The sequence below is a fragment of the Phyllostomus discolor genome, chromosome 3 (assembly GCF_004126475.2).
Source record: "Phyllostomus discolor isolate MPI-MPIP mPhyDis1 chromosome 3, mPhyDis1.pri.v3, whole genome shotgun sequence".
NCBI lineage: Eukaryota > Metazoa > Chordata > Mammalia > Chiroptera > Phyllostomidae > Phyllostomus > Phyllostomus discolor.
In genome coordinates, this window is record NC_040905.2 from 93,462,468 (window position 1) to 93,584,363 (window position 121,896).

General features: G+C 56.0%; 1 protein-coding gene across 1 annotated transcript; it reads left to right on the plus strand.

Annotated features, from left to right (window-relative positions):
- Positions 1 to 20,522: 20,522 nt before the first annotated feature.
- On the plus strand, positions 20,523 to 121,644 carry GTF2IRD1 (GTF2I repeat domain containing 1). Its single transcript, XM_036020081.1, is given in 29 exon segments — positions 20,523 to 20,718; positions 51,075 to 51,203; positions 53,714 to 53,855; positions 56,282 to 56,437; positions 58,254 to 58,437; positions 59,161 to 59,471; positions 60,499 to 60,589; positions 60,992 to 61,032; positions 62,176 to 62,259; positions 65,318 to 65,501; positions 70,241 to 70,266; positions 71,386 to 71,494; positions 72,197 to 72,216; positions 72,219 to 72,233; positions 72,731 to 72,811; positions 73,436 to 73,525; positions 79,896 to 79,943; positions 80,870 to 80,935; positions 81,999 to 82,182; positions 84,551 to 84,600; positions 84,804 to 84,860; positions 86,258 to 86,341; positions 90,372 to 90,555; positions 91,101 to 91,129; positions 113,805 to 113,882; positions 115,524 to 115,716; positions 117,706 to 117,743; positions 120,008 to 120,144; positions 121,396 to 121,644. Coding segments are annotated over 28 exon segments (2,874 nt in total). The 5' UTR covers positions 20,523 to 20,718; positions 51,075 to 51,080; the 3' UTR covers positions 121,465 to 121,644.
- Positions 121,645 to 121,896: the final 252 nt, after the last annotated feature.

The following is a 121,896-nucleotide window of genomic DNA, read 5'->3' on the forward strand; positions in this document are numbered from 1 at the left end:
TTCTTGTTTAGAAGATAAATATAGCTCTCTTCTTTCTTAATGTCAGCTTTGCATGCACGGTGCTGTCCTCTAGAACTCTCTTCATCTCCTGGGTGGTCGTCTGCATCTTCTTAAACTCGTACATCTTTAACTTTCATATGTTTAATCTTTTAGTCTCAGACGGTAGGCTTTGATCTTCTAACTTAAATTACATTCATTTTGTCACTTTATTTTATCAATGTTTTTTAAGCCTCTTAACTTTTATCTCTTGTCAAAGGTAACTTTTAAGCCTGACTTCCTGGCTTTTCATTTTATTTTTGTATTTGCTAATTTTAACTTTGCACTATATTTTAGTTCTCCTTATATCTATGTTTTAAAGTTGCCATGTCATTGGGCCTAGTCTTTTATTTCTTTCATGTTAACATGTTTTCATTATTTAAAAAGAAAATTCTTGATTTTTAGTCTTTGCTGGCTTTGGATTTTCTCAGTTTCAAATCCTTATTTTTCTCAGGCATTACTTCTTCTTAATCTTCCAAGCATTCAATCCTCACACGTGCAGCTGGCATTCGATGATCACCACCAGCCCTGTTTCCAGAGGAGCAAATGAGACCCAAGGAGGGTGAGCACCTTCGATTCACTGAAGCGCGTGACTGCCTGGAATCACACGTCACCCCGACCTTCTGCGTGGACCCCAAGCACCTGCGTGTTTTAGAACCTGTGGTCTCTGACACCCATGGCCACTGGAGTCAGGGCAGGCTATGCCAGGAACCTAGAGGGGACACTGGGCATGAGGTCGAACCCATATCCCCGCCCTCTGGAGGGACCCTGGTCTGACCTGATGCTGGAGTCCTGCAAGCTGGCGTGAGGGAGGACAGGAGTGTCCACACCAGCCACCGGCCCACCTTTTCTCTGGGCTGCCCCGACACACTGACTTTCTGGAGGGCCCAGGCCTTTTCTCCGGAAAGCTTTGTGACAACTGCGCCATCATATGACACAACTCCAGGGGTGCCATTCACGTAGCGCCATGCTGTGACACTGTGCAAGGATCCTCCTAATGAGCTTAGGGTCAAGGAGTGGTTGGCTCTTGCAAGTTCATCCTAAATAGGGATCATCTTTGGGGTTGCATATGATTGGTTCATACGTGGGCTCGTGACCCAGGGCAGCCTGTTAGATAGCCTGTCCCAGCATTTGCCTGCCAGGACCCACACCGGTCACCAGCATCCCCTAGAATGTTCACCTGTCATGCTTGCTCAGCTCTCCCCCCACCCCCAGCTCCAGAGAACAGAAAACTAGCAGGCAGTGGAAAAAACAGTGCATGCTGTAGGGTCTGTGACTCTGGGGAACAGAACAGGCGATGGGAACCTACGCTGTTGGAAGTGAGGCACTTTTCCTCCAGGGTGGTGACTAGCAGGGGCTGTGAGGGGACTTCTGGGACCTGGCGCCTTCTGTTTCCTGGCCTAGGTGCCGGTCACGTGGAACTATTCAACTGACCAAATTCAGCCTGCTGCACATGTATGATTTGTGTACCTTTCTGTGTGGAATACCTCAACAACAGTTCTTAAAAAAAAAAAAAAAAGGAAGCACTCTCCTGCAGGCAGAGGTATGGCCTTCCCAAGGCCTGGGCCAGGTCTGGCCTGCCTGCCAATTTTTGCCACCAGAGAGCTCAGACCCGGCATCCCACGTCGCCACTGGGAAACACGCAGATTTTAAGGGCTTTTAGGTAACGGCCCCCTGAATTCCCCCGGCTTGGCTTGCAGCCAGTTTATCACACAGGGCTTGCCGGGAAGCCGTCCACTCACGCCCACACACCTCTGATGCCTTCCTGTGTGTTCTTCTTTGTTCCCCTTTTATTTTTAAACAGCTTTCTTGAAATAAAATTCACATGCCATATAATTCAAAGGTTTTTCATAGCGCAACAGGGTTGTGCAAAACATCACAGTCAGTTTCAGGGCATTTCCATCACCGCCGCCGAAAGAAACCCGTGCCCTTAGCTGTCGCGCCCCCCCCACCCCTCCCGGCCCAGTCCTCCCACACGTCCTGGGAACGGCTCCGTTTACCTGGTCCTGATGTGCTCTTATCTGTTAGATGGAGACTCCTCGTGTTCCCCTCTGTGTGTCAGTCGCCAGAAGTTTAAATGGAAAATGTGTGGCTCACCTCTGACTATTACAACTGCTCTCACCTCTGGCTTCACCTGATTTTCTGACCTTATTCTTCCTAATTTCTTAACTTGTTTTTTGTTACTGTTGTTGTTTTATTTTATCTTTGCATATATAACTTGAAAAACCCACAGCAGGATTTGATTTATAGATTGATTCAGGGGACAATTATCTTCCCACCCTTGAGCATGGTGTGCCTTTTAATTTATTTAAGCATTTAAAAACTTGCATTGTGGAGTTGATTTTACAATGTTAGCTATAAAGGTTTTGAGCAAGTTTTACTAAATTTATTCCAAAATACCTTCTATTTTGTTTTGGACTAATCAGTAAATGATGCTAGGATTCGTTGTCTAATACATATGGAAAAAGAATAAAATTAGATTCCCACCTCCCACATAAGCAAAAGTCAATTCCAGATGAATTAAAGAACTATGTGTGATAAGTGAAGCTGTGAAGGTTTTAAAAGAAAATGGAAAATAGGAAAGTGTTTAGATAGGAAAACCCAAAGCAACAGAGGCTTAAGTAAGTTGTCTCTCATTTATGATCAGAGCTATCTCAGGTATGACGTTTCTGCAGGCAGACGACGACAACAACAACGACACAGAAAACCTGTCATGACTGATTTACAATGACATCAAGAAATAGGCTTCTAACTTTCTGCCCTGCCGTTGCTCAGCATGCTGCTTCCTCACTAAAGTTGCCTCAAAGTCCGAGATGACTGCTGGAGTTCCAGCCATCACATTTACCTTTTAGATGACAGAACAAAGAAGGTGAGGGAGGGAAATGTTCCAGAAGTCCCACAAAACACTTTTATTTACATTTAATTGGTCAGAGGTCTGTCTGATGACCACACCCAGCTGGAAAGGAAACGTATTCTTATAGCCGGCTGGCAATATGCCCAGCTAACACCCGGGATTTTTTTACTAAGGAAGATGAGTAGAATAGATATTGGATATCACCAATAGAGTTTGCCATAGAAAGATTTTCTGAAAAAAAAAAAATACAAAAAGCACAAATCTTGAAGGAAAATATTAATAAATGCGACTAAAAATCTAAAACTTATCATAAATAAGCTATTTGAATTCTCTTAATAAATACATAATGAAAATAAAATGAAAAGTAAGTCCGAGTTTGGGAAAAGATTTGCAGCACATATTACTAACAAAGAATTGGGATTTGGCAAATACAAAGAATTCCTACAAATCAATAAGAAAAGATAAAAAGCACGTGAAACTTACTCCCATGCACCCGACAGAGACCAGAGAGGATGGCCGTGCCCTGCCCGGGCAGGGGCGCCAGACACGCCAGCAGGGTCAGCGCTGAGCCACACTGTGCACAGCGTGAGGCTGCAGTGGCGACCGGAAGGACCAAGCCCCTGCAATGAGCCAATGTCGCTTCATAAGGCACAGGATGATCCCAAATAACAGGAGTGTTGAAAGTGACCTTAGCCCTCACCAATGTGGCTCAGTGAGTTGGGTGTCCCACAAAGCCAAAGGTTGCCGGTTCGATTCCCGGTCAGGGAAGATGTCTGGGTCGTGGGTTTGGTTTCCAGATGAGGTGTGTACAAGAGGCAACCAAGAGGTGTTTTTCTCCTTCTCTCTAAAAATAAATTTTAAAAAGTCTTTTTAAAAAATGTTTTTAAGTGGCTTTAAATCCTGTCTGCAATAAGGTGCAGCCCAGACCCCTGAATAAACGGAAGGGCGAAGACACCCTGTTTCCCACAGACCCTGACACGGGGTGTCTCAACCTTCAGGGGGACAGACGCCCCTTCCCGGGGCCCCCACAGCTCTGCCCTCTCCACTGCTTCTCCCACCTTGCCTGCAGTGCCTCTTCCCCTTCCTGACCCAGTCAACCCTGGAGAAGCGGGAAATCCTGGCTGTCTTCGCTTGGACTCCCCAAGGATCTGGTTGGGAGTGGTTGGGAGGTGCCGCTAGGATGCTTGTGAGGGGCGGGACAGGGAGGAAAGTCAGTGAAGAATGCATCCGAGAGCAGGGGGCCTCTGGAGCTGAGGCCAGCATTCTCCAGGACTGTCCGCCTCACCGGGGACAGCCGGTGGGTTAGGTCACTGGCTCCTGCCCCTCCACACTGAAGGTCCCCCAGGGCATGCAGGCCCTTGCCTGGGGCCAGACACCACCCTCAGGCAGAGTCGCAGGAAGCTGTTGGCAGGTGACTTCAGGTTGTCCACAGGCACATGGGAAGGACACCAACAGTCTCAGCCACATGGGTGAAAGTGCCACAAACCGTGCTGTGTCCCCTCCCACATTACAGCTGAGCCCCTGCCCCACTTCAGGACGCTTCCCTTCCCTGCCGTTTCTCCCATGCCTGGATCAAGCTGGATGGCTCACTGCTCTATCTCCTGGGTTGTGCTCAGGCCTTCCCCTCCTCCCGTCCGGCCTCATCCTCCTCCCACCTCTCACATCACGTGCAGGCACTGGTGCCCCTCCCAACCCCCCTCTCAGAGCCCCATGGCCTCGATTCGCCTGCCTCAGATCCTCAATCTAATTACCTGGTGCTTTCCCAGATGTGTCGGCCTCCCGCCTACACTTAGGTTCCAAGAGGACAGGGATGGTCGGTTCTGCTTCCCCTGTGGGTCCCAGGGTCTACCACTGCGCCATGCACATGGCAGACGCCCTGTAAACCACTTGTGAATTCTCATTTTCCAGATGAGGAGACCTGGGCCTGAGAGGCAAAGTGACCGAAGTCCCCAGATGCTCTACCGAGAACCAACAATAAACTCAGCCCGGTGGGGGTGGGACTTGGGGGCCAAAGGGAGACAACACAGACCCTGCCCTCGGGCGCATCCGGTCTGGCCGAGGAAAGGGCAACCTGTGTCCACGCCCGTGACCAGGCACCATTCACCTGTCTGCACACGTGGAGTGTCCTGCCATCCGTGGGAAATGCAGGCCCGTGGGGGTGGCCAGCCCTGTTTGCTAAGCCACACTTGGGACTAGAAGGCAGGAAGGCCAGGAGCAAAGAAGGTTCCACCCCTGCCCTTGGCGAAGCCTCAGTCCTGGGAGAAGAGGACTGCCCGAGGGGATCAGGTAACGGTGGGCGACAGGCACAGCGAGGAACAAAGCAGCTGAAGGAATGCAGAGACCTGGGAAGACTTCTCGGTGCTGAGACCCGGGAAACAAAAAGGAAGGCTTTCTGGCCATCCCAGCTCTTGGGGGCTGCGGCCCTGGCTTGCCTCACTTTTCCTTTCATCATTTTCCCAGGGGCATCTGGTCTCCCCAAATAACCTGGAAGCCCATAGAGCTCAGGATGCCCTACTGGATGAGATGGTAGGACTGGGCCTAATTCTGCCACCAAGGCCCCGAGTGCTCTGGGTCTGTTTTCTCGTCTGTTAAGTGGGTTCATCATCTCCACACGATTACCGGGAGGAAAGCAGACTGTGTGGTTTCTGAGCCTGGAGTGAGCAGAGCTCCTTAGAGGTCATGCAGCCAGCCCCCTCATTTCAAAAATGGGGACACTGAGGCCCTGAGAGGCCAAGGGCCCACCTAAGAGCATTCAGTCAAGCTCAACAAGTCCCTGTCCGGGTGGGACCCAGCGTTCAGGATGCTGGGAGTGTGAGCCTCTCCTGAGAAGTCTGGTCCCTCCAGAGTGAGGGGACCCAGTTGCGGGCAGGGTGTGGGGGGTGCTGCCCTCTTTGGCATCGGGAAATGTTAATTGAGGGAAATTATGCAAAGGAGCCCAGATTGGAGATGCTCATTTGAATCTGAACAAGGTACTACATTAAAAATAGCAGGAGGAAGGAGGTAGCTTTGGGAGTGGAGGGAGGCTGTCAGGCCCTTTGCCCCAAGAAGGTCCAGGCTCCTGAGGCCTGGGACCAGGCCTCAGAGCTGGATGGGCCCCACTCCCAACAGCCGGGGACCCCTGCTGCCGTCCTGCTCCCACTAGTCCCTTTCATACACTGGACACCCAGGCAGTGACTCTAAAAATCAGATCTGACCACATTGCTCCTCTGTATATAACCTGTGAGGCTGCCTGTTGCCCTCAGGAGGAAGCTCTAAGCACTTGACAGGAAGATCCTGCCAGGTCTCCTCCTCTCCCAGCACGTCCTGCGAGCTCCCGTTGCTCTGGCTAAGGGAATACCCGTTCTGATCAGCCGGGCCTCGCCCGACTCTGAGCCTTCACATAGGCCATTCCTGCTGCCTGGATCAGCAGTGTCTCCCGTTTCCAGCAGGACAGCTACAGTGGCCCTTCAAGCAGCAGCTCAGAGGCACCTCCCCGGCGCCTCTAGGCTGAGCTGGTTGTCTCTGGCTCTGCTCTTCCGGAGACTTCTCCGGTAGCGCCTGCTCCTGGTATCAGTGTATCTGTGGGTCTGGGCTTCTTGCTCCTGAGTCTGGGGCCCTGTCTGGACATTCCCTGGTCCTGGCCTCACCCAGAGCTGGTTCTTCTGATCTGCAGAGGGAAGGGCTGGGGTTCATGTGGAGGAATGACCAAGGGCCACCTCCCTATGCCCTGCCAGGCACCCCTCCCTCTAGACATAGTTGGATAGGCCTGGGCAACTCTGTCCTCAAGGACATCAGGGGGAGGGGAGGGGAGTGAGGATGGAGACTGGTTGTTAATTAAAAAGCAAGTCATGTGCAGGTCCTGCCTCATTCCAATAAAAACCATCAAGGGTATTAATTACCAGATCTGGAGATAGACGCAGGTAGGTTTACTCAGGCTTGGTACAGAGCCTGGCGGTCAGAATGTCAACGAGGACCCCACGTCTACGGCTCGGTCAGGGCTGAGGGGGGACGGCAGATGAGGGGCGCCTGCGTGGGTGACCAGCAGTAAATACAGCATCACTACCACAAGTTACCTCTCGCAGAGCAGTTCCCGAGTCGCCAGGTGGGGGCCATGTGACCGCTTTCACGTGCCTTCTGTCATCTCCCAGTCGTCTCCTGAGAGTGGTACTATTCTTACCCCCGTTTTGCAGTTGGGGACATCTGGGCACAGAGAGGTCTTGTAACTCGACAGAGTCACACAACTAGCAAGTGGCAGCACTAGGACACCAGCCTGTGCTCTTAATCATAAGGACACAAGGACCTGGACATGCTGGCTAGCATCGTCAAAGCTGTCCTTCGTGACACAGGTGAGGAAACTGAGGCAGGAGATGGCATCACCTGCCAAAAATCATACTGCATGCTGGTAGAACATGAACCATGCCCCCTCCTCTCCAGAGAAGTGTGTGTCAGGGGTCTTTTCAGATGGGCCAGAGTTTGGGGTCTGAAGCCACCTACCCCTTCCTACCTCTCTCTCTCCCCCCTCTGCCATTTCCTCACACTCTCCACAGCTCAGCTGAGTTGAGCCAACCCAGTACTTCTGTGTCAGCCCCGGAAGGCCACCTCAGCCCAGCAGCAGCCCAGCAGCAGCCCAGGAGCAGCCCAGCAGAATTAAAATAGGCCTGACCTAGCCCTGACTGGTATGGCTCAGTGGGCTGGGCATCGTCCCACAAAATGGAAGGTTCCCCATTGAATTCCTGGTTAGGGCACATGCCTGGGTTGTCGGCCAGGTCCCGTTTTGGGTGCATGTGAGAGGCATGATCGAAGTTTCTCTTGCACATGGATGTTTCTTTCCCTCTCTTTCCTTCTCCCTCCTTTCCCCTCTCTCTAAAAATAAATAAATAACATCTTTATAAAAAAAAACAGGCCTGACCTAAATACAAACACAGTGCCAGTGCTGAAAATGCAGCTGTGCCAGTGGAAACTCCAACTGGGAAGGGAACCAAAGCACTGTGGGATAAACATCCCTGGCTGCCCCCAGACTGGGAGGGGACCAGGCTGCCCCAGTCCCGGAGACGGTGAAATGTATGTGACCGTGAGCACTGACATTTCCCTGCACTGTCCCCAAGTACAGCAGAGAGGTGGGTGAGAGAGACCGACAGCGGCTCCTGTGCCTGGCTGGTGACAAGCTCACAGTGGGAGTCAGGGAGCCAGCAGCATCGCCGAGTCTCAGAGGGGGGAGGCACCCACCCAAGGTCGCACAGACGGTAGGAGCAGCAGGGGTAGAGAGGCGGGTTTCTGGGCGGGAGGGAGGAGGTCTGGGCACAGGGGAAAGCAAATGGGCTCTGGAAGCTGAAGCTTGGGCCCATGCATGGGGGAGACCATAATGGGGACAGTGGCTTTGACCGGCCTTGGGTGGGGGCCCCAGGCAGGCCTGGGCTGGGCCCCTAGCGTTCTGGCAGGAAAATGTAGTCCTGTGGGTGCATGTGCAAACAGGCGGATGAGCAAATTGTGCTCCCCTCGGCAGGGCTGGCTCCCTGGTCCATGCTTGGTTAAATGCTCACCTGCTGCTGCTATCTTGGAAAGTCTCAGCAATCTCAGCTCTGACTGTGTGCTCTCTAAGTGAAGACCAGCAGGACGATGAGGAGGAATGTAAACAGAGGGGGCACCCAGAACATGCGTGTCCCTGTTCCACATCACCACAGCAACATACAGCGCTGGAGATGCCCCCCGGCATGGAGTCCCGGGGACCCAGGACAGGCAGGAGTGGGCGAGACCAAGCAAGTCCAAGGTAAGCGCGTCCTATCAGGGAGCCCCAGAGAGGCTTCAGAGGCGCTGCTTTCTTTCAAAGCTGACCCTGCGCCAAACGCAGAAAGGCAACGGCTTTCCGGGAAACACAAAGGACCAGGGAGCCCTGCCACATCCTTACTAGCTCGTTACTCACTGATGTCAGCCGAAAGGGTGACACGGAAGGAAAAGGAAAGATAGGGCAACTCGTACTCACTTTTCCTTTCAGTCCTTCCCCGTCGTTGGCCACAGGTAGCGGGCGCTGGGTAAAAACAGCCACGTCGGTTTTGTGTGGCGTCTCCACGGCTGGGGTGGGACTGAAACGCACACACACATACAAGCTGAAGTATGAACTGTACAAACTGGATGATTCCACATGTGAGTTACATGCTCTCACAGTGGCGTTCCAGCCCGGCATTGAACAATACAAAGATAAGTGGTACAGGATGAGATGTCAAGATGTGAATAATTAAAATTTTTCACTTTTCTTTACTTAGCATGACATCAAATAGCAAATCAAAACAAACAAACAAAAAAGAAACCACCATGAGAAGTCAAGAGAGACGCCCCGGGGGGAAGGAAACCGTTTTGTGCATTAGAACATCAAGGACACACTTTCCCAGCTCGCTGACCATGTGCTGCACATTCTGGTTCTGCAGGCACACAGTAGGGCCAGACTGGGTAGGGACCACCCAGTGGCCCGGCAGGAAGAGAGGCGTGTCTTGTGTGGTATTCTCTTCCTTCTCTATCCAGTTCTCTGCAGAGCAGGTTGAGGAGGGGCAGAGTGCTTGGGGGCCTGTGGGGCCCAGACAGGCAGCTGACCAGCCTGAGGTTGGAGATGCCTTCCTGGGGGCAGTGACAGGAGAGCTGTGTCTGGAGAGGTGAACAGAATGTTGGCAGGCAGACAAGGGGCTTTTGAGGACACCCAGGAGGGGTCATCCACCCAGGAGCCTCGGGGCTGAGTGTCTGGCTGGCCCTGGCACGTGTCCACCTGAGCAGCAGCTCCAGGAAGCCTCAGCCCCAGCCCCAGGGGCCCCATCGCAAGGCAAGCATGGAAGACCACACCTCAGAGATGGGCAGCCCTAGGGCTCTAGGTCCAGCCCCTAGATAGGCCTGCCCACCCCCCATTCAATGAGCACACATCTACTGAACTTCTTCAGGTGTCTGGGTGCAGGGCATGGAGCAGAGAACCAGACCAGAGTCTGGGCTCTGTGGGGACAGCTTTCTGGAAAAGACCAGGAGTCTGGGGACAGTCCCGGCTGTCAACAGTGACAGGAAGCCCCAGGTCCAGCAGGGCTTCAGGTGGTGTGGGCCTGGACACACTGCTCCTCAGAGCTGGGTGTCGCGCACAAGGAGCTCAGGCAGGAGACCCAGATGTGCAGGAAGGTGGAGGCGCACCTCTAAGGAGGGCCCAGGAGGCAGGGGCTTGGTGGCCTAGAGGTGGTAAGCTCTGAAAACAAGCAGAAAGCAGCTCTGCTCTAGGCAGATGCCGAGCTGCGGTGCTGAGCGTGACAGGCTGACTGTGGTGGCAGCCTGGCGTCACTGAGGCCTAGCACAGCAGGTCTAGACGGTCAGTGTGTCTGTCCTCTCTGGTGTCTGCCCTGCATCCCCACTAGGGTCCCTCAGGCTGCAGGGGGCTGGGGCTGAGGCTGAGGCTGGGGAGTGGGGCCCTCGCAGCTATGCCCCGGAGCCTTCTATGCACCAGACTGCACCCAGGAACTCACTTAGCTCCTGTGGCACCTCCTCAGGTGGGCAACCTCCTTGTCCCCATCTGATGAGTGAAGTCACTGATGCACAGAGAGGTGAGGTTACTCGTCCAAAGACACACAGCTAACAAGGGGCAGAGCTGGGATTTGCACTCTTAACCACTAGGCCAATGCGTTCTTTCTCTTAATCTCTGGGTTCCCTTTGGTTCTGTTAGATGGCCCCTTTTAGACCATTTAGAAGGAAGCCATGAGAGATTCAGTAGAATGCTAGATAACTCTTCTCACTTTACAAATGAAGGAACCTAGGCTCAGAGAGGGGAAGAGACTCACCTACAGTTGCACAGCCAACTCCTGCTTCCCCGCTCTGGGGCGGAGTGAATAGTCCCGGTCACCTGAAGGACACTTCCACTCTGAGATCTCAAAGGGTCCTGGCCCTCAGCCTTGGGGAACCTGGAAGGTGGGGCCGTGGTGAGTGGGTGGTTTGTGCCTAGGGGCAGATGGGGGCTCAAATCCAGCCACACTCAGCTCACTGGTGCAGGGTAGAACCTGTGGTTACAAGGATTCAGGGAGGAGGTTCAGCAGGTGAGTCTGTGTCTGCATACTGCTCCCCTCATCACCTGGGGAACAGGGACACAAGCTCTGCCGGCTCCTACAGGGCTGGAACGGACGAGTTAGCTGAACGTCTTCTTCCACACTTTCTACCTTCCCGTCTCCTCTCGTATCCGAGCAGCCCAGCCCTGAAGGTGCAGCTCCCACCCAGCCCAGCCCTGACCAACCCACACCGCCTCTAGAACTTCAGACAGGCAGTTCCCTTGCTGTTGCAACCAAGGCAATTTTCTGTGACCTTGGTCCAGAGCACTGGCTTCCTTTCAAAAATCAGTGTTGATGTGGAAGAGGGCCCCTGCATGGTGAGCCTCTCTGGGGTGGGGATGGTGGAGAAGTGCAGAGGCAGCTCGGGGAGACGGGAGGCTCTGGGGCATCCTCCACATGATGGAAACAGCAGCATGGTGCCTCTTCTCTTCATTTTGTAGGCCATAAAAGCACCAGTTAAGTGTGTATCTGCCTCATTCTGGCCAGGAGCCAAGGCCTTCTCTGGGCCTGACCTGCTCCCTAGTTCCTGGAGGATCCCCAGGTTGTGCCGACTGCCCAGGAACCAACAGGTCCCAAGAGTCACAGTGACCAAGGATGTGGGGGGCAGGGCTGCCCCCAGGCCGGGACAGGAAAAGTGGGCAAAGAGGGGCATCTGGCTTCAGAGCCTGCTCTAGGCTTGGCCCTGCTGGCCAACTCATGGGTCTCAGCCCCGCCACTCAGGGGCCCCAGGTGAAGGGACAGAAATAGGCCATCTGTGAGCGTTCCCAGGGCTCGGAGGAGTCTGGGCCCGCCACCTCAATGTGTGCCGGCATTCTCTGCTCATTTATTTTCAGAGCAGGCAAGTGGATTTGAAACGCTCCTTCTGAATGTTTACCCCGGGGGGAATGTGGGGCTTATGAATAATGCAGCACACCAGGGGCTGGGGCCGTGCTGGCTGGCTCATCCTGCTGGGAGGCTCCAAGTCACCTCTAGCAAGCACTGGGCAAACCCCGCCCCGTCACTTGCTGCCCCCTGCAATGGGGCAAGTCTCTCTGCGCCTTAGAGGCCGCAGATTAATGAGGGGCACTGAGCCTCCCCTTACCACCCACAGGGCGGCCATGGACAGCGGTCCCGTCCTGAGTGCCACCTTGGTGTCCTTGCTCATGGCCTCACAGACTCAGTCCCCCAGCCTTTCCTAAGCATGGACTTCATAGCAGCAGAGACTGACGGTGATCCCAGGCTGTTGGCGGGCACAGGCAGGGGGAGGGCCCAGTCCCACTGACATTCAGGGGGCTCAGTTCGTGGGGGAGCAGCGGGCATATCTCACTCTCTTCTTGGGTTTTCTGGGTGAGCTCTCTAAAAGGGGCTATTTGTATGTTTAAGGCAGGTTGCAATCTTTGCTGCTACCCTGGGCCTCCAGCCTCACTTCTCCTAGGCAGAAGGGGGTCTTGGGTGCCAGAAATGTCCCCCATCTCTCAGGACCTGTGCCTAGGGTTGTGGCACTATCCTGTTCCTTAGCCCTCTGCCAAGACCCCTCTGAGCTCCTGTGGGGCCGAGTCGCCAGTCAAACCTAACCCAGGTGTGGAAGGACCATCCTCTCTGAGCCACCTCACTTTCCGGGTGGAAGTCACACCACAGGTCTGGAGTGCCCTCTGTTGGTGGGGCGGCAGATGACATACCTCCACACCTAACAGCCGTCTGAAGGCTACTGCTGAGCCTAAGCAGGAATGATTTGAGTAAGACACGGGGAGGATTGCTGGTTGTTAAAATGGATGAGGAAGTGAGGGAGCGGTGAACTCTCCGAGGAGGGCTGGGTGGGCCTGGCTGGGAGCAAGGGCGGGAGCCTGTGACCGGTGCAGCACTCCCATCCCCCACACCATCGCTCAAGCTCTGGGAGGCAGTGACCTCATGCTACTCTCTATCATAATATTTACCAACAGCGCTGCAATTGAACCAGGCAGCTCAGCAATTATAATCATGTTATCATTATTCCTGATAATTCTGATCATAAGCATAAATTATAAACAGGAGCGGGGCACAGCGGGTAGGAGCAGAGAGGCAGGAATACCTCGGGGAGGGTGTAGGGGGCTGAGACTGGCCTCCCTTCCCACTCACCCGCTCCCACCCTCCTCCTGTTTCTGGCCAAGGCCAAGTGTCCTCTCCGCAGCCTGCCCAGGGATACTGGGGGCCCTAGGTGGCCTTTTCATGCCAGGGTCCCAGGGCGGTCCTGGCCACCTCACACAGAGCCCCACTCTGCCTCACAGAAACTATTAAGGCACAATTATTACAGAGACAGTCATTCCAAATTGATCTTTCAGTTACTCCACAGCTGCAACCATGGAGACGGCCCCAGCTCAATTACATGCCTCTTGCTGTTCTTGAAAGATTCCGGCAGACAGAACCGGAGGAGGAGGCAGAGAGCAGCAGCAACAGAGACAGAGGTCGAGGAGAGAGAGACAGAGAGCAATGGACATGGAGACCGCCAGCAAAAGAGACAGAGCCCTAGAGACAGAGAGAAATGACAAACCCGAGAGAGCTGGGGGCTGAAGGCACAGAGGGAGCGAGGACAGCAAGGGTCCCAGGAAAGATGGAGCTGATTTACACGGAGAGATGAAGACAGAGATAACCGAGGGAGACAGCGAGGATCAAATACGGAAAGAAAACGGAGGAGGGACAGAGGCCAAGGCAGCAAACAGGACATGGAATCACACTCACACACATGTTTTGTTGGAGAGAGCTTCCCAAAAAAACAGCAACAAACAGATGGGAGAGAAGTAGAGAGAAAATAAAGTCCAACAAGTCACCTGAGGGCAGACAGATGAATCCTATTTTCTTTTCTTAAGATTTTACTTTATTTATTTTTAGAAAAATGGGAAGGGAGGGAGAGAGAGGGAGAGAAACACTAATGTGTGGTTGCCTCTCACATGCTCCCTACTAGGGACCTGGCCAGCAACCCAGACATGTGCCCTGACTGGGAATCGAACCGGTGACCTTTTGGTTCACAAACCAGTGTTCAATCCACTTAGTCACACCAGCCAGGGCCCTATTTTCTTTCATTCATTCATTCATAAAATGTTTATAAAGCCCTACTGTGCACCAGGCTGGGTGCTGGGGACACCAAAATGCACAAGAACCATGGCCAACCACCTCTACCCTCACATGAGCTTACAGTTTAGTGGTGAGTAAGAAAAGAATCAAATAATTGCTCACCGAATGTGAAGTTTCAACAAGGCCATGTGCTCAGAGCTCCTCAGGGTCTCTGTGGGGTGGGTGCAGGCTGGAAGGTTGAGATCCGGAGGACGAGGGGAATGAGGGGCTGAGCGGAGAGGACAGGCAGGGCCCTGGGTCCACAAGGACTGCGCATGCAGACGCTGTGCAAAGGCCCACTTTCATTTACTGATGCAAAACCGAGAACTTGGGCTGAGGCCTGGGCCAGACCGCCCCTTAGACAGCGGTGGCTGAGGAAGGCTTGTGGGGGAGAAAGGGAGACTAGTGTGATACGCCTTCTCTGGGGATGAGGAGGGTGCCGCAGGGGACCCTCCCAGAAAATCCTGGGGTGGAAGAGAACTATTTTAGCATGTGCTGGGGCCTTGAACTCATGGGTCTGTGGCATGGAGGCCGGAGTCCAGTTGGTTCACCATTCCCCGTGGGGCCTCAGAAACCCTCATCGCTCCTCAGGCTGAACTGGGTGCCTCCGCTGGCTGCAGTGCCAAGGGCCCCTTCTGCTGGTCCAGAGCTCCCAGGTCCAGGGATGGGTGTACGTGGCGCAGGGTGCAGAGGGTGTGCTTGGTGTGGAATCCGGGCCCTACCATCTCAGGGCCAGTCTGGCAGCCAGTGATGGAGGAGCCAGCACCGAGTGCCCCATGGCACAAGGGATGTGGCTGAGGGCCGGTACTGTGTGGCTGTGTGGTTGGACCACACGTGCCAGAGCATGAACAGCTCCCTGAGACATGGAGGCCAACTCCCCAAACTTGCACATGTATCAGAAAGAGCTGGGGACTCTGTTCTAAAATGCAAAGCCCCAGGCCTCTCCCCTACCCCTCATGTCTGAACCAACACATCTGCTGGAAGGGTCTAGGCCTGTGCTCTTTTTTTTTTTAACTTAAAAAAGTTGATTTTAGAAAGAAGAAGGGAGAGAAAGAAACATTGATTTGTTGTTCCACTTATTCACACATTCATCCGTTCATTCTCGTATGTGCCTCAATTGGGCTTCGAACCCACAATGTTGGTGTTTTGGGGCAATGCTTTAACCAACTGAGCTACCTGGCCAGGACTGAACATGTGCTCTTACTAGCACACAAAGCGAGAAAATTGAGGCCCAGGTCCCCCACAGTCAGTACCTGAGCTGAGATGGAAGATGCTCCCTCATGACCCCCAGCTCAGGCTGGTCCATTTGCTACATCGGGTCCCCTGTCTACGCTGCCCCAGACTTCTCACCAGGGCTGGGGCTGAGTTTGCTGTAGGCCTTAGGCTGTGATAGAAATCCCCTCTGCAGATGAGAAAACTGAGGCTCAGAGAAGAAACCACCCCCAAAAGATGCTGCTAAGTTCCAGTCACTAGCAGAGAGAAGATGCCTGGCTGCTTCGTGGCTCCTCTCTCCCCCGCTTCCCTGCCGCACACACTGCAGGGGAGTCCCCCAGCGCTTCCCCACAAACCTTGGTTTTTGCCAACAGTGTCTGGGGGAGTTTCTTTGAAGTGCTTTTCCCTTGTTTTTCCTTTTCCGGCCCCGAAGTTGTTGCAAATATTCACTAATTTATAACTATTACTAAATACACTTAGTAGAGTAGCTGCCTGGTCCTTGCTGGAAAACCAAGCCTGCTGGTTCCCGCCAGGGTTGAGAGGCTGATGGTGCTGGGGCTGGGGACGCAGGGGCCCCTCATGGGGGGTGATGAAAAAAGGCAGTAACTTCGTTCCCCACTTGTCTCAGCTCCTCCCACCTGGGCAGCACGCCAGCCCCACGGGGCGGACAGCACACCAGGCGCACAGGCAGCCTCAGTGAGTCCCACTGCCCTCGGGATGTGGGGCACGGGAAGCCAACTATCTAACCTGAGGCACCAACCCGAGCTTATTTCTCCCTTAGAATGAGCATGATGCGAGAGGTTTAGCACCACGCCTGGCTTAGAGTAAGCATTCAGTAAATGCTAGTTATATTATCACTAGTATTTCCAGCGTCTGCTCTGAGGGGCAGTTCTCGCCTATGGACTAGCTTTCTATGTGAAGAGTCTATTGGAAAAAGTCTCTGCAGCATAAAAGGGGTTGGAAAAGTATCCCCCGGACCTGCATTGTCCAACCCGTAGCCGCTGGTCACGTAGTGAGGTCTGTCTCTTCCAAACTGAGATGTGTTGTGAGTGTAAAACAGACACTGAATTGCAAAGGCTTAGGACAAGGGGAAAAATATAAAATACTTCCATTTTTAAAAATGCTACATGTTGAAATGAGCACACTTTACATGTATCAGGTAAAATAAAATATATTACTAAAATTAACTTCACCTGTTTCTTTTTACTTTTTTAACATGGCTACTGGGAGATTTAAAATTTCCTCTGACGTGTGCGTTTGTGGCTCTCACATCCTAGTGCTTTCAACCAGCACTGCCCCACACTGCCCACAGGGCCGACCCTAGGGCCTGCGGGGCTGCAGCTCCATCTGGATCCTAAAGGAAAACCTTTCCGCGTCCAAGTTGTCCCCGCCCCAGCTTGTCAGGCTGCCTGAAGTCTCAACACTGGGGCTTTATTTTTCGGATTCCAGACGGCTTGGAGGACTCTGAGAGGTTACTGTGCTTATCAGGTACTCCAGTGAGGGGAATGATTTCTGCCCTTAGCAGCCTGGAGAAGCCACAGAGACAAAGCTCCAGGAAAATGAAGCCCAGGCAGGGAATGAAAGGTGATGCCAGGAGGCCTGAGGGATGGCCCTTCACTGGGGGAGGGGGTTGGAGATTTGGGTCAGAGACTGAGGAGGGGGGGCCCAAACCAAGCCCATCACCTACCCTCTGCTCCTCTGCAGCCTTCACAACACTTGAGCGCCCGGGCTCAGGACATGCAACACCCAGGTGACCGAGTCTACGGCCCCCTGGTCTGCCCTTCTTTCATGGACCCTGCATGCTGCCTTGAAATCCTATTTCCAAACATTGAATTTTATGTTTCCTTGGGCTTCCATGATGGAATAGGAGATATGCTGCTCTGAAAATAGCTGTTGATTCCAGAAGCCATTTGTCTCATTTTTAAAGGATAAATAGCAATTACCAGATAAAACCATATTCCCAAAAACACAAGAAAAGGCACAGAGATGGTGCAAAGGAATGGCAGGTGGGGATGGGCAGTCCTGGGGTCCACCCTGCCACTCACACCCCTGGGCAGCTGTGATCAGTCCTGCACCTCCCGGGATTGCAGTCTGCTTACCCAGAAGCTGAGGGTTTGGGGTTCTGTCCTTACCTTTGGTTCCTTGTGGTCACACCCAGGGCAACACAGCCCAGGTACCCTCTGGGCTTGCCATAATGTTCAGAGAAGGGTAACCTTGTTGGGGATGGCTGGGCTGTCCCTCTACCTGCCCTCTCCCCTATGGAGTCTTACCTCCAAAGAACAAGGAGCCAGAATTGGCCCAGAATTGTAGGGAAGTATTCATGAAGGAGGTTGGGGTCTCAGGGTCTGTACAAAGCCCCAGGGGAGCAGGGGCTGAGTCCATACGGGCCCCTGGTAGCCAGGCTTCTGGTCAGAGAACCTGGAATGTGCACACCAGCCCAGGAGGGAGAGACCAGCTTCTGCCTTGGGCATCCTGGGCTGGTGGGGTAACAGGACACCCACATACACACTCATGTACTTCTGCTAATGACCCGGTGACCTATATCCCCATCTGTGAAATGGGGACTGCAAGGCCCACCTGGTTAAGTGAACAAGGGCATGGAAAGGGTTCTGCCATGGGAGAAGTCCTGTAGCTTCAAGGCTATTCAGAGGAACTTGGCCAGAGGAGCCCGTTTCCACCCCTGCATGGGAGGGGGGCCCGGCCAGGCCTGGGGGAGCATGTGGTCGGGCCAGGGCAAAGGTGATTCACAGGCCTGGCAGGAGAAGTTCCTGAGAGTGGGGAGTAGCTGAACTCTCCTTGCAGCTGAGGGAGCCACTGCTGCCTTTTTCAAGAGAAGGAACAGAGCTGAACGAAAGTGTGTAAGTCCATGACCTTGTCCTTAGCATTTCTACCTCCCCAGGAAGAGCAGTTCAAGCAAAGACTTTGAGTTTGACTTCGTCCCTAGGTGAAGCCAACAAATTAAAACCACTGAGAATGACCCTTTATTGAGCACCCACTGTGTAGCAGGCATTATACAAAACATTTTTCCTGATTTATACATCATTTGATTCTCACAGCAATCTTCTGAAGGACTATTTTAGCTCCATTTTACGGATGAGGGAGCTGAGGCCCAGAGAGGCCTAGGACACACAGCCAGTGAACCAGGAGCCAGTCATTGTCATGCCCCAGTCACATGCAGCTGAGTGGGGCCTAGCCATGCCAGGCCAGAACTTGCTGCTGTACCACACTGCTTCCAGTCTCTGCTTGGACAAGGTGAGGGTCAGGCTGTCTGTTCCCACGGGGAAAAGAGGCTAGAGCAGAAGGGTGGCATCCACCCCGCACAGTTCACTCGTATTACTGCTGCTCTGGATTCTGCCTGCAGAGGGCAGTACTGAGCCTATACCAGTCCTCACCTCCTCTAGACCCTTGGCTTCAGAGGTTTTTGGCGCTCTGCCTCAGGAGCTGGGGTCCGGGAAGCACTTTGCCCAAAAACCAACAGCATAGCCAGCCAGCCCTTCCTGAGATCAACTTTCCCCAGCCAGGCTCACAGAGGCTGGCCTTACTCCCAGTGCCTCCTGGGTAGGTGTGGATATGAAGGAGGGACCACCCGTCAAAGGCGAAAGACGCGTGATGCGGAACCAGTTGCAGCAGTGACACCTACAGGCTGTATGTTCCTAAGCAAGTCACTTCACCTCACTGTAAAAGGAGGCCAATAATAGGACACCCCTTGCAGGCTTAGCGCAAGGAATAGATCTTATATGCAATATACCCAGCAGCTGACAGACGCTTAACAAATGTGGCCATCATCACTTTTATCCAACCTGCAGCCACACTAAGGTTGACTGAGAGGCTTCAGGAAGGGATATGGAGACTCAGAGAGGTGAAGTGACTTGCTCAAGGTCACAGTGGTGAGAGGAAGGGCCAGGATTTGAATCTGAACAGTCAGGCTCCTGACCATGGCTCTTCCCGTCAGCCAGGTTGCCATGCCAGGGATTGTACAGGGCAGGTAGGGATATTGATCTGAGAGGGACCACACGACAGAATACCTCTAAGTATCCCCAGGCCTCTTGGTGATGAGGGAGATGAGGAGGTACCCCAAGAGGGCAAAGGGCAGCAGGAATGGAGAGGGTGTCTGTGACTCATTCCTAATCCCCACTTCTCTGGCCAACACCCTCTTGTGGGCAAGACATCCAATGGGCACAGGAGCCCCTCTGGGTTCTGCCTTGGCCTGGGCATTGCCAACATGGTCTTCTTGGGAGGAGCTCTCAGGCTAACAGGTTTGTGGGCTTGCCAGGGGAGCCCTGCCCAGTCAAGGTTAGCCTTTACCAAGTGCCCACTGTATATCCAACAGGGTCCAAAGGGCTACGGGTAGACCCCTGTGGGTTTTGCCAGGACCTAGTCGATTCTGAATGTACATGTGGCTCTCTCCATCTAGGCCAGGGGCTCCCCGGGGGTGGGGCCTGCCTGGTTTGTGACCCTCCCGGCAGTGTCCTGCATAGCTAGGGCTCCGGGTGCTCCTTGTGCTGAGTTAACATGTATGGTCTTGGAGAGGATGGGACCTGTGCTCCCTGATTCGGTAGGACATCTGTTATGGAAAAGCGGTGACAAAAACCTGAGTCAGGGGATCAGGAGGAGGGCTGTCCAGACAAGATGAGACGTGGTATGTCCAATTGGATCTGCTGAGACCTTGGACCTGTCACCACTTTCCTTCACATCCCAGGGGTACAAAGACTGAAAGAGGTACCTGGGCCAAGCCACCGGAAGATAACCTGGGCAAGGCTGGAGTGACCAGTTGCGCTGACTTCAGTATCCCCAGACGACGCGCCGGGCCTATGGTCGCTCCAGGCCCTGGACTCTCCTCCTAGGATCCTCCCTGTGCCCGCTGAATGACCTTGACCCTGAGGCCAGGTCCCTGCGCCCCAGCTTCCTAATCCGCCCTGGCCAGCGCTGCGGCGATGAAGGGGCCTCGCTGGGCAGCCAGGGGGCGCTGAGGCCGCGGACGCCCCTCCCGCAGGCCCCCCTGGCGGCGGGCGCTGGGGCGGCGCGCGCCAGGGCGGCGCGCGCGTGGGGAGTGGAGATCCGGGCGGGGGAGCAGCGCTCCCCCCGCGGTGCCCAGGCCTGGGCGCGGGGCGGGCCGGGCGGGCTAATCCCGTATGTAAATGACAGCCAATGGAGGGTGGTGTTGCGCGGGGCTGGGATTAGGGCCGGGGCGAATGACTGGCAATCTTACTGGGATTACAGAACAAAGAGCCTCCCCGCGCTCCCGCTCTCGGCTCCGCTCCCCGCGCCGCGCCCCGCCCTCCGCCGCAGCCCGCGCCGGGGGTGGGGGCCGCCGAGCGCCAGCCCCCCGGCCGGCCGAGAGCCCCCGCCGCGGCCCCCTCCCCGGCCCGCGTCCCGCGCCCGCCCGCCCCCGCCGTGCGCGCCGTCCCCCATTCTCCCGGATTAATTAAGGAGGCAGCGGCAGGAGGCTGTGTCCTGGCCACGGGCCGGGGCCGGGGCGCCGCTGGCAGGAGCGCTTGGGGATCCTCCAAGGTAGGAGAAACTTTTGAGGGGGGCGGGCGCCCAGGCCCTACTCCCCTCTCCTCCCACCCCAGTGGCCCCCGCCCCTCCCCCTCAAGGTGTTACAGAATCTGGGTCCGGCTTTTGGGTGCATTGAGAGGCACGTGACTGGGATTATAATTTGGGCCGGGGGAGAGGAGGGGAGGGATGGCCTCCCCCACCTGCCGGGAGGGGGTGCGAGCCAGGAGCTGTCACCCCTGGCCCTTCCGGAGGTGGGGGTTCCTCGGGCGGGCAGCGGGCGGCCGCAGGCTGCTGCAGTTGGCGAATGAGGTCAGTTGTGCTGCTCAAGGCGGCAGGCGCCAGTGTGGGAGCAGAGGGGGCTGGGAAGGCTGCGGCCCCGGCTCCCCCCACCTCTGCCTTCCTCGGGCTGGGCCGACTCCTGGCCCCTGCCCCACACTTGCAGACTGAGTCCCACACAGCGAGTACTGCCCCAGCACGGTGGTTCCTGTTGGAGTCTCCCAGGAGGGGGCTGGTCAGACAGTGGCAGCTGAATTCCTGGGAAGGGAGACACAGCATGGCAGAGGGAGGGGGGACACAAAGGGTTCAGATGAGCAAGTTGGGTTGCCCTTTATAGGGGCAGTCTCTGAGTTCCTGCAGATGGGCTGGGAAGCTGGGCTGGAGTGCCCACAGGGTGCTTGATGCCCACCCCCAGTCCTGAGTCCCTGGGAATGATAGACTTGGTACCTCTCCTGGGCTCTTCAGCCTCTTCTGGGGCCAGGGAAAGGGACAATGCCCTGGTCTGGGCCCAGGGAAGAGGAGTACCACACAGCTGAGAGTTCTGCCCTCCTGGTAGATGCTGGACTGGGCTCAAGATCTGGACCCCTGGCCCTGTGACCCAGATTCCCAGGACCAGACATGGGGTGGGAGGCTCCTGTGTCCCCATCACAGCTGGAATCAGGGAGCATACCTTGTAGGGGGTCTCCCTGCCTGACCTGTGGGGGAAACACAGGCCTTGGATGGAGTGTGGTACCTACTGATGATGTGGGGTTTGGGGCTGCCCTCGGGTTGCCTGGGCCTGGCAGCAGGGTGAGGTGCGGGTCCAGACAGCTTCTAGAGGAGTGGGCATTTGCTGGGGCTTCTCTTACTGCTCACTGCAGAAGGCAGGGGTGGTCAGAAGCTGCTCTCACTGCTCTGGTCAGCATCTTCCTCCGTGTATTTGGTGACCCTGTGGCTAGGACTGCTTACTCCTTGGCATTGGCCTTGGGAGGTGTCTCAGAGCAGCCCGATTGTTTCAGCAGCGTCATTCCCAGAGGGAAAGGGCACCGGTATTGATTATCTTTAATACCGGAGCAGGAGGCAGTGGCTGGGAGGCTGCTGGCTGCTGACCGGGAAGGGCTGGGCACAGGGCAGCAAGGATGGAGTCAGTCAGGTGGTCATCCTGAGCCACCCAGTGCAGGCTTCAGGAGGGTGCGAGGTAGACTTCTGACCTCAAGAGGGACCAGGGGTCAAGGAACAGACCCTGGGATGTCAGAACCCCCAGCCTGCTTTTGGGATGTGAGAGGCGTAAGACCACACCCCACCTTGGAGCCTGCCCTGCGGGTGACCTAGAAAGTCTCAGCTCTGACTCAGAGGGTCCTAGAGGGCCTCGCCGGAGGATATAAGGAAGAGTTTGGAATTCTGTGGTCACTCATCCAAAATGTGGGTGATTTGGAGCCGAAGGTTGCAAAACTGGGGCTTGAAGACAGCGTTGTAGAGGTGCCCTTAACCTACTTAAGAGGACTGTTCTTTAGATGCTGGAGGAAGGGACATTTATTGCACTGTGCTAATCATAGATACTTTTTATGTGTTCATTTCAGGCAGTCTCCCAGAGCCGAGCTAGCCCCCGACACAGTGGCAGGTAGTGCTTGGTGCTTGGAAATAGTTGGGAAGGCAGACGTGAACATAGGGGCTCAGAGCCAGCTGTTCTTACAGCTCTCCTGTCTCTGGCATCCAGGGTGGCCACAGTTTGGTAGAGGGCCAGTCGTCAGAGACCCCAGGTGAGGACCTCAGGGTGACGAGGTGGGTGACGGTTTGGGGTGTTCATGTCCTAAGTGTGTCCTTGGAACCGCAGACCACGTATCCTGTTCCATCCTCACTCTCAGTTCTGGTTCATCTCCTCTGTCCACCCGCGGCGTCCTTTGCCCACTCACCGAATTCTGCAGTTTTCTTGAATGTTCTTTGCACATACCATTCTCTTACCCAGAAGGTTCTTCCTAAGCTTCCCTTAAGGGAGATAAGGGCTTCTTCAGTGACCTTGCCTAGCTAGGGGTTGAGGGAGGGGAGGGGTCGTAAAAATTAGTCTTCTTCCTAGCTGTCATGTCCCCAGGGCTAGCCAAAGTGCTACTGCCTCTCTGTCCTGTCTCTGTCCCAACATTGGTCTCAAAAGTTACACAGTTGTGTCTCCTCAGTTGCCTTAGGGGCAGAGCAGGGACAGAGGCATGCTTTTGGTTCCTTGGTGCTGCAAGACTGGTACCATACTTGTTGAATGGCTGCTCGAGGGCATGGGTGAGGGGAGTCCCGCTCCCGAGCCTTGGCCCACGTTGCTAAGCAGCCTCTCTTCTGCTGTTCCCAAATTCCTGTTTCTGGGACAGGTCCCCCACAGTGGTAGGGATCGCAGGTTCTTTTCCTGAGCTTCCCACCCCCACCCTACCAGGGGCCCCCTCTTTCCCCTTTGCCGCAGTTTGTGTCATCCCCCGAACCTGAGCCTGTGGCTTTGTTCCCAAGTGCCATCCGTCTGCTTCTCTTGGTCCTCTGACTCTCGGCCATTCCTGGGCACCTCTCTCTGCTACTCGGCAGCCAGGGACAAGTTCTTTAGAACAAGCCAGCAACCTGTGCTGAGCACCATGGAGCCTGCAGAGCCTCAGGGGGTTGGCCTCGGGGTAGCGGGAACAAGACCTGCAGATGCCAGAGATTGGAGCAGGGCCTGGTGCTAAGGGCTCAGGACCTCTCTGGAGGATGTGAGGCCCAGGAGCCATGGCCCTTGAGACCGGAAGGGAATTCCCAGCAGGAATTCATCAGCAGGGGTGGAGTGGTGGGCAGGGCTGGTCTGCGTGGGAGAAGGAGGAGGTGAACCTGGTCTTAAGACAGGGACGTGTCACCCCCTTGGTGGTGTGGAGGTGTCGGGGGCTTCAGGTGTGTCTCAGGGAGCCAGCCCTTCGCTGGGCACACAGTTTCCTTACTTGTAGGGATGTCTGGCTGGCACTGCCTATGATCCTAATGCTCGTGGGGTCGGTACTTTGTCACATCAGACTTGGTGCTGTGGGTGCCAGTAGTGACAGCGAAGGGGCTCAGGGCCTGTGGGGGCAGGTGGTGCCAGGGGCTGAGCCCTTGTTCTCTGAGTTAGATTTCCTGAAGGAGCTGGTGAGGCTGTACTTGTCCATTCCCGGCTTGGGGTGACCGGTGGGGATGTTTCAGGCAAAGAGCAGAATTCCCCTTCCAAACACCCTTCCTCTTGGGCTGGAGCTCCGCCTGGCTGACCCGGAGCTATTTGTGTGCCCACCTGTCTCCCTCCTTCAGGACCACCTGCTTCGGGGTGCCAGATTTAGCCAATAAAAATAGGGATGCCCAGTTAAATTTGGATTTCAGATAAGTAATGGATAACATGGTATTGGGGACTTAATTTACACTAAAAACTTACTCATTGTTTATCCAAAGTTCAGACTGAACCAGGGTCCTGTGTTAATTTGGCCACTCTATAGCTTTGGCCTCAGGGCAGTGAGACTGTGAGGGTGGGGGAAGGCACTGAGTGTGGCTGGGACGGGCAGCTGGGGGTCAAGGCTTTGGGGACAGTCTAGAGTGAGTTTGAATCCAGCAGCTTTGACTCTGATTTCCTCGGCCAGACATTCCGTAGTCTGTGGCCCAAGGTCCAGATCTCCTGTAAGGCTCGGAGGGGTGGGGGCTCGGGGTCCCCAGTCTGGGCGGCCCTAGTTTGTCCTCTGTGCTGCGTGGTCCATACACTCCACTAAGAGATGTTGGGAGGAGGGAAGTTGCCGGGAACACTGTCGGAAACCTAACCAGGATCTGCAGACAAGTTCTGTAGAGCCTGAGCACTGGGAGGGTGTTTTTCTGATGCCCGCCTTTAGGGTTTGGAGATTCTGCCTCTGGACCTCTGGAGCCCCTGGTCACGGAGGGTTTGAGGGGTTGTCCCTTTTGGTGGAGGCCAGGTGAGTACAGCCTTGTGGATGCTGGAATTACCACTCTCCACCTGCCCCGCCCCTGCCGCCATGCTGCCATTGAGGCAGGACCCCTGGCCCGCCCCCCCCCCCCCCCCCACACACGCCTGTGCTACACTGAGGCCTCTAGGATGTGGGGGGAGCTCAGCCAGGAAGTGAGGCAGGGCGGGGTCCCATGGCCCACATCCCCTCCTCCCCATTCCAGGCGTGTGCTCATATGAAACATGGAGATAATACCACCCCCTCCAACCCCTTCCTGCTGGAGCCCCAAGGTGGTACTGTGGTTTGGGGGGCTCAGAGTTGCATGGTGGGGATTGCACAGCTGCTAGTGTGTACGTGGGCCACCCCTGGGCAGGTCTGGAGTGGAGACAGGCTGGGGAGCCAGAGGTGAGGGATCCGGGTTGGGGTCCGGGGCCTCTCTCAGGCTCTTGACCAGGCTGTGGTTGGGCGGGGTGGGGAGCTGTGAGCTGGAGATGCTAGGCTCCTGTCCTTCCTGGGCCCGTGGCTGGAGGAGACCCTTCAGGCTGCTTCCCTCCTGGAGGCTGCAGTGGGGCCAGGCCTGTTCATTGGCTGGGGTCTAGTGGTGGCTCAAGGTACATTTTCTGGCTACTGATAGAACCACCATAAAAGGGGGTGGTCTTTGTCCATCTGTCCATCTGCCTATCAGTCTACCAGCCAGGGAGGAACTTGCACAGGTGCCAGATGTTTGGGGTCTCAGGTCCTGGTGTCCAGCCTCAAGCCAGAAGGTAGGAGGGGCTCACCCAGCTATTACATATGTTGAGGAGGGACAATGGACAGCCAGGGATGTGCCCACATCTGCAGTGCGGCGTCCCAGGAGCCCACCCGTGCGCACGCTCACACGGCCCAGCCCCGCCAGGGCACAGAGCATTCTGTCTCCCCAAGATTCCCTCCAGCCCATTTCCAGCCAGCCCCTTTCGATCCTCCCAGCCCCTGGCAACCACTGGTCTGTTTTCTGTCTCTATAGCATTTTCCAGAATGTCACATAAATGCAGCCACACAGTCTGCAGCCCGTCTGGCCCTGTTCACTGGCTTAATGCGTCTCTCCCCTTGTATCAGGAGCCTTTTGGTTGCTGAGTAGTATTCCATTGTATGGATCCACCACACAGCTCCACCTGCTCTCAGGGGGCGGAGATGCAGCTCCCCTGGCCTGCCAAGCCCTGCTGGGGCTCAGGACCACCCAGAGGAGGGGGTGCCTTTTTCTTGTTTTCACAAAGGCACCGCCTGCACCCCATCCCCACCCCCACGGAGGGCTGACCTGAGCCGGGAGAGCTGCATGCCTCTGTCCCCAGAGCTGGAATTTCATCCTCCAGTTCTGGTGACTCACGGAGACAGCAGGCCCCAGATGAAATTACACCTGCCTGCGGCTGCCCTCGGGGCTGGGTCCTCGGCCATGCAGGTGGGCTCCTGCAACAATGGCTGCTCTGGGGCCAGGACAGCTTGGGGGCCAGGGAGCAGTGGGGAGGGAGGGAAGGGAGCTGTGTGTGCCCTGGGGCGCCTTGCCAGTCTCTGTGCCCCACTTCCTTGGGAGGCTGGGGGTCCCTAGCTATGTGTCTGGTCTCCACTCCTGTGGCTTATTAGCTTGGAGTAGAAGATCTGTGTTTTCCTGAAACAAGGATAGGGCTTCTGGGCATAGGGAAGGAGAACAGTCCTGAGTACGTGAGCATGTTAGGGTCAAACAAAAGGGCTGTGTGACCTCAGGTGAGTAACTTCCTGTCTCTGTGCTTCTGTTTGGTCAACTATAAGCGGGAGAACAAGAATATGTGGGTGCAGGGCCAGAGCAAGACTCAGCTGGGGTGACACAAGCTGGTGGCGTTGCTCAGAGCCCTGGGGGCTTGCAGGTCTCCAGCGTCCTGTGTCCCTCTTTGAGCCAGCGAAGGGCCACTTTTATCCAAGCTCTGTTAGGGCGCTACATAAAAGGTCACCTGATAAAAACACTTGGCCTGCCCTGTGTGAGCAGTGGCCTTTCTCCTAAACGTCTGAGCAGCTCTGGGATCTCGGTTGGTCTCAGAAGCTTCTAGTCAGACCGATTCCAGCTCTGCTGCCTGCCCGTTGCGTGTGACTTGGACGGCTGCCCGATCAGCAGAGCCTCAGTTTGACCATCTAGAAAATGGAGGCCACACGCCCTGTGGGGTTCCCGGGTGGGTGTCGTGAGCGGCGGTGCCTGAGGGGAGAAGGGCCCAAGAAAAGATGGTCAGTCTCCCAGGGCTTGAGGCTTCCCAAGCAAAGGGAGCTCCCTGGGTGACAACCTCACCTGCCTGGGTACCTTAAGAGATTTGAGGGTTCTTAACTGTTTTTTGTGTGGAAGTCTTTGACTTTTCCTGAAGCTGGGCAGCCCCCAGTACCCCCCATCCCCACCCTGCACACCACCATTCCCTTCCCGCCCCACCCTGCCATGTCCTCAAAGGCTGGACTCCTCAGCCCAATCCATGGGCTGGACTCAGTGGGAGCCTAGAAGGACCCAGGCAGGTTAGCCCCATGCCGAAGGGTCCTTGGGTGCTCCTGGGTGGTGCTCTGAGCAGGCGGGACCCCTGCCCACACACCCACCCAGCTCCAGGGTGGTCCTGGCGGGCTCCAAGGGGGTCTTGTGACTGGGCCAGACTGGTGTCTCTCTCCTGTTTATCCAGGAGCTGGTTTTTCAGGTGTGGCGGCTTTCAGCAGAGAGGCCCAGGTTGGGTGAGATAGGGCATTTGGGAAGGAGGAGGGTGCCCCCATTCTTTCTGTGGGCCCTGACTCAGGGCAGGTGGGCTAACCACATCCTCCCTCTGATCCTGGGCCATCCCCGCCCAGGGCCAGCTGCTCCTTGAGACACTGTTCTCAACGCTTTGTAGGTAGAGAGATGCTCTCAGTAGGAGGCCAGTGCCTCTCCTTGGGGGGTCCTCCGGCTGCCTCAGGGCCTCCCCACTGTGAAGCAGGGTGCCATGGAAACACCAGGACCTTTGAAGCCAGACAGATGGGTTCAAGTCTTAGTTCTACCCCTGACCTGCTGTGTGGCCTCAGGCAAGTGACTTCACCTTTCTGAGCTTCATTTGAACAAATGAGGATGGTTCTCCCAGCACTGCAGTGTTCTTGGGAGGATCCTCGCGTCCAGTCGGGGAGGAGCTGGTTGACATTTCAGTTAAGAGTATGTAGATATAAGGAACTGCCAAACCTGCAAGGAACTTTTTTAATCCTCACCGAAGACATGCTTATTGATTTTAGAGGGGCAGGAGGGAGGGAGAGAGACAGCCGTGTGAGAGAAACATGCACCCAGAACAGCACCGAACCTTCCGCCTGTAAATCTACAGGACGATGCTCCAACCTACCGGGCCGCACTGGCCAGGATGAGATTTTTTTTTTTTTAAGATTTTATTTATTTGCTTTTAGAGAGATGGGGAGGGAGGGAGGGAGAAAGAGAGAAGAAAACATCAATGTGTGAGAAATACATCAGTCGGTTGCCTTGCCCCCAACTGGGGACCCGGGTCACAGCACAGGCACATGCCCTGACCAGGAACCGAACCGGCGACTTCTCTGTTCACGGGCCAGTGCTCAGCCCACTAACACGAGCCAGGGCAAGAATTTTTTTTAATTGAATATTTTATTCGTTGATTTCTAGAGAGAAAGAAGAAGGAAGAGAGAAAGAGAGACATCCCCTCGTCCACTCATTCATGCATTCGTTGGCTGACTCCTGTGTGTTCCCCAACTGGGGGATCACACCTGCAACGCTTGTGCGTTGGGACGATGCTCCAGCCAACCGAGCCACTTGGCCAGGGCTGTGAAGAATTCTTATGAGTTTTATTTGAGCCAAACTGATGACAGTTGCTGGGGAGCAGAATCTCAAATGCTCCAGAGAATAACAGTGCACAGTTTCGTGTATGCGTTTGATGTTAAGGAGGGAACATAGGAAGATTGCGTGGAGGTGGGAGAAAGCGAGACAAGGCTCGGATTACGGACAGGTAATGAGACTCCGTGTTTGCTTGAGGGTGGTCCCTGTGAGGCGCAGGGCCCCGAAAGGGGGTATTTCACAGGCGCATTGATCTAGATGCACAGAAACAAAGGACAGGGCTGGCCTTGAGCAGAGATGAGCCTTGTACTACGGAAGTTACGTGTCTGCAGCGTGAACCCACCACAGCCTGCCCAGTTAGGAGTTTATGATCAGACCACCCTGGGAGGTCACTTTCCATAGACCCCTTTTTTGTCCACAAGCGGTTTCCTCAGCTTGTCGCATGTCTCCAGAGGGGAACTGGTGCCATCACGCCTCCCTCCACTTTTAGATCTGCCCCACGGAGCACAGGGTATGCAGTGCCTCAGTTTCTACTTCCACAAGCTGGGAGAGCCGGTTGGCGCCCTTGGCCTGCCCCTTACCCCCCCACCCCAGCCCCTCAGAGTGTGGGCTCAGGCACCATCATGAGATGGCTGGGCTACCCAGAGGATGGACCTGCACCGGGTCTTTGGAGAGCCTGCCCCTCCATGTGGGCGGGACGAGCCCATTCTCAGGACAGCCTGCGGAGGTGACTTCGCTGGGCCCTGGAAGGAGGGTGGGATTTGGGCCCAGGAGTAGGCAGGGTGGGCATGCTGGGGGACTGGGGTGGGGGGCAACAGTGCAGGTGTAGCCAAGTGAGCATTTCTCTGCAGCTTAATACTGTACTAGGTCCAGGTGAGGCCTTCACCTGGCCGCTTCACCCCCAGGCTGGGCGTGACCGTGCCCTGCCTGTTTTTGTGCCAGCCTTGCTGAGCTTCCTTTAGTTTCTGGAACATACTGTGCTTCCCAGTGCACTGTTGATTCTCCCTAAAAGACATATTAGTGCTCCTTCTCTAGTGGACTACTCCTCACTCGCAAGTCTCATCTCGGATGTTGCGTCTTCCCAGAAGCCTTCCCTGGTGCCCCTTCTAATTCTGTGTGTGGGCCTTCTCCTGTGCCCCTACAGCCCCCAGCGTAGCCCTCATCACTCACTGTGTTCCACCCGTTCTTGGACTTACCTGTCACCTTGCAGTGGGTCAGGGCCATGCTGCCTGTCCCTCTGCATTCCCAGCCCCCAGCACCCAGCCTGTCACAAACAGGACATCTAAAAACTCGTGATGTGAATTAGAAGTGAGCTAGGTGTTGGGGCATTTGGGGTGGAGCCTCCGAGGGTTGGGGGGCTGTCTCTGCCCTTCTGTACCAACTCCTGCTGACACACCTCTATGGCCCCCAGGGGCTGCCTCTGCTGGTGGGGCCGTGGCTCTCAGGCATCCAGAGATGGGGGGCTGAGGGGGGGGAGGAGGCATGTCGTGTCTACTGGGCCGGGTGCAGCCCAGTTTTGGGGGTTTCTCCTCTGTGAAGGGCAGCTGGTGTGCATAAAGAACACAAGTGTGGGGGCCTCAGAATAGTTAATCCCTGGGCCATTGGGACACACTCTTGTGTGCATGCATGTGTGTGCACACATGTGTGTGCACGTATGTGTGTGGGTGTGCATGCTCGTATGCCACGGCTGTGCCAGTTAACTTGACGTTTAGCTGACTCCCAACCATCGGCCTGGGCGAGTACTGCCGGGTGTGCCGAGAGCCCCTGCCATTTCCGTGGGCTAACGAAATGGGGCGAGTCTGCCGGTCAGGAGTGCGTTTGGCTCCAGGTGATGGGGAACCTGACCAGAGAGGCTTAAACAGAGGGGCTGTTGTATTCCTTAAAAAAAAAAGCTCCTGGGTAGGTGGTTGGAGGCTGGGACGGGGGCGTGGTGATGCCTTTAGGAGTTCTTTTCCTCCCTAGCATGTTGGTGGGGTTTTTTGTTTTTGATTAAAATTATTTTCAATGTGTTTTCTTTATATTCACAAAGTTGTGCAGTAGTCACCACTGTATAATATCAGGACATGTTCATCACCTCAGGAGTAAATCCAGACCCACCGGGTCACCCCGTCCCCTCCCCTCCCCTCCAGCCACCACTGACCCACTGTCTGTCCCTGCAGGCTGGCCTATGCCGGACGTTCCATGACCTTGTGTCCGGCTTCTTCCACGTCCTGTTTTCGAGGTCCATCCACGCTGTAGCACGTGTCAGAGTTTCACTCCTTTTAGTGGCAGAGTGGTATTAGACTTTGTGGGTAGATCATGTTCCATTACTCCATTTCTCAGTTGGTGAACATTAAGGTTGTTGCTGCCTTTCGGTTGTTGTGACTCGTGCTGCTGTGAACACTTGTGTACAATGAGCTTTTGGGTGAACTATGCTGTCAGTTCTCTTGGCTAAATACCTAGGAGTAAAATTGATGGGTCGTGATGGCCATTCTGTGTCTGACATTTTGAGCAAATGCTAGGCTGCTTTCCAAAGTGGCTGCACTGTTATCATTCCCACCAGTAGTGTCACGAGGATTCCGATTTCTCAACATCTTTGCCAACACTTGGTATTACCCATCTTTTTTATCATAGCCATCCTAGTAGGTATGATGTACTATCTCCTGTGGTTTTGATTTAGCATTTTGCATTTTGTCTTCATGCTTGTGCCTCGTGGTCACAAAATGGCTACATTACCTCTAGCCCTCACACCCATAGTTCAGATGGAGAGGAGGAGTTAGGGCAGAATCCTTCTCCTCTCAAACTTTTGCCTTTATGCACGCCCTTCTCGGACTTCTCCAGTATTGCACAGGTTCGACCCAGCTTCCTTAACTGCAAGGGAGCTAGAAAGACATGGAGACATCAGTTTCCTGGCCTGCTGGGAGAGGAACAGGGTTAGGACTAGGCTAGTGGGTGGGCAGATCCCTTCTCTTTGCCCTTTGTGGACCAGACCAGCGAGAATGCCTTCATTTCTCTAGGAGCAAGAAGAGGGATATGGAGCCCCTCCCCCAAAGGATAGGGCGGGACCTTACTTACATCATGGGTGCCTGGCTCTGCTGCAGCTCAGAGTCACCTCTGCCCAGCAGATGCCCCCTGCCCAAGAGTCCCGGGGACCTCACCTTGTGGAGGGTAATGTCAGCCATCTCCCAAGCCACCCTAAGTTCCCTCCCCACTCAGAGACCTTTCTTCTCAGCCCAGGAAGCCTGCAGCCAGGACTGTGGCAGACTGCCTCAGGGCCTTTGCTCCTGCGTGCTTCCCAGCCGTGGGACAGCCATGGGACGGCCAGAGTTCCCGTGTACTGCTGCTGGGCATGTGAAATCGTGTGGCCGTTTTGGAAGAGTTTGGTCATTATTTGTTTATTATTACTTTCTAATCATCAATCACACCATAACATTCACCATTTTAAGGTATTCAGTGGTCTTTGGACCTTCACAAGGTAGTACAATAATCACCACTGTCCAATTCCATAAAGTTTTTATCACCCCAGGAGAAACCCCATACCCATCGACTGGCATCCCCCTTGCTCTCCCGACCCCTAGTCCCTGGCGGCCACTAGTGGTGCCTCTGCGTCATGGCACCGTTTTATACAGCGAAACGCACACTTACCATCTGACCCAGCAATTCCATTCCTAGATATGTATTTACCCAAGAGAAGTGGAAACGTAGGTTCACCTCAAATCTCAAGAGAAATACCTGTAGTGGATTCATTTACAATTTCCCAAACGGGAAACAATGTAAGTATTCCACGGGTGCGTGGACAAACCAGCCCTGGCGCATCCACCCCGGGGAATGCGGGTCTGCAGGGGCGATGAGGGCTGTTGGTGCCGATGGCAGTGAGTGACAGAAGCACTGAACCGAAAGGCATAGACCCAGATGGCCCGTCCGCACGGTCACGCTCACGTGACATTTTGGAAAGTGTGAAACTGCAGGGACAGAGCAGATCGGGGTGGCCTGGGGTAGGGGTGTGTCGGTGACTCGGGTCACAGCGGGGTGTGGGGTGTGGACGGGACTGTTCTGTGTCTGGATTGCGGTGGCAGTGACACGACTCTGCCTTTGTGAGAACAGACAGAACTGTGCACCGACAAGTGGATTTAGTGTGTGAGTGTCACACCCGGGCGTGGACCCAGCCTTCCCGGATGAACCGCAGGTAGGGAAACCCTTCCATTTGTTCTGGTTGGTGCAACCTTCCTTTTTACAGGCACTGATAAAGTCTGAGCCAGTCTTTTGGGATGGCCAGCGTGCCCTGTGCCCTGGGCTGGGGCCAAGGGTCACTATGGGGCTCCTGCCACCTTCCTCAGACACACCACTCCTTCCCCTGCCCTGGGCCTCCTAGGTGGGATGGGCCTTGTGCTTTTGGGCCGTGAACCCTAAAAGCTGGAAGGGACCTCAGAATAGGCTGACCTCTTCCTTTTCAGGTGAGGAAACTGAGGCCCAGGGCTGGAAAAACACTTCACTAAGGTCCCTGAGTTATAAGAAGCAAGATCCAAAAGCCACATCTTGTGACTCTTGGTCCAAGTCTCCTTGCCCTCCCACAGCTGCCACCAAGCCCCCCTTGCCTGGTTCAGGGGGCTGGGTGGGAGCACCATGGCCAAATAGCTGGGTTGGGAACACTCCATGGTGGGCAAGGAAAGTGGGAAGTGAGAGTGGTCAGGGCCTCCGAAAGCCCCCAAATGAGGCGAGAGTCCACAGTGGGACAGGGTGTCTCAGATTCTGCCTGGAGGCAGGAGGGGACAAGTGCTGACTGCAGTGGAGTCTGGGAGTGGCCGATGCCCCCAGGGACAGGCAGGAGAGAGGGGCACTGATTTCTGCCCCACCTCATTACTGTCCAGCTAAATCCTAGCAGGTGTGGCCTCAGGATCTACCAAGTGGGGCTGGGGACCTCACTGTAGGAAGTACCTCCTAAAGGGGACACCCCAGGAGACTTGGTGGGGCAGGCAGGTATCTGGGGGCACCACCTGGGACAGGTGGACTCAGTCTCAGTGATGCAGGCCCCAGCTTTGTCTTGCTGTTGGTGTTGAGTCACTGCCTGTGTAGGCCGTGGCTGCCCTCATGCTGCTGCTGAGCGGCTCTCGAGACTTCAGGGAAGACGGGGGCAGGGCGTGCACGGTGCTGGATGGAGTTGGCTCACATCCAGGTGCCCGCTGCCCACCCTTATTCTGGGGAGCCGGTTTGGAGCTATGGCAGCTCTGTGAGGAGGCTCCTCACGCTGTGAGCTGGATCTTCAGAGCCCATGGGTGGGGCATGAGGGTGCCTGGGCTCTCTCCCCACTGACCTGCACTTCTGCAGGGATAGAATGGGAAGAGCAGTGACTTTCTCTCCCCAGGTTTCAGATGGGGTTTCTTTTTGGGCATGAAACTTGTTCCCTTTTCCTTGGCTTGATGTCCAGGGCTGCAGATGAGGAGGACAGGCTGGGCAAGCCAGAGTCGGGTCTGTTCGGCAGGCTGGCAGCCCCTGGAATTCCCCTCTGCCGTCTCCATGTTCCACCCCAATATCCCAGAGGTCTTGGCAGCATGGCCCCATTTTTGGCTCAGGAAATGACATCCTTATACCTTTAGGGCCTCTCTGGTTGTCAGGGCACATGGTGTCTCCAGGAAGCCCACCTCCAGCCTCACTGTGACCCCAGAGAGGAGGCCGGGCTCCTGTCTAAAGCCCCTTCCGCTCTTTCAGGAGGACCACCCTCACAGAACTTGTAGCCCAAGTTCCAATTTACAGAGGGGCAAGCAGGCCTAGGGAGGGGCAGCACCCAGGCTCCCTTTTGGAGTGGCATACAGACTTAGAAGCCAGGTCTCCTGACCCCCTAGCCCGCAGCAGGGCTTAGTCATCCCTGGGACCCTCACCTTCTACCCCCAGCAGCCCAGAGGTGGGCACTGGGTTGAGTAGAAGCCCGCAGGAGGAGAGAGGGAGCAGCCCAGCTCAGAAGTGTGGGGCCGGGTTACCAGGATTAGATCACCCACGAGGGATGAACTCTGTTCTGCCCAGCCTCTTCCCGACAAGAGAGAGCCTGGTGCTGCCTCGTCTCCATTGCTCATCATTCTGAGGCCTGTTTCTGTCTGGCAGGGGGGCCTCCGGGGACGTGATCACCCTGGGGGCTGGCACCACCGCAGTACCAGCGTCTTCCCGTCGTCCACTGACACCCAGCCCCCAAGCACTGCACATGCTGAAGAACCAGTACATGTTTACACACTGTGCTGATGAGCTGCTGAACATCAGCCAGAACTCGGGGGGAGGGGGTGCATTTCCCACCCGTGTCCCCCGCACGTAGGGGAACAGAAATGTTGCTGTGCTGCCAGCCGGACTCAGTGAGCTCCTCACCTCACTGGGGAGGACAGAAGCTCAGCAGGCGCTGTCCGTGCCCAGCAGTCGTTGCTGCCTTCCTTTAAAGAGCGCCCCTGATCTCCGGGCCCCATGCCAGACCCTGTTCACGCATTAGCGCCAGCGGCCTTCATGGCGCTGAGAGCAGCAGAGTTGGTGGCACCGTTTGGCTCGTGAGGAAACTGAGGCATGGAGAGTTCAGGTGCCTCGGTGGAAGCCACCAGCTGGTGATAGCCAGGGGACCCACCCCATCCAGCTTCGCCTGACCCCAACGCCTGGGCATTTCCACCTTCTCAGGCTGACCAGCTGTGGGTGTGGTGGGGTTGGAGGTGCCAGGGGAGGGCCTCGGATGCCAAGTATGCCACGTTGGGCAGAGCTTCGTTTTGCTCCTCCCCCACTCCCAGACCTCTACTTCATTTGAGCTATTTGCTCACCCTCGCAGCCAGCACGTTAGGAGTACCTGACCTGGCTCTAGGTGCACCGTGCAAATCCCTGTCCCCGGGGGCGTACCCAGGTTGTGCAGGCTGGTGAGACTGCAGCCTCTCCCCACCTGCCCATGGTGGCCCTCGGTACCTGACTCTGCCATCCTGCACACACTGTCTCACCAGTGGAGGGAACCAGCCACAGGATGGGCACTGTCCTTGTCCTGGGTTGGCAGGGGCCTGAGCACAGGGGCTCTCGGCTCCGTGTTCAGCCCATGTCCTGAGTTCAGAGGCCTCGGGAGCTGAGGCCTCCAGCCGACAGGCTGTGTGTCTCCACCCGCCCCATTGGTTTGGGTTTTCTCATCATGAGTGAAGCCCCTTTGAGCCCTCAGCACCCCTCTTCTTTCTCTCCTTCGTTTCTCCCCCAACCCCACAGCCCCCTGCCCACCCTGCTTGCCTCCCCGGCCTTGTGTTCCTCTAGGCTCCTCAACCAGCCTCCTGGCCTCTGACCTCTGACCTCCTATATCTGGGGCCCAGCCCTTCTCCCCTCTGCTGACTCTCCATCTGTCCCTTGTCCTCGGTTTCCCTCTGATTCTCCCACTACGTTCTCCCCAGGCACTCACCCCTTTGAGTGCTCACACACACACACACCTGTATCTCAGATCTTGTCCCTTCAGCCCAGAGTCCCCTGCGTACTCCCAGCCCCTGACACCACAGGTTACAGGTGGCCCTAGGGATCTGACTCAGCCCCCTCCCTTCTGTGCTCTGCTGTTCTGCATTCTGCAGCCACCATCTGCCTCAGACATGGCCGACTCCGACCCAGACTATTGCAGAAGCTTGATAACCACCAGTTCCTTGGCTCCAGCCCTGCCCCCTGTAGTTCACCGGCCATATCCTACCAGAACCCCTTAAAATGACCCTGTCTTGCCCTTGCTGCAAACCTTTTGGTGGTCCCATCCCCTAAACGATGGTCTTCCACAGTGCCTGACCTGGCCCTCGTGGCTGAGTACGTCTTGCTGCCCACCACCTCCTGCCCTGCCCTGAACGTGTGAGCCATGGAGAGCCAAACCCAGTACCACCCCCACCACCACCCTGCCTGGGCCCTGTTGCGGCACGTGGGCGGCCCAGGCTGCTGGTTGGGTTTCCTGGGCAGCCAGCAATTTGGCATGCCTTCAAGCGCATTTGCTCAGCATTTACTTCTGGGGAGGTGGGCCCTGTGGGGGGCAGTGCTGCCATCCCCCTTGTAGAGAAGCAATGTTTGGGCACAACTCCCTGGCCCTGCTCCCCCCCTGCAAATGTCTCCGTTGTGGAATCATATTCCACTTGACTTCAGTGTCACCTCCTCCAAGGAGCCTCCCCTGACTTCCCCACCTGCCATCCAGTGCTTGTATGTCACTTATTCTTATTTTTATTTTTAATGGAAGTATAATTTCCTCACAGTAAAATGTGTACATCTGAAGTGCCCAGCACAGTGACTTTTTAACCTGTGTGTACACCCACATAAGCACCACTCAAATCGAGATGTGTCATGCTGTGCTTTAATCTTTTTATTTTTTCCTCATAGCCCATTTTATTGTAATTGTCCCCTCTGCTCCCAGCCTGGGACTCCGTCAAGGACAGGAGCACCTGCTCTCTGTCCCAGTGCTGTGAAGGATGAAGTGTGATGGTGTTGCTGTGTGTGTGTGTGTGTGTGTGTGGCCATGTCCCCACAATGTGTGACCACGAGTTGCTGGCAGGGGGCACAGTGGCAGGGGCTGTGGGAACTGGTGTGTTTCGAGTCTAGCCAGGGGCCCCACTGCAAGGTCAGATGCCCCCTCTTCAGAGGGCAGAGGGGCTGGTCCCAGTCCTCAGCCACATCTCAGCTGGGAGCACCGCCCTGCCTGGAGAGGCCCCTGCTGGCTGGCAGCCCAGAGATTAGTCTCCAAGGCCACGCCGCCAGTTGCCATAGGCACGCAGGCCCAGTCAGGATTGCGATTTCTCATCCTGGTCACGCAGGCGGCGGCTGCCCCTGCCTGTCCTCCAGGAGCTGGACCAGGGCTTTAAATAAAGGGGTGGAAATCTGACCCCAGCGAGCCTCTGCCCACTGGAGCCAGGGCACCCCGTGCTGCCACAGCACCCCACCCGCCTGCTTTGGGACAGCAGAGAAAAAACCTGACTTTGAGGGTGCCCTTCCTTGTCTTAGCATCCAGAGTGCAGGCGTGGCCCTGGCCTGGTCCTGGGGGGCCCGCTCTGAGAGGAGACAGCCCCCCTTCATGAGCCCCTTCTCCACCCGAGAGGGATAAAGCCTTCAGGAGTCCCGACCTGGGGAAAAGGAGCTGGCTCTGCCCCCCGCCAGGCCTCAGCCCTGCCGGCCCGGGAAGCAGCACCAGGCCTGTTCTGCCCTTCACCTGCCTGGGGCCGATTTCCTGCCCTGGGCTTGGGGCAGCTGTGTGGGCTAGTTGGTTACTTTTAATTTTTTTGCTAAGAGTGAGGTCTCTGTTATTTCTTTCCAAATGGCAAGAGTGATACCTCCTTCTCAGATAACTTCCAGAAGCTGGACAGGTAAAGGAAAGAGAAGCCCCTCACGGCCCAGCGCACTGAGGGGCTGTCGGGAGTCTGCGTCCCAGGCGCCTCCACGAGCCTGAGGTCAGCCGCGGGTGCAGTGGCGGTTTCGGCCCCGGGGTGCTCGGAGTGCCCACAGTCTCCTCTCTGTGTGCACCGTTCACTCGTGTGCGGCCTGTGTGGGTGCGCCGCCTGGCGAGCTCATCCCCGTGTTTCGGACGATTCTCTCAGGGGGCACCAATCATGGCAGTGCTGGGTCGAAGGGCAGGAGCTTGGGTAAGCCTGTCGAGACCTGTCGAGGCGACTCTCCCGTTGGTGCCTGACTGGGGAATCCTGGCCCCTGATGGCGCTTTAAACTTTGTCGAGGAGAAAATGTTATTTATTATAAGTCAACAGCCAATACATTTTAGAAGCCAAATAACCCAGGTAACCAGCACTCAGATCAAGAAACGAACGTTCCTGGCCCCTCAGAGCCCCTTTCCTGCCCCCCCAACACCACCGCCACCCTGACTTCGGACCCGCCCGTGTTTGAACTGTGCACAGACAGAACCCGGCAGCGTGGCCCTCTGCACCTGGGTCCTCTCATCATATTCGAGAGACGCCATGGGGGTGCACATAGGTGTGGGGTGTTTATGTGTCTGGTGTCCTTTTCAACAGATCAGGCACCAGGGAGAACACAGTAGAAGCAGATTCGTGGGCACTGCACTGAAAGCAGAATGCCGTCTGAGTTACTGCCCATTTTCAAAGAAATTAAAGTTTGTTCCCTTCGAGGACCTGCTCTGGTGAATAGGAAGGAACCTATAACGGGCACAGCCGTTGTGAGCCTGCGCTGGGCGTGCCCATCTGGGCTGCAGTCCTCCCCGCTGGGCCTCGCCTCCGTGTTCCCAGGTGCACATGGAGGTGGCCCGACGAGGGGTCAGTCCATGCGGCTCTGAGTGCCACGATGCTAAATGTATCCTTAGAAGCACTAAGAGTTTATTTTCTGCAGTGGTGCAAGATTGCCCTTGGAATCCTGTTTATCATCTTGCCTCACTTTCTGCATTAAGCGAACTACACTGTCCTTGACCTCTGCCACCTTACCCCCAGGCCATGTGATTGGTGGAAGGACTCTTGCAGGTAGTCCAGTCTCCTTTAGAAGGGAGTGCAGACCCTCCTTAAAAGGTCTTAACACTTGGGTGATTGCCACTTTGAAAATCCCCAGGGATGGGGGACCAATGACCTGTGAGGCAGCCTGTTCTTTCATTTGGGGACAGCCGCCCCTGGGAAGCGTCTCCTGGGGTTGAGCCAAAGCCTGTGTCCCTGAAGCTCCTACCAGCACAGTGTAAACGGACCCAGACTTAGTGTGGACTTCACTAAGTAAACGGACTTCAGGGGCCGGTCCTGGGGTCTGGGATGGGGAGGTGACATGCATCACCAGGCCTGGCGTGGCAGGTGCCACTCGAAAGCACTCGGGAAAAGGTAGCAGCTACTGTTACTGTTATTTTTAAATTGTGGTAAAATACCCATCCCATAAAATTGACCATCTTCATCACCGTTAAGTGCACAGTTCAGAAGTGTTGGGTTCATTCATCTCGTTGTGTGATCCATCCCCAGAGCTGTTTCCATCTTCCCAAGCTGCGACTGTACAAACTGAACACTGTCTCCCTCTTTCCCCTTTGCCACCCCTGGCAGCTTCTGTTCTACTTTCCGTCTCTGCATTTGAGCATTCTAGGTACCTCATACAAGGGAATCATAAGCATCTGTCCTTTGTCACTGGCTCATTTCACGTAGCATAATCTTGTCAAGGTTCGTTCATGTTGCAGGTTTTTCCTTCTTTTGAAAGCTGACTAATACTCCATCGTGTGTGTGTGCCACATTCTCCGATCCATGCATCTGTGGATGGACACTTGAGTTGCTCCCGCCATTTGGTTATTGCAAATAATGCTGGTATGAACTTGGGTGTACAATATCTTTTGGGGACTTACTACTTTATTATCAACATTGCTTTAACATAAGACCTCAAACCTGGAGTGGAACTGAGAAGTCACCTCTTTCAACCCGTTCCCCAGTGCTCGAGTCTACCCATCCGCGTCCTGCTGAGACGTCTCTGGCCTTGGGTGCATGTGAGGGGCGCAGTGGGGGCCCTCCTGCCTCCTAACGCCTCTGACCGTCCGAGGGCTGGGAGCTGGGGTGGCTGAGGGTGGAGGATCATGGCAGAGGGAAGCATACCCGGGCACCCTCTGTGGCTCCAGATGCACCACTAGGAGGAAGCAGATGAGGGTTGTGGCAGAAGAAACACAGATCTGATGCTGGGACAAACTTTCCTCCATGGCAGGAATTGAGGGACAGTGATGTTTACCAGGGAAGTCTTGGAGACTGAGGTCTTTAAGAACAGATTCCACTGCAGCTAACATTTAACCGCCCCGTGCAGTGAGGTGGGTCTGGTCAGCCCCATTTGACACGTGAGGAAAGCAGAGTTGGGGGAGATTAAATAACGCTCATTAAACCGGTTCTCAGGAAGGCAGGACTTTTGTCTCCTTGAATGGTGCCCAGCACCAGGGCTCTTGAAAGGCTAGTGGATCGATTTGTTCTTATTTATTTATATCCCACCTTATCTCAGAAGGAATTTGACAGACCAATGAACTACGGTAAAGTGAATCTGAATTTGAAAATGCCTGCTGCGGAATCTGTCGCCGTTAGGGATGTGTTCAGCTGTAAGTGACCCGACAAGCAGAGCCTGGAGCAGCGAGGGTTAGTGTTCTCCTGTGAAGGGAAGTCGGGAGGTGGGCAGTCCAGCCCTGGGCTGGCTGCTCAGGGACATCACCAGGGCCGGCACCTCTGTTCCCTGGCTCTTCCGCCCTCGGCAGTGGCTTTGGTCATTGTGGCCTAAAGGGGCAGCCAGTGCCTGCCCTGTGGGCAGGGGAGCAGGGCCGAATGGGGGTTGAACCAGCGACGGCGTCTGCTGCTGAATGCTAGATTCTCGCTGTGGGCAGGTTGGCAAGTGGAGTGTACCGGGATGTGCACTCTGCAGCCACCAACTGGAAAGGGGGTTTTGGTCCGTTACAGAGTAGACCGGGAGACAAGAACGGATGGGTGACTTTATAGCCGGTGAAGTCTGACTTAACTAGGATGCTTTGAAAAAGAAATCTTTTAAAAAGTGTGATGTTCAGCATGCTGAATTGTTACCTGTATATACAGCTGCAAGGAAAAGGAACTTCCACTAAAAGTAGCCTAAGCAGGATGGACTTTTGTTATCCAGCCCGAAGCCCAGAGGCGGCGGAGCCGGGTCCGCGATGGGCCGCCTTCTCCCACACGTCCGCGCTGCTGTCCCTGCACGTGCTGGCCGCCCTTCCTGGGCTGGCCCCTCCTGTCCTCAGGTGCAGTCGTGGTTGGGGGTGTCACATCAGGGGAAGGGGGACATCCATGGTTTGAGTCCCTAAGAGCCAGAGAAACTCCTGGAAGGCCCTTGGGTCTCCGTGGCCGGAACTGGGCTACCTGCTTCTCCTTACACCAGCCCCAGGTGAGGGGATGATGGGCTTGCCTTGAGCTAAGCCTTGGAGGGTCACCAGGATTTGCGGCAGCCCGTAGATGAGTACACAAGGGGGACTCTGTCAGCAGGGACCGGGGAAAGCACTTAGAGTCAGAGCGGGGTTTGGACTCATTGTGTTGTTGACCACAAGTCTGGGTTGCCATCCGTTGCACTGTGGCTTGTTTCAGAGCCCCTTGAGCTGCCCTGCGGTCTGCTTCGTTCTCTGCCAGCTGCAGCGATGGGTGGACAGTGGGGAGGGGGCAGGAATTAGGGCCCAGGCTATTCCATCCCCACGGAGGGGTCCTGAGACAGGAGATGGTGTGTCCAGTGGGGGTGGGGCTTCTGGAGAGGAGGGATGCCCCTGCCCCGCCCCCAGGAGGGGAAATTTCTTTTTGTTTGTTCTCTCAAGCTCCTTTTTCAAGAAACACAAGCATATGGCAGCGGCTGGTGCGGGGGCCGTGTTTGGGTGGTGTGTGTGCTTGCCTTTTGCATGGTTGAGTGTATTTTTTCACCAGCCCCAGCACCCAGCTGGTACACAGGGGAGGGAGATTGAGTCAGAGGTGCTCCCCTGGCATCCGGAAAATTCCAGCTCTTTCCAGAGGTGGTTCTGGGGTTCCCAATGGGGAAAGGATTAGAGAACATTTTGGCAAACCCAGGCCTGAGCTTCGTGGGGGTCTGAGCTGAGGCCTGTGCATCCAGATGATGAGGATGTGGACCAGGATTTGTGAGTGGGGTGCAGGGAGTGGAGGGCTCCTGGGCTCATTTCCTGAGGCTGCTGTGACAAATTACCGCAAACTTTGTACCTTAAAACACCCAAAACTTACTCTCACAATTCTGGAGGCCAGAACAAAATCTGTGCTGCTCAGTCGATTCAAGGCATCAGCAGGGCCGTGGTCCAGCCAGGGGTTCCTGGGAGAACCTGACCCTTGCCCCTTTCAGTGTCAGGTGGCCACCAGCATCCTTTGGCTCGTGGCTGCATTGCTCCGGTTTTCACAGCTGGCCTCTCCAGGTCCCTCTCTGCCCCGTCTTCAGCTGGCCTCCTCTCCTGCGTGTGTCAGATCCCCCTCAGCCTCCTGGAAAGGAGACGTGTGATGGCACTTGAGTCCCACCTGAGTATGTAGGATCATCTTCTGGTCCCGTGGCCGTAATGTTATCACATCTGCAAAAGTGACTTTTCCATAAAGGTGACATTTCAGGCTCCAGGGGATTAGGGTGTGAATGTCTTTTGGGGTCTACTTTTGGGCCTGTCAGAAGTCCCTAAAGGCAAATTTGAGCAGCCATTCTTGTAGATGGGCTCTCCTATAGTATATGCTGGTGAGGAAGAGGAGGGTGAATGGGGATTCCCAGCTGGCCTATCTCAGCTCTCCCCCACTCTGTGTGCATACCTTTGGACACCCCAAACGTAGCTCCAGGCTCCATCCTCCCTTCTAAACAGCTGCCCCTTGGGGGCACACCACATCCACATGGCCTGTCCTCAGGGTGTATCAGTTATCTATCACTGTGTAACAAGTAGCCCCAAATTTAGCAACGTCAAACAACTGTCATTTCTCATGTTAATCTCTCACAGTTGGAACTTGACTGGGCTCAGCTGGGTGGTTCTTTCTCAAGGTCTGCCCTACAGTTGCAGTCGAAAGACAGTTGGAGCCCTGGCTGGTGTAGCTCGGTGGATTGAGCCCTGGCCTGCAAATAGAAAGGTCGCCGGGTCAGTTCCCGGTCAGGGCACATGCCTGGGTTGTGTGGGTCAGGTCCCCAGTTGGGGGTATGTGAGAGGCAATTGATCGATGTTTCTCTTGCACATTGATGTTTCTCTCCCTTTTGTCCCCTCTCTCTAAAAATAAATAAGTAAAATCTTAAAAAAGGATGGCTGGGGCTGGGGTCATCTCAAAGACTTTCTTGCTGGCCAGATAGCCGGTCTGGGGAAGAGCCAGGCACGTGGAGATCCACTTGGCCTCTGCAGCACAGCGTCGTCACGATGGTCAGGCTTCTCGCTCATTGGCTCACCGCTCCAGTGGTGTGCGCACAGGGAGAAGCTCGGAGAAGCCTAGTGCCTTTTGGGACCTGGCCCTGGAGGTCATGTGGCAGCACTTCTGAGCACTCTGTGGGTGAGAAGCAAGGTGTTAGGGCCCATATTCAAGAGGAGGGGGATGGCACGTCACCACTTGATGGGACAGGTATCAGAGTTTGCGTCATATTTAAAGCCACTGTGGGAGGACACACCAGAGAAGAGGCCCCAGGGACCCAGAATGGGGATTTGTTTGCCCAGAGGTTTCTGGGGGCCTGAGTACCCAGTGATGGCCTGGCACAGGTGTGGGCCCCAGTGGGGCGAGTCTTCCTGGGCCTGAGGCTGCCTGCCCCTTGGAGGAGGGCTGGAGCGGGGCCTCTGAGGTGCAGGCCCAGCCTGGGGGCCATGGTGCCGGGTGTTTCCTGCTGGACAGTCCCAGGGTCTGCCCACGGTTTGTGTCCAAAGCTTTCCAGGGGTCTGTGCCAGCTCCCCTCTAGCCTCGGTGAGGAACCCACACCACATCATGCCTGCTCATGCCTCAGTCTGTGCTTCCCCCGCTGTCCATGGTGCCCCCTCCTCACCCGCCCACCTTCTTCACATCTCCTGATTCTTTCAAACCTGCCCCTCCCCTCAGACGCCCCTCCAGGCCCAGTTCTGTATACCAGCCTGGTACCAGGCAGACCCAGGAAGCACAGAGGACCTGGTGGTCTCGTGGGGGCCCAGGTACCACTGCCTCTTGGCAGAGGAAGAGTGGCAAGGGTGGAGGGAAGGAGGAGTCGTGGGAGCCCAGCTGGGGGCGGCAGACCCCTGGAGGGTCAGGACAGGAGGCACCTTCATGCCTGCAGAAGCTAAGAGTGAGCCAGGCAAGGAGAGGAGTGTCTCTTACAAAGGCCATGAAGGTGCTAAGACCCAGGAGCCAGAAGACAGTCATGTTCAGGGGCCTGGAGACTCAAGGGGCAGGGTCTGGGTTCCCATTTGGGCCACTGGCTAGGGAAGGCATCTTCCAGAGGCATATCTTTGGGCTCGGAGTACAAGCCCTTTGCCCTCAGGCCCAGGGAGGAGAAGGACCCTTCTGGGGGTCTCCTCACTGCTCCGGCCCTGGGGCCCCACGGGCAGGGAAGCAGAGTGCTAGCTGAGGTCCCCTCTCACTCCAGCCGGCTGAGCCCACTGATAGGTGGCTGCTCCAGAGGGCAGAGGCTGAAGGCTTTGTCATGGGGTAGAAGGAGCATGGGTTCAGTTGGCAAGATCTGGGTTCATCTCCTGGCTTTGCCACATCCTGGCTCTGGGGCCTTTGGGCAGGGGCACGAGCCTTCGAGTCCTCTGGAACGTGAGGTTGGTTGTGAGAATTACCTGTATACCGGGGGCTCGGCCGGTCCTGGATGCCCAGGAAACAGCCTGGGCGCCCCTTCCCTCCCTCCCTCCATCTGTGGAGCCCCCGCAGAGGGAATGGTGGCCAAGCCCACCCTTGGCGCTTGCTCTTGGGCCCTTTTTTGTGCATCTGTGAGTGCGTCTCTGAGCCCCTGCGCTCGTGGTGTGAAGGGGTGGCCCCGGGCCCCCACCATCACATGCGCAGACCCTGCCTCGGGTCCCCTCTGCCTCCAGCCAGGAACACGGCCAGCCCCACGGGTCTCGTCAGCTGCCCAGCTGGCCTGTCCACTGCACCTGGGGTTCCACGATTAGCCCCTGAATTAGGAGTGAGTCATAGAGTCCAAATCTCATGCTGGTTTTGTCACATAGTTTGCTTTAGAATGTCCTGCCTCTGGGTCTTGGTATCTTTACCCTTAAAATGGGTGCGGTCCCCTCCACCCTTCCATGCTCCCCGGATGGAGGTCATGGGTGTCACAATGCTTGGAAACAGGGTGGTTGCCTCCGAGGGGAGGTCGAGGCCCCATGCAGGGGCGCCTGGCAGGCAGCCGTGGTTGGCTGGCGTGAGGGTGGCCGTCCAGCCTGGGAAAGGAGGAAGGAGCTGGCAGTGGAAGCAGGACAAGGAGGGAAGGGGGTGAGGGTGTCGAACCCCTGGATGAAGGCAGCCTCTGGGATGGTGGGTGGGCAAAAGGGAGTTTTTTAATGGGCCAAGCTGGGAGGTTCCTCTGTAGCCCTAATTTTTGGCATGTACCCCCTTCCCACCTCTGACCCCATCAGCCCCATTCACTTCTGTGGGGTCACATGTCACTGGGGGGTGGTCGGGTACTCACCAGAGCAAGCACCTGTCCCCCCAGGCATCCAGGCCATGGGCAGCGGAAAGGACAGGCTGAAGGACACCTCCCCTCAGCCTCTCAGCTGGCCCGGAGCACCCAGTGCAGGGTGTTTGGGATCAGAAGCCTGGCTGAAATGATGTCCCCTTGCCCTGGCCCCAGGGCCGCCTGGAGTGAGCTTTCTGGGCCCGGCCTCTGTGGGTGCCTCCCACCTGCAGGCAGGCCTGCCTTGGGTGGTGGCAGCAGTGACTCAGGCACAGACACAAGCTCTTGGCTAGTCTTTTGCCCAGGGACCGGGCTGGCCTCCAGCTCTCAGTCCCAGCAAAGCTGCCACTGTCTAGAGAAGGAATCCTGACAAGGGAGGGAGGAGGCAGGCGGGCAGAGCTGAGGGAACTGGAGTCAGGGTGTTGCAGCTGGAAACGTCCTCAGGGAGCAGGCTGTACCTGGCTACATGTCAGGACCCCCTGGGAACTCAAAAATACATTTGTTCTGGGCCCCACTGTGGACCTGTTGCCTCAGGGCTCCTGGGGCCCAGGAGCCTGGGGATTGGACTGGCAGGTGTTGGCAGCACCTGTGCTACCTGCTTGCCTCCCCCGCAGATGGGCAAGCAAGACTAGGAAGCTGAGTGGTGGGGACAGTTTCACATAGCAGTGCTCCCGCAGGCCAGGAACCTGGGATCTTCTCTCCGCGTGATGCAGCTCTGCATTCGGGGGCTCTGTCCTCTCTGGCCCACGCTGGACCTTCAGACTCATCAAGGGAGTAGCTGCCTCCCGTGACCTCCCTGGATCAAGTGGTCCTTCCCCCTGCTTTGGGAGGCCCCCTCTCTTTGTCCCCTTCCTCGAGGAGCCCTCCCAGCCCCATCTCTCACCTTACTAAGTGAAATTGACTATTTCGGACCTGAAGGCAGGACCGAATGTCTGTCACTTTGTCTTCCCTTTTGGTGTCAGCCCTTGTTCTCAGAGGCTGAGAGGGCGTTTGGGCTCCTGGCCCTGCTGGTCCCTGTGTTGTGGGCTGACCGACCCCGTCCTGCTTTGCCCGGGGCTAGGGCGTTTCTGGGCTAACCCCCGGAAAGTTCCGGGTGAACCAGGGCGAGTCAGTCAGCCTGGCTGAGTGTGACAGAAGGCAGCTCACACAGTGATGCTTCACCCCAGACATTCTGCCAGGTGTCTAGGTGTTGCTAGTGCTGTGGGTCCTGGGACCGTACTTGGGAGAGCACCTGTTGGGGACACCTGTCTGGCCCAGAAGCCTCCCTCCCTTTCAGTTCCAGGACTGCCCCTCCGTGACCTAACTCCACCCAGAGCTGCGGCCTCCCGCAGTGCCTCGTGTGTTTGGAGAGCCAGGCAAGCTGGAAGTTGTCACACACTCTGCTTATAGCTTGCAGACATCCTGGCTCCCACCTGAAGGGGCTGACTGTCACACTCGCTAGTTCCTGAATGCTTGTTGAGCGCCTGGGAAAACCCAAGTAGAGTTTGAGACAGTGGGGACACGGGTTACCCGAGAGGCACGGTCCCCGGCCTCCCAGAGCTCACGTTCTAGTTGGGGGAAGCCAGGCAGGAAGCCCACGGACAGGCGACTTCAGATCCACGGAGAAGATAAAAGAAGACACGGGGAGTGAGTGTATGGGGTGGGGACTGCCCGTGTGGCCCCATGGTCAAGGAAGGCTCCAAGGAGCTGGTGATCGGCCGAGGCATGGGGGAGCAAAGGAGGCAGTGAGCGGGAGGAGGTGGAAACCTGGAACAGCCTTCCCCCAGGGAGGAACCTCGTGTCAGAGGCCCTGGGTGGCCCAGGTCACCGGGGACCTGTAGCCGAGGGAGTGTTGCTTTCCATTCTGCCTACACTGGGGAGACCACCAGAAGCTTCTGAGCAGGAGAGCAACATGGGATTTATGCGGCTGCTGTTTGCATGAAGGATCGGGTGGGGGCACACAGAGAGGCAGGGAATCGGGTGAGGAATCGCTGCCCGGTGTGGGCAAGCGAGGATGGCGCCCTGGGTGGGCAGGTGACGAGGCGTGGACAGATGTAAGTGTGCTCTGGAGGCTGCTTTATAAATGACAGAGAAGGGACTCTGGGATGAGGCCTCAGTGTCAGCCTGGGCACCCTGAGTACCCTGAGCGGGCGGCCGGAGAGAAACAGATCTGAGCGAGAAACACGGGACTGTGTCCCCTTCGAGCTGCTGGTTCAACGTGGAAGAATAATGCAGGAGGCAGGCGGGAGGTGGCGTCTCAGCAGAGGAGGGGAGAGAGCAATTGAGAGTCACCAGCACGTAGGTGTTATTTAAAGCCAACCAACTGCCTAGCAGTGAGGCAGGGTGTTGGGCAGGGAGGGGAGAGGGCCCAGGACCCAGGAGTGTTTGCCAGTCATGCCAGGAGGTGGGAGGAAAACCAGGTATGTGGCACCGTGGCAGCTTCTGGAGGTGTTTGAGGACAGAGAGGGTGCTCCTGGTCTCCCTGCCTGCCTCTTGGCCCTTGTAGACCTTGCCTACCCAGGAGCCCAAGGGTGGCTGGAAGTCCCTGGTCTCTGAGGGCTTCCTGGCCACTTTGCCCCAGGGCAGGAGCCAGCTGCCCATCACCCATGGAGTCACTTCTGATGTTCTCTCCCGGGTCTCTCCCAGGTTCCACAGAGCAGTACTTAGCCGTCTCCAGCCTCACCCCTCACTTAGCCCCCGTCCTCCGTCCCCCCGTTTCCCGGTGCGTGATGGCTCAGGCTCTGGCCTCAGTTCTCACTTTCCCCTTCTCCAGGGACTTTCTTCTGTTTATGCTTGGGCACTTGCCTCCTGGTGAGCTGCGTGTTGTACTTTGTGTTCTCTGTGCCTTACAGTCTTTTGGTTTTATTGGGTGGTTTTTTTCCCCTCCCTCATTTTCAGTTTAGAACCAGCCCATCTAAGTGGTTGATCCTACGTGGTCCCAGCGGACCTGGTCTGGGTCTCCTGTGTGCAGGGGTCATGGCTCATGGCTCCCAGCCCCCCGCTGTTGCCCTCCTCCCTGGCCACTGCAGCCACAGCCACAGGGACCCGACCCCTCTCTTAGAGGCTGGGCATTTGCAGGAGGAGCTCCCTCCTTCGTCCCCGAACACACGCACCTGCCCAGGGCTGGGCCTCCTTGGGTTCTGGCACAGGACAGAGAGCCCTGGAAGCCCAGATGGCCAAGACCAGGAGTCAGGGGATGGCCCACAGCCCAGCGTCCTTGCACTTGCTCCGTCAGCCCTCCCTTTCTGACTCCCTGGGTCCTTCCTAAACGGATTAGGAGTCCTCCGCAGCTGACGGGCACAGTCTGGAGGCCAGGGCTGGAATGCCGTCTGGTGCCTCCCGCTTCACCTTGATTTGATTTGGACGCTCGCAGCTGGGAGGCTGGTAGCCAGAGGCCTCTCTGGGAATGGTTCAAGGGACGGGTGAGCAGGGGTGGCTGAGAGGAGGGAGCGACTCTCAAGTGCACAGGCAGGCAACCCTCGCGTCTGGTCGGGCCCCAGAAGGCCCCTGCCGTGGCGCCTGGCTGCCTCTCGGGCCGTTAGCACGTCTTCCTTGTGGTCTGTCAAGCCCTCGGCATCCTGAGTACTGTGGGTTTTGAACTTTTATAATACTGCAGCCTTGGGGAGGCTGATAAACATTTAGAAGTGAGCTCAGTCTGCATTTCGGCCAGCTGCTGACTGGCCTGTTGCTGAGACCAGTCTTTACCCACAGCCCAGCGGCAGGCTGGGGCTGGGATGGGACCGGAGCTGAGCTCTGACGCGCAACCAGCTCCTTTGAGTGTGTGTGTGACCGGCGTTGGACGCCTCTCGCCTCGTTGTGTGTGACGCGCTTGGACATTGGCTTTTCTGTGTCACTGATTTCATGACCCACTTAAAGGCCCCAGATCTTGGTTTGGACCACAGTGCCTTGGTCCATCCTGTATGTCGGGCCCTGAGCAGTGCCCTGGGGGTGCTGCAGTGACAAGCAGACTGACCCTTCCCTTCTCAGACCTTAAGGTCCAGGGGCAGCTACAGTGACGGAAGACACTCTGGGCTTGGCATCTTTCCTGGTGCCAGGCCCAGCTGTTACCCGCCCAGTGCTGTCCCCTAACCCCCACATCCCTGGTCACGTGTGCAGACTCCTCACCCTGACCAACTGGAAGTAAAGAGGCCGGATTCACAGGCTCCCTCTGGCCCTGGTCGCTGCTCACTCCCCTGAACTGGTGCCTGAGTCCCGTGCACAGGGCACTAGATGGGGCTGAGCCCAGAGAGGGACACCGACCATCCTCTGCCCTCTCCTTTGCTTGGACTGGTGAGGGGGCAGCTGCCTCAAAGGAGGGCACTGGCTCTGGGGAGGCCTGGAGGGGCTCCCCGGACCTGGTCCTGGGGTGCGGCCAGGGAGGGGCAGGGTGGAGCAGGAACTGAGGGAGGCCGACCTTTCTATCTGGTGGATGCCCGGGCCAGGCTGGGGGGACGGTGGCAGCAGGCCCATTTCCTGCCTGGGGGATTCCTGAGAGGGGGCCCTGGCCCGAGGGGGCCTCAGCAAGGGGGAGGATGCAGCTCTGTTCCCCAGGGGCCTTGTGACAAGGGGGACAGAGTCCGGTGTGAAGGGAACCCTGGTCTGGGACAAGCAACCTCTGGACCTCTGAGGCTGAATTCCGACACCCGGGGGGTAGACTGGCCCAGAGGCCTCGGGGTAGTGGCCTTGCCCAGGGGAGCATGTGGCTTGATGCAGAGCTGTGAGGGAGGAGCTCCAGACCAGGTGGGAGGCCAGCCAGAGCACCTGACCCAACCAGGCAGGAGGTGGGGGAGCCTTCCCGACAGAGGCCGCAGTGGAAAGCGGAGTGGGCAGTCAGTGGGTGACGCAGGAGCCAGGAAAGGCACTCGGGGCAGGGAGAGTGGAGCCCTTGACAGCTGGGGAGCCACAAGAATGTTGGTACGTTTGGGGGCTGGTGACACTTAGAATACCCGGAACACGGGGGTCTAGACCGGGAACCTTGAGTACCAAGCTGAGTCAAGAACTAGTGGGGGTAGGAGAGAGCCACAGTGGATGTGTGAGCAAGAAAGAGCTGTGGGTAGAGTGGCATGCGTGGAAGAGGTGATGGGTGGGGTTCCAGACACACTGGTCACAGTTCTGGGCTCAGCTCTGGGGCTGCAGGCGTTGGGGGGGTGTGCTGTGGGGCACCCCACCCCCCCCAGTCATCCTGCCATCTGGGCCCACATCCGTAAAGGCTACCTGGGATCCGCTGCGTGTGCAGGCCCGCCGAGGCCCTAGCTCCATCGTGCATGTGAGACCTCAGGAGAAGAGAAGGCCAGGCCTTGATCAGCCCCACCTGGGAAGCAGAGACAGCTCTGGGGTCCGGGGCCAGGCCAGGTGGGGTGGGGTGGGCACCCAGCACGTGGGCCACGCCTGGTGGCACATGCCCACCTCTGTCTACTTCCTCTCTTTCTCTCCAGGTGACCATGGCCTTACTGGGGAAGCGCTGCGACGTCCCCACCAATGGCTGCGGGCCTGACCGCTGGAGCTCCGCCTTCGCCCGCAAAGACGAGATCATCACCAGCCTTGTGTCTGCCTTAGATTCCATGGTGAGTGCCCCTGCCCGCCCCAGAGGAGAGGGACACCAGCTTCATCACCGGGCATTGGCGCTTGAGTCCCTCCTCTGGCTCTGAGAGCAGCCTCCATGCGCCCGAGCCTCAGAGCCCCCACTGCGTCAGCGGCCTGGGCCGGTGTCCGGGGTGGGGGCTGGAGTGAGACTGAGGCTGTAAACACCCCGGCTGGGGAACAAGCCTGGCTCCCGCCCTCATCCCCTCGTCCTCGTCTCACGATCTCCTGCCTTTCAAGGCCCATTGTGGCCGCGCTCACAGGTCTTCCCCACAGCACCTGGAGGCCAGGTGTGGGCGGTGATGCGTTAGAAAGCTGTAAACTCCACCGTTCAGCCAGAGCTGCGGCTGCGGCTGCGTCCTGGGGCTGAGGCGGGAAACGGGGCTCCATGCAGCACTCCTCAGGCACCTCGGCCTACGCACCTAGGCTTGTAGCAGTTCACCCCCCCACCCCCCCCCCCCGTGAGGAAATAATAATGTCGTTTTCCTTTAGTCTTTTCCTGGGGGAAAGTTCTGTGATGGAGGGTAGGCAGGTGTTTTTTGAAAATCTGCATTTTTAGGATGGTGAAGTTGAAGTTCAGAGTGGGGAGTACCTTGCCTGAAATCACAGTGCGGCCAGTTTCTAAAGTGGACTTGGGTGCAAAGTCTTCAGTTCCCCTGGGACAGAGGACCTCCTTCCAGACGGTTCCTGCTGTGGGTGCTTTGAGGGCAGCTCAGGTGGTATTTGGGCCAGAGACAGGAGGTGCCCCTGGGAAAGCCAGCTGGGTGCGCCCCTCCCCCGGGCAGGAGCCCAGCCCTCTGTCCTACAGAGTGCGGTTTTGGTGGTGGTGGAAGTCTAGCTGACCCGGGCAGTGACAACCCCCATAAAATACAGCAAATAACTCAGTTGCTCAGTTGCACTAGTCTCATTTCAAGTGCTAGTGGCCACAGTATTGGACAGTGGAGAAAGAGAACTTTTCCATCACGCCAGAAAGTTCTTTGGACGGCACTGGTCCAGAGGGGTTTTCAGAGGTTCCTTGCAGCTTGGAGGAGCCAATGACTTTGTCACTGCCAGCCTGGTGACATGAATAAGACAGGCTATCCCAGCTCTGGGGCCCTTAATGGGTTTCCTGAGGGACCTTCATGGGTGGCATGGAGCTTGCTTGGAGGTGACTGAACTCTGGCATCCTCCAGGGCTCAGGGCCAGGCTCCTCAGAGGGTCTGCAGGGCTGTGAAGCCCAAGTGTTCTCTGTTCACTCCCACCCCCCTACCCCACCCCTCATCTCAGACCCTCCCCCCACCCCTGGCATTTCCTCACAGCTCCCATTCTTGGTGCCTGGGGGTGAATGGGGCCTCAGCTCCTTCAGCTAAGAAGTGACCCCACAACAAGGCCCTCCTCCAGCTCTGACAGCCACTCCTTTGTTGGGAACAATCAGATCTATGCATCCCATTTGTTAATGTTCTGCCGCGTGTTGCAGAGGGGGAAGGGAGTGGCAGATTTTTGTTTTATCTTGGTGAACAGGAAACGAAACCCCCTTCAATAGGGGGTCCATGGAGACAGGCCTGCTGGCCCTGCAGTGTCCCAACTTCCTCTCCAGAGCGACTCCGGGATGGAGCTGGCACAGGAGGTGTGGTTATGACCCAGAGAGGGCGTGTCTAGATCCCTGCAGAGCTGTGATTAGAAGCCAGGCTTCCTGACTGGCAGCAAAGCATTACCTAACTCATATAAAAAACAGCATTTATTGGGCACTGACTGCATGCCACACGTTTTACAGGCAGGGTTTTCCTGGTGAGGTCGGTCAGAGGCCTGAGGTGGTGATGGTCTTGGTTAAGGCCCCCTATGTTAGGGCTTCCCATGCAGTAGGCCTGCCGGCCTCCACTCCAGGGATACAAATACACCTCTGCCTGGACACCTGCATGGGATGCCCCAGCTCTAAATTCTTTTCCGCCAGCCAGTCCCCCTGGAATTGCCATAGTCAAGCCCATTGAAACCGTTCGAGCTGGGCTGCTTGTCTCCATTGTACAGATTTGGAAACTAGGGACCAGTGAGGGGCATGGCTGCTCCAGTCTTTCAGGAAATGGCTGAGCTGGGATCGAAGCCTGGATCCGTCTGAGCCTTTGTTTTCCTGGGGCCCATCCCACCTCCTCCTCACCTGGGACTTGGAGAGCCCAGAACAGGATTGGCCCTGAGGCTGGGTCCAGGCCTAACATGGGAAGCCCACCCCAGAGCAAGGAGGACCTGGGAGGAGAAAGGGGCAGAGGCCTCGTGTCTTTGTCCTCCTCCAGCCTCCATAAACTTATCTTCTCCCCCTGACCTTGGCCCAGCTCCAGGGGGAAGGGGGTCATTCATGGACCCGCATTGCAGAATCTAAGACGAGTGTTGGAGGGACGGCCCCTCCCTGCAGCTGCTGGCAGGAAATCACCCCCCACCCCCAGAGCTGGCACGGAACTGTGCTGGGGTGGCGGACCTTCCCCCAGTTCACGTCCCCTGCTCCGCCCCCTCTCCGGCCCCATAGTGCTCAGCGCTCTCCAAGCTGAACGCAGAAGTGGCCTGTGTCGCAGTGCATGACGAGAGCGCCTTCGTGGTGGGCACTGAGAAGGGGAGACTGTTCCTGAACGCGCGGAAGGAGCTGCAGTCAGACTTCCTCAGGTTCTGCCGTGAGTACCCCGGGGCTCCGGAGGGCCAGGGGACGGTGTCCCCAGAGCAGCGTCGGGATGACTCTGTGTTGGGGGACGCCCAGGATTGGCGTTGTTGCCAGGGGCGGCCCCGGTTTTAGCTGGACTTGTGCAGCAGCCCCTCGGTGGACGGCGCCTGGCTGACTGCACCTGGGGCCCGCCAGACCCAGCCCGCCCCATCTGCTCGTTGACAGGAGACACAGGCCCAGTGTGGCCGCCCAGTTCCTGTGCGTCTCTGACACAGGGGCCGAGCCCATTGGTTCAGCTAACACTTGTTGAGTGCCTTCTGCGTGCAACACCCTTCACATTTGTCCTGGCGTCAACCTTATGAGGTAGGCACTGTCGTCATCGTAGCAACATAATCTCAGAGCCACCCGGTGGTTCGTGGGGATGCAGTGACTGAGGACACACCCAGCTGCTCGCAGGAAGTGCTCAGTAAATGCCAGCCGATCAATCGTGCTGCTGGCCAGGCCTTGCGCTGGTGCTCTGTTTACTTTTCCCAGCAGGCATAAGGCACAGTTACCGCTGGTTCACAGATGAGAAGCTGAGGCTCGGTGAGCATAAGCCACTTCCCCAAGGACGTAGCTGACGAGTGAGTGAGGCGGGGTGCCAGGCCAGGCCTCTGGTCCTGAAGCCCATGCCCTCTCTGCTCCACCCCTTCAAAGTCGGGGAGGTGCAGTGTGGGCACTCCCAGGCGCCCTGCCAGAGGGTCCTGGTCACTCTTGGCAGAGACCCAAGTTCAGGGCTTTGAGCCAGAAGCCCCGAGGCAGAGGGGTCACCCTGAAGCCCCCAACTCTTTAGCGCTACCCGAGCGTTCAGGGCCCCTTCCACCCCAGGCCCTGCCTCTGCGTCTGTACTCCCTGCGTTCCTCGTAGTCACGCCGGCTGTGTGGTGCTGCACTGCTAGCTCGCCAGCCTGGTCTGTCCCTTTTCCCCTTGCCTTTTGCTGTCCCCCGGCCCCCACACCGAAGGTTCTTATTCTCTTTTCTGTCTGTCAGATACCTCCCCAGCGCCCCCCAGGCCCCATTGCCCCCTGACCCCCTTGAACCTGTGCTGTGGATGCTCCCACACCACACCAGCCTAAATTTCCTGTGCCCTGAATTTCCCTCTGTGCCTGGTGCTCCAGCTTGGCAGTACCCGGGGGGAGGCCGCCCTCACCTTTCTGGTGGATTAGGTCCTACACGGGTAGGGCCGGGCCCCAGCGCCCAAGGCTAGCACTCAATCAGCATTCAGTCCCATGATTTGGGACTCAGAGCTCTTGGGTTGAGAGCAGCCCCTGGAGTCAGATACCTGGGGGTGCATCCTGACCCTGCCACCTGCCACCTGCCGGACCTCAGCCTCCCCCTCTGTAAAAGGGGAGAGCAGTTCTGCCCCCCTCACAGGTCGATCTGAGGAGTAAACGAATTAATACCTGGCAGTAGAACAGTGCCCGGTGCCTACTTCACACTTAGTGAACGCCAGCTCTTGTCTTACCGGTATTAGTGTTTTCATCACACCCCAGGCCTGGACCCTAGGATCAGCCATTTTAGGGAAAACTGTCCCCTAGCATTGGACATACCATTAGTGGGGACCAGCCGCTCCCCCAGCCAGTCTCCGCATCCCACTCAGCCCTCAGAGCCTGCCCCCTCGGCTGGGGGGCTGGGCCTGGGGAGCGTGGATGGTGGCAGGGTCTGTGGCCTCTCGGTGGCCAGGCTGGGAGTCAGACTGGGGCCCAAGGAAGGTGCACCTGGCTCCCTGGAGCCAGGCAGAGCCACTGTTTATAGCGCTGGGCGCTCAGCTGGGCTATTTCAAGCTTCACAGATCCCCGGAGGCGATCAGGCTCCAAGCTGAGAGGGGGCCTCTGGGCCCTCCTCTCATCACCTTTCCTCCAGTGTTTCTAGCACCTTCCCTGCCCAAGGATGCATTGACACTCAGCCTCCACCCTAGCCCAGCCTAGCAGGAACCTGTCTCTTTGCAGCCTCTCAGCCTCCTGGTGGGGTCCTTGTCATCCCCTTAGCAGAGTGGAAACTAGGGCCTTGGTTGTTTAACACAGAGCATTAGTGTCAGAGCACAGAAAGGGGCGGGTAGAACAGACATTCGGTGAGCCCTGGTTCCGAGGCAGGCCAGCTGATCGCCCGTGACAGCTCACAGACTGAGGCCCAGAGAGGAAGGAGACTTGCCTAAGGTCACACAGCAAGTTAGAGGCGACCAAGGATGAGACCCAGGCCCCATGACCAGCCCTGGTCCTAGGCAGGGTTTGCTCACTCATTAATTCTTCATTCATTTGTTTGTTCATTCGTTCATTCATTTGCATTTTGTGTTGGTTGCTCCGTCACTGGGCTCAGCACAGGGCAGGGACGCTGTAGCTCCCTGGGCAGGTGGTGAGGTGGGTGCTCACCACTGCCCTGCCGTGTGCTCTGTGTCCCACAGGAGGACCCCCGTGGAAGGAGCCGGAGGCGGAGCACCACAAGAAGGTGCCTCGGGGTGAGGTGGGCGGCCGGAACATCCCACGGTCTACCCTGGAACATGGCTCAGATGTGTACCTTCTGCGGAAGATGGTAGAGGAGGTGTTTGATGTTCTTTATAGTAAGATCCTTCCTCATTCCATTTGGGGCCCCCAGGTGGGTGGAGCCCTAGTCCCTGCCTAGGGACTAGAGGGGGACGAGGAGGTCTCCCTCTGTCCCACCACAGACCATGGGCAACACTTCACAGCAGGGAGTGTTGCCGCCAGCTCTCCCTTATCCTGCACCCCTAGGTGCGGATCTTTCACCCAGCCCCGTTTCCTGAACCACCATCCCCTCTGCCCCTGCTCTGGTCGCTGCCACCCCTCACCTGGAAATGGCCCCAGGCCTCCTCACCTCCCTGCTGCCCTCACCCACCTGTGACCAAGGGCATCTTCCCAAAGCATATATCTGACCCTGCTCTTCCCCCCACTGCCCTTGGGGACACTCCATCGCCCTCAGTGTGGTGTAAGCACACACTGCAGCCCCTCCCTGCCCACCTCCCCAGCTGTAGCTGTGCTGACCCACCTCATAGAACCACTTCCTGTTTCCCAGCACCTGTGGCTTCATTTCACGCCTCTTCGCCTTTGTGCCACTGTGCCTTTTGAGACTGCCTTTTCCTTTGTGTGGTGGACACCATGTTACTCTCTAAGGCTCAGCTCCAGGAAGCGCCCCCCACCACTCATCAGGGCCCCGTCTGGGGACCCACTGCACCTTGTCCCCTCCCTAGCCCAGTTGCTTTCAGCCTGCAGGTCAGGCCCTAGCAGCAGTGGGAGTTCAGAGGGCATTTGTTGAATGACCGAGTGAAGGCTAACTGGTCAGCCAAGTCCTTCTTGTGGGGAGGGACAGGCCTGGCCATTCTTGGGGAGTGTCAGGCTGCAGAGTCCCAGGGCCCAGTCGTAGCCTTCACGCTCCCTGGATGCCGCTGGGCAGGTCCCAAAGGGCCCCACCTCATTTATCTCCGACTTGCTTTATTCCTTTCTCTATTCAGTCTTTGGTTCTATGGAGCAAAGGTCTGTGAGGAAACGCTTGGTGTTGTGTAGATGTCAGGAGAAGGAGGCTGAGGGGTCAGGGGACCCAGAGGTCCTGGGTGGGTACACTGGCCACCCTGGGGCAAAGACTTGTCACTCGTGGTTGGCTGTGTCTCCGCACTCACTTTTGCCAGCTGCAGGGCTCGTGCCCAGAGCCCCGTGCACCCCTGCCCACTTGCCCTGGCCCCTTTCCCACCTTGGGCAGAGTCAGGGGCCGGTGAGGTGAGTGGCCTCATTCTGGCTCTGGGTGGGGGCTGTAGCCTGGCAGCAACAGCGGATGTTCCTGAGCCCAGGCCCCTGGGCCCTCCCACGCCCTCCCACCCCCTCGGTCCCCAGCCAGGCTCCCTCTACTCACCCTTCCCTTGTCCCTGCCGTCTCCTCATGTCTCTCCACTCTCTTTCTGAATCCCCTCTGCTTCCTCCTGACTTCTGACTCCCTTATCCTCTCTCCCTCTCTCATTCTCCTCGCCCACCCTCCCTCCCTGTAGCTTTTTGCTTCTAGTCTCTCTCCTGCCCTCTTGTCTTTCTCTTATCTCTCTCACCTCCTGCCCACGGCCCCAGGCCTGCTTTCCCTTCCACTCAGACGCCAGGAGTGGAGAAGAGAAAGGCAAAGGAAGCAGGGACGCCCTTGAGGGGAAGCCCTTGATGGGAAGCCCTGGTCCTCAGACAATGGCCTAATCCACAGCCCCCATCCACCAGCCTGTGGGGGTTATTCTGTGTGAAGTGTGCATTTAAGGAGCTGATGGGGTTCTGTATCCTGGGAGCCCAGCACCAAGGGGAGTCACTCACATGACCCCAGCTCTGGGCTATGCCCACCTCATCCTAGCTGCCTTCTCATACGAGGCCGTCTCTTCGACCCCTTCCCCCACAGGTGAGGCGCTGGGAAGGGCCAGCGTGGTGCCGCTGCCCTATGAGAGGCTACTCAGGGAGCCAGGGCTGCTTGCTGTGCAGGGGCTGCCCGAGGGCCTGGCCTTCCGGAGGCCAGCTGAGTATGACCCCAAGGCCCTCATGGCCATCCTGGAGCACAGCCACCGCATCCGCTTCAAGCTCAAGAGGTGAGTGAGGCAGCCTCTTGAGCCTGGGCATGGGCCAGGGTCAGGTGCCTGAACCAAAGGGCTGGGCCAGGAGGGTGATTTGTTTCTATTCTGCTCAGCCACTGGCGGTCACTTACCCAACCGGAGGGGAGGGGGTCTTCAGATCCCCATGGGGACCCCTGGTTGTGAAAGCTCCCAGCCCGATGGTGGAGGTGGGGCGAGAGCCCTGTCATGGAGTGTGATCTGAGCCAGGCACTCAGCCCCGGAAGCCCTCCCAGGGGACCTCTGTGTGGCAGCGAGGCTGCAAGAGACTTGGTTGGGGGAAAATAGCACCAGTAGTACCACAGGTATCAGGAACCACCTGTGCATGTGTGGCGGCGGGAAGCCAGCCTTAGGGCCATCGGAGCTTGGGCCCCACCGTCAGCACGCACGCTGGGAAGAAGAGAAACACGATGGGAAATGGCAGGCAATTAACTGCAGCTGAAACGACACGGCTGGAGGACTGAGGCACAGAGGCCGAGGGCAGGGCGCGGGTCCTCCGGTGGCCCAGCCATGTGGCCCTGGCCACAGCACACCCCACCGCAGGCCTGCGCCCCCACCTGTGAAATGGGGAATGGCCCCTGTCCTGCGCACCTCACAGGCTGTCTTATCCTGTGGACGGAGGGCTGAGGGGCTGCGGAGGGAGAGGTGCAGCCAGTGGGACAGGCGTACGGAGCTGTTGTGTGTCCTTCTCTCCTTACCCAGGCCACTCGAGGATGGCGGGCGGGATTCAAAGGCTCTGGTGGAGCTGAACGGTGTCTCCCTGATAGCCAAGGGGTCTCGGGACTGTGGCCTACACGGCCAGGTCTCCAAGGGGCCTCCCCAGGACCTGCCCCCCACTGCCACCTCTTCCTCCATGGCCAGCTTCCTGTACAGCACCGCACTCCCCAACCACACCATGAGAGAGCTCAAGCAGGAGGCGCCTGCCTGCCCACTTGCCCCCAGCGACCTGGGCCTCGGCCGGCCCGGGCCTGAGTCCAAGACTCCCGCTGCTCAAGACTTCCCCGACTGCTGTGGTAAGCTGCTGCCGGGACCCCCAAGTGTGGGGGCGGGACAGAGGTCACTCACACGAGGCCAGTCAGGATGCCCAGGCCCTCCTAAACCAAAGGTGAAGTGTCGGGGCAAGGGGCTGGGCAGGACAAATGGGGTTCCAGCTTAGACCTAACCAGATTCCAGGCCCTCACTCAGCTACCTGTGAGCAGTGTCCTTGACCTGAAACCAAGAGACTCCCAAGAGGACTAGCAGAGGAGTCTGTGGAAAGCATGCTAACCAGTCGCATGCATTTAATAATCACCTACTGTAAGCACCAGTGGCTTAGGGGCACTGGCAGCATCAGAGAATGCACAGCTGGGTACAAGAAAGACCCGTGTTCATCTCCTGGCTTCTCTTCTCAGTGGCTAAGTGTCCTGAGGCAAATCTCTATCTCTGTGAGCCTCAGTTTCCTCATCTATGAAATGAGGATGCCAGAAGTACCTACCTCATGGCGCTGTCATGATTAAACAACACAGCGTGTTAGAAATGCACATGATCAGGCACCACCGAAGTCCAGCTGCACCTGGAGAGTTGCGGGCGGGGCCAGCTATCTGTGCATTGGGAGGTCCACCAAGGGCTCAGGTGAGAGGACTGCTGCATTGAAACACACCCAAAGCTTGGCACACAGCATGTTCTTCTAAGTTACATTTACTGCCATTATTATGAGTAGGAGAAAAAGGATGCGCCTCCCCCCCCCCCACCCCGCACACAACTGTGTGGGCTGAGCAGGGGATGGGACTCACTTGCCTGAAACAAGTGTCCCCCCCTGTAAAGGGCAACCTCAGACATCCTGCCCTCCCTGACCTGTCGTTTGAGTAGCAGACTGTTAAGGAATGGCACAGGCCTCTGATGAGGGAACTTGCCAGAATTCACGCTCACAGGACTCAGTTCCGGGGCATTTGTTTTGGGTGAGACGGTTATGCTGGAGCCAGTGTCTGTGCACTGAGGCTGGGTCTGGGGATCCCTCCTGGGGTCCACCTTGAACCTGTACCTTTCCTCTTCCTTGTCCAGGACAGAAGCCCACCGGGCCTGGTGGGCCTCTCATTCAGAACGTCCATGCGTCTAAGCGTATTCTGTTCTCCATTGTCCATGGACAAGTCAGGTAGGACAGTGCCCGGACCAGAGTGGGGGTCCAGGGCTGGGGGCGGTGCTCGATGAAATGGAAACGTATCTGTCGGCTCTTTGTGGGAGAAAAGAGGAACAGCTCTGCACCAGGGACTTGTGAGGAAAGCCAGAGTGTACCAGTTACATATTGCTGTGTAACAAGTTGCCTCCAAACTCAGCTTGAACCAACAAGCATTTATATCTTACACATTCTGTAGGATAGGAATCGGGAGCAGCTCAGCTGGGTGGTTCTGGCTCAGGATCTGTCATGAGGTTGTCATCAAGGTGTCGGCTGTGGCCATGACCATCTGGAGGCTTTACAGGGCTGGAGGACCTGCTTCCAAGCCCAGCGGTGTAGCTGTTGGCAGGAGGCCCGTTCTCGCTCCGCGGGCCTCTGCAGGGCTGCCCGAGTCCTCACGGTGCGGCAGCTGGCCTCCTGGGGCCAGTGGTCCCAGAGGGAGTAAGAGGGAAGCCACATGTCTTTTATGACCTGGCCTCAGAAATCATTGTCACTTCTGCCACATTCTACCCATTAGAAGCCAGAAGCTTGATCCAATCCAACTCAGAGGAAGAGAGAGGAATTAAACTCCACCTCTTGACACAAGGAGTTATCAAAAAAAAAAAAAATGTGAACAGATTTGAAAGTACCTCACAGAGAACTGAGAACAGGACGGTTTGGGATTCATTTATACCCAAAAGGGATGAAGGAAGACTTTCTCTAACACTTTTGCCTTGTGGAGGTCTCAGCCTCAGTGTCAATGAGAGGCTTTTTTTAAGGAAACCTAGCCCCTGGGATGAGAATGAAGGCCCCACTGCGGCAATCAGGGGCCACCCTGGCAGGGAGGAGACGTGGGTATCCTGATGGAACAGCATCGTGGGAGGCCATGGTGGACGAGAGTACAGGCTGGGATAGAATCTTACTGGCCAGGCACTAGCTGGGTGTTCTCAGGCAAGATACTGAGTCTCTCTGAGCCTCAGTTTTCCCATCTGAAAAATAGAAATAGTATCTACCTTTAGAGGTTGTCATGAGGCATTACATAGGATATTATATAGATATAAAATACTTGGATGTCACTCTATAGTTATAGTGACATATGATCACTCCTGTTACTGAGTGAATGGAAGCAGAAGCTTTGGTTTTGGATAAGGGGCCTGGCCGAGGCTGGGCGAGACCCCAGATGTATGAGGCATGAGGGGTTGGTTAGGTCTTCGAGGTCAGGACTCAGCCTCTGCTTACCTGGAGGGAGTGTTCTCCCAGCCATCTGCCACACGAGGGGCCCGGGATGGGCAGGCTGAGCCTGAACAGTGTCCACTGCCCATGGGGGCGGACAGAGGCAAGAGGAGGGAGCAGGTGGGGAGATTGTCAGAGCACCCTGGATGTGTGTGGGGCTGCTTCCGGAGGAGGCTGGGGTTGTGTCCGAGGTGGGAATGGGTGGAGGAGCTGAGGCTGGTCGCTGGGGCCCTGGAGGGAGGGTGGCTGTCTCCAGGGCGCAGCCCCAGCCAGGAACAGGGGGCTAACCGCGGGGGAGTCAGGCCGTGGGGTTGCGTCTTTGGCTCTCACTGGTACCTCCTGTGTTTTGATAGAGAAGTGGGACGCCTTCATAAAGGACACCGAGGACATCAACACACTCCGGGAGTGTGTGCAGATCCTGTTTAACAGCAGATATGGTGAGTGGGCGGCGCGGCCCACGGTGTGGCCCCAGCAGCGCGTGCTGAGCATCTCATTATGTGGCAGTCACTGGTGTTCCCTAACATGACAGCGGGAGCCATATGCTGGCACCCGCGTGCCATCAGTGCTGGTGTCATCTCCTGTCTGGGTAGGGGGTGGCTGTGTCAATATTTCCCTTCCGGATTCTCCAGGAGGTGGGGCTGATGGCAGAGCCCCAGGCCTTGACTCACCTGTGGGAGGCAGGCCGTGAGATGAGAGATGGCGGCCATCCTCACGCGCTGGCAGGCTCCCCGCAGCACCGCGCCAGGTGCCTTTGCCTGTGCTGTGCCCTCTGCCTGTGCCCTCTGCCTGGCGCATGCCCTTTGCTCGGGAAACTCCCACTTGTTCTTCGAGAGTTAGCCTGGGCTGGCTGGGCCCCCAAAGCCCTGCCAGGTATGCTTGAAAGGGGCTTATTAGGAATAACAGGAGATGCCCTTCTCACCTCCATCGCCCAGGAAGTTACACGGGTCTTAGGAGCCCTGGGCCAGGAACCAGAGTTGAGACCACGTGTATACTCACTATATCACATAAGAGTCTTATGCTCCTCTCTTCTTTTTTCTTCACACACATTTACTGATTCGCTCACCTACCGATCATGCATTCTGAGCTCCCACCTGTGGCAGGTACCCAGACCAACTCTGGGTCTCCAGGCGCTCCAGCAGCTGCCTGAAGGTGTGTCTTCAGGAGGAGAGAGTGGGGTACAGTCACGCTGTCTAGTGTGTGGCAGCACACAGGGACGGGGGCCCTCAGAAAGAGAGGACAGCTCGAAGGAAGGGGAGTCCTCACTAGGCTCAGGAGTCCTCCCTGGCTTCATGGAGGAGGTGCCCTTTGATCCAGGTTGGGGCTGAGGTGGCCTGGGCACTGGGCTTGGCAGTTCCAGGTTGGGGTGGGGTTCAGCAAGGCCCTGGGCCTGAGTGAGGAGTCTGGCATAGCTTGGGCGCCTTTGGTGTGGCCACCCTGGCCCACCCACTCAACCTCTCTGCCCAGTGCTGCTGTGCTGGGGGGCCGTGTGCACCTGGGTCCTCCGGGCTGCGGACAGGTGCGAGCTGGACGGGAGACAGGGGAGGGAGCTGGAGAGGGCTCTGCCCCAGTCCAGCTGGCACCCAGCCAGCAGTCTACTGGCCTGTTGTGGGCTCTGGATATTTCCAGAATATGGAATCTTTTCTAGACATTGGCACCTGGGCCCCACCATGGTCAAACCCAAGAAGTCTTGGGCTTAGCATGGTCCAGGTCTTGGCCCTTCTCAGCTTTCCCTTTAGCTGCCCTGGGGAAAAGGAGGTTCCCTGGCAGTCCTGGGGAATCCCATGGGTGAGGATATTCGGCAGCTTGAGGTATCCTGCAGACTCAGGATGAACAGATTCTGCTCCTGGTTCTGGCCTTTCAGCCACCAGCTCTGGGTGAGCTTTTGGGGCTGGGGGTGCAGAGGGAAACAGGAAAGAGAGAAAGAGTAGGGGGCAGCCTTCAGGAAGCCTCTCAAGGACATCGTCACCTGGAAAGAGGTTGAGACTGGATGAAGGAGGTACAGGATTGGGCATGGTGGTCTGGTCCTGCCCAGCCCTGCCGCAGCTGGAGGCTGGGCCAGGATGTGCCTCTGTTTCCTGGATCTCATTCTGCTGAAAAGACAGGCCCAGCACGTCCGGTAAACCCAAGTGGCAAGGAATTCACATAGACTCAGGGAACCCATTGCTCAAGTGCTGGGGCTGGGGTGTGGTTGGTGAGGTTGGGGGTGGGGGTGGAGGGAAGAGATGGTTTGACAGCTGTTGAGATTTTGACGGTTTAATTTGACTGTGAGTTAAGTGTGACTTCACAGTGGGAGCTGGCTGCCAAAGCCGCCAACGCAGACCTGGGCTGCATCAACAGAAAAAAAAAATGTCGACAGCATCCCAGGGAGGTCCAGCTCGGGGCTGGTACTTGTCAGGACACAGACAAGGCCAGGATGGGGAGGGGCCTGAGGAGATGTGGGACCTTTGGGAGAGATCAGAGAGACAAGGCAAGAGTGGATACCCCACCCAGCTCATCTCCCGAGACCCCCAGGCCTTGGGGAGAACAGGGACGCGTGAAGTGCCATCAGACACGGGTGGGTGCGCAGACAGTGTGCGGTGAGGGAGCGACGTGAACACGTGGAGCCGGGGGGGTTTGTCAGAGAATGACTGAAACGCAGGAGGGCCCAACCTAACAGTCTGGAAGGAAAGAACGAGGAACCACTCATGAGCCCAGATTCTGCCTACGCTGCCATCGGCAACGCTGTCGGCGTCCAGTCTGCACCTCATTTCTCTCACTGCAGGGGGAGAGCGGTGCTGGACCCCTCCCTGGCGGGGAAGGCACACCTGCGTGGCCGCGGCATCCTGCCTGAGCCACCTGGAGCCTGGGAGCTCCCCGTGGCCCTTCATTCACTCGCTGAATGTGCAGGCAGCTGCTGCTGTGAGCAGCCCTACCTGGATCCCAGACATGGAGCATTAAGTGAACCCCCTGCCCCCTCCCCCCCCCGGAGCTTAGGTTCCAGGCAGTAAACCAGTGCATAGACGAGCGTGTTTGTAATGTCAGGTCACGAAGAACTTGGGATGAAAAACAAAGTAGGGTGGGCTAGAGAGGAGTCTGGGGCGGGGGTTCCGTTTAGGCTGCTGAGGTGACTTTGGGAGAGAAGGAGAAAGGGAAGCTTATGGTTGTCTGAGAGAAGAGTATGTGGGTAGATGAAAGAGCGAGAGCAACGGCCTTGAGGTGGGCGTGTGCCTGGCTCGTTAGGGAAGCAGCAGTGGGGCCAGAGAGACCGGGGTGAGCCAGCAGAGGCGATGGAGTCTCAGTCACATCCAGCCTTATAGACCCAGCTAGGACTTTGCCCATCGCTGAGTGAGATGGGGGCCTGTGGGAGCTTTTGAGAGAAATGCCATGCTTCAACATTTTAGCATGGCCACTGGGGGCCAGAGACGCCCGGGAGGTGGCAGGGGAGATAGCCACGCCCTGGGGCCCAGCTGTCCTGCAGCCTCCGTCTTGCACTCAGCCTTGCCATTGCCCCCCCAGCGGAAGCCCTGGGCCTGGACCACATGGTCCCCGTCCCCTACAGAAAGATCGCCTGCGACCCGGAGGCTGTGGAGATCGTGGGCATCCCGGACAAGATCCCCTTTAAGCGTCCCTGCACCTATGGGGTCCCCAAGTTGAAGCGGATCCTGGAGGAGCGGCACAGCATCCACTTCATCATTAAGAGGTACCGGATGGGTTGCAGGGGCCTTGGCCTTTGCTCTAGGCTGGCCCTGGGTTCGGGGTGCTACAGTGTGAGGGCTGGGCAGGGGCAGCAGCAGGCATGAGGCTGGACCCTGGGGATGCAATGATGGGGCAGAGGTGGAATGAAGGGGTTCTCTGACTTAACAGAGAATCAGGCAGACCTGGGACAGTGTTCAGACCCCTTAACCTAAGACCTGTGCAGCCTCCTTCTCCCTGGGGAGTTCGTTGGCCCTCACAGCTGGCAGGGGAGTTCCCTCACAGCGACCTGTGTGCACTGCCAAGCCCGCACCTGCATTTGCAGGCCATGCCGGACTGCACAGGTGCTCCCTCCTAAGTGGCTAGAGATGGAGGGGTAGCCATAGGCCGTGCCAGTGAGCCTTTGTCCCCAGGAAGCACTGCACTGGTCCCTTCCCAGGCGTCTGTTCCCGAATGTGCCTGCTCTGAGGGCACGACCCCAGTGCGTTCGTGTACTCACGGGTCCTGCTCACTTTTTTTGTTGCCACCAGACTCTAAAGTAAGCAGGGGCTCCAGGCAGGGCTCTGCTTGGCTCATTGCAGGGCCTCCATGACTGCAGCTGTCCCTGGTGTGTAGTAGATGCCTAACCCGAATCTGTGGGAGGGAGGGAGGGAGGAAAGGGAAGGGAAAGGAAAAGGAAAAGGATAGGAAAGGAATGCAGGCTTGTCTAAATTAGGCCTCAAACTTCTGACTTCTTAGAGCTTAGGAAGTAAGCAGTAATGGGAGAAAGAGAGATGGGCAAGGAGGGGCTTATTTAGGGTAGTCAGGGAGCTTCTGAGATAACAGCCCATTTGTTAAGCCAGAGCTGGAAGTTTGAGAAGTGGGCAGGGCCCGCATGGAGTTGGACAGTGTTCGGGCGGAGGGGGGGTGGCCTCAGTGGGTGGGCTTACAGTGCCCAGAGGCACGAGGAGGCTGAGGCGTGAGCAGAGGTTGGAGAATGGCTCTGAAGCGACGAGTAGGACCTCTGCAGGGTTGCTGAAGGCCAGGGTCGGGGTCTGCAGGCCCTCTGGCTGCTGGGGGGAGAGCAGACTTGGGGAGACCTGAGCAGAGGTGGGGAGACTGGAAAGGAGGCTGTGGCAGTAGACCAGGCCAGGGTGGTGGGTGGAGGACCAGAGGTGCCTGGACTGGGGACAGATGCTCAGCTGTGCTGGGGTTTGCCGGTGGCTGAGATGTGGGAGCAGGGAGGGGAGTGGGGAGGCGAGGATCACCCCCATGTTTCTGAGTGGGTTCATTTTGGATATGGTAACTCAGGGAAGCTCAGGAGATAGAATACTCAGAGGCCAAGCTGAGACATCAGAAGCTCTGGAGGGGCCTGGGTTAGAGATTAAACACCTGCACAGTGTCAGCATGGCCCTGGACAGGATCACAGGAAGGAGAGAGGAGAGAGGCAAGAGGAGAAGAGGGCCCAGGTGGACCCTGGGGTCCCGTGTTAGAGGCTGGGGTGAGGACGAGAGGCTGAGACAAGTGGCCAGGCAGTGGGTGCCTCCTGGGAGATGATCCTAGAAGTCAGGTCTGACAGGTGGGTCTTCTGGCTCAGACCCCTTCCCCCACCTCTGGCCCTCACAGTACAGGGCACGCTCTCCAGCCTGTGCAGCCACCAAGCCAGCCTGTTCGCTGCTCTGCCTTCCCAACACCCAGGAGCTCCTGCGGCCTCAACCTGCCTCTGGGTCTTACTGAAGTCCTTCCTGCCCCCTAGGACAGCTTCCCACTTGTCTGTCTTTCAAGGCTTGCTTTTGCCTTTCTCTGAGTCTGAGAGGCCGCCCCCTCCCCCCACCTTATTTGGAAAGAAGTTCACCCTCTGGTGGTAGCAAGTGGTTTTTTTCCCCTGTCCACTAGCACACGCCCTCCTCACCTTGCTAGTACCTGCAGCCAAGCCCTCTCCTGTGCTTTTACAACTCCTGGGATGGGGCCCCACCTGATAAATGATTTCTGGAGGGTGAATTGTAATCAGTCATCAGGCAGTGCCTACTGTTGTCTAGCTTAAATTCTTTTTGCTGCTGCCCAAGTTCTTTCCCTTCAGTTGACTGTTTGGTAGGGGGGTAGGGAGAAGAAAGCAACAGGGACTCCCCAATGTCCCCTTACATCTCCCTTGATCCAAACTGGAGCTCATTTAATTCTTCACGAGGGTGTGCCAAGCACCCCCTGCAGGCTCAGCCCTTCACTGGGCTCCCCAAGGACTTTGTGAAACAGCAAGCACAGTCCCCACCTGCCCCCTAAAGGCCACGGCCCATCATGGTGGGGATGGTCTCAGCTGCGATGGGTCCAGGGTACTTCAAAACATGTTCCCAGAGGTAGAATCAATGGCATTGGAGCAGCAAACCTGTGGGGCTTCCTGGACGAGGAGGCTTTGGCATCAGCTGACTGGACTTGAAGTACCTTAATAACTTTGAATGGAGCTTCTCTTCTAAGCCTGAGTTTCCTCATCTATAAAAATAGGGACAGTGATGCCCCTCTCTCAGGTTTTGTCAACATAAACTGAAGATGTGGATGTAACACACCTGACACATAGTAGATGCTTAATAAACGTGAATCCTTTTTCTTGACCTCACCTCAGCACTGACAGCCTGGGTTGCCCTACCACTTCCCCGCTGTGTGCCCTTGGGCAAGTTACTTGACTGCTCTGTGCCTCACTTTCCTCATCTGTAAAATGGTGTCCCACGTCACCTCTGCAGACTGTCCATGCCACATAGTGCTGATCGGAGGCTAAATGACTCGATATGAGGAAAGTGCTCAGGACAGTGGCTGCTCTGCTCTGAGCCCTCTGTGCATCTCCCACTATCACACATCCCAGCCTCCTCCACGGGGCATCTGAGGTTGTTGCTGCAGACGTGGGTCAGGAGAAAAGGAGATTCGGAAGCAGCCAGAAGGTGGAGTCTCTGCCTCTGCCCAGGTGTCTGCAGGTGTGGGAAGGTCAAGGTGCTCTCCTATCCAAGGGAGAGGCCCCTCGACGAGGCCTGTGGGTCTTGGTGGTGGTGGTAGGGGGCTTTCTGGCCCCCAGGCCCACACTTGTGCTGAGCTCCTGACTGCAAATCCCTTGTCCCTCCAGGACATGAGCCCCTAGTGAGGGCCTCTGAGTTCACACCTGTGGGGCTGACGCATCAGTCCTACCCAGGGCAGAACTTCAGAGGGGAAGAGTCTGGAGGGCCTAGGACTCGGGTGTGCCGTGGAAGAGTGGCAGCGTTCCTCGGGCAGCGCCCATCATACGGGCCTGCAGGCTGCACAGCCCACAAGAAAGTCTGTCACAGCCTTGGCGCCACCGTTAGACCTCTCCCTGCCATCTGCCTCCCAACACCATCAGGGAGCAGTGTGGGCCCCATCCCCATGCTCCCTGACACATAACTAAGACCATAAAGAATCAAACCCGAGTCGGCACTGGCAGCCTCCATCCTGGGGAGAGGCCGAGAGAGCTGGGCTGGGAAAGTAAGCCACTTTTCTCCAGAAGCCCTCCCCGGCTGCTCCTCAGCCTCCAGGACCCAGATGGGTGTGGGCCTCCGGGCGCAGCAGGGGCACCGGGGGCCTCTTGGAATCAGAATGGAAAGTCACATTTGAGGTCAAGTTGTGCTGGTGGACTCACCGCCCTGGTGACCCAGGCCTCGCTTCCTGTCACTGACTTTTTGCCTCTGTTTGAATTTTCTGCTGGGCCAGCCTTAGGCATTGCCCACTTGTATTCAGAATCAGATACCCCTTCGTTTGTCCCATGTCACCTCTGCAGCCTGGATTCAATCCCCTTGTCCAGCCATTCCCTAGCACACAAGCTTCACTGCAGACCCCCAGACCAGCTGCCCAGGCTGGCCACCCACCAGGTGCCACCCTGGTTGGGGCTGGGGGCAGACCAGAGAACACCAGGGCTGCAGGCAAGCGGGCAGGTAAATCCAGCCCCTTGCTCACCTTTCCTCTGTCCTTGCTTTCCTGGCCAAGCCTCCAGGCACCTCACCAGCATGACTCAGAGGGCTCTGAATGGCCCCTGGGCTCCCAGCCATTCCCTCTCCAGTCCATCCTCTGTCCGATGGTGACCCGATGATGCCCTGCGCTCGGGGGTTCCCCATTGCTCACAGGGTGGACACCAACTGCCTCAGCACAGCCAGCCAGGCGGGGCCCCTGCTCTCCCCTGTGCCCTTCCTGGAGAACCTGGCAGCCACCCCTCCTGAGCTCGCTGTCCCCTCTCCTTGACGTCTTTCCCACTGGAGCTCCCTTGGCTCCTGAGACACATGTGAGGGGTCCCACGTGTCATCTTGCATGTCTGTGATCTGGTGACAGATCTAGCATGTAAAGTGACAGAAAGCGTCTTGGGAGGGGGTTCGCTCCCCACGACTGTCCCTCAGACACAGGCAGGGTTGGGTAAAAGCCCTCAGGGCCCTGGTGGGAGACGGGTGTGCATCACCCACCAGCCATGCTCAGGGCTGAGGAGGCCCTGGGGCATCTCGATGAGCAGGCTGGGCCCTCCAGAAACCACCCAGGGGCTTGCCCATGTCTTCTCTGGCTGAGGAGAAATGTTTTGGGATATCAGGCTATTTGGGGGTACCCAGTGGTTTGGGACCATGCCCTCTCCTGTCCACACGCAGCCAGCCTGGGGCCCAGGCCTGCAGCTGTAGCTGAGCATGTGGGACTCGAGTAGCCGTCCCTGAGGGGACCCAGAGCCCCGGCTCCCTGAGCCTGGGGAGCCCTGGGCCTGTGCTGCCCTCACACCCGTCTCTCCTCTCTCTCCAGGATGTTTGATGAGCGAATTTTCACAGGTATGTGTGGGTACCGTCTTATCTTTCTGAAGCACCAAGCTGATGCCCCCATGAGTGCTTGAGCTGCCATTACACTGGATCCTGGCACAGAGGAGGATCCCGGATGCAGCTTCTGCACCCTGGGGCAGACACAGGCCCGAGCTCCCAGGAGCAGACAGTCCCTTGAGACCTGATGCCCTGAACCAGGGAATAATAAAGCTAATGTTTGCTAAATACAGCATGTGGCAGGTACTCTTCTAAGACGTTAGAATACATATTTTTTAAAAGCTTTTATTTATTTATCTATAGGGAGGGGAACAGAGGGAGAGAAACATCAATGCGTGGTTGCGTCTCACATGCCTCCAATTGGGGGCCTCGCCCACAACCCAGGCATGTGCCCTGACTAGGAATCGAACCAACAACCTTTCAGTTCATAGGTTGCCACTCAGTCCACTGAGCCACACCAGCAAGGGCTGGAATACATAGTTTCAATTTAGTCTCCAACAGTCCTATCAAGTGTTTTGTTTTGTTTTTCCTAAAGCCTGGCTAGTGAGTGGTGGGTGCCAGGCTACGCACCCAGGCATGTAGCCCCAGAGCCCAGGCCATAACCTGTAGGCAGCGTGCCTCTGAGGAGGAGGCCAGCGCTGCCTGGTTCAACAAGCGAACACGAATCTTGTTGTGCAATGTACCCAGTTCCAGCCCTGCTTCACATTAGCTTTGTATGACTGTGGGCAGCTACTGCGTTTTATAGACCTCAGTTTCCCCATCTGTGAAGTGATGAGAGTGCCTTCCTCTGGGTTTCTGGGGCAACCAAATGAGAGAAGGGTCCCACAGGATGGCCTCAAGGGAGACTGAGCCCCTTTCCTAAGGGCTCCCTCACCCAAGCAGTGTATATAAGGTCAGGGCCATCATTTCTGGTAGCCTCTTCTGCCTTCTCAGTCCTCGCAGACCCCTGGCCCGTGGCCGTTTCTTCTCCCAGGGATGGCATCTTTCCCCGGGACCCGCCCTGCCCTGCTGGACATAGAGCCCACAAGAAGGAGGGGCTGAGGCCAGACCTCACCCAGGGGTGCTCCCAAGGCAGGGGGAGGCTGGAGAGCCTTCACCCTAATCTGCCCTGCCCCTCCCCGACTCTCCACCCAGGGAATAAATTTACCAAAGACCCCACAAAACTGGAGCCTGCCAGCCCGCCAGATGACACCTCTACGGAAGTCTCCCGGGCCTCCATTCTTGATCTGGCTGGGACTGCTCGGTAAGGCCCACCCCAGCCCCTGGCCCATGGGCACCCCAACCCTGGACTGAGGGGGTGTCACCTGTGGGGAGGAGCGAGGCCGAAGGCTGGCCCAGGATGCTGTGCACAGCGTCTCCCATCCCCCTGGACCCTCCACAGGCACAGGGCCGTGCCACACACAGACCCCCTGACACACTCTGTGGGTCCCGCCCCATACCCCCATGAGGCAGGGAGAGTAAAGAGACAGAGAAGGAAGGCAGAGACCACCGATTTTCCTCCCACTGGAGAACTCTCGTCCCCCCACTTTGGGGACTGGCTGTGTGTCACCTGGTCTCAGAAACCTTCCTTAGCCCCCAGGCGTCTGCCCTGTGCGTCCACAAGGCCCTGCACTCAGTTCATGGCTTGCTCACCATCCACCAGTGCTCCCCACCCGTGCTCTGGGCCTCTGGGGTCCAGGGATGAGCCATTTATCCCAAACCCCCAAATCTAGCCCGGGCCTCGCCAAAGGCTCTGTGAATTAACTGAATCGTCCATGCCAGCCATCCTGCCCAGCTTTGCTTCCCATCCTCCTCCTCAGACTCTTGGCCAGTGTGCTGGGGACCTTGCTGTGGAGAGGCCCTTCTATGGGGGCAGGAGGGGGCGTGGTCAGGGAGCCTTCTGAACTGGCAGTCTGGAGGGGAAGCCAGGCTGGTACCGTGTCATTTCTTATCTCCCTTCCCACAGGACAGACAAGAGCGGGACCTCTGAGACTGTGGGCCAGGTACGGAGGACCAGGACCCTGCAGCGTCCACCAGCTGCACCCAGCAGCTCAGGCCATGAGCCTGGAGGACTAGTGAATAGCCTCTGTCCACCCCTGTCCCCTTACCACCCCCAGGCCTCAGAGCATTCTGGGAGTTGCAGAGCATGCTGGGAGCTTACAGGTGGTGGGTTGCAGGGAGTGGCCAATGGGATTTGGGCAGCACTGGGAGGGAGTCGGCAAACCTGGATTCTGGCATCACCACTGACTGCCTCCTGGTATGTCTGTGGCGAAGGCTCCCTACCACGCCGTGGGCCTCAATTGCCAGGTCCATACATTGGAGACACCAGGACTGACATTCTGCCATACCCTCCATCCTGGTCTGGGCAGGAGCATGGGGGCCAGTGTGACTTTTCCTGGGATCTGTTAACAAGCCAGTGACATGAGGATTTGGAAGGGCTCACCTTGCCCAGCCAAGCTCATGTCCACGTATGACTGGGTCCCCTGTTTCCTGCTCGCAGGAACCTCCGGGGAGCTGGGTGGGCTGCGGCCCATCAAAATTGAGCCGGAGGATCTGGATATCATTCAGGTCACCATCCCAGGTAAGGGACAACATCTGAAGGGCTCCCCCTGCCGCCCCCACCCTGAACCTGCAGGAACCGCTGTGCTTCCTCCCAACCACGTTGGGGCTGCCCCCTCCGTCTCTCAAGGGCCTGCCCCCTCCGTCTCTCAAGGGCCTGCCTGGCTGCGGTTTCTCTAGTGTGGGCCTGAGGATAATGGGTCTCACATATGCCCTCCACAGCCATACCTGCCCCGTGTACCGGGAGTCACACCTCAGCCCCTCCTCCCTTAAGGGCCCAGCTTCACCTCTCTGGCCTGGCTTCCCTGGGGTTTGGGAGGCAGGAGGAAGGAGAAGAAAAGTCACTGGAGTAAGAGGATCTGACCTGGACTCCAGACTTGGAATCTCTAAGCTCAGTTTCCACATCTGTGAGGAGGAGGGTATACTTGCCTCTGGAGGTTCAGTGTGGGAGCTCCCAATGGTCCAGGCCCCCGGGCCCAGGCCTGGCCTCTGGTCATTAAGGCCTCCCCCCACCCCCTGCCCTAGTCCAGGGAACGGCTTCCTCAAGGCTCCTGCTCTGTGGGCGTGCTGGACGAGGGTCCCTGAGGGACCGTGACGGGGTGGGACAGGCAGAAGATTCTCTTGTCACTTGGAGTTTTATCTCCAGACCCTTCACCAACCTCTGAGGAAATGGCAGACTCGATGCCCGGGCATCTGCCCTCGGAAGATTCTGGCTATGGGATGGAGATGCTGACTGGTAAGAAGTGGGCTGGGGGCTCACCTCCTTGGGGTGTGACGGGGAGGGGTTCAGGAAGTCCGCAGGCTCTTCTTGGTACTGACTGATCTTCTTAGAGGAAACCCAGAGTGTGCCGGATTCCCTCGCCCAGCCTCGGTTCCTTTCTGAAAACTTGAAGCTGGCCTTGATTTATATTAAGTCTGGTTGCTAGTCTTTCCCCAAAGCCCTCATTTGGATTAACTAGGTCATTTATTCAGCAACTATTTATTGAGCACCTGCTATGTGTCAGATCCTGTCCGAGGTTCGGGGGACAGAACAGTGAACCAAATAGGCCGAAGTCCCTGCCCCCATGGGGCTGACACTCCAGGGCAGGGAGACAGATGAAGGGAAATCTGAAAGTCCAATAGAAGGTCAGGCGGTGTCAGTGCAGGTGGTGCACCGGCAGGAGCTGGAGGAGAAGTACTGGGGGCAGGAGAGGACGGTAACCACAGGACTCAGGGGTCAGAGTGGACTTCACTGAGAAAGTGCCATTGGAGCAAAGACCTGAAGGAGGGGCAGGTGAGAGCCATGTGGATACCAGGAAGGAGCTTGCCTCTCACACGCCTGCAGGGTGGGACCTGACCGGGAACCACACAGCAACCCTTTGGTTCAAAACCACACCAGCCATGGCTGTGTGTTTTGTTTTCTTAACTTGATTTTAGAAGAAAACTGAAATGAATACTTCAGTGTATCTCACGTGCCTAACTCAGCTCCAACCATTATCCACAGATGTTAATAGAGGGAATAAAAATAAGAATTAAAATTTTTCAAATGTGAATCATTATAAAGCTAAACAGTATGTAAACTTTGGTACAGAAGGTTTGTTCATATGGCAGAAAATGGTGTGGGGACTCAGGTGGCTGCAGTTTGAAAGACTCTATAATAGGGATGCAGGGCCAGGCCAGGGGCCTTTAAGAAGAGGGACGGCATTTGTTGCCCTCCCTCCCTGTGTGGGCTTGATCAGGGAAGGGGCGGGGGGCAGGGATTGCTCAAGGATGTCATGCCAAAGCACAGTAGGCAGCACTTAAATGAACAATGCAAAGAGAACTCACAACTGGAATGTTCCATGTGAAAAGCACGTACAGACGCATATGGACAATATAGCATTTATCTAAATCTGAAAACAAAAAAATGGCAGCATTCTTTTAAAAAAGATTTATTTATTTATTTTTGCAAAGAGGGGGAGGGAGGGAGAAAGAGGGGGAGGGAAACATCAATGTGCAAGAGAAACATACATTGGTTGCCTCTCGCACACCCTCAACCAGGGACCTGGCCCCCCAACCAGGCATGTGCTCTGACTGGGCATTGAACCAGCGACCTTTGGGTCTCAGGCCAGGACTCAGTCCACTGAGCCACACCAGCCAGGGGTAAAAATGGTAGTATTTTAACCTTTTATTTAAAAAGCAGGTGTGACTATGACCAAATGCTAACATGTATTGTGGGTACATGTCTGTGATAATATTCTGTATGCTTTCTCTATGTTTTCATTTTTCTCTACCCAAAATAAACAAATGACTGGAAAAATAAGTAAGGATTCCTGCAGGCCCCCGGTGGGTGATGCAGTGGGGATTGGTGACACAATAAAGGCAGAACATCGCTGCCCCTCATTTGCTTCCATCTCTGTCAGGGAGAATGGTCTGGAAATGGGAGAGAGTGAGGAGGACCTGGGAGTCCTGTTCATTAAGGAGATACAAGGGTTTGCAGAGCTGCTGTGGGCGAGCGTAGATTTCCAGCTTCTGCTGAGTTGAGTTCCAGGCAGCTAATACCTAAGAGCCACCATCCATAGCATTTGAGAGGTCATGGTGGATGGAAGCTGAGCTGACAAAAAAAAACAAAACAAAACAAAAAAAAAACAGGCTTCAAGATGAGGGTCTGGCCCTGGCTGGTGTGGCTCAGGTGGTTGGAGCATCATCCCTTAGACAGGAGTCACGGGTTCAGTTCCCAGCCGGGGTGCATGCAGCATGCAGCCAATCAGTTTTTCTCTCTCCCTCCCCTCCCCTTGCTCTAGAATCAGTGGGCGTGTCCTCTGGTGAGAATTAGTGCTGGGGGAGGCAGGAAGATGAGGGTTTGCCCAAATTGCAGATGGGTGGACTGGGCATCAGTCCCAGGCAGGCACAGTTCTGGAAAAAATTTCTACAGAAACGACAGTGAGTCATCAGAAGGGATCCAATGTGGGTCACGCGTGGGGACTGAGTTGGCCCTGGGCCAGCTGGGGAAGCAGGGCTGCGTGGTGCCCCAGCCTCCACCTGGGAGAGGGTCCCAGTGCTGCCCCAAAGGGCTCGGACATTCCAGAAATACTCATCAGTCAGTTGGACAAAGGGACCTCAGGCAGCAGAATCCTGTGATCTGCTGATGCCTTGGGAGGGAATGGGCAGTCCACCCAAGACTGATGCTCCTTGCGACTCTGACAGACCAGAACGCTGGGCGAGATGCACGAGAATTCAGAGCCCAAGGACGTGCCATGAGTTGTATTCCTTGGGGAACAGACTCTGAGATGGAGTTTAACATGCAGGGTGTTTACTGGGGGCTGCCCTTGGGATCAACACCTGTGTAAAGGAGGGGGTGGAAGCCCAGGGGGGCAGAGGTTGAGCCGTGATGCAGCCCCAGTAATAGTCTCCACCAACCCCACAGGGAGCTCTGGAACCCCTAGAGTTGTTCTGAGTGAACCGGGATGTCCTGGCCTTTATACGCCCTCCTTCATGAGATACGGGGTGTGGGCCGGCCCAGAAGGGCAGTCCCTGAAGGAGCAGCTGACCTGGCTGCCAGCTAACCACAGTCTCTACCTCTGGAGCAACAAGCTGGGGGTCTTGGTGGTACATCCGTGTCCACCACAACATGGATGGACAATCGCACCACACAGAGACAGCCAGGGAAACAAGCACAGCGAGGTAAACAGGCACGAAGAGAGGAGGGCTCGCACGGGGGCGGCTCTTGTGCACCTGCTAATGGGGCAGAACTTGCGTTGCGCACGTTGCGAAATGGTGCTGCTTGGTGCAAAGACAAACGTGCTCACTGCTTCTTAAAGAAATCTGTCGGCTTGAAGAGCCCTGACCGTGAGCTCCCTGGTCCATTCCCAGGAATCCATTCCTAGGAAAATATCTGAAACAGGGACAGCGTTTTCCACACAGAGGTGTTCATGACAGCGTTACCCATGACGATGAAAAACTGGAAAGCGTCCTGGCTGGGTGGCTCAGTAGTTGGAGCGCCGTCCCATAGACCAAAAGGCTGAGGGCCCCATCCCCTGTTGGGGTGCGAGAGGCAGCCGATCAGTGTTTCTCTTTCTCCATTGCTCTCTCTCTAAAATTAATAAACATATCCTTGGGTGAGGATTTTTTTTTAATCGGAAAGAATCGGTCCAACTACCCGGGCACGTTAATGGTACCCTGACACAGCCACTAAAAACAGGCAACAAGGGAGAAGGCAAAAGACACAAAAATGAGTGTTGACAACCGTGTTGAAAACATAATTACTGGTTTAAAACAAGAAAGGAAATATCAAAATAGTGGCTATGTTAGGTTAAGTGCGTTATCTTTCTTGTGTCCTAAATCAGTTGTGATGTGCTTTCAATCCCTCGGTAGTGAAGAAAGAATATTATTTGTCAGGCACGGGCTCGGGATGACCAGATTGGCAGCAGTGTGTGCAGACCGTGGGGAGTCTGGCTGGCCAGGGGCTCTGGATGAGCTGCCCGTGTGGCCTGGTTGCTGAGAGGCCCCCGGCGCCCGGCTGCACTCACAGCAGCAGAGGAAACCACAGGGGTCCCCTTCGGAAACCTGGAGGCTGTGGACCAGCATGGTGCCATTCCTGTTGGAAAGGTTTCTCCCTCCTGGTTCGACGGCAGGAAACAGGCCTGGTGGCACCAGTCCACCTCCCCAAAGGCACCCAGCCCTGGGCTGGAACCCAGGTTTGCCAGCTTTCCGTCCGGGGCTCCTTGCAAGGCACCTCATTCAGAATTCCAAAGATCCCGAGGTTCTCGGGACCCCGTGGGCTAGAGGAGGAGCATGTGTGCTGTGCTTTTTTCTGTGTGCACGTGCACGGTGTGAGACACACGATGCAGACTTCTGTAACAGGTAAAGGAAAGGCTCTCCTGCCCCCCACCCCAGCCAGGCACCCTTGAGTTAGGTGTTCATCCTCCGTGTTTCTCTGCACACGTGCTAATGCACGTGGCCACCACTTTGTACACTTTGCTCCCGGTGTCCTCACTGTGGCCGTCTCTGCAGCAGCACGGTACCCACTGCGTTGGCAGGTCCTTGGTTGTTCACTGAGGTTGTTTCCAGTCTCTTGGTGTTGAAATGGGGGCCGTCAGCTTGAGGACAAGTGTGTTCAGAGTAAATAGCCCAGTGGAGCATCAGGCAGGTTCTCCTCACTTAGAACTTGGGCCCCCAGAGCACCCAGGTTGTCTCCCACTAGAGGACCTAGCCCTGTTTGGGGACCCAACAAGGCTGGCAGAAGCCCCCACCACCCCAGCTTGGGCCCCGGTGAGGGGCTAGGTCAGGTCCTCCCCTGCCTGGTGCCCTGGAACATTGCCTGGGGGTGGCACTGCACATGGACAGCTCACGGAAGCGACGGTCTCGGGCCAGGTCTGCCCTCTCCTGTCCCTCTCAGGCCCCCTGGTGGACTGTATAGATGCTCCAGGTGTGGCATGTGGCAGCTCCCCCCAGGATAGATGCTGCACCTGAATCCTGGTCACGGGCACCTGCCCAGGAAAGCCCTCCCTGGTGGCCCTGCTTGTCCCTCTGTCCCCACCAGACTCACCTCTTCGTATCTACTCGTGCTCCAGCGTGTTAGTGGGGTCCCCCAGAAGCTGACCCGAGAAAAGTGTGTTCGTTCACTTGGGAGGAGACCTGGGACCACCAGTACAAGGTGGGAAGTGGGACTGAGTTAGTGCAGGCGTGTCATCAGGCCTGTGACCACTGCAGGCAGCTGAGCTGAGGGCCCACGAGAGCCCACTAATCACCACGAGCCTGAGTTTATGCAGGTGGATGGAGAGGGAGCTGGGTTAGTGATCTGTCAAGTCGCCCCCCATTATTGGCTGAGAGCTCTTTGTAGGGAAGGTGTTAACCACAGGCTCACAGTTTGCTGGTTCTTCTCCCACAGCCGGATCTTCAGGTAGAAGTTGGGGACACCCAGCATGTACTGCCCATAATGAGTCCAATTCCCTGAGGAAAGTTTAGGCCTAAGCCTCAGGGCTGGCCCCCCACCTTTTCAACTGGGCAGCTAAGCATAGATGAAACTTTCCAGAATCTTCCAGCTCCTTCTAGGCCGAACCCCAAGGCTCAAGCTTGTCTGGTGATCCCAGATGTGCTGGTTCCTCTGCTGCCGGTTGGCGAGCAGGCCATGACCACGGATGGCTCTCCCAGGATTCGCCTGTTGCTTCCGCTAAGCATCGCATCTGGGACCGAGGACAGTGCCCTGCACCCTAGACACCCAGTGCTCTGTTGAACTGGGGGAGCAGGCCTGGGGTCCCCCTGCTTCACCATTCCCCAGCTCAGCAGCATGTTGTGGGCTGAAATGAGCTGTTTAAGGGCTGGTACCTTCTGTGAAGGCACCAGTGAGCTTCCTCAGTCTCAGCTCCCATCTGGCTGTCACAAATGTCAAAAATCCCTCGCTGCCTCCTGAGCCCTGGCAATACAGGCCTCTGCTGAGGGCCTATCCCAGTCACCCCACTCCCAGTGTCCACATGTGCATGTCATCCTCCAGCCCAAACCCATCACCTCAGTCTGACCCCATCCCTGCCCGGGTCCCTCCCATCCCACTGCTTTTCCGGGACACTGGGATCCAGCCCAGGCACTCCCCTCCTGCAGGAATCCTCCCCTGTGCACTGTCCTGCTTCCTTGCCACCTGCGGGCAAGCACCTGGAAACAAGGTTGAATCCATTCCTGCCAGCCACCTCCTCAGTCCAACCCCTGTTCGCCTGGCCCAGGATGGCTCTGTGCATCCCCACCTGTCCCTCCCTCTGTCGCCTCGTGTGAATCTGTTTCTCTTACTGGCATCACCACCATCTGGCATTGTGTTGTGTCTGCAGCACACCAGGAGGGCAGGGCTTTGTCTTGTTCCTGAGCATCCTTAGTGCCTGGAACAGAACACAGTGCATTGTAGGAAGGAGTGGCCGCCAGGCGGTGCTTACCAAATGTGGTAGGCTGCCTGGCCTCTGCACCCGCCCTCCTCACATGGAGACAAGGGTGGGGTGCCTGTACTAAATGGAGGTCCCTGATCCCTTCTGGGGGTCACTATGCCATGCTGCAGTGTCAGAGCCTGCCAGCCTGCCATTCCCCACCTGTGTGGCCTGACTTTGGCAACACAGGGTGCAGGGGATGATGAGCGTGGCTTCCCAGCATCCTGTGTTCTCTTTCAGACAAAGGCCCCGGCGAGGACCTGCGGCCCGAGGAGAGACCTGCGGAGGGTGAGGCGCTGTCCATCTCCCGCGTTTCACCCCACCACCCCATCTCTGCTGCCCTCCCTTGCCCCTCGTCTCTCCTTTGTCTCCAGTACCCCGTTGCGGGGTGGGAGTCCTGTGGGCTACCTGAGGTGGGAGGTTTGCAGACCTGTTTTCTAGAATGAGGAGGTACCTGGTCAGAGGTACAGGAGCTCATTCTGGTAAGGGAAATTGCAAGACTGTCTTTTTTTGTTTGTATACACACTGTGTTTCTTTCCACAAAGATCTTAAGGGTGAGGACTGGGCCTGGTCTATCTGAGCAAGTAGAATTGAGGCTTGAAAGCACAAAATTGGCTTCGTGTCCATCAGACATGCTCATTCTCAGAAACACAGCTCATTCCCTTCCCGCTGAGAATGAGAGTAGGCCAGAAGGGACATTGAGGTGAAGACAGACTTGTTTCATCTCAGGAGTCTCTGCCCCTGAAATGGAGTGAGTCGGTGTCAGAGGGGAGATGTGTCACTCCCCCAAACCCAGCCTGGCAGGGGAACCACGAAGTTTAACAAAAGCCCACTGCCACCTGGTGGCGGCATACTCAATTTGCAGGCTTAGCGTTTCCTCACTAGTTAGGTGACTTGCTGAGCTGATCTGGAGTGCCACTTAACCTAGAAAGACCATGATCTTTCTTGGGCCACAAAACCTTTCAGATCTCCACTCAGGCCTGGCGATGCCCTAGACTGGGTTTCACAAGCAAGTATTTGAGCCCAGGAATCTCTGGCCTGTCTGGGGGGTGCCATTTGTGAGGGAAGAGGTTACCTGCCACCACCATCCCGGCCTTCCCCATTCCAAGGTCCCTCCAAGGGTCATTTTGGTGCCAGCAGAGCTGGCTCATGAGCTGAGGAGCACGGAGCTGCTGCCACTGGGGAGGCTCAACAGGCTGCTTCTTGACTTTCAGACAGCCATGGCGATGTGATCCGGCCCCTGCGGAAGCAGGTGGAGCTGCTCTTCAACACAAGATACGGTGAGCAGGGGCCGGACAGGGTCAGGGCGTCCCGGCCCACCCTTCAGCTGGCCTGTGTTCAGAGGGACATCATGCCCAGCTCCCATCCCAGCTGTTCCCTGCAAAGGAACAAGGAGGGGGAGGGGAGGGAGGGACTGGGACCCACTGAGAGAGGGCAGGGGCCCCCAGGGAGACTGTGGCACTGCAGAGAACCCCACCCTCTGAAACACTACACCCAGCCTCCTCGGTCAGCACGCTCACGCTCTCTCACATCTGCCTCCGCCTCGGGCTGGAGAGGTCATTCACTCCACTGCATGAACTGCCCACTGTCCTCAGGGGCACCCCCATCCCGGGTTCTCAGAGGACTCATACATAGCAGAAACTTTCCTACCAGGAGGACCAGGAGAGAGGGTGCGGAAGCAGGGAGGAAGCTATTCTTTACCAAGTGCCTGTGGTTTGCCAGGCCCTGGCTAGGTGCTTCACACAGTTCTCTCATCCCATCCCTCCGAATCCCTGTACCCTAATACTCATTTACACAGGAGGGGAGTGAGACCTGGTGCGGGGACATGGCTTCCCTGAGGCCCCACAGCTAATGCGTGGCAGTGCCTAAGCTGGACCTCAGATCTGTCCTCTTCCCAAAGTGCGCCACACAGACTTTTGAGGTTCTTCACTTCTTTATGGTGGCAGGGGACCTCTGGAGGGCCTTTCTGGAAACTCAGGGTTGGACACCTGGTCCTGGGTGGAGCCAGCAATAGGTCTCACCAGCTGTCGGCGGTTTCTCCTGCGCTGCCAGGCTGTGAGGGCATGGAGTGAGCATGAGTCTGGGATTCACGGACCTTGGCTCTGGGGCCCTGTGACCTGAAATGAGTCCCATCCCCTCTGAGCTCCAGGTCTCTTCACTGAGCCTGGGTAGTGGTACTCACATCTCCAGAAGGTGGAGAAGGCTCAACTAAGTGCAGACTCTGAAAGGGCTCTGGCACCTGTGGCTGCTGCTCCCCCCTTCCCTCTGCAGACGTGGGAGGTGGGAGCTGAGACTGGTGGCCCCACAGCTCTGGGTGGCCCTATAGCAGCGGTGTCTTCGCAGCCAAGGCCATCGGCATCTCGGAGCCCGTCAAGGTGCCCTACTCCAAGTTCCTGATGTACCCAGAGGAGCTGTTTGTGGTGGGGCTGCCTGAAGGCATCTCCCTCCGCAGGCCCAACTGCTTCGGGATTGCCAAGCTCCGGAAGATCCTGGAGGCCAGCAACAGCATCCAGTTTGTCATTAAGAGGTAAGGCCGGGGGCCACACCAAAATCCCATCTGCCTCGGCCGGTTAGGGTGGGCTTTTCCTTGTTTTGTTTTTAAAGAGTGCGGTGTTAGTCAGGGTTCAGGCACAGCCGAGCAGGCACCAGGCCATCCAGGTCTGCCAGACCCAGGGCAGCCAGGTCAAAAAACATTAACCCAGATTCTTGAACTTATATGCAGAATTTTTGTATTCTTTTGTGCCTTTTTCTGGAGAGGAGGTTCCTTGCTTTCATCAGATTCTCTAAAGTTAAAAAACGCTTAGGAAATTTAAAACCACAGGTGGATTCTGACAGGTGGGAGACTGATGCCCAGGGAAGTAGTTGTGGAAGGTTCTGTCTGCTTCAAGTGCTGCGGTACAGTGGTGGCACTGAGCACCCGGAGGGAGCAGACCCCACAGGTTCAGGGCACAGACCCAGCAAGAACGTCCCCACTGCCTGTAACGGATGCAAATCGGGACCAGCCAGTTGGAGAGACACAAAGGCTGAGGTCTGGGAGGGCACTGGACACAGCTTCCACGCCCTGTCCCGTGAACGCAGGGCACACGTCACTCCCAGCACACCGATTGGTTCACCTTGGGCATCCCCACCGAGCTTCCGTGTCCACGGTGCCCATCGGGAAGCATCAGCCGACTTGGTTGGGTCATTGGGCATGTGATTGAATCCGTTCTCCAGCCTCTCCTCTCCCTAGAAGCCGGGAGGTTGCTCTGATGTCAGCTGTCCCAAAGCCCCGTCCTCCAATCACACGGCTGCTCTTCCTGCATCCTGAACCAACCCAGTACAAACATAAGTGTGATCCAGGAGGCTCACCATGAGTGACAGAGACACTCCTGTCATTGGGGAAATGTGGAAGATTTATAGCTTCTCTCCCAGGAACCGGGGACAAAGACCAGACAGGCTCTGGCACAGCACTGACCCCAAATGCCCCATTTTCAGTGGAACCTTGTTCAGCTAAAGTGGGGCTGTCTGGGTAGGCCGGGCGTCTGGGGCCCGTGGCAGCCTGAGGGCACAGGGGAGGCCGGCTGGCCAGAGGAGGGCATGGTGGAGTGGGACAGGTAACAGAACTGCTCCTTCAGACCTCCCGAAGGGAAAGGTGCTGGACCAGGGTCTCCTGTGAGGACGTGTTTGTGCTGAGGCTGCCCACAAAGGGGACGAGCTCTCCGCCACAGAGATGGCCAGGCAGCGACACAGAGACCCTGCCTGGGAGCGAGGAGAAAGGCCAGACTCGGGGCATTCTGCCCCCCAGTCAGGCTGCCAGAGGGTGAGGACTGGACGCCTGTCCTGGCAGCGGGATCTGGGCATAAGCTCGTTGCCCGACATGGGGCTGGGTGTCCAGGGCCGCAGAGGGAGCAGGCACAGCCCTGCCTTGGCGCATAGTCTGAGGAGCTGCAAAAGGCCTCAGGCTGCATTCAGAGCCCCCCCACACATACCACCACTCCCTCTTCCCCCTTCTCCTGGGGCAACTGAGGCTCGGGCAGTGCAATGATGGCCCCACAGTCCTCTAGGAGTGGCAGGAGCTGAGCAGGACTCCTGGCTCCCAGGCCAAAGTACCTTCTGCAGCCCTGCGTCCTCTCCTCAAACTTGGATTTGAAGACCTGCACTTCTCTCTTTGAGTCAGGACAGAAAACAGTGGTCTGGCGCGGGGGAGGGTGCCCCTCAGCAGGAGAGGCTGCGGGTGAGGACTAGAGGGGCCCAATTTGAACTCTGCCCTGTGAGCTACATGGTCTTAGGCATGTCCCTCACCTCACCCATGCCTGAGTTTCCCCATCCTGAGAATGGGAAGATGGAGACAGTACCTACCTCAAGGACGTTGGCGGGTACCTCATGTCTGGGAAAGACCTTGCGACATCTGTGTCCATACAGACTTTAGGAGAGGGCTGGGCTGGTCCCCGAGCCCCCAACCCCAAAGTGCAGTGGCAGCTCTCGTGTGTGAGCCAGAAACCTTGGGCCGTCCTCATGCGTCCAAGACTGTGGTGCCACTCAGTCAGCCCCGAAGGCTTCCACACTTAAAACCAGCTCCGTGGGGAGCCCCCCAGACCACAGGCTCTGACGGTGGACAGCAGCAGTCACACCGTGTCCTGGAACTGAGAGTTAGGGTGTCGGCCCCACCAGGCCAGGACCAGGCTGGTCTCACTCCCAGCTGAATCTTCAGAGTCTAGCACAGCCCCCCAACCCCCTGATCTCACATGTGGGTCAGCAGGGCAGCTGTGGGGGTGGGGCGAGGACCCCAGACTTGGACTGTCCAGAGAACAGAGGACCCGTTGCACAGATGCATAGACTGAGGCCCCGGGGGGAGGGCTGTGCAGTGTGAGGAGATTTGGAGGGACCCTGGTGATAGCCTCACTTGTATTTTCCAGGCCTGAGCTGCTCACCGAAGGAGTCAAAGAGCCCATCACGGACAGCCAAGGTACCCTGCACAGGGTCATGGGCTAAGGTGCGGGCTGGGTGTGGGAGGGGTCTCAGGCCTCTGCCACCTCCCCTCCTTCTGCTTCCTCGGCCCTCCCCTGGCATTCCCCCACTGCCCTCTGCATCCGGTTTGCCCCTGCCTTTGTCCCTGGGTCTCAGGAGCTAGCCGCCTGCTCACCCTGGCTTCTCTCCCCCCGCCCCCAGAGAGGGATTCCGGGGACCCTTTTGTGGACGAGAGCCTGAAGAGACAGGGCTTTCAAGGTAAGGTTGCAGCTCAGGATGGGGTGGACAGTCCCAGCGCCACAACCGTAACCTGGCCAGGCTGGGTGGGGCTGCCCACAACCCCAGGGCCTGGGGGACTGGGTGAGGTCGGTTAGCAGCGGGGACAGGGCTGTAGCCTGCCAGCTCCAAGAGGCTCCACAGGGGCTGTGGGGGCTGGGGTTGGGGTGCGGGTTCCACAGAGTACAGGAGCCGGCCACTGTCCATGTGGGGAGTCAGCTGACCTCCCTGCCCACTGACCCTAGGCAGTCAGCCTCACTCTTGCTGCTGTCAAAGCAGAGGCATGCACAGAGGCAAGCAGGGCTCTAGAGGAAGGGAACTGCAGCGGGGTGAGATGGGATTGGAGGAAGTGAGTGTGCAGGGAGAGAAGGGGGAGAGCTTGAGTGAAGGCACGGAGCGTGGGCCATCACTGAGAAACAGAAGCAGGCCAGGGCAGGCTTTGAGGGGGTGCCCCCCCCCCCATCGGTGCAGGTGTGGTGTTGCTTCTCAGCTTCCTGGTTGGGATTCAGTGTAGCCTCAGTGAGGGGGTGGGGAGCAACAGCCCAGGTGCCTGTAGGGGCAGCCCTGGGTGTGGCTGTGTGTGAGTGGGCATTTCCTAGGTGTCCCTGGGCAGCCACTGTGGCTGTGAGGAGAAAATGGGTCAGAGAGACCCATGGCAGGAAGGGGGTGGGGGAGCCCCGAGAGAGAGGACCCGGACCCCAGAGGGGCAGCTATGCACTGTCAAGCCTCTCCCTCTGTCACGGGCAGCTGGGACTTTCTGTGATGAGGGGGGTTGAGTCTCTCGCCACACCCCAAGGCGCCTCCTGTCCAGTCCTTCGACGTGGCTGGGGTCCTCAGCACCCCCTACCCAACCACCCTGAGATCCACTGCCTCGCCTCTCTCTTCCCATAAGGCAGTGCCAGGCTGTAATCTCCCTGGAGGCAGGGGCCATCTGGGGTCCCCTGGCACATGCAGCATACAGGCTCCTTAACCAACACCCTCCCGGTTGGGGAGTGACCCCTGGGAGCTGCTCCACCTCTCCAGGAGCTGCCCAGCCATCTGAGCCCCTGCCTGCCCTGCTCCAAGCCCACCATGCGCAGGAACCTGTCCTCTTCACGGTGTCTGTCACCTCCAGGGCTTATTGATCGCTCTGGTGGTGGTTTTCAAATGTCAACAATTAACTTAATTTCCAACTTGCTGTTGTGGCAACAGCGAGCGTCCTTCCAGAAAAACACATTTCTGTCAAGGTATTCATGCTGAAGGACCTGAGGGGCCCACTCCAAGGGTCTGATAATTGCCAGAGAAGGAGGTCCCCATAACTAGAAAATCATATTCCTTAAAATTCACTAAGTGCCTTTTAATTTAACAACCCAAATCCATAATTGGTTTTCACTTTGCAGAGAATTATGACACCAGACTCTCCCGGATCGACATCGCCAACACGCTGAGGGAGCAAGTGCAGGATCTGTTCAATAAGAAATACGGTGAGGCCCGGGCGCCTGGGTGAGGGAAGCCAGCAGGGTTGGAAGTGAGGCAGGAGCTTCCCAGGGTCACCTCTGGGAAACCCTTTCACCCACAGACAGATCTCTCTGGAGAGATCTGACCATGTGCCAGGCACTGGAGACACAACAGTACAGAAAACACGCAGTCCCTGCCCTCCTGGGCCCCATAGCTCAGTGAGGAGGACACTGCACCGATACACAGACTCTAATAACAGTGAGGAACTGCTCCACCATCGTGCAGGAAAAGAGCAGGCTACTCAAGAGAGAATAACTTACGTGCTTACCTTAAATTGGGGCCCAGGGCAGGTCTCTTTAAAGAGAGAGCTGAAGGGTAGTGAAGGAATTAATTGAGCAGACTGTGAAGGTAGGACATCCCAGCTGAGGTAATGGGCATGTGCAAGGCCCTGAGGCTTTCCCTAAGACAGGAAGAAACCTGAACTGTGAAGGTTGGGGAAGGAAGGACCCCATGGAGCTGTCCAGGAAACAGAGCTGATCATCCATGGTTTCGGCCTTGTATTTTGTTGGGAAGGGTGAAATGACTAGAGCCACTTTGTACTTTAGAATATGTTCCCGAATGGGGCTCTGGCTGGTGTGGCTCAGTGGATTGAGCATCAGCCTGCAAACCAAGAGGTCACTGGTTCAATACCCGGTTGGGGCACATGCTGGGGTTGTGGGCCAGGTCCCCAGTTGGGGACGTGCAAGAGGAATCCAGCCGATGTTTCTGTTGCATATCGATGTTTCTCTGCTTCTCTTTCTCCTTCACTCCTCTCTCTCTAAAAATAGATAAATGAAGTCTTCAACAACAAGAAAGTACATGGGTGCAGGAGGATGAGGATGGGTGGTGGGACACCAGCTCAGAGGCTGGAGTGGTAGGTAGGCCAGAATGTACTCTTGGGCGAGGCCCTGGCCTCAGTCTGGGAAGAAAGTGGGTGGAGTGGAGATGTGCTCAGAGAGAGAACCCTGCTGCTAGATCCTCAGGGAGGAGGGAGGAGAACAGAGGCCTCCAGCTGAGTTCTTCCATGAGGAAAACAAGCTAGAATCATTTCAGATGCGTTTTGGTCTCAAGTCACTAAAACTGTCTTGAGCAATAAAGGGGGTTAATGGGCTTATGATTCGGTTACTATGACTAGAGAAGAGCTCACCCCAAAATGCGGTGACCTACAATAAGAGTGACCACTTATTCTCTCTCATGATGTCAGTGGGTCACCTCACTCAGGGTGTTTCCCAAGGGTGCCAGCTGAAGGTGGCTGAGGCTGGGATCACCTGGACAGCTTCCTGACTCATGTGTCTAATCCCTGGGCTCGGGCTGGGGAGACTGCTGGTGCTGGATCCTCTGGACCCCTTGGGCATCTCTCCCAGTTTCTATGAAATCCCTCCACTCAGGCTTTCCAGCATAGTAACTCCAGGCTAGCCAAATTCCTACTTGTCAGTCAGGGCTTCTGAGGCACGTGTCCTGAAAGGGAGAGCCAGCTGGAAGCTGTTTGCCTTTTGTGACCCAGCCCCAGAGGTCACGCCGTGTCACCTCTGTTGTACTGTACAGGTCGAGGCAGTCACAAAGTCCCACTCCCAGTTGTCTGTGTGGGAGTGTAGATGTTCCACTATAAGAGGAGCATGTGGGTTGGGAGAAAAGTCAGTCCAGCTATCTTTGGGCAGTACAAGCAGCCGTAGCTCATAGCATGGGAGGTCCAGCAGTAGGCTGGCCTTCAGGGTCAGCTGGATCCAGCAGTCCAGGAATGTCCTTGGTGTCTTTCCACAGTATCAGCATCCTCTCAGGCTGTCTTCCTGCTTGTTGGCAGAATAGCTGCAGCAGGTCCAGACACCCCTCTGCACACTCTAGAAGGAGGGACTGGGCTGGCTCTTCCATGGGCTTTCTCAAGAGAGCCAGGCTATTTCTTCCCCAGAATTTTCTGAGCTCTCCCCTTGCTTCTCATTGGTCTCTGTTGAGTATTTTGTCCATTTCTTACCTCATCCCTGTGGCAGGGAAATGCCACATGCTCATTGGGATACCTGGACCTGTCACCATGACGGAGGGAGGGGTAGAACACATGGCACACCAGGGACAGACAGGGGGACACCCACACTGTCAGCCAGGGAGAAGGCAGCACCGTCACTGGAGGGGGAGTCAGGGGAGAGGTTATGGGTTCCCATTTGGGACGTGTGGAGTTAGAGGAGTGAGTGGAGACAAAGTCTGCTATTCAGAAAGGGATCTGGATTGGAACCAAAACTTAGGTCGTGGGAATAGAGGAGACACCACAGGGGTGCAGAGGGGACGACAGAGGACCCAGACTGAAGGCCAGGAAGGCTGTGTTTAGAGGTCAGGCCCCGGAGGAGGAGGAGTGGCCGGAATGAGGGGAAACCAGGAAATGCGGGATTGTGAACAACAAGGAGAAGACTTCAAGGAGCAGGGAGTGGCCATCTGTGTTGGATTTTGCCAAAAGGGTACAAGTGTCCACAGGGTTTGCGACATGGAGGCCGTCGGTCATTGTGGCAAGAGCCGTTTTGGAGGAGAGAGAAGTGGAAAAGACCGTGTTCCCATCAGGGATTATGGGTGTAAATTTTCCTCTCTGCCTGAGTTTTCTTGTTTCAGAAAGGATTTCTGTGCACTAATAGCACATAAACTAGTGTGCAAAAAAAAAAATGAAGATAAAGGATTCAAAACAGAGCAAAATGGTAGAGACAGAAAGTAGATTAATGGTTGCCAGGGCATGGGGAGAAGGGGCGGGAGGAGGGTCTGCTAATGGGGACTGGATTTCTCTCTGCAGTGATGAAAATGTTCTGGAATTAGATTGTAGAGATATTTTCACAACCTCATGAGAATATTAAAAAACCACTGGATTGTGCTCTTCAAAATGGTCGATTTTATGATGTAAGAATTACATCTCAGTCAGTTCACAGGCTGAGGTAATAGCACAGACGCAGGGGTGACGTGAAGACGCAGAAATCCTGTACGTGCTGGAGGCAGGGCACTCGGCAGGCTCCGCGTTTCCTAGGCGTCAGACAAAAAGTAGAATGAGGCAGGTTTTACCATTCCCAGTGTCCATGAGGCAACCATGAGTTTATTGCATGAAAGAGCTCAGCTGTTCTTTCTAATGCAAGACGTGTGGAGATTTTGGCAGCATTTCTTCATAAAGGGACGTGCTGTGATGCTGAGGATGATGCTGTCAACCAGCCCCTAAGGGGGTCGCAGTGAGCTCAGCCCTCCGTCCGGGTGGGTCTCCTGTGCTGGGCCCCGTCTCAGTCCCAGGGAACCAAGAACATTCCAGTCGGCCTCACAGCACCCAGGGCTGTGCACTGGTCCTTGGTCTGTGGGCAGGAGCCCCGGGAAGGCCAGCCGGGCAGTGCCTCTGGGGTGGCCGCTGACAGCAGGCACAAGGCCTCATCTGAGAGTGGGGTGGCTGTGGCCACCGCCCACAAGACTGCGGCCAGGCCAGCTGTGAGATAAGTACAGTCACTGGGATGGGCGTGCCACAGCCCTGCACAGAGGCTTGGCGGCAGGAATGAGACCCGTGCCCCTCTGTGGACAGGGGGCCCTGAGGTGTGAGGTGCTCCTTGCCTGGGCTCCAGCTGCCTTCCTTGTACCCAAATGCAGTCCACCCTGTCAGGCCAGGCCAGTCCCGAACCAGAGTGAGGCAGAACCCCGGGGCTGATGGAGGGCCAGGCACTGTGGGAAGGGCCAGCTGTGCCCATAAGGTAGCATCCTTAAGATGGGCTTTCAGGGTCTCAGACTAGGATGCTGAGAAGCATTAGGCACTGTCCTCTCCCCAGCAGCCTTGGCCACACGTCCCCTGCTGACTCCTCAGCCCAGCCCAGCAGACTCACGCACCTGACCCCCCAGGGTCCCTGCACGACACACCCTCTAATTCCCCCCACACTGATTGAGCCTTTCCTTGGTACTAAACAGCAGAGTGAAAGTCTCTTTCACACTTGTGCACAGAGCACCTGGCACACCTCCGCGTCCACACACCAGCCCTGCCTCTGGCTCCTAATGACAGTTCCTCTGCATCATCCACAGGGGAAGCCTTGGGCATCAAGTACCCCGTCCAGGTCCCCTACAAGCGCATCAAGAGTAACCCCGGCTCAGTGATCATTGAGGGGCTACCCCCAGGCATTCCATTCCGAAAGCCCTGTACCTTTGGCTCCCAAAACCTGGAGAGAATCCTCGCAGTGGCTGACAAGATCAAGTTCACAGTCACCAGGTACTCGGGGGAAGAGGAAGGGTGGGGAGGCAAGAGTAACATGGGTGGCAGCCTGCACCAGGGGACCCTTGGCCTTTCCTCCAGTTGGTCCTGCCCTCCCTGCAGGACAGTGTAGCTGTCCCAGTGCCACCCTGGGTCCTGGGGGTTGGAGGGAGGACTGCAGTCCAGTCGGGGTGCAGAAGGCCCCACAGAGGTGAGACCAGCCCCCACACCACAGCACCATAGCGGGGTGGCTTCGTGGGCACCTTCTGCCTGCCCACAGCACCTGCGCACTGCACTCCTGGCACCCTGGGAAAGGCGTTAGGCCCACTTCAGAGGGGAGGAAACGAAGACCAGTTATTTGCCCAAGGTCACAGAGCCGGCCAGGGCAGAGCCAGCAGGAGACCGTCTGGTCACCCTCTCCTGCACAATGTCCCCTGCACACAGGCCACCAGCCATCTCGTTACAGTGGCGGATTCTGAGGCAGTAGGTCTTGGATGTGCCCCAAACATTTCTGATGAGCTCCCAGGCCCTCCTCTGACAATCCCTCTCTGTTTCTTTTCCAGGCCTTTCCAGGGACTCATCCCAAAGCCTGGTAAGAGGCAACGGCTGGGGGGAGGGGTGCAGCTTGGAACGGGGGCCGGCCGTGGTGCTGGGGGCCAGACTACCCGTGGGACACAGGCTGCTGGTCCCTGGAGCAGGAGCCAGGCCGCAGCCCTTCTGTCCTCCCCCTCACCTGGGCACCACCCCAGGAGGCAGGAGGAAGGCCAGGCTGGAACCTGGGCCAGAGAAAGGGGTGGGGGCAGCACCAGTGACTGCTCAGCTTCACCAGCCAGAGTTCTGGAGGAAGGGGACGCATCTGTGCCCACTCTCCCGATGAAGGGGCCTGGCTGCCTTTCTGAGCAGATGAGGTTGTTGGCAGGTTGGTTTTTAAACTTGTTGAAAGGTGTGCATGAGGACCCGAGGGCATAGCCGTAGATGTAAGGGGTGCCCACCCAGTCTTAGATGGTCAAATGCTTCTCCTACCCCCTTTTGAGGCATCCGTCCCCCTCCATTGCCTCCATGGCCCGTGTCCTGGCCCTCCCACACCATGAGTGGGGCGACAGAGACACCTGGTGAGCAGTAGGGCCGGCCAGGGCCTGCGATGGAGAGACGGGGAGCCCTTGTGTCTCGCCCTGCCCCATGCCCATGCCAGACACCACTGCGGTGTGAAAATTATCCGGCCTGCGTCCTTAGGGAGGCTGCGCCGATGAGCTGGGAACGGGTGGACATCAGGGCATCACAACATGCCCAGATGGGAGGAAGCCCTCAGTACAGGATCTGATTCCACGGTCCCGGAGACGTTGCATGTCACCCCAGCCCCCTGCTCCCTGGAGCTGTTCACTCCCTGTGCCTAGGCCCGGCTTGGCGGGCTTCTGGGGAAGGGTCAAGAGGGCATTGAATGGGAGGTGGGCAAGGCTTCCTGAAGGGTGTAGTGATGTGGTAGCTGATGTCGGGCCTCAGGGGAAGTCCAGACTTGGGGAGGGGAGGAGAGGAAGGTGTTTGGTGGGTAAGCAGCAGGGATCCAAGGCCCACCTCGGTGGTGTTTTCCCAGAGCTCTCAGTTGTGGAGTCGATGGGATAGTGTCTGCAAGGTGGAGATGGTGGAAGGAGCAACAAAATGCATCTGTGGTGGCCCTTGGCTAAAGATTATTGGGTGTCAGACCTGCTGCGTGTGGGTTCATTTTGCAGATGTTTCTGAGGCTCACCTAAGGCCAGCAGTGTTCTAGACACTGGGGTTACGGCACTGAGCACAGAGGAGGCATCGCGTTTGCTCCTCGGACCTGGGAGACAGGCTTGAGAGCCCAACACACTCAGGGAAACAGGCTCGGGGTTTCAGTGATGTGCAGTGTGCCCACGTCACACAGCTAGCAGGTGGCCTTAAGGTGGAACCAGGGGGCCCCTGACTCAGCCAACCACAGTATAAGTGAGCGTTTCCCCAAGAAGCTGAGGACACCGCAGTCCTCTGGCCTTGCACAGCTCCCTTCTCGTTGGCCCAGGGAACCAGAACACACCTGCCCTGGTACCACCAGCCCCTGCCCCAGGCCTCTGGGCCCTCTGTAGACCTGTCTTGCCCCAGGACCAGTGGTTGGCAGCCTGTGATTCACCCCCCTGGCTCCAGACGGGTAGACATCAATGCTGGTGCCACTGAGTCAGCTTCCTGCCCCTGCCTGTGCCAACCTGGGTTTCAGCCTAAGTTGGTGTCGGTGCCCAGCCTCACTCTGCTGATGACGAATAGAAACGCAGTGAGGCAGCCCCTCGGCTCCCCCTGTGCTCCCCAGTGCCTTCTCCCTGGACGCAAAGGTCCTCTTGGAAGACTGAAAAGGGTATGGACATTTTGAATGAGTTTGGAAAGCAGCAAAGTGAAAATCATGTATGACACCTGATGTGTGCTGGGCTATAAGTTCAATGCTTTCACTGTCACCTTTTCCTGTCCCATTTTTATGGGGTCAGGCACATCAGTGACTTGCCTGAGATGCGCCCCCTGTAGTGAAGGAACTGTTGGCTCCAAAGCCTGCCTCCCCACGTTCTGTCAGGGAGGCCCATGGATTACGGGCAGGCGGCATGGAGTGTCAGCCTCCAGAGAGAAACACTGGGGTCCTGGCTGGTGTGGCTCAGTGGATTGAGCGCCAGCCTGCAAACCAAAAGGTTGCAGGCTCGATTCCCAGTCAGGGCACATGCCTGAGTTTCAGGCCAGGTCCCCAGTTGGGGGCGTGTGAGAGGCAACTATCTCTCTCATACATCCACGTTTCTCTCCCTCTCTTACTCCCCTCTCTTCCTCTCTAAAAACAAATAAATAAAAATCTTTTAGAAAGAGAGAAACACTTGGAGTAAAGGGTCAGCCAGCAGGCTTCACACAGACCATAGACTTCCTGGGTCCTTCTGAGGCTGACCTCTTTCACTGAGCAAGGCTTACCCTCCAGCCAAGAAAGCTGGGCAGCTCATTTTGCTGTGTAAACACCTTCATGAATCTCACCCATCACCCCACAGTCTCTCTGCCAGTCTGCCTCCCCACCCACCCACCCGCCCTTTGGCTTTCCATTAACCTCCTCTGTGTACAGAGACAGGCCTTGGAAATGCTTTCTTTTCCTGCATGGTGTGGGAGAGGATGGTAGGCTGCCTGGAAGAGGAGGTGGGAAAGTGGCCCTGGCCCCAGCCCTTGGGGATGCAACTGCCAGCACCTTTTCAGGCACTGGCACCCATACTGGCTGGCAGCCTGGAAGGGCCAAGCAGACTGGCTTGCAGGCCAGCTCCAGGCCTACTGACGCCACTCGTCATGCTGGGCTGGGAAGGTGTCCAGGCTCACAGGAGCCTCCAAGGGTTCACTAGAGGTCACTGAGTGCTGTTCCTGCCCCAGAAAGGGCTGTTCCAGAGCTTCCACGAGAAAATCACTGAAGCCTAATACTGGCCGCATCTGGGGGTGATGCTGGAACAGGAGCTCAGGTGTCGGGGGTAGGTGGAATGTTAGCAGGTGCCCTGGGCACCTGGAGGATAGCCAGTGATCTCTGGGCAGTGTGCGGGCTGTGGGAAAGCACAGGCTGGTGCTCAGAGAGACGCAGTTCAAATCCCTGCATCCCCTTTACTAGCCATGTGCCTGGGTTCACTATTTGACATCCTTGAACCTGCACTTCCTCATCTGTAAGATGGAGATGGGCATACCTGCTTCCCCAGGTGATCTGCATTGGACAAATGGTGGGCACTGGTGGGAAAGCTCCAGAGGACAGTTTCACTCTGCTGCCCTAGGGGGCTTTGTCCTGACTCTTGAGTGAGATATTTGTAAAACCTTCAACCCTGGACCACCTGTGGAAGGTGCTCAGCCAATGGGATAGTGGTTACTATTATTCATGGGGCTCTGGAAGACTCCCTGGAGGACGTGACATTGAACTGGGCCTAGAGGTGCAGAACAGAATATGGTGCAGGCACAGGGTACAGAAGTGTTTGGGGGACGTGGCTGGGGCACCAGCAGGAGGGGTGGAGCCCATGCGACCAGGAGGGCATTGTGATCGTGACAAAGAGGCAGTCTCTTTCCCGGCACAGTGGGGACTTTGAGACTTTTTCCTTTCTTTTTCATTCTCCTCTAAAAATATGGAGTGGACTTTAGTCTGCTGGCTCAGAAGTGTAAGACATGAACTTTTTGTTTTAGTCTTCTAGTTCTACAATGGAACTAGATTTCTGCCTCCATTACATAGTGGCAGAAACTTAATCTGAGTCCATTTAGGATCCACTTTTCCCTGGACTTGTGTCCAAGTGCCAGAGGGTTTCATAGTTCCAAAAGGTTAGGGGTAGGGGTCCCACCGGGTGAATCATAAAGGAGGCTGTGCTTTGAAGGTACCAGTAAGTCAGTTGTTAAATCTGGGGCTTTCACAGTGCAGCCTAGAATGGTGGGCTGGCCCAGAGTGGGATGAGGGTACAGCCCTTCCTGGGCCACTCTTGCTCGAGTCCAAAGAGATGAAGGTACAAGGCTTTTAGTGTTGTCCTAACTGAGTACACATCTGCTCTCGGGCCTCAGTTTCCCCGCTGGTGTCTGGTAGCCTTTCCAGCTCATGCCGGGTGGAGGCAGGCGCCTAGCTAGAGAGGAAGACAGGCTCAGAGGCTGAGCCTTGGAGGACAGTGGGAGGGATTTCAGGCCTCCAGTCGGGGAAACTGTGGGCCAGGGGCTTCACAGGATCCCTGGGGGATGGGTGTTCAGGCTGGAGGAGCCTGGGAATGGTAGGGCCAGGCCCCCCCACTTGTACTAGAGTGAGCTCCAGCCCCAACTTCAAGGGGCCAAGGTAACCCAGGCCTGACCCAGGGGTCCGAGCCATTGAGGCCTGCAGAAGTGCACAGCATTTGGTAGCTTCTTGTCACCTAGCTGGGCTGTCCCCAGCTCGCCCTCCTGCCTGCAGTAGCACTGAGGTAACGGCGGGAAACTGGGCCAGGGGCCAGACAGGTGGCTAGCTGGGGCCAGCAGTGGACGTCTCTGCTGTCCAACGGCAGGTTCCCACCCGGCTGTCAGGAACCAACAGGCCCCTGGCAGCAGGTGCACAGAGCATGGCTCTGGAAGGGGCTCTGGTCAGAGTGGCAGCACCCTCTACGCCCAGGTCAGGGTGGCCTCTCCCCAGACCCAGCGGGGCCCGGTGCCTCACAAACCTGGGACAGCGAAGGAGGCTGTTCAGGATGTGTTGGGAAGAAGCAGGGATTACTAAGGAGGAGCAGCCTCTGTCCAGGTAGCAGGTGTAGTAATAACCACAGAACATTCTAGTAGGTCATACAAAGCTAAAGGGAATCACAACTACATGCCCATGGTGACAGTTTTGAAACAACAGAAATCTAACTTCCCAGATAGCTGTTCATTTTTGTGGTGATACGTTCCTTCCAGATTTTTCCAGAGGCTTATTAATTCTACATTTTATCGTTGTTCTTTCTATAAAATTTACATACAGCCCTGGCTGGTGTGGCTCAATGGACTGAGTGCCAGCCTGTGAACCAGGGGGTCACCAGTTAGAGTCCCAGTCAGGGCAAAGCCTGGGTTGCAGGCCGGTCCCCAGTAGGGAGCATGCGAGAGGCAAGCACACACTGATGTTTCTCCCTCTCTTTCTTCTTCCCTTCCCCTCTGTAAAAGTAAATAACGCTTTTAAAAAATTTTTACATACACACAAACTTAAAACACAAGCATTTCCCCGTGTCTTTGAAATGCCTTATATTCCCTCATCAGGCAGTCTCATAGGTGTATGACTCCCCTGTGCCCCAACTCTGGACATTTGGGCAACTCACACTGTGCGCAACTAATATCCACATCACGTTTACGATTTGCCCGTTACAAAGACTTCCCATACCAGCACATGTGATCTCTCCCAATAACCTTTCTTACGGGAAGAAACTGAGACTTTGAGGTTACAGGGCTTGTTAAAGTCAATCAGCACATGCTCATGCTCCCCTCCCACCCTCTCCAACACTCTCCCAACCTTTCATCCACACTGGGTACCTCTTTGCTGCCCCCTTCTGGCTGCCAGCGTCTATAACATCAGTTCTGCCTATCAAAGCCTTTAGTCTCACAATCATTTGGCTCATTTTTATTTGTACAACAAAAAAATGTACTGAGTGCCTGCTCTGTATCAAGCAATGTATAGTAAGACAAAAGGCCCTCCCCTCATGGTGCTTATATTCTAGTGGGGGAGACAGATAAATAAGAATAGTATATTCAATGGTGACTAGTGCCATGCAGACAAATATTGATATAACAGAGAGAGGCCTGTCATTTGAGAGGACAACGTGTACAGTGTTAAGGACTAAAAGGAGTGAGGTAGAAGTCATGTGGAAATCCAGGTCAGAATACCGGGGGGGCGGGGCAGCAGTCAGGGCAAAGGCCCAGGGGCCCTGGACACATTTTGAAGGTAGAGCCAACAAGATCCCTCATACAGTGGGGCATGAGAAAAAGGTGACACGGGGGAGGAAGAAACTGTCCTCTGCCCTCAATGTTCTTCTGTTTTCTCTAATAATTAAATAGACATGAGACATACTAGCAAGAGAACAAAACCAAATTTAGTATGTGCACGTGCAGGGGAAGGCTGCAGACGTGAGAGTCAGGCCCACGAGCACGAGAGGCTCAGAGGTAGAAAGGGGGCAGAAGTACGCACGTCATCCTGAGCCAGGGAGGAGGCACTGCGCCTTGGGGGCCTTAAAGAGTCCCTGCAGGACAGTAAGAGCAGACATTTAGGAAATACAAGCTTGCCCTGCCCTGCGGATAGGTCAGACGCAAGTACTGTAGTTGCCTGTAGCTCAGTCACAACAATCTGCATCCCACAGAGGTGCATCTAGGGCTGCCTCATTTTGAACCCCCACAACATGAAGATTTTTCCTGAGCAGCTGGAGAGACAGAGAGGGCCGGGCCTGAGTGGTGGGCAAGCGTGACCCCCACGTGGAAGGCAGGTCAGGCAGCTGGATTCACCAATCAGGGTGGGTCCTGCTAGACACAGGCAGCTGGGAGCCATTCTGTATTGGAGTTTCAGGACTAGATCACAGTGAGGATGAGCCCTGGGGCCCTCTGGCACGTAGGTGTTGGGAAGATGAGAAGGAGAGACAGGTGGATCACCTGGAGGGTGTGGTGTGTGGAAGCCAAGTGAGACCCTGCGGAAGGAGAGTGATCTGTGGGGCCAGATGCTGCGGAGGGGTTAAGTACAGGAGACCTGAAACAGGACTGGGGCGTTGAGCTGCCCAGAGGTCCCAGGAGGCCTGGCAAAGAGCAGGTTCAGGCAGGGTGGGAACATTTTTGGATCAGTCGGCTCAGGAAAGAAGAGAAATGGAACTCACCGGGGACAGATGACCTTTTTGGGACAGGAACGAGATGGAGAGGGTTTTAGAGGTGGGAATAGCAACAGCGTGATGTTAGAGAGAGAGATGAGTGATGTAGCAGAGAAGGTGGGAAAAACAGCAAGAGGAGGGTTCTTGGGTATGCCCTCAAGAACCAGGGCAGACAGAGAGGGAGTGCTGAGAGCTTCTGCAAGAGCCCCTCTGCTGACTCCTTAGAGGGGGCGGGAAGGGTGACCGGAGCCAGGGGCTGTAGGTCCCAGTATGGGTAAGAGACTGGAGGTGAGGGCTGGAGAGATGGGAAGGGACTGAGAAGGTCGAGTGATGCGGACACCATGGACGGACCACTGCTGTTGATGACCAAAAAGTTAGATATGGCAGGAGGGAGGAGAGGATGTTGAGGCAGAGCCCCAGGGGCATGCAAGGCTTGTCCGCATGTACGTTGATTCCCAGGGAACATGAGGAAGCAGTGTGGGCTTCCTGAGCTGCTGCTGCTGTGTGAACTCACTGCCACCTGTAGGCAAAGACCACCGTTGTCCTCCCTCAGGAGAAGGAGCTGCATCTGGGGGTCAGGGCAAGCTCCCCAGGAAGCTAGGAAACTCCAGACTGAGTGTGGCACCACAAAGGTAGGGAGCTACGAAATGAGCACAGCCAGCCTTTGCTGAGCCCATGGCCTGGGAGACCATGTGTCATTCACACAAGACTGTGAAGTCAGTGCTGTCGTCATTCCCATTTTGCAGCTGAGCACACTGAGGCTGAAAAAGGCAAAGTCACTTAGCACAGGGCCAACGTCATACCCACGTCTGTACTGTTCTGGCACCTGAGCACAGAGTGCTGGGCAGTAGAGGAGGAGGGGCCAGAATCCTTAAAGGCCTTGACCCAAACCCTGGAGACTCATGCTTTTTTTGGGAGTCTGGCCTGATGGGATCCATTGTGCATGGTCCTACAGTTACCGTGGTAACCGCATTTACACACACCTTACTTGGATTGCAGAAGGCAAACTTATGCAGTGAAGCTAGGCTTTGGGCTTCAGGACCTAGAGATGGGTGGGGTTAGGGCCTAGAGGTAGCAGCAGAGTGTGAGGAGGGAGGGAGGGAGGGAGGGCAGAAGGTTCTGGAAGGGTGATTGTAGTACCCATGCCCAAGGTTTGATCCGAAACCCTGGGAGACGTCCAGCAGCACTTGTACAGTTCTCAGGTCCTGAGTGGTGCTTGGAGCCGGCAGCACGGTGACGGGGCAGGGCACGGTCAGGATGAAGGTGGCAGAGCAGAGCCCAGGGTAGAGCCCAGAGTACAGCAACCTCCAAGGGACCTTGAAGAAGAGCCTGTGAAGGAGCAGAGGAAGGTGGAGCCCAAGGGAAGGAGGTGGAGGAATCTGTAAGATGAGCGAGCCTGGCGTGTCGCACTGCTGTTTGCAAATTTTGGAAGAGCTGAGTCCTGGGCAACAAAAGAGGGATCAAAGAAATAAAGAACATTCTAGAACTATTCAAATAGTGGTGGCTTTGGGCCCTGGCTGGTGTGGCTCAATTGCTTGGAGTGTCGCCCTGTAACTGGACGGTTACAGGTTCGATTCTCGGTCAGAGCCCATACCCAGGTTACAGGTTTGGTCCCTGGTCTGGACACGTACGGGAGGTGACCAGTCAGTGCCTCTTTCTAAATTGATGTTTCTCCTTCTCTTCCTCTCTCTCTGGAAGTGATGGAGGAAATAATGTCCTCAGGTGAGGATTTTTTTAAAAATACCTTGGAAGGTAGGGAATCCCCTGTTACTGGAGGGACACATTTGAGCTGAAGTTACACGTCCAGTCCATTCACCAAAGAGGCCGCTTCCCATGGGGCGCACACACTGCAGGAGAGGAGGGAACAGTTTTCCCAAATGGAGTTGCCTTTGGTTGGTGCATCACCCACCTGCCTGGTGACACTGGGAAGCAGAGCTCAGGCCTTTCAGAAGCTGGGAAGGCCCAGAGGGAGGGGCCTCCCCTCCACCCACAAACCCAATCACTTCCCTTTGCTGCTCAGCTGCAAGCTTCCCCACAGCTCCTCTGGTCTGGGAACCAAAGGATAACCAGAGTTCCAGGCCAGCCTCCCTGCCCCAGCTTCCTCTCCTTTTGGTCCCCCCAACCCCCGCCTTGTAGCCTGTCCTGCCAGCGTGAGGGAACTCGTGGGTGAGCAACCAGGCCCCCCCACCATCCCTCCCCACCCTGGAGCAGGAGCTGCAGTCCCAGAGACACACCAGAGCTGCTGACTTCCTGTCAGACTCCAGCAAGTCTCGTTTGCCTGCCTGGGCTTTGGTTCGCCTCCTAGTAAGATGGGGAAATGTCACTCACCAGGGCCATCCTGGAGCGCACAGCCGAGGAAGGCAAGGAGGAGGGGAATGAATGGCCTGTCCAGAGCAGGAGGTGGCAAGGCTGGAGCGTGGAGGTCCTGGAAGGCCTGGCTTTGCAGTGTGGACTAGACCCTGCAGACCTGGCCTTGGCAAGCTCTTCCACTGATGTCCCAAAAGCCAGTGCCCGAGCACCCCTGTGGGCCAGGGCTGAACTTCTTGGCTGCCCCAGCTTTTACCTGGGAAGTCTTCACATAGTCTACTTCATAAATTCTATTTTAGTTTTAATTTAAGGAACTGCAATGCATGTTAAATTACACTCCGCTGAGGAAAATAGGCAATTCTACTCCCGTCACTTCACACCCCCCGGCATTGCCTCCTGAGTCCCAGTGTGAGAAACTCTGCTATGGGTGGAGGGCGGTGACCCTGTTTTCAGGGAGGGTATAAATAGGGGAAAGCTGTAGCCCCAAATGGGATGACAGACACCTCTAGTCATTGTCCCCACCGGTGCCCCTGCTAGGTCTCTCTCCTCTGTGGGGTCTCCTGTCATTCAGCAGGTGGTCTGTGGGGTGAGCTTACTGGGAAGAGGCCCCAAGCTGGAGGGGAGCAGGAACAGGTCCCCTCTGCCCCTTCAGAAACTGGTTCTACCTCTTGGAAGCTGTGTGATCTTATACAGGTGTGATCTTGGACAAGTTAACTTAGTATCTGTGATCCTGGATGAGTTAACTTGCTGCCGGAGGTCTCAGATAACTTACTAACTCTGGGCCTGGAGGTCACGTGGAGCAGGCGTGCCCTCCGCCGGGTCCCTCCCAGCTCCCCTCAGGCTTCTCAGCCTTCCCCGTGTTCTCTCCACCCTCCCAACTCGGTCAGGCTCTAGAGAACTCAAAATAAAACCATCCTTTCTCAAGTTTCTAAAGATAGCACAGTTCCAGCACCAGCCACATGTTTCTCCACTTAATTATCTCTGCTTTTCTTTGTTAATTAGGCTCCAGTAATGATCTTGCTCTGCCTTCCCTGGAGGAGCAGGCATCTGCTGGGTGGGGCCTGGCTGCCAGGCCCAGAATTGGCCCGCTTCCTCCTTTCTTCCAGGAGAGGCTGCAGTGGGCCATGCAAGGTCGTGATGGCAGGAGGCCCCGCCCTTTCTTCCTCCCCTGCACCCTGGTGTGTGGGGGCTTGGCTGGGTCGGGGTTCCTGCAGTTGTTAGACAGGGGCCTCCACAGGCCCCAGAAGGAACTGTGGGGGGCTTCTGACTCTTCTGCCACATTCCAGAAAACCTCACTGAAGCTATGTCCCCAGCTGGGACCACCCAAGCTGACAGGAACAACCATTGTCTTTATTTGGTCTAGAATGAGATCAGCTGAACAGAAGCTCTTGCTGGCTGATAAATGTGTCTTTGAGCCACAAAAGTGGAGGCGTGGGGGTGGGGCACTAAGTAAGGCTCAGCACACGGTGTTTGCTGGGTGGACTCAATCTTTCCAACCTCCTGGGAGGGGTCTGGTGACAAGAAGCCTCATGGTGGGGGGCTGACGTGCAGCCCTAACCCTCTGGAGCTCCCAGGCATGGGGACCAGGACACACAGCCCTCATAGGAGCCCCTTCAGGGCTTTGGGAGCCCAAGTGCAGTTACTTAGTCCGTGAACAGTTCCCAGGTGTCTGTGGGGCCAAGCACTGGACTGGGTGCTAGGCTTTTAATCAACACTGATGTTTTAAAAACCCTGCCTCACAGAGCTTACATTTTGGTGTGGATGCAGAGAATAGCTGATGTGTGAAGTAAAAAGCAAGTTAGATGTAGCACTAAGAAGAAGCAGGGAAGCCGATGAGACGTTGTGTTTATTTTTAGGAAGTTAGAACAGATGGGTGGGTGTCCAGGAAAGGCCTTTTAAGTAAAGGCCTGAAGGGGGGCGGTAGTGAGCTGGGAGGGCAAGAAAAGGGCAAGCAAAAAGTACAACTGGAAAGGCCTGGAGATCCCCTGCCAGGGTTTTGGAGGACATTGGTAGGGGAGGTAGTAGGAGATGAGGTGGAAATGGGGAAAGAAGGCAGATTGTGTGGGGCTGGATAAGAATGCTGCCTTTTGTTCCAAGTGAGCTGGAAGCCAGTGCAGGCTTCTGAGCAGAAGAGAGACAGAATCCAATTTAGAATTTAACAGGATCACTCTGGCTGCTGGGTGAGGACAGACAGGATGGAAGCAGGGAGAAACGTCGGGAGGCGAGGCCCAGCGGTGAGTCACTGGCTCCAGGTGTATTTTGTAGCTAAAGCCAACAGAACTTGCTGATGTGGCTCAGAGAGAGGAGTCGACCTTGATGTCAGGAATGTGGGCTGAGCTGGACAGAAGGGGGTGCCTGCAGCTGAGATGGTGGTGGTGCAGGGGGAGCCTGCTGGGAGGGCTGCAGTGCCAGGTGCTCACTCTGTGGCATGTTCAGTCTGGGGTGTCACCCAGTAGCAGGTCCATGCACAAGTCGGGAGAGCTCAGGGAGCAGACCAGGCTTGAGGTGTGTTTGTATAGTTTGAGGCGTCATGAGCGCATGGCTAGTATTTAAAGCCCTAAAACAGAATGAGATCATTGGAAGTGAGTCAAACTGGAGCCAAGTGCTGGTGCCTTCAGTGTTCTTGGGTCAGGTGGGAGGGACTCAGGAATGGGTGGTGTCCTGAAGCCAAATGGAAAAACCCTGTTTCTCCCGAGGGGAGAGCCCTCTCCCCTAGTGTCCATGAAGGTTCACGGGCCAGAGACTCGGCTGGGTATCTTCCAGGGATGATGGGGTCAGGGCCTGAGCAGTGGTGGCTTCTTATCAGGACCCAGTCTTAGGGCTGGTAAGAAAACACAGCCCTTCGTAGGTACAGCACCTCCATGCAGGACTATAGATGCCACACAGGGCGAGTCAGGAAAAGAAGGTCCCGTCTTCACAGCCCATGAAGTAGGATAGACCGAGTCCGTTATCTGCTCCATGAAACTGCACAAATTTCCCATGACCTCTCCGGTGGGGACCCAGGGAGGGGCAGGCAGAACACATTACCTGGGCGAAAAACAGGAAGAGTGGTGCCAGCAGAGGTCTTGTCTGCCAGGGGGAGGAGGACAGATTGGCCCCGTGGACAACAGAGAGCCTTCAGCGGATTTTAGGTGAGGAAATTACAGTGTCAAATAGACTGTTTAGAAAGATCAGTGTGGCTGGCAGAGCAGAGGATGGGTTTCAGGAGGCCAAGTGAGAAGTTCTTGTCCCAGAGAGAGAGAGCTGGCTGCACTGGGGGGAGTTTCTCTGGGAAAGGGGCGTGTCGTGGTGACCCCCTTGATTTGTGGGTAGAGGCGAGGGGACACCGGGAGTTGGTATCAGTTTCCTGTGGCTGCTGTAATGAATTGCCCAAACTTAGTGCCTTAAAGCAAGTCAGGTTTCTGCCCCACTGTTGTAGAGGTAAGAAGTCTGAAGGTAGTTTTTCAGGGCTAAAGTCAGGGCGTCAGCAGGGCAGGTTCCTTCCCGAGCGTCTAAGGGGAACTGTTTTCTTGTCTCTCCCAGCTTCTGGCAGCCACTCGAATTCACCCGCTTGCCGCCCCTCTTCCATCTTCAGAGCTCCTCACTCCTTCCTCTGCCTCTATTGTCCCATCTCCTAATCTTGACATTTTTGCTTCCTTTATGAGGAAATGTTTATTCTTGTATGATTATTGATTAACGTATTACTTTCTGTATGAACAAGTGTAAACCTACTTTTGTCCTTCTTGTATTTAGGGCCTGGAATCATCCAGAATAATCTCCTGGTCCCCAAATCCTCAATTCCAACTTAATCCCAGCAGCAAAGTCCCTTCTGTTATATAATGAAACACAGTCACAGGTCCCAGGGATGGGGACATGCACAGCCTTGGGGCCCCTACCCAGCCTGCCAAGGGTTGGAGGCAGCCAAGATTTCTCTCTCGAGCAGCCGTGTGGGACAGTGGGGCCTGGGACACATGGAAAGGCTATTTGGAGAAGTGCAGAATCCAAGGTGCCGAAGGAGGCACTTGGGAATGTGGGTTTGGGGCTTGCAAGTGCAGAAACGGTGAGAAGGAGTAGCATGGGTGGGATAGAAGGAAGGTCTGCTCTGCCCTCCCTGTTGTGTGGAAACAAGGCCCTAACAAGCAGTCAGCATGATACGGTAATAAGCCTGGGTTTTGGACCCTCCTCTGCAATCCATGCAGCCAGGACAGAGACAGGCTATACTACAAGGTGGTTGAAAGGCTGCCTACCCCCCATCCCCCCCCGCCCCCCCCCACACACACACTCACACACTCACTATATAATCAAGAGCAGGTTGCTTTTTCTGTGTCTCAGTTTCCTCATCTGTAAAATGGAGATACTCATAGGGCCAACCTATTAGGGTTGTTGGAAGGATTAAGTGAATGAACCCGTGCAAAGATATTAGAATAGTACCTGGCCTGGAAAGGCTTGGTCTCTCTATTTATCGAGCACCTACGATGCGTCAGGCATGACTATAGGTGCTGGGGCTAGAACCGTGAACAGACCGCTGAAAACAGACAACACCCTCACCGCGCAGGGAGCGTCCGTTCTGGAGCATTTGGCCGCTGATGCCACACAGCATGAGGACGAATCCTCAGAATCCGCCCGGTGGTGCCGGACAGTGTGCATCCTTCCTGCCCCAGCCTGTGTGGTCAACTGCCCCATTCTGTCCACTTTTCCTGCTCATCATGCTGAGTGCATGTCATTCTGTGCCTGGCCGGTGTGGCCACAGTTCCACCTGGGCCTTCACTAGCCTTGGGCCAGTACTGTAACTGTCCCTGTGTGGCTGGGACCTGGAGGGGAGTGAGAAGAGAGGAAAGGGAGTGTTCTTCTTTGGGAAGGGCCCTGCATTTGGCTGGCCCCAGGATTATCTGTCTAGGACAGGGCCACATTTCCCAAGCTGGAGCCTGCTCTGTCTGCCCAAGCTGGTTCGGAGGCTCCAGACTTGGGGCTGCAGGAGAGTTTGTAAGACAGCCCTCCCAGAAGGTGCTGGGCTGTTGTGAGAGGAAAGCAGTACCTAGGGGTCAGAGACACCGGGCTTTGAGTCCTGGCACCTTGACTCCTCTGAGCCTCAGTTTACTTATCTATAAAATGGGGATCTTGACACCTAGAGGTCGGGCTTGTGGTTAGGAATGAAGGGCATCAGTGTGTAAATTTCCAGGCAATCTTGGGCAGATGTGTAATCAGCAAATGTGGGGTTTGCATCCTGTTACTGGCTGCTGAGTGGGCAGTGGAAGAGCCTGGCAGCCCCAGCCAGAGAGCCCCCTTGTGTGCAGCTGGGGGTCAGACAGCGGGGCTCCAAGGAGGGGCACAGAGCATGTGCCCCGGCAGGTTGCGGTCCACCCAACACCCACCCCCACCCACCCCAGGGAAGGCAGACCGATTGATGGGGCCACAGGGCCCAGCCTGGGGGAGCTGTCAGGGAGCACGCTGGCTTTCTCCCCAGGGGGTCTCATGCACTGTCACAGCGGTCACTCTGCCATTGGTCTCCGCATGTAATGGTTGATGAATTGCTGCAGCTTTTTATTTTCAAATGATTTGTAATCTGCAAAGAATAGCAAAGCTTCAGAGTTCCCAAATTCCAGTTGACCCAAGTAGGACACAACATGTTAGGTAAGCATGGCACGTTTGTCAACACTAAGACGTTACTGTGGGTTGATAAGATGCAACTAACTAAACTGCCAACATTAGATTTCATCCGTTTCCCCACCAGTGTCCATTTTATGTTCTGTCCAGTCGCGGACACTGCTTTGCACTTCATAGCCTTTTATTTTTATTCTTTCTTTGGCACACCCTCACATCTGTCTGCTGACTAGGTGATGCCTGTTACAGTGAGTACACACAAGCCCAACAACCATCTAAGAGTTAGAGCGGCACCGACCATGTGGACCTGCCCACGTGCACTCTCTGTCCTGTCTGAATCTCTCTCCAGAACAGATACCCCAAATTTCGTGTGTACCATTCTCTTGGTCTCTGCCTGCAGAATTTCAATGCTACAGAAAAATAAATGAAAGAATAGTGCAATGACTACCTGTGTGTCCTTCCTCTGATTCATGAATTCTTTTGTTTTGTTAATATGTTTTATTGATTATGCTATTATAGTTGTACCATTTCCCCCCTTCATTCCCCTCCACCCTCTACACCCTCTCCCACCTATATCCCCCCTTTAGTTCATGTCCATGTGTCATACTTATGAGTTCTTTAGCTGCTACATTTCCCATACTATTCTTTCCCTCCACCTGTCTATTTTCTACCTACCATCTATGCTACTTATTCTCTGCACCTTTTCCCCCCTCTCTCCTCCTCCCACTCCTCTGTTGCTAACCCTCCATGTGATCTCCATTTCTGTGGTTCTGTTCCTGTTCTAGGTGTTTGCTTAGTTTGTTTTTGTTTTAGGTGTGGTTGGTAATAGTTGTGAGTTTGCTGTCATTTTACTATACATGTTTTTTTTATCTTCTTTTTCTTAGATAAGTCCCTTTAACATTTTATATAAGAGCTTGATGATGATGAACTCCTTTAACTTGACCTTACCTGAGAAGTACTTTATCTGCCCTTCCATTCTCAATGAAAGCTTTCTTGGATAGGGCAATCTTGGATATAGGTCCTTGCCTTTCATGACTTGGAATACTTCTTTCCAGCCCCTTCTTGCCTGTAAGGTCTCTTTGGAGAAATCAGCTGACAGTCTGATGGGAACTCCTTTGTAGGTTACTGTCCCCTTATCTCTTGCTGGTTCTAGGATTCTGTCCTTCATTTTACTCTTGGCTAATGTAATTATGATGTGCCTTGGTGTGTTCCTCCTTGGGTCCAACTTCTTTGGGGCTCTCTGAGCTTCCTGGATTTCCTGGAAGTCTGTTTCCTTTGCCAGATTGGGGAAGTTCTCCTTTATTATTTGTTCAAATAACTTTTCTACTTGTTGCTCTTCCTCTTCTCCTTCTGGTACCCTTATAATTCAGATGCTGGAACATTTAAAGATGTCCTGGAGGTTCCTAAGCCTCTCCTCATTTCTTTGAATTCTTCTTTCTTCATTATTTTCTGTTGGTTGTTTCTTCTTTCTGGTCTACTCCATTGATTTGAGTACTAGTTTTCTCCCGTCACTATTTATTCCCTGTGCATTTTCCCTTATTTCATTTAGCTCAGCCTTCATTTTTTCATGTAATTTGCAACCAAATTCCACCAATTCTGTGAGCATCCTGATCACCAGTGCTTTGAACTGTGAATCTGACAGTTTGGCGATCTTCTCCTTGCTTAGTTATGTTTTTTTTCTCAAACTTTGATCTGTTCTTTCGTTTGAGCCATTTTTTGTCTTGATATATTTTTTTTTGTCCTCATGCATCTGTTACTAGTGAGGGGCGGAGCCTTAGATGTTCACCAGGGTGGGGCAAGTCCACGTTGCGGCATTGTGACACTGTTTGTGGGGGAGGGGTCCAAGACAGAACAATGGCACCTGCTCCACTCTCCGTCTGATCCCAGTCCCTTCCACCGCTTCTCCCAAGCAAACTGGGCCCTTCTGGTGCTGATTCCTGTGTGGGTGGGCTTAGGTACTTTCTACGACCCTGTGGGTCTTTCCAAGGAACTCTCCTGTGAGGCTAGGAGTCTCTCCCGGCACCTCAACCCCCACAGGTGTTTTCCATCGGTGTTTTGAGGCTTTATCTCCCCGTGCTGGGACTCTGGGTTGGGTGGTCAGTCTCGCTGCCCAGTTTCACCTGGTTTATCTGCACACGAATATGGGACCGCTCGATCCACTAGCCACCTTGCCACTGCTCCCCTCCCCAGTCTGCCACCTTCCTGGGTTCGCCCACTGCCACCCCGCACCTGGGGTCTACAGACGCTGCTTTTTTTGCTGCGACCCCTCTATGCCCAGCTGCCCAACTCTGCCCTTCCTACTAGTCTGGATGAATGTTTCTTCTTTAATTCCTTGGTTGTTGGACTTCATACAGTTCAGTTTTCTGTCAGTACTGGGCTTTTGTTTTCTTTTTTTTTCTAAATTGTGGTTGTCCTTATTTTGGTTGTGCGAGGGGGCACAGTGTGTCTACCTTCACCTCCATCTTGGCCAGAAGTTCTGATTCTTGAATTCTTAATGTCCTGCCATGTTTCCCTTCCTCCTGCCTCTGTCCCTCTCCTCCCCTCAGCCCCCGCCCCGTTGTTTCCCTCTCGCCCTCTCGTTCCATTCAAAGTAAGTCGCAGGCATCTTGACTCTTCACTCATAAACATTTCAACACACACCTCCCACGTCCCCGCAGAACAATGCCCTTCTTTCACATGTCCACGATTCTGTGGAACACTCATGACACTAGTGGCTCCCTTTTGTCTAATGTACAGTCTGTGTTCAAACTCCCCAGAATGTCTTTTATGGCTGTTTTGCCCCGTGATAGGACCATTGTTCACTGGTTGATATTTTAAATTGTTGTGTGTTCTGTGGCATATAACATTTGCCTAAACCAAAATTGTTTCCTTTGCATTTTTTTTTACTTTTATAACCAAGGTACCCTATTGTATCCAGTTTGCAACTTGATTTTGTCACTCAACTTTATGTCACGTAATGCGGAAATGTGTAGCTGTAGCTCCTTGGTTTACACTGCTCTGTAGTACTCATCAAGCTATTATACCACCCTGGAGTCATCTGCCTTCCCATCCTAGGTTGTTTGGGTTGCTCTGATGCCCTTAAACATGTTTCCTTGTACACACGTACAAAAGTTTCTCTTGGGTACAAGAAGTCACAGGCCTAGCAAAGGCGTCCCCCTCACTGTAGTACAGCCGTCCCCTCTTTGAGCCTCAGTTTCTCCATCTAAAACAGCGATGACAGGATTCCTTCTGCACCTACGTGCAGGCCTGAGAAGGGGTTAACAGGTGTACCCAAGTGCACCTGCACATCCTGGCAAAGGTCTGGTGCCAGGCAAGGGAGGCGTGGTAGGGGCTGCAGGCCCAAGGGAGGGCTGTGGCTCCTCTCCCACCTGAGTGGCAGGCAGCTGTTCCACCAAAGTACATCCACCCTCTGCTGTCCATAGGGCCAGAGCTATCCAGGTCTGCCCGAGGCCTGGGTGGCCCAGGCCTGGCAGAGAGAGGGGAGAGGAGGAATCCTCACTCTGCTCTTCTGGGCTTAGCCCTGCCCTGTAAACAGCCCTTCGCTTCACTGCTGCCTCTGTGCCCTGTGTTTATGGTCGCGATCATCAGCACACAGTCATCATTCTGAGCTGCAGGCCTCAAACTAGGCTTTAATTTCCTGAGAAAGATCAGGCTGGCCATTGAGGGCTCTGCACTTTGCTCCCAGAGAAGGCTGTGGGGCCACTCCAGGCATCACCCTGAGCTGATTGGCTTAAACTTGTGAACCTCCCATGGCTGTGATTTAATAAACTTGGTTGCTTTCTTTCCCCTGGCAAAACTCCGTTAATCCTCAGGCTAACAGATAGCAGATTAGAAAGGAGATGAGAGCTTCTGGAGCAGATAGACATGAAAGAGAGCAGACCCGGGAACTGGAATGAGCAGGAAGAGGCGGGAGAAATGCCCGCAGGGTCGGGCAGAGGCAGCAGGTACAGGCCACCGCTTCTGGGGCAGGTTTGGAAGCACTTTCTGGATGGCCCTAGGGGACAGATCTCAAGGGTACTTCTCCCATGCCCCCCACTATGTGCTTGATAAGAGAAGCGTACCTGATGCATTTTAGAAAACGGTCTACCTATAAAAATGACTAAAATGAACACAGGGGATTAAAAGAATAAATTTCCATTATCTGGACGAGTTTCGTGTAAAATTTAATTTCCTGAGACGACAGGATAATTGAGGCGGTCTCAACATGATCAACGACAATTTGACCTTGATGGCCTGAGACCTTAAGCTTTTTTATGTGATATGATTGGATCCACCCATCAGGCTAGGATTCCCATTTGAAGGGTGTGTCAACGAAAGCCCAGAGAGGTTGAGTGATGTTCCAAATGTCACACAGCACTGGGGTTATAATCACCACTGCCTTGCAATCTAGTGGGTCAGGGGCCTTCCCTGTCACTGTCTGTGGGGACCCCCTTCCTTCCCACTGTACATAGGCAGCCAAGCAGGTACATTGAGGACACACACACACATACATTCCTCGCTGAGCCCTAATCATGATGTTTCCCAGTGGAGAGCAGTCTGAAAAGTTGCTGCTATTGGCGTCTTCTACAGCCAACCTAGGTTCAGAGGAGCTCAGAAAGCACGGCTTATTCTGAACCCCCAGAATAGGTTAGCTGCCTCAGGGTTCAGAACAGTAATAACTAGCCTTTAGACTATGGAGTGTAGCTCCTCACCCCCCAGGCACCAGTCTCCACCCCGGGGTAGCCAGGATGCCAGGGCAAGCTGCATAAGCCATGGGCTTTGACCACAGTTCACATCGGGGATGACTGGCTCTGTCCTGGGCACCTCCAAGCCACACCACCAGTGTGTTCTGATTGGCACATTTTCCTCTCCCCTGGACGGAGCTGGACAGGTTGGGGCTGGAGCGGGAACATGGAGGGGCTGCTTCACCCCTGGTGGGGCTCCCTTCTAGGAAAGGGGTCACTCCTTCGCCCACGCAGCCCGAGGAGCTGCCTCCTGTTCCCTCTGAGTACCCAGAGGGCCAAGGGCACGCTCCCCTCCAGGTTCCCGCCCTCCCCAGAACCTTCTTGACACATTCATTTAAGAAAATGGAAACTTACTTCCTCCAAATCAAATAAAAACAAAGAGGTGGGGAGAAGCAGAAAGGCATCCTTCCAGGGCCTGAGAGCCCGAATACCCAGCGACAACAAGCGCGGCGGGCCTGGCACAGTCCGCACACGGCACGTGCTTGGTGCTCGGCAGCAGCTGTGACCACGCTGCACAGGTGTCCCGGACGCCTCCCACAGCCACCCCCGTCCCTGAGGCAGTCCAGGTCCCACTCCCCTGACGTTCGTCTGCTCCCACTGTTTCCCGCTTACTGCCCAGGACTCTAGTCTGCCTTCTGTCGGCTGTCCCGTGGTGTCACTCCTCCCTGTCAGCTACTGCCTGCCTTCGGGTGCTTTCTCCCTCAGACCAGGCAGGGCTTGGAAAGAGAGGGGCAAGTTCAGTGTTTTCTGATGTGCGTCGAGTGCTGCAGGACGCCTGGAGCCCCAGCGTGCAGATGGGGCTCTGCGGCTGTCACCTCCTCTGGGAACCCTCCCCGGCCTCCGGCTCAGCTGGGGCCCCCACAGGCTCCCACGGGCCCTGCACTGACAGTGTTCAGACCTGGTGGCTCCCCAAGCCTTCCCCACTCTCTCCTGCCCCAGACTGAGGCTGTTTTCTGTTCTTTGCTAAGTGCCCAGCACCATGTCCAAGTGGGACTGTGCTCATGAAATATTTGTTCAGGGGACAAATGAGCATGAGCAGAAATGCTGACAGGTCATGTCACATGCCCCACGGGCCTCTGACTGCCAAGTTCCGTGCCCTTCCGGGGCCTGGCATCCCCTCTCCCGAGATGAGGAGGCTGCCTTGTCTTGGCCCTTCTCCACCCACAGGGCAGGAAGAGCCTCGAGCGGGAGGCAGGGCAGACGCCCGAGGCGGGCTCTCAGACTCCACAGAGACCTCCGGCAGCCTCGGTTTGTTGGGCTCAAATCTGAGCGCTGTCCACTTCCTTTCGATGCAGCAGGCTTTGAGGAGAACCGCCTGTAAGTCCAGCCCCATCCTGGGCTCACAAGGAGACGCACCTGGAACTATGAGCTGATAAAGCAAGAAATAAAAGAACAGATTAACTTTTCTTTTTATAGACGGGGTGATGGAGGCTTCGAGAGGCCCAGGGTTTGTGGTGGAGTGAAAGAGCGGAGCGTTGGGGTCAGACAGTACTGGTGGCACTCGGCAGCTGTGGGAACTTGGGCAAGTTCCTTAAGCTCTCTGAGCTTGTGTGTCCTCGGCTGTGGTGAGCAGGGGCCGTGACAGGGTCTGGGAATGCTGCCAGCCGCGTGTCTGGCAGCATTGGTGGGACCCAGCCCCCTTTCCCGGCCCTCTGCAGCGCTGCGCTGCCTGGGCCGAATCTTGGCACCAAGGACTGCTCTGCTGGCTGGCAAGGGACAGGTGCTGAGGCCTGCCACCTTCCTGAAGGCTCTAGGTGATCGTTGGGCCCAGGACCCTGTCACGGTTGTCTTCCCAGGACCTGGGGAAGGATCAGGCTGATTCTTGCCATGCCTGGGGTCCTAGAGACCCTCTGAAAGGGCCATGTTGGGGCCTGTGAGAAAGAGGTTTCTGGGTGCTGAGTTTGGGGTCTCGGGGCAGCTGAGGAGAGCCATCATTCCCGAGATGGGGACACAGGCGGAGGATGTTAACCGGGATGCCCGAGGTGTGTGTTGTCTCAGGCACCCAGACGGCTGAAAGGAGACAGGCAGAATTCACAGAGAGAGGCTCCAGTCAGGAGTGTGGCTGGAACAGGCCCAGACAGGGGCTGCGGGAGACGCAGCACTGGGCACAGGGGCCGCAGGCAGTGTGGGAAGCTCTCTGTCCCGTGGGGCAGCCCTCGGACACGGGGGATGTGACGTGCAGGCCGGGCAGCAGATGCTGAGAGATAGAGCCACTGCCAGGGAGACAGTTCCCAGGTCGGCCTTCCAATGGAACTGGGTCCCGTGCGATTTTCCAGATTCCACCAGGAGTTGTTTTTCCCTGCAGACCCATCCCGTCTGTTCTGCCCCTTATCTCCCAGGCCCTGGCTCACTGCCTGTGTCCAGCTCCACCCACCCACCCCCACCCCTGCCTCAGAGGGCCATGGTTACTGTGTGATGGTGCTAAGTGCCCTTCCCGGAACCCCAGCTCCCTCCCCAACCCAGGCCACAAGCCAGCAGGCTACTCTGTCCCCAACCCTCTTCATGCCATCCCCTCCCCTGGCCTCTCCTACACTCCACATTCTCCAGCCCAGCCCAGGCTCTATCTCCCGGGCTCCCCTGACCTCAGCTGCTCCTCTAGGCCAAGGAGAAGGGTACGGGGAGCACAAGGTCCAAGCACCAGGGCCCAGGGAGAGCTGCCCTGCGCAGGGGGAGTAAACAGCACCAGTGCCCAGAACACTCTGTCTCCCTGTCACAGGCCTGGGGCTCTTGGTGTGTGGGGCAGCCAGGGTGGGTGCCTGTTAGCCCAGCTCAGTCACACTGGCACCTGCTTCATCACAGCCACCTCCCCTAGCACCACCCTGTGCTTCAGCCACATCCAGTATACTGTGTCCGATCACCCTTTGGCACCATGCTCGGGCCAGGCCTTCTGCCTGGGTGTCTTTCCCAACCCCACTGCATGTATCACGAGCCCTTTACTAGCCATCTAAGAGAAAGAGACACCTCCTAAACATGTCACTCTCCCATGGAGCTTCTCCAAACTTGCACAGATGGGGGTGAGCAGCATAATTCATGCCCTGAGTCTCTCATATGTGTCTCTTCTGGGTGGGTGCTGTGACTGTGTGCCGCCCCCTGGGCTTGAGTTCCTCAGAGGAGTGGCCCTGCCTCCCACTCTTCAGGGTGCTCCGTGCCTGACACGGCCTGTGTTAGGGCAGCTGTTCAGGGAATGTGGGGTGGATGAGTGGATGGGGCAGAAGCGGGCTGCAGGGGCGTGAGCGGGGCCCGGAGACACTGCTGCAGCAGGTGAGGGTCAGGGGAGAAGGAACAGGTCCGGTGGCCAAGCCCATGCCAACCCTCACACCCCCTTGCCTTCTTCTTGTAGATGAAGATGACGCCAACAGACTCGGGGAGAAGGTGATCCTCCGGGAGCAGGTGAAGGAGCTCTTCAATGAGAAATACGGTCAGTTCCCCGGGGAGGGGCTGTGGGGCTAGTCTTCCTGGGTGGCCCCTCCTCCCTCTGCATCCCCTCTGGCCACTGTTGCCCCCATGTGTCCTGCCAGCTCCCTGGGGACATAGTTGCTCTGCTTGTGACTGATGGGAGCTGTCCTCCTAGCCCTGTCTGAGAAGGGGGAAAGCACGCCAGGCTGTGGTGTGCAGGGCAGCTGCAGCGGTCAGCATTTCTGCTCCTCTAGGGCTGCGCTGTGTTGCAGAGGTCATGGCCCACGGCCAAGTACTCACTCTGCACACGCCCATCTGCCCAACCAGCACTTAGCCCTGAGGACAACGGAAGGGGTCTGCTCCAGCCGCTGGGGGCTTGGTCTGGGGAGGGTGTCGGACGTGGAACAGACAAGAGCCGAAGGCACCCAGGGCAGAGGCCGGGATGAGACGGCTGGGAGTGCAGTTCCAAATGATACAGCCCTTCCTAGACTGTTGAGGGCCCAGCTGTGCCAAGTGCTCTGCATTCATCACATTGTATTTGTGATGAATTTAGTGTTGTCTCCATTTTGCTTTGTAGCAGAGGAGACATAGCAATGAACTTTTTACCAAGAAGAACTTCAGAGAGTGAGAAAGGAAAAGAAGAAAATCCATTGTGTGACCAAGATGCAGGAGAGAGTGCAGGAGGTGGAGGGCCAGGGCCTCTCTGGACTAGTGAACGGGAAAGTGCCTCAGAGAGGGGGCATTTTAGCCGAGGCTTTAATAACATCAAGAGGGGACAGACATTCGAGGAAAAGCTTGCCACGCAGGGGGAGCCGCTCTGCGACTGGGGACCTGTGAGAAGGCCGGCACAAGCAGATGGGGAGGCTTCAGTTGGGCGGAGAGGTGGGCAGGCCTGACTTGAGTTAGGGTTTCACTCTGAGTGTGCATGGGAAGCCTGTGCTGGTGGTTTGTGCTGTGGTCTTCTTCACTTTTCGTTTTGGAACCAGTGTTCAGACATAACACAGAAGCACAGGGAGTGACATGACGCCCACGCTGTGCCCCAGCCCAGCTTCCGTGATCGCCAACATTAGGCCAATGTGACTCTATCTGCTTCCACACAGTACTTCAGTATTTTCAGCACTTTAAATCGAAGACATCATATCATTGTATCCATAATACTTAAGCACTTAATTTTTTCTAACATAAAAGTAGTAGATTTTAGGCAGATGTCAAGTCCCCATTTCAGTTCTAGGTGTGCACATTTAACACAGCATCACAAAAGTGACAGGAACTGTTTCATTATCAGCATCGGGTATTAGATTTTTACTTTTGCTAATTGAGCTTTTAAAATGGTGTGTGTGGTGGCCCTGGCCGGTGTGGCCCAGTTGATGGGAACGGTGTCCCATGGACTCGAATCACTTGTTCGATTCCCCGTCTGGGCGCACCCCGGGGGCGGCTGACCAGTCTTTCTCTCTCTCTCCGCCCCTTCTCTCCCCCTAAGACCAGTGAGCATGTCCCCGGGTGAGCATAAAGAAAAGAACAGCGTGTGTGTGTGTTGACTTTGATACTCTCCCTGGGATGTGATGGCCACTGTGCTGTGCTCTGCCATGCTCCAGCCCTTTCCCAGAGGCTTGGCCTTTAATAGCAGGCGTCTTCTGCTTCCCCGGGCCCCGGGGCCCTCCAGGTGAGGCCCTGGGCCTGAACCGGCCAGTGCTGGTCCCTTACAAACTGATCCGGGACAGCCCAGACGCCGTCGAGGTCACGGGCCTGCCTGATGACATCCCTTTCCGGAACCCCAACACGTACGACATCCACCGGCTAGAGAAGATCCTGAAGGCCCGGGAGCATGTCCGGATGGTCATCATCAACCAGCTGCAGTGAGTGCCCCCGGCACCTGGGGCGGGGTGGGAAGAGTGGGCAGGGGCTGTGGGAGAGGGTGCTGCGTGGCCCCAGGAGGAGAATCCCCACGGCAGGCCCAGCCGAGAGCGGGGGAACTCGGGAGAGAGTGAGAGACCTGTTGTGCCCTTGCACAGAATCCAGGAGATGGGCTAGCTGAAGGCTCGCGTCGTAAGGACGAGAAACTGATAGCCAGGTGGAGGAGAAGGACGGTGGACGTCACAGGAGACAGCTCGGCCCCAGACCTGGTCTCTCCCACTGTCCAGGCTGCGAGGACACAATGCTGTCAACCAGGCGGCAGCGCACAAATGTGTTTCTCACAGTTCTGGAGGCTGGGAAGGTGCCGGCAGGTTCAGTGTCTGCTGAGGGCCCACCTTCTGGTTTACAGATGGCCACCTCCTCCCTGTGTCGTCACATGGTCGGAGGGACAAGGGAGCTCTCTGGGTCTCCTTTGTAAGGCGTCAATCCCACTCATGACAGTTCCACCCTCGTGACCTAATCACCCCCAGAGGCCCTGCCTCCTCATACTGTCCTCTTGGAGACTAGGTTCAACATAGGAATTTGGGGTGGGGGGAGGGACACAAACATTTAGTCTGTATCACCCAGTGTCCTGATGACAGTCCTCAGCTTTCATGGTGTTTATTTTTACAATTTCAATTAAATTTGACTTTCTGGCTGTGTCATTCATTTTTACCCTTTTTGATGGTATTTCGAAAATACCAGTCCTTAAAAATCCCATCGCCCAGAAATAACAACTGTCCATATTTTATCTTTATTTATTTTTGTTCATATTTTACCGTATATCCTTATAGCCTTTAAAAAACAAGTAGAATACTTTATTTATTTTCAGATGGAAAAACAAACTAGGGAAACCCAAAAAGGCAGAAGAACAGAAGGTAGCCCATAATTCTCCTTTGCAGAGTCAGCATTATGGTGTATTTCTTCCACAGTTTTCCCTACGTGTATTTTCTTCTTAATCTTACACTAGGTGTTTTGAAGTGAAAATAATATTTGCATGTGTACAAATAATCAAACCACTCGGAAAGGTCTCACATGAAGAGCAGAGGTTCCCTTGCCCCTTCCACACCCGGAAGTAGCAACTGGAAAACACAGGAGACACAGGAGGAAGTGCCCGCCCCGCAAACAGCCCCCGGGGAAACCAGGCGCAGACCTCCTGGGGCTTTCCTTCCTCCATTCCACTCTTCTTCTTATGCCTCTTAGACGCGCTCTTGGAGAAAATGAAACTGAAGTCCTACAGTATTTGCCCACAGACTAAATGAAACTTGATGTGTCTCCTGTCTGGCCGTTTTGATTGCACTTGCGAGTTATTTGTGTCTGTGCCAACTCCCTTTAAAGACAGTACAGATGGACCATGTTGTCTCTATAACAGACACTGGGTTGCATCTAATTTTGGGGGGTTCATGTAAAAAATGCTGCAAGTAAAATAACCAATAAGATAAAAAAAGGAAAAATTTGTTGCCCTGACCGGCATGCCTCATTTGCTTGGGTATAACCCCACGAAGAGACAGGTCACCAGTTCCATTCCCAGTCAGGGCACGTGCCTGGGTGGCAGGTCTGGTCCCCAATCGATGTTTCTCTCCTTCTTTCTCCCTCCCTTCTCCCCTCTCTCTAAGAATAAATTAATAAAATCATTTTTAAAAACATTTGTAAAAAAAAATAATGCCACGATGGATATCCATTCACAAATCTAGGCACTCATTTCTGACCACTTGGTCAGACCACAGGCTCGCTTTGGAGCCGAGGGAAGAAGCCCCAGAGGGCGATTTGCTTGGCACGGCTCTCACCAGGGCCAGGTGGGCCGTCATCGGCCTGTGTGCCGTGGGGAGAGGGGGCCTGCTGACCATTTTCATCCAGGTCTTACTTGGCTAACTTAGATGTCCATGTTCAGGGAGCAGGTGAGAACAAAGAGAAATCCTCATTTTCTAACTGCCGCCTCATTTCTTTTTCAGACCTTTTGCAGAAATCTGCAATGATGCCAAGGTGCCAGGTAAATCAGAGGCTGAAGAAGCCACACTTCTGTCTCTCAGGGACCAATCTGTGGACATTCAACAGGTGTCAGGCAACAGGTGGCTGGCCACCCAGAGAAGAGTAGATCCCTCCCACCAAGTACCTCTCCAGGGAACCTAAGATTTCCATCTACAGAGCCAGTATCCCCAGAGGGCCCCAGGAACCCTGTGGGTGCCCTTTGGAGGGGCGGGGGCATGCCCAGCACAGCTGAGTGTGTCAGATCAGCTAGAGAGAGGATGAGGGACAGGCTAGAGCCAGGGGGAGGGGATGTGAGGTAGGCTCACAGAAGCCACCTGAGGCGAGAATAGGTGACATATGACTGGCAAGGGCAAGGTAGGCCGGCCCGTGTGCCTCCCGAGACTGGCTGGGCCCCCTGGATTCTGCCTGCATTTTCCCCAGCCCCTGGGCCTTCAGAACCTTTCAGATCCTGGGAGACTGTCTGATTGAGAAGGTGTGGGATAGGACTCCAGAAGATGTACCCCTGGGCGACTGGGAGGTGCACCCTCATTGTATAGCTGGGTAGCTGAACCCCACAGATGGGGAGGGACTTGCCAAGGCCACATAGGGAGGTGGTGGCCACTTGCACTCCTGTGACCAGACTGTCCATCTGAACCACAGGCCACTGGGGACTGTAGACCCCAGAGTGGCTGCTCAGTGGGAACAGTAGTGGGGTTCAGGAACACCACCCCACCTCAGCCTGAAGCCTGAGGTCCCAACTCCAGACAGGTCCGGCTTCGCCTGAGTCTCCAGTGCCTGGGGTGCACAGCCCAACCAGACACCACCTCCCCCTACCACGTGCAAATCGAGGGGGCCAGGCTGGGCACCAGGCACTTGGGGTAAGGAGGTGACTAGATTGGGAGCTGCTCCCAAGATTAAAGGCAGAGACGCAGAGAGCCCTGAGGAGGCCTCAGACAGGAGGAGAATTTGGGACTAATTATCAGGGTAAATGCAGTCACATCCACCACTCACCACTGTGGCTGTCTTTAAGGTCTTATGGGGACCCAAGTGGGCCACAGCCCTGGACCAGCCCCTCTTGCATCTTTAAGGTCGCCTAGGTACCTGCAGACAGAAAGATTCTAAAAGCCAACGGTCAGGTGCAGGCACGCGCCCTGCCAACCCAGGCACAATCCAGGGGCCCAGCCAGTCGCCAGCAGCTCCCGCCTGCCTCCCACAAAATTCCCTCCTCCTCGGCTCACAGCCTGGGTTCCCCCTGCCTCCAGAGTCTTCTCCTTCCCGGGGTCTCTGTTTATATCACATTGCAGACCCCCAGGTTCTGGTGTTTCCTCACCAGGTGGACAGACAGTTGCCCCTGGGCCAGCCTGCCCTTGCACCGTGGCCTGAAGACCCTGCTGGTGGCCTGGGCGAGGTTTCTGCTCAGCAGCCCGTTCCCCGGTCAGGCCCCAGGCCCCACTTATGTAGCACACCATTGCAGATCTTATTTGTAAGTCTTACCTGTTCACATGAATTCAACTCAGCAGCAACAAAACCCCTGCTGAGGCCTGCTCTGTGCCGCACTTGGTGCTGGGCTCTTTCGCACCCACAGTCCCTTTGAGCGGCCCATCACTCAGTTTTCCCGTTTCAGCTCCGAGAGCTTTGTTGGTTTCCCGGGGCCATGCAGCTAGTAAATGGCAGCAGTGAAATTTGAACTGAGGGTTTCTGTCTCCAAAGTGGAGTTTCTTTTACCTTGGGACACTGCCTGGTCTACTCGAGTGTACCTGTGAATGTCACCTGTCACAGCATGGTCAGGTTAAGGTCATCGTGCATCTGCAGTAACAGTAGCAATGATATGGATACCAGTTCTCAGTTTCTGAGTATTCACTGGGGGCCGGGCACATTATCTCATGGGAGCCTCCCAGCAACCCTGCAGAATCTTACTGGCATTTTACTGGGGAGGAAAGAAAAGGAAGCCAGGTCTGTACCGTCTGTGTGGCTGTGGAGGTGGTGCTCTTCACCATGGGATTCTGACCCCAGGGGGGATTCTGGGAGTTCTGGGGAGGCCTAGCTGGGGGTGAGGCTATAGTGGTAGCAAAGGCAGACAGTGAGCAGAAGCAGGAGGTGGATGAATGAGCTGTGGGGCCTGGTTAGAGAAGGCGGCTGGAGAGATGGGCCTCAGCTGGTGGGTTGGGAGCCTTGACTGGTGAGAAGGAGACTTGAAACCTGAAAGCAAAGGTCCTCTCCAGGGGTGTTTGGAAGGCTGAGACAATGGCCTCAGCATCCAGTGCCAGCAACCTTTTCTCCCACCAGCCAAAGACAGCAGCATCCCCAAGCGCAAGAGAAAGCGTGTCTCCGAGGGAAACTCGGTCTCCTCTTCCTCCTCGTCTTCCTCTTCCTCATCCTCCAACCCAGAGTCCATGGCCTCCACCAACCAGATCTCACTCGTGGTAAAGTTGCACAGATCTGGACCTGACCACTCTTCTTTCTGGCCTTTGCCCTGCACTCGGGCAGGGCCGCCTACTGTGGGGTATAGGTTTGGGGTGGGGGGAGGCACTGGGCTCTGAGTGGGCTCCACAGCCCCGGGTTGCAGACACAACTGCCTGATCTACCCACAAGGTAATCCGCCCTCACATCAGGGCCTCACAGATGCCTGGACAGAAAGTCCCATCCCCACTGGGCAGGTGGGCAGGCGAGCCAAAGCTGAGAAGGGGAAGGGACCTGCCCATTCTCCTGGGCAGTGTCAGAGCAGGACGCCAGGTTTCCAAGGTGGTCAGATGCGAGGCTAATCTCTGTGCTCACATCTCACACAGCACCCCACACGGCCCTGGGATGTGTGGGTGCTACCCGCACAGTGGAGGTGAGGAAAACGAAAGTGGGAGGCTGACTGACTCTGGCCTCACTACAGTCCGTGGTGGGTGGAGAACCCATCTGCGAGGCTCCGCCTGTTCTGTGATGTGGCTGGGCTCGCTCCTTTCCACACAAGAGGAAAACCTCATTGGGGGCATACATTTGAGAGTTCTTTCTGATTTCAAAATAATTAGCTTTGAAATCCTGAGTCCAAATGGGGAGAATATTGGAACGCATTCGGGGAAATATTTTTCTGAGGTATAATTGACATACATTATATTCGTTTCAGGTAAACAATATAACGATTCAGTATTTGTATATATTGCAAAGTGATCACCACAATAAGTAATTAACATGCATAGCTATAAAATTTTCTTTTCTTGTAGGTTTCAGCATTTCTTTATCCTTTGACCACATTTCCCTTTAACCCCTTCCTGGAAAAAAGTGCAGGCTTTGCATCTCTCCCTGCCTGGCTGTATGAGTGCCCACAGAGGGTGACTGGCTCCAGCCCCAGAGAAACATGACAGCTTCTTAGAGCATGAGACCTAGAGGGGGCTGAGTTTATGGGAGTGACCACCTGTTCTGAGCCAATTCCCCTGTTCCCTCTGGCCCTCACGTCTGGTTCACATGAGTAGCCCCCGGACACAGGTGAGAACAGGTCAGAAGGCTCCCTCCGCAGCTCCATGGCTACTGCATGATCTCGGGCAGGTCACGTCCCCTCTCTGAGCCTTTAGCAGCCTCAAAATAAAGAGCGTCTGAGGAATCCCTTCAGAAAGCAGAGCTAAGTGATCTGGTGTTCTTTCTTCGTGACCTGGAGTCCTAACTGGGACCCTTTGTCGCCCTCTCTCTAGCAATGGCCAATGTACATGGTGGACTATGCCGGCCTGAACGTGCAGCTGCCGGGACCTCTGAATTACTAGACCTCAGTGCTGAATCAGGACCTCATTCAGAAAGACTAAAGGAAATGTAATTTATGTACAAAGTGTATATTCGGATATGTATTGATGCCTTTTAGTTTTTCCAATGATTTTTACACTATATTCCTGCCACCAAGGCCTTTTTAAATAAGTTAAAAAAAAAAAAGCATTGCCTTTGCTCTTAACTGTTGCGGCGTCTTCTCTTTTGGAATTGCGACTGCAGGTGTCCCTCGGTGGAGGTCAGGAGACCCACCTCAGGTGGCCTGCCAATGCCCTTTCCTTGCCAAAACAGTGGTGGTGTCCTTGACCACTGGGCCCTGGTGTCTGGGTACAGACTCCGCTCATTTCTCTGCTGCTGGGCCCATGGGACATGAGGAAGGGGGCCCCAGAAGGCCAAGTGCCAGACTGGCCCCCAAGTGCACCCTGAGGTAGGAG